The 144,179-nt window shown below is 27.4% G+C and overlaps 1 protein-coding gene across 3 annotated transcripts; it reads left to right on the top strand.

Annotated features, from left to right (window-relative positions):
* Positions 1-37,511: 37,511 nt before the first annotated feature.
* Positions 37,512-141,719, top strand: LOC136968633 (voltage-dependent T-type calcium channel subunit alpha-1H-like). Of its 3 annotated transcripts, none has more exons than XM_067262635.1 (31): positions 37,512-37,609; positions 37,695-37,868; positions 42,880-43,165; positions 44,179-44,271; positions 51,774-52,374; positions 72,650-72,853; positions 72,943-73,223; positions 73,372-73,523; positions 80,269-80,454; positions 85,298-85,454; positions 85,655-85,810; positions 89,517-89,640; positions 92,402-92,619; positions 92,696-92,884; positions 92,958-93,169; positions 93,247-93,628; positions 94,184-94,263; positions 98,667-98,859; positions 99,642-99,826; positions 99,947-100,073; positions 100,342-100,470; positions 100,541-100,630; positions 100,775-100,967; positions 106,484-106,635; positions 109,281-109,390; positions 109,526-109,656; positions 110,507-110,656; positions 110,745-110,866; positions 125,959-126,213; positions 126,308-126,431; positions 140,236-141,719. In XM_067262635.1, exons 2-31 carry the CDS (start codon positions 37,759-37,761, stop codon positions 140,928-140,930), a joined length of 6,087 nt encoding a protein of 2,028 aa, XP_067118736.1. In that variant the 5' UTR covers positions 37,512-37,609; positions 37,695-37,758; the 3' UTR covers positions 140,931-141,719. The 3 variants fall into 3 exon arrangements, with proteins under 3 accessions (XP_067118736.1, XP_067118735.1, XP_067118737.1); XM_067262634.1 differs by having other exon boundaries at positions 100,775-100,982; XM_067262636.1 differs by lacking the exon at positions 85,298-85,454 and adding an exon at positions 84,332-84,449 and having other exon boundaries at positions 100,775-100,982.
* Positions 141,720-144,179: the final 2,460 nt, after the last annotated feature.

The following is a 144,179-nucleotide window of genomic DNA, read 5'->3' as shown; positions in this document are numbered from 1 at the left end:
TTTATAAATATGTATCTTTTTTATAATTCTGTAAACTTTTTATATCTTATTAAAGAATAACAAAATATTCTATCCTCCAACATCCTCTTCATCACATAAAGAAGTGATGAAGAGGATGTTGAAAAAGTAGAAAAGTGCAACTTGATTCACATAAAATTAAAATTATGTAATTATTAAGGAAAACGGATATAAAACCTGTTTACTTAAACATATTTCCTGTGTAAAAATGAATTAATTTAAAAATTAAGTAACAAAAATTTAATACTTGAATGTTTAGTATTAAATATTTAATATTTGAATTAGGCATTAAGATTTAAAAAATGTTTAGATTCAGAATTTAAATGTCGTTTTTAATTTATTGTAAAAAATAAAATATATATAAAAATTATTTGCTAATTTTTTAAAACATTAAACTAATTAAAAATTGTTAACATATGTTACATTTTTTGCTTCAAAAATCAGGTTAAAAAAGTAGATCTTACTTTAAGAGTCCATTTTTTTTGCTATACAGTAGTGTGCTGTCTTTGTAAGCCACTAAAAGTGGACTTTCAGTACAGTAAGTCACTTCTTTCCTTTTGATTTTTTAATCTAAAATTTACTGAATTTTCTCTGAACAATATGAATTTCACAAATTTCAGTAACAAGTTTTATTTTACAAAATTCCAGTTTAATACTTTTAACAATAAAGGTGTCAGCTATGAAATTGTTAAGATTTTTAATCAAAATTTTATTATAAAAGTTTAGTAGAGATTTTGTAATTAGAATTTTTGTAAAATAAAAATATGCTACTGAAATTTGTAAGAACAATTTTTGCTTTGCTTGTTTACAAATTTTCAAAAAAGTAATTTTGAATAAACTAAAAAATAAAAAAGAAAAATCTTATATTTTGCATAAATTTCATTCTGGAAAAGTTTAATTCTGTTACTTTTAAAATTTTAAAATACCAATTGTAAGAATTAAAGTAAATATATTTGAATTTTTAACAAATAATAAAAATGAAAAGAAAGCAAAAACTTTGCAACTTATCTCATTAAATTTAATATTATAATTAAAATTTTGTTAATCTTGATAATTAAATTAAGGAAATATTTATTTAAAAAATCGCACCTTCTTTGAAAAATTGCAAATTATAATTTTTATCTAATTACTTCTTCCATGTCATAAAATTACAGTTATAGTACTTATTGAAATGAATAATGAAAACTCTCATAAATACTAATTATAAATTTTTATTATATTTCTGTCATAAGAGCTTTACATAATAAAGCTTAATTAACCAAATTATCTTTGCTCTGTCTTTCTAAGTAATCATTACTCCAGGTGGCTTTTATTTCAACAAAAGGTTTTTGTTTTTTTCATATAATTCAAGTTTGTTTAGTAATATATTTAATAAACTAATTAAAAATCAAGAAAAGTCGATAATAAAATTTTTGCTCATATAAACATTCATTTATAATTGCAATTTCTGAAGGTACCAAGTTTCTTGGTATATTGAATTATTTGTTATGTTCAGTTGATAATCCTTCTACACAAGCTTCTCAACACAATCCGGGATAACAAAATTATTTCTTTCATAAAGAATAACATAAATACATAAATAAAAAATGGCGATAAGTATTAACATTTCTAAATACACCTTCAATTTCCCTTCATTTCTTTCAGTTTTATTGCTTGAACTCCCGTGTTTGGGTAATGCTCAGTGTGGGATTCAAGCTGAAATTTGTAACCATTATAAAATTAGTGACAAGCAATGAAACTGAAGAATAATGAAGAGTTTGAATTTATTGATATATTTTTCTCGGCGTGAAATTCATGCTAAAACTATAAAATTTATGAATTATTCCATTGACTTCGGTGTGAATGTATTGCTGAACATTAAATGCAAACATAAATCCCATGTAAGACATTGTATTCAACAAGGTATTCGTGTTGAGAATCTAAAATTGATGGAAAACTCATGCTCATAAACAAGGAAGCAGAAATGTGGATTGACGGATAAAGCAACGCAACACGTGAACTGCCAAGGGGACAGATCCTCCTGAGAGGACTTTTACGAGAAAGTGGCCTACATGTAGGTGTTAGGCACGTAAATAAGACAAGAAAAACTCCGCGCGGCCAGCTCTAAGGCCAGATGCTAACCCCCGACCAACTATTAGGATTAAAAATTCTTCTAATTTGCAATTTTTAAAGAAGGTATTATTTTAAAATAAACATTTCCTTAGAACCAGTGTTTAGTGGTTGTATCCACTCGGCCAGAAACATACTTTAAGCAATAGCAACTATAACTCTTGCTATGTACCTATTTAATTATATAACTGTATTCTTACTGCTTATCTTTGTGCTGACATACGAGTAGTTGTTAAAACTGTGTTTGAAATTACTTAAAACTTAATCATTATATAATATTTTATTTAAAAGGAATGGAAAATGAAGACATATTATTTTATTATATTTAGTTTAATGTTAGAAATTTATCTGAAATTTCAGGATTACGTCAATTATATAAACACAAATCTAGTGAAAGCAACCTGGAATTTTTACAACTCCTCTAAATTCAGACATACAGACTGACTAAGAATTAAAATAATTTAAAAAAAAGAAAGTTTTAAATTTTATTATGTAAAAAATTACTTATAATAGAGATTATTTAAAAATTTTAAGCAGATTAATTGATTTTTCTTCTGTTTCTTTGCTCTTTGCTTATTATTCCTTGCATATATACTTTGACTCAATATTAAATACGTGTCTAAACAATTAAAAACGATATTTTAAACAATTGCTCCCTTATGCAGAGCATTGCAAAGTATTTATTTACATAAATTTATGTAAAATCCTGATTTCAATATTCATATTTTTCAATTAATGTCATCTTTTAATTAAAGCCGTATTTAAATAATCAATTTTTCATATTACTTTATCTTAGTTTGCGCGAATTCTGTTTAATTAACTCCACGAAGTCGATATTAAGTCGAAATTCAAAAATTTTCACTCATTGCCTTATCATAAATTCTCATCATTCACCTATAAATTTCTAATGTTCTTTATTTAAATTTTCTCCAATTACTTTATCGGCGTTGCTTATACGAATAGTAATTACTGTAATATTTAAATTACTGTATATAATTGTTACAAGGTTTATTCAATTCAATGCATTCGCTTATACATATATTTAGTAAATTTATACAGTTTAAATGGTTTATCTTCTTGGTTTACAATAATATACTTCTTCAATAATTGATTTTTTTACATCTTTATATATAAAATTATTTATAAAAATAATAAAATAAAATAAAATCATTTTATATATTTTTTATAAGTCATAAAATAAAATCTTGTGGCTGATACAACTAAAATCATTTCATTGTAAACTTCTCTCTCATTCATAAATAGCCTATTTAGCTTTCTTTTATTGTAAAAGTGAATTATTCACATTTAATTAAATTAATTAATCTTGCACATCTGTACTAAATTATGATTAATTTATTATAATTTTAAACGTTCAAGATTAATTAAATAAGATTAAGTATTTAATAAGCGCAGAAATAATTGTTCAATATTCAGCTTGATAGCAACATTTTATCACGTTGTATTAATGCTATATTCGTGTAAAGTTATTAAAAAATTGTACTAATGTTGAATATACTGAACAATATTAATTCATTGATACAATTGAATGTTCAACATAAATATTCCTTGAAATGAAACATAGACTCAGACGTCCAATGCTAGTATGTGATTTATTGTACCTGTACTGTACATGTACGGCTATTGTACCTGTACTGTACATAGTATGGATTTATTGTACATTTATGGGTTCGGCCATGACAACAATATGTGGCCCGGAATGGTGAGGAACGAGGCCTGATAAATCCAGAAGATACCGCCCAAGAAAAATTCCAGGAAGTTACTGGCCTGAATTCGATTCCGGATCCACCAGAGCTTTAAGCTAAGACCTGAATCATCTTGGCCAATCCGGTGTTACTTCTATGCTTTATTATAAATTCTGCCCTCATTGAAGGAGTAGAAAAAAAAATTTAAGTTATTTAACAGCTGAATTTGTTGATCTGTTCGTTTTGACATTACGGGAAGGGTACTAAAAAGTTTTTATATTTTAATTAATTTATATTTTTTGAAGTAACTCAATTTTTTCAACATACTTCTACATCCTTCAAATTTTCTCATTGAACATTCTCTCCCAATCTTTTTTCCTCTCTTCACCACAGGCTTTCCCAGATTGCAACAAGCTCCAAATTATAGGCAAACTTGCGACTCTTGAACTTCTCTTTGATGTGAAGAAAGAGCACAACGACTACACAGGACTATATTGGGTATACTCATATAATAATAAGCCAATATCATTCTGGTACACCTCGATAAGCATGGCTCGAGAAGCAGTTTCACTATCGTGGTATAATCATCATATGTCCAGATTTTGGCCTAAGTTTTTTATTTCTTGGACAATCTGGTGCAAACAATATTCTGTATACCACTTAGCGGTAACATGTTTCGTCTCCTCTAGCACAATAGTCTTGATCAGTCCACATTTGCTGGAAAATGCAATGATCATTTTCTTTTTAACTGACCTAGATTGCTTTACGCTAGCGAGAGTAGGCTCATTTTCGAAGAGACTCATTTTCTTGAGGGACTTCGAAGAAACATCAGCTAAATTTCGTCTCCAATAACGATTGAAATCACTAAAGAAGATTAACCATTATTTGAATTTGTGAAGCATTTTGTGGCATCATTTCATCCGTCACGCACACTACTCCTCCGTATCCAAAGTTTTCTTACGTGCAAATGATCGTGTAGAATGGCGTGCACTAAAGGTGCATTGATCCCAAGCGTTTCTCTAATTGTTGCATTTATCACACTTGTTTTCCTCTAATATTTGTTGAATAGCAGCAACGTTTCGGAGGTCAAAGCTATTTCAGGTCGCCCTGATAGGGATCATTGTCCAAGTCAAATATACTGCTTATACTGCCTCTTACTGCTTGAACCAATCAATATTGTTGTACTGATTAAAAATTTTTTCGTCTTGATAATAATTAAGTTAACTAATAATAATTTTTTAGTTGAAAAATTTTAAAGCTTTATCATAAGATTTAATTTAATAAATTCATTTTTATATTGAAGAACTTTTAAGAATTTAATATACGTAACAATAAAGTTTTCAATTGGATTTATGAAATTAAATTATTTATAAGAAATAAAATAAATTTACAATAAATTATGTTCTCAATGTATTATATGTAAAATCTATCTAAAATCTCTGTTCTCAATGACAGTATTTCTGTGGAAACAATGTTTCTGCATTGTAACTGTTGAAATAATGTTATTGGAAATTTCGGTAATATTGCAGAGTACATTAAATTCCCTTTAAAAAATCCAGCAACGAGTTGCTTAACGTTTTCGGGGACAGTTAAAACTGCGTCTGTGGCGACATCTGTTATGATATTTTATTATTAAAAACTGTTTATACTTTTAATTACGATAAAATGGCAAAAAGCTAAATTTTGAGGGTAGAGATGAGTTTTTCAAAAAATTGTAAATGCCAATGACGACTAAAATCGTCATTAAGTCCGACCATACTCGAGATATGACAAACTATCTGTATCTCACCACCCTTTGACCTGTAACCACTAAAATTTAATAGCATCAATCCCATAATATACAAACCTCCCTGCAAAATTATGCACATATTAACATCCATATATACAGAAAAAAACTCCGAAATTTTTTGCATGTTTCTTGACGATTTAAGGTTCCGTGATTCCAAAAATGTCAAAATCTCCGGGGAGGGTCATTTCTGACCGAATGCCATACTTTTCTTCTGTTATATTTATATATAACAAAGGGAAAAGTAAAATTGTCATTGGGAATATTGAGTTTCTGTTTGAAAATTGTAGAGGACATTGTTGTTGGGACATAAATTGCAGGAAGTCATGTTTGTAAAGAGAAAAACGTCGACAATATACAAACATCACTCCCTTTTTTCTCTTTACAAACATGGCTTCCTGCAATCTAGCAGTATCTGTAGAATTTCAACTGAAATATAAGTCAAAGCAGCAATAAGTATTACTGTAAATGAAATAAATATCAACTCACTTATATTTATTATCATCATCATTAAAACATTAACAACTTTTAGCGATTTTGAATATGAAACCAATTACTCATCTCTTAAATACTTTTAGAAGTTAAAATAATAAATAAATTTAAATACCTCTTTTAGAAAACACATTTAAAACTTCAATTTATTGGGATTAATAAATTTCAAATAAGATAATTTATATTAGTTCTACGAAGTACTAAAATTTGAAAAATAAAGTTTAATAATCATCGTTAAACAATGTTAAATTTATTATTCCCTAATGGTAAATTTACTTTTATTCTTTATTCTTTATGGCATATAATATTTAAAATATTTTATGTAATAAAATGTATGCTATGTTATTATAGATATTTTACAAATTATTTTTTACACACAATATTTTAATCCTGTTAAATATTTTCAGTTATGGAGCCATGTTTAATGAAGAAATTCTATAGATAGTAAACAGTTAACGGTAATATATACAGAGGGGTGCAAGAGTTGTAATGGAAAAATATTAATTAAATATAATAAATTTTGTGATTTATTTATAATATAAGCAATTTATAAATATATTACATATTTTTCCAACGTTCCATTATAATTTTATAGAATTTAACAGCGAATTTGATACTGTTCTTAGCGAGAAATTATATTAATTCATTTTTAAATCAGTAAATGAAATAATGATAATTAATTTTAAATAAATTATAACTAAAACTAATAATAATTTAATTTATTTTCTTTAAAAATAATATATATATATATATAGTATTTATTTTTAATAAGAATTTTTTATTCCTTAACTTATATTCACATGGTTTGAACGAATCAGTATTATAGTGATATTGCTGAACTGTATCACGTTAGGCATGTACCAGCCGTGTCCGGATGATGTTTGTAAATCAAATAAGTGTAAAATGTTGCAAATATTTGACGATTTAACGTTTACATTTTTCGCATTTGAGATGGTTGTGAAGATTACAGCAATGGGATTCACGGGGAAAGGTTCTTACATGGGCGATTCGTGGAATCGTTTGGATGGTTTCATCATTGTTGCCGGGTACGTACCTGTTTCTTATTCATACAATTACTATCTTATTAACTATTATACAATTTCCTATTATTATTTAGTATTGTGATATTCTATAAATTGCTAGGCTACTTTAAAAATTATATACAAATGGGTGCTAAAATAGATATGCAGTTGTTATTATGGAAAAAACATCAGATTCAAAACTGTATAACTACGTTTGCACCTTTTTGTATGCTATATGTATGTTCATTTGGCTGAAAAGTAGAGACGTATGTCTCAAATCATTGTAATTGATCATAAACAGGCATTATAAAATGGCAGTTATATTGTAACCAATTGCTTTGTGATTGATCATAAATACGAGCATCACAACGTGATGATCACGTTGTAACTGATCGCTTTGTGATTAACTATAGACGGACATTACGAAATGATTAATAATTTATTCAAATTAATAGACTAGTTCCCTGTAGGAGAGAGGATTATATATATTTAATACATTATACTTAAATGAAACAATAATGCAAAATGATTGATTGTGTTATTGTGTTTCATTTTGTAGGCTGATTTTAAAGAAAATACTCTTCTTATCAAAAATCTTGAGATGGAATTTGGGAAATTTATAAAATCCTTTTATGAAACTGAATATCTTCAGAGCTGATATTATGAGATGTGATAGTGTGACGATACAATGATCATATTGTTTATTGCTGTGATCAATTATAGACATCATAACATGATGATCTAACTGATACGTCATACTTATTAGTAATTACCGTACTTCAGCATACTAGAAAATGATGAGTATTCTCATTGCTACAATGAGAATACTCATCATTTTTAAAGTATCCTAACTCAACCCTACAACATTAAAACTTTGACTAATTACAAGTAGTATGGATAAATTAATTAACATTTCCTGTAAATTCTTACTTTATATTAATAAAATGTAATTTATATGCATATGAAGAAGGTAACAATCTTTTCTTTATCTTAAGGTTTTATGTAAGGCCATGAAATCTTAAGATAAAGAAAAGACTGTTACCTTCTTCATATGCATATAAATTACATTTTATTAATATAAAGTAAGAATTTATAAAAAAAATATTAATTAATTAATTTAATCATATAAAAATTAAAGTTAAACGATATCTAATTAAACACTTACATAAAAATGTAAACAAGTTACAAGGTAATTTTAAGAAATTTTGTCGTAAAGAATCAAGATTTACCAAATTACAGCATTAAAGTAATTAGCAAGCCTTTTTGGATATTTTTTTAAATGAATAATTATCATAAAATTAATGATTTTAATTATTTAAGGGTCATTTAATAGATTGTATGGTCATTCGAACATTAATTTAACATTCATATATTTATTTTCTGTTTTTATAAATTCATATTTTGATCTAAAATAAAAATATATAAAATATTAAACGTTTATAAAAATTAATTACAGTATTAATTACAATTTTAAGAATTATATAAATTAACATTTTGCATTAAAAAATTTACGTATAAATATTATAAAATATTTCTATGATAAATATTATTTTTTATTTTATCTTAAACATTTATTCGATTAGAAATAATTAATTTATTTAAAATATTATTATTATTTTTGCTTTATCTTTACTAAAAATATTTAAATTATATATAATTTATTTTTATTTAAATAATTGTTAAATTAATTATTATTTTTTAAAATATATTGTCATAATTTTTAAATAAATAAAAATTAAGAAAAATATTATTAATAATTTTATTTACGCAAATAAGTTTCATAATATTTTAAAAATTATTAAATAATAACTGTCATTAGCATACAGTAGATGTATTAATAATTATATAAAAATTATGCCAATTTAAATTATGAAATTATTACTTTTTAAATCAATGTTATTCGTCGAATTTTTAAAGAAAAATAGCAATTTTTTAAGAAGATTATTTTAGAAGTCATTTCAATATTTTTACGAAAAAATATGTGTTAGGAGAATTTAAGCGACAAATTGTGAAAAATTACAGGAAGTTGAGTATATAAATTTTTCTAATGAGGCTCTTTTAAACCATTTTAGAAATAAGAAAATAAAAAAATATAGGATTTAAAAGACTAAAGTAATTAAGAATACATTAAGAAGGGTTAAATTGTGCTCCATTCTTCTATCTTTTAAACACTTTCTAACCTAGTTAAAAAGTATTGGATGCATTTATATTAGTTGTTTCAATATAAACTTTGTAAAATATCGTTAAATTATATTAAATTTTTCCTTTTTTTTTTGTTAATAATTATTTACCTGATGATAATTAAGTTTTCTAATGAAGATACGTTTTAGTATTTCGTCTCAATTACAAAAAAAAAAAAAAAAATGTATTTTCTTTGAATTAATCAAACACAAAATGTGCATCCATGTCTAATAAATTATTATTTTTTTAAATATTTATAAATTTAAACAAAGAATAGTCCATTACATTTTTTTAATGATGTGAATATGGAGTAAGAATTATATTATTTTCTGTACTTCGTCTTTGTGAGGTGGCACTATATAAGTTATATTTAAAATACATAAAAGTGAAAGTTATTATCATAATATCCAGAGAAATTGGGTGAGTAGATAAAACAGTTTTCTGAAATTACCGTAGGGCCATATCTACATTAATTGACAGTAAAGTTATTTGTAATATTTTATGAAATTGTTATAAAAGTTCATTTTAGATTTACATCACACTATAAAGTGTATTTTAAATTAGAAATAATCATCGTCTGGAAACAATTCTTTTATAATTTACAGCCTTCTTACTTGCGTAATTCGTTCACTTATAATACAGATTCCAAGGTGATGAATAATGTAACGAACATCAATGTTATATAATTTAAAGCCTTTGTCATAGGTCATGTCATTTTTGTCAACAGAGGTCGTTTTAAATAGCTCCGTTCATTGTGACGTACTGTGTTGAAGGTGAGAAGACATTGCACAGTGGCACAGTGCACGAACGCGGCATTCAAGCATGGCACAGTGCACGAACATTGTAGGATGTGGGTGCACTGTGCCATGCTTAAACGTTGTTACCAGTGTTTACATGGTGTTTATTTTAGTAGTTACCAAAGGATTTGTGATGAAAATAAGAAGAATTGTATCTTAGAAAGGAATTGTTTACAGATCGTTTTCCTTATTTTTGAGATTAGAATACTTTTAAAAGATTTTATGGTATTTTGAAGTCACTCGTACAGAATAATAAGAAAAAAAATGATATTTTATAAATATAATAAACATTATTTACTTGAATAAATGACAAGAATTTCTCGTTACTTAAACTCAATTATTTTCAAACATTAATTTAAATCAGATACAGGATATGTATAATACAAGACAGTTGAGCTTGATAAATATCATACTACAAGTGATAAATGGAGAAAATGCAAATAAATAAATTCTATAGATACAAGAATCAATGCTGATAAAATTTAGAATATTAAGTAGACTTATAAGAATATTTCTTCCAGTTGAAATTAGAATAAAATATCTTTGAATAACATAAAATATGATCGACTTTTCAATATAGTGTGGATAAGAGATGAATAGTGCAATGCAAACAACTTTACAAATGGAGATAAATTCTGATGACCTAGAGTTAGAAATGATGAAAGAAGAGTCAACAAGTTCCAAAGATATTGAAAAAAATGTACATTTTATATACATACTTTGACAATTTGAAGTATTATGAAAATATAGGTAAATGTATTACATTGAATAGAACAGACAAATAAGATTGGAGTATTTTGAAGTAAATTTGTAAATCAAAAATTTGATAAATAAAATGAGTATTAACTTTATAAATAATGTGATAAATCTTTATATATTTGAATGAATGGTGATAAATAAGTTAAAAGGAGGAGTTTAGTAAAAGAATTAAATAAAAGCAAGCTCTAAATGACTCATCTATATCAAATTTATAGCTTAGAATATCACTAAGTTTCAGATTTTATTAATTATCATATTATTTAAATTAAAATTAAATATTTTATTAATTTCCATTTATAAAAATGAAATGTTTCGATTTCTCAACTGAAGTAACACGTGTTTAATCTGTTCAAATTTTACTATTTTAACAACAAAAATGATTAAAATAATTATAAATAAATAAATCAAAAACTGAATTAATTTAATGCCTTAATGAATTTTATATTTTAAATAAAATAAAACTGCTAATTTTATTATCTATCTTACCATCAAAAGCATTGATTTTTATCTGATACAGTATATAACCTGAAAGATTAACTAAAAAGCTTATGGAATAAATAAAATATAACATGTATACAAAGAAATTTAAACTTTAAAATAATATTTTTTCATGATTTACGGATTATTTAATGGATTTGAAATTTTAAAAATGTGATTATCTTAAATAAAGTTGTTTAATTTAATGTCATTGATTAATTACTTTGAATAAATCTTATTAACTTGTTTAATTAAAACCTTGTAGCATAGCCTAATTACTGTCTGTAAGATATATTAGGTCGGATAGTATGTCCAATTAAATACAATTGAATTTTAACGTATATAAAATTCATATTTAAACCATTACATTTCACCATTTATATCACTTATTTTTATTATTCATAATAAAATATTTTCAGAAAAAAATATAACATTTATGCATAATTTTTCGATTTATTCAGACATAAGAATGGAAAAAATATGTTTTCTTATAAAATTTAAAGTTAAATTCTAATATTGATAAACGATAATTTAAAACATTTTACATAAAAATGTTGTTAAATGAGAATTTATTTTTAATATCTTTTGTTTTATAAATATATTTATTTAATTATAAACTAATTAAATCTAATCAAGAACAATAAATTTTCATTAAAATATAATTATATAATTAATTCTTGTTAATTAAATATATTTTTATACTTAACTGCACTAAAAATCATGAGAGATAAAATATTTAATTCTGATTTGACTAATTATAATTAGTACAATAATTAAAATATGTTTTTCAACAATTAGTTTTTAAACTTTTTTGTATACATATGTTATAAGTAGTGGGTCAAAAGTCAGTTTATCATTAGCATAGACACAGTATAGCTGCATAAGCACGCTTTTCTTCTTACGTTTCTTGTTCTCTTTGTTAACTTTATCATATGGAGTTCATCGAACACTTTTTGAACTTCATGACCTTAATAGAATGGTCTTTATGAACCCGAAGTTAATTTTTTCTAGTTGAATATCTTGGACTGAATCTCCTCTACAAACGTGAGATGTGCCAAACAGTTTAATCTATACTTCTATCTCCAGATTTACATCCACGTGATTATATGACGTATAGTTAATACACCCTGTCAAGACGGAGTGTATTAGCAGAAACCACGAAGAGATTTATCTCGAAAACGTTTCAGAAATCATGCAACAGCCTTCCTGTTCGTCTGTCAGTCAGTCCATAGTTCGCAAGATCTGATGGGTTGAGAGTAATGAATTACATATTTTTGAAATGAAATGATTTATTTGTATTTACATCTATTGAATTTATTTATTATTCCTTGTAAAATAATACAATCACGCACTGATGATAACTTGATTTTTGATATAATTCTTATTGTGTATGTGCGAATTTTAAATTAAATATTTGCAAGATCTAACTATAATTTGTATGTAAAAATTTGAAATATATTGAATAAATATATCTTATATTTTTTACAATATAAGTGATAAACTTTTATACTTAATTTACATTATTTTGAAGTTAAAATTGAGCAGATTAATTATTATAAATATCTTAAAATGATATAATTTGCTTAATTAATTATCATTAACTTATTTTTTATTATCCTGTTCATATTCACTAATAGATTAAAAATAATGTTATTTATATCGATTAAAGGACATAAGTTATAGATTATTATTTATACAAATTAATTCAATATGAATATTAAACAAGTCTGTATTCGTACATTTTCGTGCTGCAAACAGTATGTTAACGCTTCGTCAGTCTGTCTGTTGATATTTATCTGATAATCTATTTTTAAAAGTTGGCTATACAGGTGCTTTTAGAGGAATCCGTAAAAAAGGTACTTGTAAAAACTCTTAAATGTAGTTTATAGATTTAGTATACAAGAAATACTGTAAGGACATTGCGATGAAGATGAAATGATATAAGCTTCAGGTCTAAATCTTTGCTTGAGGTCAATAAAGCGTACGAGACTTCTATACAGGCCTCACAACGCTTGAGCATGCTTTCAATAAGGTGTTTCAAGAGCTTAATATGGAAATGTTTCCATTCCTCTAAGTTATCAGAGTAGTTTTCAGCTGTCAAGTTTTTGTCACAGGAAGCGAATTGCCGTCCGAGAGTATCTCAAGCATGCTCGTCTATGACTGATCAATTCAATCTTTTTAGTTCTTCGTATTCAAGATATTCATCCATAAACTCAGTTCACGAGGAGGCATTATCATCCATTATAACAAAATCTGAATCAATAACACCTCGAAAAATTGCATTTGAGACTTTAGGATCCGATCTCGATTCCTGTGGCTGTCAAAGTTCTTCTATCGATGATATATAGTAAAGTAAGAACATCAATCACCATGCCAGACCGCACTATTACCCCTTCACTTCCAAAATTTTTTTTTTTTCATAATTTTGATTAGAAGATTTCGAGTCTCTGCAGAATTTATTTGCGCCAGAATCATTTATTACTGAATATATATTGAGTTATCCCCATAGTTCAGTTTTCCAATTGCGGCAATGTTTATTCCATTCTAATGGCGCTCTTTTATGTATTGGTAAGTACAATGGAAACCACAGGTTTCCTAGTGTACAGATTTATTCCTAAAATCTACAGGAAATAGTCCTTGTTATCGATATTCTTGTTGCTGAGGCAAGCTCCAAGGAAAATTGATGAGCTGTCACGATTCTGTTGTGCTTTTCAGTTGGAACTACTACACACCAGTCATCCTCAGCTATTGTAGACTGTAATCGACCTTCGAATGTCTGTCTAGTACAGATTCTTCTCTGTTGAAATTGGCATCACAGCATTGAAATTATACTTTTGGACACATTCATAAATCTGGCAAGTTCTGCTTGACTTCCGCTCTGAAGATGGCTTTCTCACTCTGTCACTCAAATGGCGTCGTGAATATATTTGAAACAAAAATGCTTGCCACAGCAATCGTAGCGTGCTAAAACACAAATTACACAGCAGCTAAGTAGTCTGTCATTTTTGCAAATAGTGCTGCATCAAAGTGTTTGCGCAGGATTTCATTAGTTAACAGATTAACACATAACACGCTAATTTTGATTGAAAAAGTTAGCTTTGTTCTTTGAAATCATTAAAAAATAGAATCACTTCACTTTATGCATACTATATTTAGAAAATAACGAATTACAAAACTGAATGATTACTTTTAAACTGATTACCTTTAAAAAATGACATTTTTTAAAATATTTTGCCAAATATGCAAATTAAACAAACACTGTTTAGAAAGATAACGTATGGGTTACTGTATACATTATTAATGTATTGTTTCAAGTGACAAATTTCTGTTTATTGTCATTTTCTATTGTTTAAAACCATTACAGTTAACTATAATATAAATTAAAACCAATAAAATTGTAATTTTAAAAACAATTATAGAATATTCTAGAAATTCAGTGCGAACTCTCTAGAGAGTTCCAAATGGGTCTATTGGGGTAACTAGTAGAGATAGTTTGGCATTGCCTGAACAAAAAAATAAAATAAGACGATCACAAGTCATTGTGACATAGTCACAATGCCAGGCAGCAATTATTAATTATATTTTTAATTTAATTGAAAATATATGCTCTCCACCTCAAATTAGTAGTGACTTGCCCCTGTACATTATACTTTTCCTAATAGCAACATAGTCCTATGTAACTCCATTCTAGAAAAATTTTCGAATTGAAATTACTTGATTTCCGGCCTAAAGCGAAAGTACTTATATATTTAATCGGGGCGTCCTGCCCATAAGTTTTCCTTATCTGGTCTCGACTTTCATCTATCAAACATCATTCTTCAGAATAAGAAAGAAGAGCCAGACGGACAACAGTGAGAATTTATAGGTTTAAAATTTTTTTAAATTGCAGCCCAATAATAATAAAAACAGATATTAAGATTAAAAAAATATTACAAGTAAAAATTTCATTATTTTTAAGTATATATAATAATAGTAAATTAATTTATATAAAAGCACATTAATTATCTAAAATAAAGTAAAGATATCTTAAAATTTCGTTTATTTTATTCTTCTATATAAAGTAATTCTTAGCAAGAAATAAATCACAATACAAACTCATATCTTCTTACATAAATAAATATTCAAGCACATTTTATTAAATTAATTTTCCAATAAATTAATGTTTGATATTTAATATAAAATAAATAATAATAATAAATTTGAAAAAAAGCTTTATTTCTTAGCAAAAACAACATAAGGATATAAAGTTTTCATCTCGAAATTATAGCACAAACCTGAAAGAGTAGAAGGACGAAGTGAATTGAATGAAGATTTTAGTCTATCCATAATTTCTTTTCTTGATGACATACTATTACATGACTGAATCTTTGTAGCTCTACAGAAAAGTGAAATCAATAAATCCAGAAAAATACAGTAAAAATCATATTTTAGAAAATAAAAGTGAGGTTTTTGAATGGAAGAAAAAATACATTTCATTTTCAAAATGAGTGTATTAAAATACTTAAATTTGTTGATAATATAATTTATTATTAATCAGATGAATTTAGGTTATCGCAGATTTAAGAAAAAACTTTAAAAAAAAATAACTCTGTAAAAGTTCTTCAAATTTCGATTCATTGTAGTAGAATATTTGGTTCTTCCTTCTAACTGTATTTTAAAATTTTTTAAATAAAAATTTTAATATAAATGCTTTCTTCCTAAAGTAGTCCAGCGACGAGTTGCGTAACTTTAACTTTCCGGGCGAAAATACTTAAAATTGTGTATGGCTCTATCTGTACCATATTTTACTAAAAATGCTTTTATATTTTGGTAATTATTATAAAATGACAAAAGGCTTAATTTTTAGGGAAGAGATGAGTTTCAGGAAAATTGCAAATGCTAAATAACCAGTAAAATCTTCATTCAGTCCGACCCCACTGGAGATAGGCACTTGACACCTGGAATCTCTATCTCTATCATCCTCTCTCCATCCTCTTGATCTTTATTCATCAAAATTTAACAGCGTCAATGTCATTAATATACAAACCTCCCAGTAAAATTTCAGAAATTTTCGGCAGAAAGTACAAGAGTTATTTAGCTTAAAATTGGGGGCACGATTTTGTTAACAAAATCGTGCCCCCAACACACACTAACAGTCATACATACAGAAAAAATTTCCAATTTATTTGCATTCCTTGACGTGTCAAGGTGTCCTGAATCCAAAAGTATAAAAATCTTTGGAGGAAGTTATTCTTTGACTGTTCGCTATACTTTCCCTCTGTTATATATAACAGCCGGGAAAGTAATTAGATTTTTCTAAGCTTCAGATTAGTAACATCCACTTTAATTGGGCCTTGGAATTAAAATAAATTTTTAAAATTTCTTAAATGATGAAAATTATACAGAAAATTTAAATTAACACAAACTAGACTCACTTTTACGATTTAATAAATTTGTTATTATTGTGTAAAATGCCATCTTTTAACATTATTCTAATGTATTATATAGTAAAATCGTATTTCCAGGCACGTTATTTCAGTCTATGATATTAAACTAATGGAAAATGCAACGGTTCGCTTTACGACGAATTTTCAATTGAGTCGTTAAAAGAGAGAAATACTACTTATGAAGAATGGAAAGTAGCTCTTCTTTATATTGAAATAAAGAAATTTGTAAATTTTTAACATTCTTCATTAGCATGTTCAAATGCACACATATTGAGAATAATGTTTAGGAAATCGTATAAAATGGCAAATATTCGTCGTATTTTTAAAAGTTGAAATATAATTAAAAATTGCATGCCGGCATTAAATTAAAAATAATAGACCTTTATATAATTGACTAATAACACGTTATAAGAAAGAATTTCCTAAGAAAAAAACGAAGATATTACAGAAAAAATATTATAAGTTGATGTGAGATCTTTATAGTGTACATAAATTGGCATACAAAAGTTAAAAATATAGTTTATAAAAGCCTATTTTTACTTTAATTAAACTAATTATTAAAATTATATTTATCTTTTTCTCTATTATAACATTAAGCAATAAAACAATAACAATTAATGCACAAGTATATAAGTAATTAAGCAAATAACTTACTACATATTTTATGCAGATACAATACATATAGTTAATTATTAAATTTTGATTAGAAAAGAATTTCATTTTATCTTAATACAATTTCTTGTATTTTTATTAATTAATTACAAATATCAGATTCAAACTTATAAAATTACAGTATGATTTCTTTACTTGACTTCTCATTTTTAATAATTCAAAATTAAATCAAATTATTAATTAAAAAGTATAATTTTATTTACAAAAACCTTCATTCAAAACAATATAAAATTAATTTTATCATCTTTAGACATAGGCTTATTAAATTTTTAAACAATTACGGTAATAAATTATATATATAAATATATGAATATAATTAATTAATTAATGTATATTAAAATTTAATTTATGAATATTTTAAAAGCAGAAAAAAAATTTTTTATCCTAATTTAATTCATCACAAAAATAATTATCAGGGAGGTTTAATTAACAAAGAATAAGTAGAAATAAATGAAAATTAAACTGAATTTTATCTTAATTTACAAGAGATATATTTTCAGAAAATATGAATCATTTACTCATATTTTTTATTTTAAGAAGAGAGAAGAAAAATTCTCCATATATTTAACATAAATGTCGACATTTTCTTCATTAATATTCCATAATATTTCAGTCTAATTCAATTAAATCTAAAAATTGTATTTTCCAAATGAATAATCATGAAAATAAATGTCTATTATTTTTAAGGCAGAAAAATGATTTCTTCTTAGTGAAATTTAAGTGGGAATAAACCATAAAAAATATATTAGATTTATTTACTTACATTAGCAAATAAATTTAAAACAATTTTATTATTATTTCTCATTAAATAAAATTAATAAAATGAAATAAAAACATTTAGGAAATTATTATTTTTGTTATTATTATTGTTTTCAAATATAAGTTTCAGTATGTTATGTAAATAATAATCACGCGTTTGTTTGTCTGTTCGCTACATTTCTGGTAAACTAGCAGTATTTTAAATATTCTCTTTGTTAATTAATACTCCTATCTTGGTTGCTTGTTGTTCTCTATTATATGTATTTTCTTTAAACAATGTTGCCGTTGAGAACATATCACACAGGAAACACTTTCAGAAGAAAAAGTTTGGTTTATTGGTGTGAACGGATATGCAATTCGGGCTTAACGCCCCTCTTCTGTCCTATTCATTGCATATTTATCAGCAAATTGATTACAGGTTTACAAATTTACAGAATGCATTGAAAAAATTAGGATACAATGGTTTATACAATAAACTTAATTACCTGAGATAGTGACAGTTAAACCAACATGACATGTGAAATAATAATAGTTTATGTTCTCTGTACATCTCACCAGAATTATTTCACACCCTACAGGTATTCCGTTATTAATTTTATAAAAATTCTACCTGTTATTATTTACTTAATTTTAGTTTTAAGTTTACCCCTTTTTATTTTAGCACACGTTATACGGTCCTAATGTGTATAAGTGTAAAGCCGAAAGAATTTTTAGTTCCATTTTCCCCTCCTTTTCAACCACGTGTATATTTTCTTACGAGTCATGTTGGTTTAACTGTCGCTATCTCAGATAATTAAGTTTATTGTATAAACCATTGTATCCTAATTTTTTCAATGCATTCTGTAAATTTGTAAACCTGTAATCAATTTGCTGATAAAAATGTAATAATAGGACTGAAGAGGGGCGTTAAGCCCGAAATGCATATCCGTTCACACCAATAAACCCACCTTTTTCCTCTGAAAGTGTTTCCTGTGTGATGTGTGATCAACGGCAACATTGTGCTAAGAAAATACGTAATACTCCTCTCTCTCCTACAGTTCGGTTGTCTGTAAGTTTAATTTATTAGTAAATAAAATTTGCTAGAATAATGACATTTTTTTAAATATTAGAATATTAATGAAAGAAATTATGTATTGAACTAAGTTCGAAACTTGATAGGAATCGAACTCACATCTTCTGTTTTAATTAGGCTGCAATTTGAAATAAATTTAGACCTATAAATTCCCGCTATTGTCTGCGTGTTTGTCCTTCCTTAATATCGAGAACTGTACTAAATAGATGAATCGAGACCAGATATGGAAAGCTTATGGGTAGGAGACCCCGATTAAGTATATACGAACTTCCGGTTTAGACCGGAAGTCAGGTGACTAATTCAATTTTCCTAGAACGGAGTTATGTAGATGACTAGCATGACTCTTGTTATCAGGAAAAGTATGACGTACAGGAGCAAACACTACTAATTTGAGATCGAGAGCATATATTTTAAGTTAAATAAATTTAAAACATTATTAAAAATCGCAGTCCGGCATTGTGACGATGTCACAATAATTTTTGCACGTATTTACTTAATATATATATGCAGGCACAAAATAAACAATACGCCGCTTTCTTAAGCAGCGTCCTCTTCTTCATATTTGATTTAAAATAAAACAATATGATAATTATCTCAATTATTCTAACACTATGTATAATTTTCTACCCTCTTTTTTATTACTATTTTATGCTTTAAAACATGAAAAATATTAGATTATAATACAGAATAGGCCCAAAAGGCAGTTAACCTTTATGAAGACTAAATTGCTGCCTTATTTATATACTTTATTACTTAGAACTATGAAAGAAATTTCAAAATGTTCTCTCTCTGTCTCTCTCTCTCGTCCTTGATCAATACAATGTTTTGACACAATTTCACAAATTGCTGACTTTCTTGCGAAAAGTGCTGAATTGCTTACAGAATTAAGGTTAACAGATTTATGGGCCATTTTCTATATCAATTTTTTAACAGGTTAAAAACGTGATACTTTAATGTCTTAGAAATTAACAGAAACTAGAGAAAATTTGCATATATTCAACAGTCTGTTTATACATGTAGTGATGCTAGTATTAATTAAACAGTGCATTAATGCTGTTTCTGCTATTCCACTGTTCAGTGTTCAATAGATTCTAATTAAATCAACGGAAAAATTTTAACAATTAAAACTAAAAATTATTAAATACTGTACTTTATTTATTTTTTATTTTTAAAAATTATGAAGTTTAACTTTTATAATAAAGATTCGGGTATATTTGAATGTAAAGGGTGGATATGACTACCGTATAATACTTTAACCATTCGAATTTCATAGAAATTTAGTCATTACTCATCTTGGAATCAATAATTTCGGAAATCAAGTAGTAAAATATTCAAATTTTATAAAATTTTAATAAATAAATATTGAAAGATTAAAAGTGCAAAATTGATAATATGATGCGAATTTTTTAATAAATAAATAAAATATTTAAAATTGAAGGTAAAGAACAAGGGTTCAGTCCCTTTCATTTAAGAATATATTCAGAATTAATAAAAATATTCTTCGTAATGGATAATGAACTTTTACAAGTAAGTTATAATGAATATCCAAAAATTACAGTTTATGTTTTTATTTTATAAGAAAGACTCACTTATAACAGCATCAGAAACATTTATAGGGGTGCAATTTGAAGAAATTTTAGACCTATAAATTCCCACTGTCGTTCATCTGTCTGTCTTTCCTTAATCTTGAGAACAGTGTTAGAGATAAACGTTGAGAAAGAGTATGAAAATATATAGACGGACGGTCCCCGATTAATTATATAGGAACTTCCGCTCTAAAATGGAAGTCACGTTTAACTTAATTCAAAAATTTCCCGAGTGTGAAGTTACATAGATGACCGGCGTGACTCTTTTGTTGTCAGGAAAAGTATGCTATACAGGGGCAAGACACTACTAATTTGGAATCGAGAGCATAAGACGTATTTTAAATTAAATAAATTAAAAATATGATAAAAAATTGCTGCCTGGAATTGTGACGATTTCACAATAATTTTGTGCTCGTTATTTTTGGACAATCTTCATAATTTGTTACTTAAATAAAATATTATAACTTTCATACATACAAATGAATTTTTATAAAATTTTTTATTTATTTTCTACATTTACAAATACTTTAAACAAAAAAATAATATAAATTAATTTTATTTGTTATAAAAATGATTTTCAGTTATCAATATACTGGCATGTAGTGTGTGAGAGAGTGATTAATAAATGCAATTGTTAGAGTCATTAGATCGTAAAGACCTTTTATGGTCTGACGAGTTTAGCAACTGATTGATTAGTCAACCTTTAAGTTTAAAGCATTGGAGTAAAGGGACAAACACACACACGCACGACTCTCACTTTATGAACATAATAAACTATCAACAAATAAATCGTTCTGAAAGATTGAGAGCAAATCGATCAACAGCTTCTAGCTATAAATCTTAAATCTTTAATTAATTTCCATTTGAAAAGAAAGTTAAATAACTCTCTCTCATCTACCTATCTTTCTCCCTCTTACAAATACTTTTAATAATGATTTTAACGTTGATTTTATATTTCAAATTAGTTAAAAATATAATTAATAATTTGCTTTATAATTATTATATGTAAATTTAAGTTAATTTTTCTGTAATGATTTTATTGTAAAAATTTCCCAATTAATGAATAAACTTTATAATTTATACATTAATTTATGCAAACACGTGACTTTATATATTAAAGAAAATAAAAATAATTTATTGTGCCATGCCATTGTCAAAATGTCCAGCTTCATCTTTAAATTTTAAAAGTCTTATGATATCCGGTTCAGATTGGAAGTTTGTATACAGTTAAGTTTTCTATATCTGGTCTCGATTTTCACTTATCTAACTCGATACAGCCCAAAAATTCTAAAATGAGTTCGTTTCCTTTCTATTTGTAATGATTTCTCTGTTCTAAAAGGTTAATTTTTATTTTTCATGCGTTAAAATTTACATTTTAATAGTTTGTTTATTCAATTTAAAATATATGCTTTCCACCTCAAATTAATAATGGCTTGCCCTGTACATCATACTTTTCCTAATAACAACAGAATCCTGCCGGTCACCTATGTAACTCCATTCTAGAAAAAAAATTTGAATTGAAATCACGTGATTTTCGGCCTAGAGCGAAAGTTTTTATATAGTTAATCGGGGCCTTCTTTCCATAAGCTTTCCTTATCTGGTTTCAACTTTCATCTATCGAACATCGTTCTTGAGATTTAGAAAGGAGAGAGAGACGGACAATAGTGGGAATTTATAGGTCTAGAATTTTGTCAAATTGCATCCCAATGATTTAAAAAATATATAACAAATTTTATATAGAGTAAAACCTGTCAAAATAGAAACTTGAATAAAATGGAAACGTATAATATATCTCATATATATGAGATGTTAAGTACTAGTGTTAATGAGTGGTGTAATGTGATAAAACAATGGAGTAAATATTAAAAATGAAGATATTTGAAAGTAATGTGATAATTCATGGAGGAGGTTAGAATTTCATACTTGTCTAAGAATTTACATTACGATTTATTTTACATTTAAAACAATATTTTTATAGAAAATTTTTCCTATACTTCTCAATATGAAAAGGGTATTTGTACTTTTTTCACACATATAAAGATCAATCCTTAGAAAATTTCATTTTTCTTTGAGCTCAAATGATAAACATTAAAGCAAATTCTGAATATAAAAAATGCAAATATCATGATGAAAAAATGTAATATGTAAATAATAAAACAAATAAAACGTCTAATTTATGACATAATATAGAAATTAAATAGTTTAAAAGAAAGTTTATTCTACGTTTACTAGTAAAAAGATAACTAAGAAAATTGAGATATTGAAATGTAAATTTGTATTTTTATCACTTCCTTAAGTTTCAAATCTCTTTATTTTATCATTCTTCATGCTTCATCCCTAGCAGATTGTCATTAATCAAAGCAAATATTAAACGATATTACACACAGTATACTGTATGTTTGTCGAATTACTAAAAGCTGTAATTTAAAGTGACAATATTATGAAGAAATTTAATTACATTTGATATATAATCTTGATTTACGAGTGAAGATTTGAAGGAGTTAACAAGTTGTTTGCTTAAGTCTTCTGATATTACCTATTTCCAGCTACAAAAACTCACAATAAAGACCAAATAAGTGATGGGTTATTAATCTTTATTGCTTTCCTTATTTCTATATTTCTAAGCTATTTATATCGAACGTTTATCCCCGATCAAGATAACTGAGTTCTCTTCCTTCTGACATTTTCCATGTACAATAATAATCCCACTAAGACATTCATTCTCTGCTCAGTATTTATTTTCACAGCTAATTTTATTACCTAATTCTCTTTGGAAACTTAAATTTCTCAAATGAAAAAAAAATAACTTCTAGTATTGTTTCTTGTAAACAATTCTTGGACATTTAAAAGAAGAAATGATTAAAGAATATATATTTTTCGCCTATTCTTTGCAGGCTTATACATTTTTATTGTCATTCTTTAATCTCTATAACGGAGTTAGATATATGAAAATCCAGACTAGATATGAAAATCTTAACTTAAATTATAAAAATATGATTAAAAATTGCATCCCGGCATTGTGACGACATCACAATAATTTAATGGTTATTAGTACTTTTATCGAATAATTTGGACATGTCCTGTAGAAGATTATGTAGTTACATTTACAACTAGGTGCATTAGACAACGTGATTCTTGAGGCCTTTTGCAACTGAATTTGTATCTTATTGCTTAATATCAATACTTTGAAGATCAACAATGACTCTATTTGCCAATTTTTTCTTCATAAAAGGAAGCGTGCTGCTGGATATGCATTGTAAACTGATGCTTTCAAAACATGACCGGGCTGGAAAAATCTAGCCGGGTCAAGTTCTGAAACCATAGGGACCACGGAACAGGGCCACATTTCCTTATCCATTAGTTATCAAACTACTCTGTCAATCACTGTTACGTGTCTGTCCAGGAAGAAGCTGGCATGGTATCCAACCTGCCAATTTTGAGACAGTTGACAATGATAAATAGAAAATGCAATTTTAAAATGTATCATATGAACAGATATGAGGCAAAAATAAGTTGAACTACATACGAGTTATCGTAATTTTGACCTAAGATGACAAAGGTGTAATTATGTAATTTCAGTTAACATGTATAATTTATTTATCATTCGAATTAAAGGATTTATTGTGAAAGATGCCTTGAAATTTTTATAATTCAGATGATAGTTTTTTGTTTTATTTTAGTTTAACCTACTCTTTTATGCTAACTTTATGACTCTTAATTATTCTTATCAATCTTATTTAAATTATTTTGTCTTGTAATGAATGATACTTTTAGAATAGAACAAAGTTGCTATGTTTATAAATTCTTTGAAATTTTGGAATTTTAATCTTTTATTACTTCTTAAAAGTAGACGAATGTGGATCCTGATCATTTTTATTCTTTAAAATACTTTGTTCTTGCACTTTTAAACTCAATTTTTTATTGAATTCATCTAATAAACAGCTTTCTTAATATTTATAACTTAGAACTAGGTTTATCTACTCTATTTTTCTAACATTTACATAGAAACTAGTGGCTTACAGCAATAATATAGAATGAATTTTCTATTAATTTTATTTTGATTAAGTATTATGCTCAACATTTTACTGAAAATTATTCTTACAAGCTCGTGAGAGATTATAATTTAACAAAAAAAATCAAACTTATGATTATGTATTGTTTATTTAATTTTCAAATGTTAATTGTATAAAATCAATACTTATATAAAAATAATTATAATCATTTGATATTTATATATATATAATCAAGACGAGTTTATTATTATTATCATTATTATTATCATTATTATTATCATCAGTGCAGAGCCCAAACGGTAAGGAGTTGAAAGTTGAAATTTGGTACACAGTTAGGGTACGTCACGAGGACGCACACTAAAAAGGGATTTTTCGAAATTCCTCCCCACGGGGGAGAGGGACAGGATTAAGTCTTAACACTTCCATCAACAATGGAAGTGCCAACAATGGAAGTGTTACGTAACAATGAAATTGTTAAGAGAAAGCGACGTGCAAGACGCAGATGCAGTTTTTTTCGTTTTTGCGGGAAATCGAACATATTTTTAGACCCATCTAACAATTCTCTAATTAGTCTAGAAACAGGGGGACCCAATTCTTGCATTCTGTGAAAACGAGTAAGGTTGACTATCACGTAATAATCTTAATCTTCGCTACTGTTACTTTTGCCCGAGCAACGCCGGGCCTACCTGCTAGTTTTAATATAAAGGAAATGTCTCTTATACCGAAACAGTATAATAAGACACTGTCGATTGCTGATTTTGCTTCTATGCCAATCTTTATGTTAAAGCATTAACTTTTTATTAACCACTCTTTATTGCCATAGTATTTAAGCAACATAATAAAACAAACGAACTAAACTTCATTTTATACAAATCGCAAATCCTTGTTCATTCAGGAGATTTTCGAGATTGCCAATAAACATTATTATGCTTAAAAGAATGACATTTTACAACTAAGTTCTAAATTTAATTGCTCCAATTTGCAAAAAAGAACTTTATTTTTTATCTTTTCAAGTCGAAAATCACCACTACTAAGTTAATTTATATGATGACCATGTTTACGTTACTTTTCCTAAGAATTTCAACTTATATTTCGACTAAGAAATTTTATGATTTCTTGATGAGGCTAATGGATTAGAGTGATGTTGATGTACCTTAAAAGTGATTCTCATAATTTTGTATTTATTTCTTTTAAACTATATTTACCATAATTTCTATTTATTTCTTTAACGTAATTATTTTTAAACCTTTCTTACACGTATCGTGATGTAATCAACTTCGCCAGTTCCATTGTGTTGAGAGAAGTTTTTATGAATATTAATTGAAAGCGTTTTAAATATTCTCAGTTAATATTCATGAAAACCTCTCTCAACACAATTCAGAATCTAATCATCACCCTTATTGGAAGATGATCAGATTCTGAATCCAAGCTTCAAAAAATGACTCTTGGATTCTGTTTATATTTATGGTGATCTCGATTATCTCAATGTTTTATTATAAAGTTTGTTATAATAAATTTTAAAATCAAGTATCTATTTACACAGAAAGATATTTTGTCAATACTTCAGTTTTGAATTAAATGCAATAATTATTTTACCTTTGGGTGATTTTTCTGAATTTTCTCTCGTGATTCTGACTTCTAAGATAACGTTTAACCATAAGAATGAAAGCTTATTAATTTTTCAATTAATTCTACAAGTTCATTTACGACTTGTGAATTCAGTAATAAAATTTCGTTAATTGACTATTTATTTCTTACAAAAGAGTCTAAAAATATTTTAGAATCTTATTTTGTTCATTTATTAATTTAGAGAAAATTTCTAAAATATTTTTGACATTTAAAAAAATTGTTGTATTGATTATAAAAGTATTGTATATCGAATTTTAAAATTAATTTCATTTTTTGTTTTTGTATAAATTTTTTTCCTATTTTATTTTATTGCTCTGCAATTTGAAAAAAAATTGTAGATCTATAAATTTCCATTGTCGTCTGTCCGTGTGTCTGTCTGTCATTCTAGAATCTCGAGAACGGAGCCAGACAGATGAAAGAGGTCACAGCTGTGGAAATCATAGGAACAATAGGCTCCGAACAATTATATAATAACTTCCGACTTCTCTAGATCGAAAACTCATTTTAATTCAAATATGTTTTCCAGAATGACGTTACATAGATAACCTGCGCGACTCTGTTGTTATCAGGAAAAGTATGATGTACAGGGGTAAGCCTCTACTAGTTTGAGGTGGAGAGCATATAGTTTAAATGAAATAAATTAAAAATATGAATAAAACTTTCAGCCGGGCGTTGTGATGATTAGGGTTTTTCTAAAGAACTCGTGTTCCCGGCTGTTTTCTAATCCTGGGAAGTTCTTCTCATCCTGGGAAATCCCGGAAATTTCTTAAATGTTCACCTTTTTCTTATTTTGTGTTAAGGTTGAGGAAATTTTGCAAATAGAAAGTATAATTAGCTGATAAACTCTCAGAATCCATTTGTATTTATTAATTTTAAGTCTGTCTATTGGTTTTTTAAATTTTACTTCGTTATGGCATGTCGCAGATTGTTAATAATGAATATGTAGCCTATTTATCAGGAAAAGTATGATGTACAGGGGGATGTACAGTATGATGTACAGGACTGAAAATTATTTACTTTTCAAAACCTGAAATATCTTGAATAATTATTCAAAATATTTCACTCATGTTGTCTTCATTTTTAACCATGCTCAATAGCTTCAATACCTGCTTTATGCCAGATTGGGGAAATTGGGCGAAGATACAAACGAGTATGAAGTTTTTATTCATAATCCTGATTTTTTTAAAACTTTCCGCTCTGTGGGCACTAAAAAGATTTCTTTTTGCAAGCCCATTATGGATTCGGCCAGGCCCGATGGAACGATCGTGTGGTGAGGGACGGGGCTGGACATATCCGGACGAATCCCCCCCAAAAAATCCCTGGGGATTATTCGACCCGTCCGGATTCGATCCCGGGTCTCCCAGAGCGGTAGGCTGCCACCTTAATCACTCGTCCATCCGGCCTCATAAACCTGATTATTAAAGCCAAACGAAGTGCCGAATTATCGGGATATAAGCTAAATGCCACTATTAAAGCAGTCGAGGTAGACAAATCAAGAATACTTGAGAGCAAAAGAAGTACTGCAAGGCATGTCGAGAACGAACTAGAAATCTTCGAGGCTATAGGTGAGAAACCACATAATATCTATCTTCTCTTAAATGCATTAAAGACGATTTCACCACATCAATTGCGTCGGAAAGGGCATTCTGTGTAGCAAGATTTTTCATTATTAAAATAAGAATTAGATTGAGTGATGGGAGTATCGACCATCTTTGATTTTAAAATCTTATTATAAAAATTTACAATAATATTTTGTATTATGTTTTATTTAAAAAACGAAAATTACCTTCTAAGTTAGAAGTTTGATCTAAGTTCATTTTTCTCTTTAAATTTTTAACTCAATTCAAATTTTCAACTCAATTTTTTTGTGGTTGTTGTAAGCAGTTTCCAACAAACTTTAATAATTTTTTTCTATTTCTGAAAATTTCTACATAATTCAAAGGTAATTTTTAATACATATTTTACACAGCATTATTAATATTATTATTTTGGAGGTTGCACAACGTATTAAATTACTTTTAAAAATTATTATATCATTCGATTTTAAAATTTATTTTATATCCAGGGATCCCGGGACAAGCAAAGGACCGGGAAATGAGAAACCCTAGTGACGATATCACAATAATTATTTTCTAATCAAATATTATTCATTATTTATCAATTTATTAATATAATTATCTAAGAATATTTTCTATAAGTAAAATTTTTTAGTATTAATTAATTAATATTTTAAAATCATTTTATAATTCTATTTTTAATAATTTTCTTCTCCTTTGATGTATCTTTATTTTCAACAATTTCTATTTAAACAATTCTTGAAAGAATAATTTTTCTCTTACATTTTTAAAAACTATACATTCTATGAAGACAGTTTGAGCTTTAGAACCCAATTTCTTTTATTAAAATTCTTACTTTTTATACAACTTTAATACATTTAATTTAAAATGTAATTTCGGTAGCAATATAATTACAATTTGCTTTAAAATTTTCAGAAATTTAACATTTAAACTACATACCTTCAGGCATTTGAAAATGTACAGTGATAATTAATAAATGTCCATTAAAAGTGCTCAGATATAACGAAGACGGACATTCTTACAGTGTTATTGTAGCTCTTCATCTGTAGCTAGCTCTGCATTAAATTTATGTATGGGTCTTTAGAAAATAAGCACCCTATTGACTTCCAAAACTCTATAGGAAGAACGGAGAAGAAACTGAATACATGTGAAAAAATGATAAGACAAAGAAAGTGAGCAGAAAGAGAGAAGTGAAGACGAAAGGACACATGTATAAGACCTAAGCTATAACCGAACCTTAGATGATAAATACATGTTACTTTAAACTTATATCCCGATCTAAACACAAGCCACTAGTCATGTTAAACTGCATTTTAAATTAGAAAATCTTTACACCTGTTTTTTTATAGTAATGCTAACTCCATTCTAAATACTATTCTAGTGATCTTAGTCTATTCTAAATACAGATATAGCAATTTAAATCAGTCTTAACATGTCTAAAGAATATCGGGTATTCCAAGTCTTTCATGTTGAAAATGACGAAATATGTAGAAATTATATTAAAAATCCAAAAGTAGAACTAGTAACAACGAACATAATTATGTGAAACGAATAAATTTGAAGTAGATCTCAGAAATAAAGATCTTGAAAAAGAAGTTTCCGAAAACACCAGTAAAAACTATTTTAAATAAATACTATAAATTATTTTCCAAAGTTAAATATGATATTGGTTGCATAGGTTTGGAACAATGCAACATTCTCTGAAACATCAAAAACATTTGGATAAACAAGTAGAAATTTTACGTAAACACAAACTTGTACAACAGTTTAACTCACCTTACTCATTCTTGTAACGTTAGTGATTTAAAAAAATGAAGGAGAAAAAACTAAATTGTACACTAAGTACAAAAATTTAAATGGGATTGTAATACCTGAAGAGCAATTATTTATTGTGATGTCGTCAGAAGCACTTAAAAACATGATATTCTCTTTCATCTTTTCCATTTTGCTTAACTTTCGTTTTTCTTTTGTATTCTGTCTCTATGAATATCTTTATTTCAATCAAGATTTACGGAAAATAACCAAATAAAATTAAGGTTGTGATTACCTTTTTATTCAAAAGTTTATTCTAACTTTAGAAAGTTGATAATTAACTTTTTTTCTATTATTAGAAATTTTACTTTCGTTCAGTTATTACAGTTTGTTCGATGTATTCAGATTCCAAAAATTCACTTGAGAAGTTAAAAGGTTGATTTAGATTCTAAACTCTGTAAAATACATAAAGAGCTTAGAATTTTATGAATTGTACAGGATCCTTTCATAAAATTCCTATCGGATATTATTATTAAATTATATTTAAAGATATTTTAAAAGAAAATCAATCTATATAAAAGTTGTAAGGTGTTAATCTAATAAAATTTAAAGGTTAAAGTTTGTAAGTTTTTTATATTACATTTTATATGATATCGTTCTATAAATTAGAACATTTACACAACTATTTAACAAAAATATCGAATTTTAAATATTAGAGAGACAAAATTTTCCTTCTAAGAACTTAAATCTCTCCTGTAGTAGATATAATTATTTTCTTGATATTCTGAATAAATTAAATGATGGAAAAATATTCTTAAATTAATCAATTGAGTATATACAAGCGTATTCTTTTCTTCATTATTATCTAATTTTTTTATCTTCAGAATGCAGATAGATTATAGGAAGAGGGAAGTTTTTCTAATTGCATAGGTACTGCTTGAAATAAATTATACTGAGGAGGAGGAGAAGAGGAGAATGAAGAGGAAGAGGAGATTGAGGAGGAGGAGGATAAAGAATCCTTCAATTAAATGAATACTTTTTAATTAAAATACTTACTTTGGCTATCAAAAAATCATAGAATAGCTTTGATTTAACATTGGTTGATTTGTATATGGCAACACGACACGTGGCAATCTGCCGAGGGGGATGCCTCCCGGGGAGGACTTTCTATAGGAAACTGGCTCCTATTTAGGTGTTACTAACGTGAGTAAACCCAGAAAACTTCACGTGGCACGTGCTTTGGCAGATGCAAACCCATGACATACCAGTGTTTATCGTTTATTCACTCGTTTAGTATAGGCACGATTTAACATTGAGAAAAATCATTTCTGAAAATTACATCACTAAACGAGTCTTTAAAAAAGAATTAATAAGAAAAATAATAAAAATAAATATATATTTAAAAATTATTTAGAAAAAAACTATAAAATGTAATTAATAAATTAACACTTTAGCCAATACTTTACACGTTTAAAAATAATTTTCACATAAATTTATAATATCATCAACTTAAAGAATATTTTAAAATTACATTTAATTAAATTCTAGTTAAATAGATATTTCAATATGAATTATAAATAATCAAAAGCAAACAAAATCTTAACAGTATAACAATTGTTATGTACAAAATTAATTAAAACTACACACTAAAATCTGTGTTAAGTAAATACACATCTCCATATTCATTTAATTATTGTAATGACATCAATTTCTAAGTTCAGTATTTTATAAATAAAATAAATATAATATTTTAAAAATATTTATTGAAATTAATTTATAAAATATTTCAAAAACTTAATTGAAATATTTGCTCAAATATAATGATTTAAATTCTAAATAAAAATAGAATAAATTAATACGATTTTCATGAAATATTTTAAAAATATATTTATTTATAATAAATTTTATTTTTAAGTTTTTAAATTACTTATTTTTGTATAAATTTTTACTTTTAACTTTCAAATTTTTTGAATTGTTTTAAATTATAATTAAGGAAATTATAACAAAATAATAATATAATAACTCTTAAACACACTTTAAATAATATATTAAAAAATTAAAATATAATTTTTATTTTTAATTTTAAATTAGTTTTATCAAGATTGGAAAAGAAGAAATTTTTAAAAATTGTTTTAAATCTGTATAAAAAATTAATTTTTAATAAATAATATTTAAAAATATATAAATTTTTTCCGTTTTATATGAATTAAATTTATGAAATTTAGAAAAACAGGACATAAAGATAGAAAAAATAAAGACAGAGCTTTATTCTATAAGTATTTAAAGACTTATTTAATTTAAAATATGTGTTCTCGATCACAAATTAGTAGTGTCTTGCCCCTGTACAGCGTACTTTTCCTGATAACAAAAGAGTCAAGTTGGTCATCTATTTAATTCAGTTCTGGGGAAAATGTTTTAATGTTTCAATTATAACCACGTGACTTCCATTCTAGATATATTGGGTCCTTCAGCACCTACGATTTCCCTATCTGGTCTCAAATTACATCGATCTAACACCTTTCTAGATATTGAGGAAGGACAGACAGACAAACGAATGACTGGAAATTTACAGGTCTACAATTTTTTAAAAATTGCAGCCCAAAATATGATTTAAAGTTGCAGCCCGGCATTCTGACGATGTTACAATAAAAGTAATTATTTTAAAATAAATAACGTTTAAGAAGTTTCGTATTTTAAAAGAGGTATTTTTTAACCATAAAATTGATGTATTTTATGAATTTTCTACCATAAATTTAAAAAAATCAGGTCAATAAAATAAGTGTGTAAAACAACTTTCTCAGTAATAAAATGAGTTAAGAACATAAAATTTAAATGAAAGTAAAGAAAATCTTTTACGATCTTTTTGGTATCATGTTTTACTAATTATGGTAAGAGGAATTCTCGTTTATTTTTAGTTCTATTTTACGTTATACTCATCGATTCTCAATGATTTTCCTTTATTTTCTTATTGTTCTCATTCATTATTAATGTCTCATCACTAATGAGAAATAGATTTTTAAATTTAATTTAATAAAAACCCAGTTTTTTTATTCATTAAATTTTATCAGTTTTTTAGGAGATTTTTCTGAATGTAGAACATTAGGACAACTGGTACACAAATTCTGATGTTTATTTGTTAGCCAGTATATAAAGATTCAAAGGGAACAAAATGGCGAAAATAAACAAACATCATAAGTCACGTGACATGTTCTCTATCATGGTCATTTACATTTCGGTGGCCATGCTTCTATCCAGAATATCTCTGTAACGTTTTCTGTATCTTTTCAAAACTTGTAAAGCTTGTATTTGAACAATATAAAACTTTAGCCTGTACATTAGTTAACTGACTTTTACTTTAGTATATATATATATATAATTACTTCATATTTTTTTGTTAATATATATCAATGCTGCATAGATTGGAGTTACTGAAATGTTTTTGTAAATTGAATAATAATAATATTTTCTTTTTAAATGAATAACGCAATTTTATCTTTTTCGTTAATATCTGCATACTCAATGACGAAAATAGTTTCGCACCAAACAGGTGTTGGAATGAAATGAAAGTTTATTATTGCAAACGTAAAGACATTGATGATAATTAAGTAGTAATCGTCATAGAAAAAAAGCCAATTTCCTATGCAAAAACAATAAAATATAAATCAACTTATAGTATCTTGTAGAACCTTTTGTTGCCTGGATACATAGCAATATAGTACAGTATGAAGTTGTATCCTGCGACAAATTTCTCCATTATGTTGCAAATTTTGCCTCAGATCCCTTACACTCGTAGTTGGTCAAAGCTGACGTCCATCTAGTCCTAAAAATGCCCAATAGGCGTCAAATCTATAGACTGAATAGGTGAAGCAAGTATGGCAAGGGAGACATTCTTAACTGTGTTCGGCCAAGCATTATCTTGCTGGAAAAATGGCTACTTGGAACTCTCCTATCCTATCATAGGAGGGCTCCAAGTAGCCATTTTTTCAGGATTTCTTGAACGTACCGCTGTGTCATCAATGTCCTTCATACTGCTACTAAAGTGAGCTACTGTCATACGAGATGGCTTCCCAGACCAGCACGCTGAAAGTGGAGGCAATGACATATTGCCCTCACTTTCAGCGACCTCACTTTCTCTTACAACTTCAAATGTCTCTCAATACTGTAGTAAAAGTGAGATTGAAGTGTTCACCACTAACTTTCCACGGCTCACCATTCTAACACGGTGATTTCGTAGCGGTCCTGAAAAGAACCGTGATTCCGTAACGGTCGATTTTCTATTTCATGGCACCACTGCAAATGATCATGACGGTGTTTAAGTGCTAATGGTAGAATGCATAGTTGTCGTTATGCTTGCAAACTTCCCTATGTTAGTCATCTATCAATGGTATGGAAAAGATTCTGTAAAGAGACTTCCATTTGTCTCTTCATAGTCGGAAGAGACACTATTGCAGATGTTTCTGCTTGTTTTACAATTAGATATCTGTCTTGCGTGCTCAGAGCCTGTGGATGTGTGACTTGGCGTATCAACTTTTCTCAACACCTCGTCACAGTCGAGTCAGAATAATCCAGATGGCGGGAAATTCGATGAAACGGATATCCTTTCTCCCTCAGCACAATGATGCGGTCTTTGTCAAACTTCATCAGCTATGATTACACGTGACTTTGTCTTTGACTGCATCAACAAGGCTGGAGTGGCAAACAACACGTGTACTGAAAACTGTAAACACAGTGAGTTTCTATGAACTTTTTCATAGAATATTGGAGTAGTTATTTTAAGGTAGTCTGATGACATTTTCTAGAGTATCAATTGGATCACAACTGTAATAATTTACATACCTGTTTGAGATGTAGCTGTAATGCTAAGTTTTTCAAAATCAGATAATTATATCTGGGTGCATAACATTTTTGTCAATGAGTATATCATTGCTGATTTAAAATCTATATTGAATTTGATTTTAAATTTTAGTATCAATTAATAATTTTTTAAGTTTAAATTTGTAGACGTATATGAGGGCAGAATTTAATAAAGCTTTGTATTCAACATCGACGATTCTTAATGTAATAAAGTAACAGCGTGTCATATTGTTGTGGGATCAGAAGTGACACCACTTGGGATCTCACAAATCCTACGAGGAATTCTGTAATATTTCAACACGACACGAGTGGAATTTCTTTCTAATATTAAATATTTATTTTTTATTTTTATAGTGTAATAATAAGAACATTTTATATCATGAATTAATCTTTATATATAAGAACTGATTAATTTTCTTATTTGCACATGTTTAATAAATCACATAAGAAATATTTTTTAAACTCTCCATATATTTAACTCCATTTTAGTTGAAGTAGTTTAATACGCAACTGAAATCCCAATTACTTTTATGATGCAGATAAATCAATAATCCTTTATGTTATTTTCGGCTTCTTATCTCTACTTTCTTTGTGCGAAGAGGTTATACAATTCTTACAAAGGATAACCGTCTAAAACTTTATTCAAATTTGAATGTTGCAAATCATGTCTTTTGCGAGAATACTTGTGATCAGCTGTATTCAACTAGTATTAATAAATTTAATTTAATTTTTGTATAAAATTTCTTATAAATTCTTATCGTTACTTCACTTTATAAAACAACGAATTTTGTTGCAATAAATTAAAAATATGTCTCTCAATTTTCACTAATTGCAAAACGTTTCAATAATCTCATAAAAGATGGTTTTTGTTTTATTGTAACAGTAGTTATTGTAATAAAATTTAATAAAGTTTACCATGCAATCTCTTCAAACTATTCAGCTAAATCGAATAATATTCACATCATGAGATCCATCCTTTGTCGTGGCATAATATACATAATTATAAAAAAAGGCTGTTGTTGTCATTTACAATGTTAAAGTTTCTTACTCTTGTAAACCATAATTGAAACTACAAACTTTATGATAAGCTTTGGCGTTGTAAGAAAGTTTGATACTGTAGTTTACAATATGAAACTTTACAAGAAGACATTTTAGCATTGTAGTTTACAATACCATTAAATACTACAATAACTCCCATAATATCTCTTGCCTCAATCTAATATAAAAAACAGCAAGTAATGCAGTATCTCGACTTTCAAGCTTGACAAAAAATGATTCTTTCAAATCTTTCCTTTTTTAAAACATTTTTTGATTTAACATTTATTCATTTTTATTAAATACAGCTTTAACTTATTAAATAAATGTTTAAAATAATTTAATTCACACTTAATTAATATTTTCTATCCTTGATGAAGATATATTGACGTCAATAAAATGAATAGGAAATTGTTATTATTAGTTGAATTTGAATTCTCACATTTTTAATTAATTTATTTTTTAAACATATAATGAAGTGGTTTGTTTGATAAATATTTTATATAATGGAAACTTTTATTTATTTGACAGTTTTTCCATTTCGTCGTTTATTACATTTTTTCCAATTAATTTGTCTTCATTTATTTTCAATTCCTCTTTTATTAAATAATTTTCATTTATAATTTAAACTTTTTTTCATAATTTTAGTAAAAAACACTTAAATAATTATTGATTAAAATTATTAAGTTAATAAGAATCTTACATAAACATTATTATATAAAATATATTTACTAGAATTTTATATTATAGTAAGTCAGATATTGTCTAAGAGAATATTTTTAATTAATTATAATATTTTAATTAGAGATAAAATTTCAACACGCTGTAACAAAACTTTTTACCTTTAACAAATGACAGAATATTATACATTTATTGTGTTCAAATTAGATTATGTCGCATACAATTACATAGAATAATGGTTTAAATGTCACGGGATTGTATATTCGAAAGTTAACTTGTAAAGCTCTAATTATATTTAAATGGCAGAGGAAGGAAATTTATATAAATCATAGACTTACTCAAATATATCATTTTTCTGATTATAATAAAGTCGGATATTTCTCTTTGTAATAATATCCTTGCGTTAATTTAAATGAAATATTTTTGATGTTTTGAACAGTTTGATATAAATTAATTAATTTATTTATAAAAAAAACTAATGAAATCTTTCTTATGGATATATGTGGAATATCCTTTATATTCTTCCTTATTTCTCTTATAAATATCCTATATAAGGAACATAATAGAAAATATTTATATTTTTATAAAAAGAATTTATTAATATTTCTTTTCTTATAACGAAAATGAAATTATATTATTAAAAATATTAAGTTATTTATTCATATACAGTATTTTTAAAATAAATTTTACTTTTCTATAATTGTTTTTGTATACTGTACATTTAAATAAATATATAAATATACATATATATGTATGTATTTATATATTTAATCTGTATTTAATCTGTGTTTGATTAATTGAAAATCTTATTCAATTATTAATTTTATAAAAAAAGTTCATTAATTTTCCACTTTATAATGTTAAATTATGTTTAATATTAATAAATGGCTGAAAAAATTGAAAAAATAAATGTTAAATGCTACCTTAATACATTATAAATAATTAATTTGGTATACATTAATTAGAATTAATTATTACATTAGACTTTATATACAATTTATAGTGTTTAAGTCTAATGTATTAAGTTCTTTAAAAATAAAAACATGTTAAATATTTTATCAAAGTTACTTTATTTTCAACGGGATAATAATAAATAATAATTAATTTTCAGGTGCTTGGAATACTGTTTGGATGTAGGAAATATAAATCTGTCTGCAATTAGAACTATCAGAGTTTTACGGCCTCTAAGAGCTATAAATCGTATTCCTAGTAAGTAAAGAAAGCTATAGTGATGGCTTCTAAATTAATTACTGTACAGATATATCAATACTTATGGATGTATTTCTATTTTCAGGTATGAGAATTCTTGTTATGCTACTGCTAGATACACTCCCTATGTTAGGTAATGTTCTTCTTCTATGTTTTTTTTGTCTTCTTCAATATTTGGCATCGTAGGAGTTCAATTATGGGCAGGACTTCTGCGTCAGAGGTGCTATTTAGAGCTTCCACCAAATGTGTCATATCTAGGGTAAGATTTATATTAGGAAGTGTAAAAATGATCATATATAATGAATTATATATATATAAACCTACACAACACACATGTTTATATACAGGGTTAGGTAGAAGGGAACTAGCAGGGGCATTTTTTCCAGATCCTAAACATAGAGAAACCTCAAGATTTTGTATTTTATTGCAAATATGACAGGAAAACGCTATAAATTAATATAGTGGAATCTCATAATAAACCTCGTAATAAAGAACTTTTAGATTTTCCCGATCGAACTCTCATAGAAATATGTGACAAAATCTTGCAATTGTACAAACATCTAATTTATAACGAATTTTCAGTATAACGTTCTTTTTCTGCCAGACTCATGGTAATAGAATTTCTGCAATTTTCACTTCACTTTAACGACCACGTTGTAAGTTCTTTTCCTCCTTCCAGCTAGTGTCTTCCAACTTGTAAACAACTGTACTCATGGGAGAGGGGAAGGCTTGGAAGTAACTGACAGGTTGCAACTAACAAATTGCAACTCGTTAGTTGCTAACCTCAACAAGAGCCACAGGTTGTCATAGACAGTGTAAGGACGGCTGTTTATGACTCTTTTAATTTTATTATTTATGTTGTTCTTCACTTAAAAGGCGCGGGCAAGAATGGCACGGAGGGGATCGACAGTGCAATGTAAACCCACAGGAGAGCACCTCTTCCGCGATTTCATACGGATATTGTAGCTTGATAACACAGGTTACTTTCTTGTTTAGTACAGATAGTCTTGGATCTGTGTAATATTTAATATAAACACATTATTTTAAGATATGGCTTGTCAACAAGGTAAAGCCAAAAGAAAACAATACACTTAAAAGAAAAAGTTCAGATTATTAAGGCAATTGAAAGTGGAAGAAGACGAGTTGATGTGGCAAAGAATTTTCTCATGACAAAATCTACATTAACTACAATTCTTAAAAACAAGGATAAAATACTGGCATCCCAGCAGTCAGCTCTGGAACCAAAAAAAAAAAAAAAAAAAAAAAAAGACTTCGAATGGGAATTTTTGAAAAGATTGATACTGCTGTTTTGACTTGGTTGAAGGAAGTAAGATTTCTACATGTTCCAGTTATAATGGCCCGTTGCTTCAACAGAAGGCACTGGAATTTGCTGAAGCGTTAAACGTTGAGAACTTCTCAGCCGGCAATGGATGGCTTTTTAGATTGAGGAACAGATACGGAATAGTATGAAAGAGTGTGTGTAAAGAAGGAGCTAGTGCCAGCGCAGAAACTTCACAGAAGTGGATTGAAACAAAACAAGAACTGTTTTACCAATTACTCCCTGATAAAACTATGGCAATTAAAAGGAAAGCTTGCGTTGGTGGCAAGCATTCAAAGTTCCTTCTGTCTGTTTTGTTATGCTGCAAAAGCACAGGAATAAAGAAATTGAAACCTACAGTAATTGGAAAGTACAGTTGTCCACGATACTTTTTCAGCTTGCCATGCTATTATGTCCACAATCAGAAGGCACGGATGATAAAAGAAATATTTTTGAATGGCCTACCACACTGAACAAAGACATGAGAAAAAAAAAACCGAAACATTCTTCTTTTGATTGACAACTATACTGCACATAGGATCAATGTTCACCTAAGCAACATTACTGTGAACTTTTTCCCACCAAATATACTTTCTTGATCCAGCCGTTGAATCAAGGAATCATAAAAAATTTCAAAGTGATTTACAGGAAAAGGTTACTCCAACGCACTCTTATTAACATTAAGTTAGGAATAAATGAGCCAGTCAAAATCCGGCAAGCTATTGAAATGATAACAAGAGCGTGGTGGGACGTAAAACCCGGTGCTGTTCGCCATTGCTGGGAAAAAATCATTGGAAAATCAGCACAAGAAGAAAAAGAAGTAAGTGGCAATGAAATCAAGTGCATGGTGGAAATTGAAGATTGGCTTTGGCAAGAAACCTGTAATACACTGAATGTGAATGAAGAAATTTCCTTTGATGGTTATGTGAACTGTGATAATGTAATCACACCACCAGAATCGTCAATTCAAAAAATTCTTGATTCTGTTGAAGGCACAAGTCAAGGTACAAAAAAAGGAAAAAACTGAAATTGCACGGGAAGAAGAGTCAGTCACGCTGAAAGAAGCACCGGAAAGTCTTGACAAATTGAAAAAATATGTGTTCTCACACCACAAAGGTGATGTTAATGTCTGTGTTAGACTAGATGAGATAGAGAAGTTTCTGCAGAAAGCAACTTTCAACACATGCACAACTCAAACAAAAATTTTATCTATTACACACAACTAAACCTGTTTTCATTTTTTAAATTTGTAAATTGGTTGTGTTCGTTATGTAGTGTATAACTCTTTAATAAATGCCTCATTAACAAGCTTATTTATCTTTGTTTCATACGTGAACTTTGAAAATTTGTTGTTAAATAACCAAATATAGTTTAACAAGGATTTTGGGGTCTTCTGAAGTTCGTTATAACGAGATTCTACTGTATTCGTTTCGATATAAGACGAAACAGTCTTATATATATATAAATATAGATATATATGGCTTTGGAGAGAGTTGAAGTCTGCATTTTCATGGGCCTTTAATAAACTTTTAACCAAAGGTTATATTAAAAAAAATCCAATTAATTTTTTTCAAATTAATTCAGTTAATTCTTTATTATTTAGAATTTTATTAGAAAATATTATTTATAAAGTAAATTATCGTTTTATAATTTATTTATTTATTTGTTGTTATGAAGTTTTTAAACGAAAATTATTTGAAATAATCAAGAAACTATTTTTATTCTTTATTTATTTTTTCCTAAGTCTTATATTTAAAATAAAAAAAATTAATCAAGAATTGTAATTTATTGAAAATAGTAAAAGTACGAGTAATATTGGAAATTCTTTTCGAAGATTAAAAAGAGAAGTGAAAACTTATAGATTTTATACGAGAAATTTGTTTTCAGTTTTGTCAGATTAAACTCTACACGATTTCAATTATTTCGTTTCCAAAATTTGAAAAATAAAAAAATATTTTCTTCTTTCTTTATTATTATCACTTTAATTAAAATTTAAAAAATATCTTTTCCTTTTGAAATAAAAAAGACAAATAATATTTTAAAATAATGAAAATGTTCAGTCATCGACGAACATTTTATTGCACAATTCTAATCTGTTCCTCATTTAAATTTATGATTTTTTAAAAACAATTTATATTTAAAAAGTTGTTTATAAATATTATATAATTTTTAAAATATTTATTTAGTATTTTTTAAAGCTTTTTCCTGTATAAAAGTTACTTTTTTACGGAGAACGTTCTTTTTTACTTATCAGAATCTTATTTTTACACTCATTTTAAATAAAATATTATTCATTTATTTATATACTTAAAAAATATTTTTTACAGAAGCATAATTTCATTAACACTCATTAATATCATTGTTTTAATTGCTTAATTAGTATTTTATGATATTAAATCTAAGTGGAATATCATTAAAACTGTAAAATTGATAGTGAAGTATTTAGTAATATTCATTAAAATTGTATTTAAACTATTACACTAACTATCACGCAATAACTACGTCATACACAGATGATAACTCAAACAGACCATGTGACATTGAATCTACATTCGATTATAACAATACAAATTCCTATATTCTACCTTAATAATGGCATAATTAAACTATTGACTCCTTAACTCCTGCATCGTTTAATTCTATTTGACAATGTTCATTTTCATAAATGAATATCATACTTTTAACAGATCATTATAATTTTCATCGATCTCTGTTGCTTTACAGTAATTAAAATATATTGTCCTTTACGATATGATAATTTTTAGCTTATAAGTTTTATGTTTTTACAAATAAATAAAATTATTATTTTTTTAACAACTAATTTGTCAAGGCCTAAGATAGATAAGATGCAGTCCAGTTTAGGACATAAATGTATGGTCTTATCCAATTCCGGATTTACCTTAGAAGAGGCCTCAATTTAAACTTTTGAGGCCCCTTACAACTAAAACATAAAGGAAATCAGAAATGCAAAAATTGAATGAAATCAAAAGACAATTTCTGCAATGTCTTCGTAACTCAAAGATAAAATTAAAAAAAAAGACAAAGGGTTCCCGACCAAGGCCCCTCTCTCAGCGTGGAGCTCCGAGCAGTTGCTTGTTTTGCTTCCTGGTAAATCCACTACTGATCTTATCCACCTTCTCTCAAAAGTGTAGACTCCATCTCTCCAAATTAATAAAAATATATGAATAACTAATAGAACAAATAAAAAAATATCTTTTACCACTTACTTACATCATATTTTACATAGAAAGAATAGCAAATTTAGTAATTCTGCGTCTAGGTCTTAAAATTTTAAGGTCTTGGCACATTAGGGCTAGTAATTTTGAAGACCCTTCTGTGTCTAGACATGGACACAGAAGGGCCCTCAAAACTACTAGCCAACTATCCTTAACAAAAAGCCCTCTTAGGCTAACTTAGGCCCTCAAAATTACTAACCAATTATCTTTACTGGTGTTCCTCTATCCGGTTCTATTATTGATGCAAACAAAACGCTTTAACAAGAACATTTTTTAAAAATAAAATTCTTTTTTAAGAATCTCATCATATATATATGAATAATTTGTATCAGTTTAGATTCGTGTAATGAATACAAATATATTTACAATTAATTTGAATACAATATTTATTTAATTTTTAAAAATTAAATAATCGATAAAATTATCAATTAAAATTTCAGAAATTTCTATAAAAGTTTTTATTTATTTTTTATCTTATTCTTTTATTTAATTCATAAATAAAATAATATTTCAAAACATCTTACGAATGTTAATTATACCAAATATTTTCAGTAAATTAAAATTTTCTATAAAAATTGCTGAATTGTTAATTAAGAAAACAATGATAAATTCCTCAAATTTTGAAGAGTTTGAAATAAAATTTTAAATTATTTAAAATAAAATAAATATTTTCTTAAAATTAAAATTTAATTTTTTTTTTTTTTTTTTAATTTTAGCAATATACCTTCATTCTATAAATTAGATGATGATGAAGAACTTGAATATATATGTAGCTTGGATAAAGATGGGGGAATGCATCGCTGTGCCAACCTTCCTGCCTATGAGCAAAATAATATTGTATGTAATGGTTCGGCTGTTCCCTCCAGCAATAACATACCCCAAAATGGCACATGTGTCAATTGGAATCAGTATTATACATTATGTAGAGCAGGTGATCGAAATCCGTTTCAGGGAGCCATATCATTTGATAACATAGGATTAGCATGGGTAGCTATATTTTTAGTAAGTATTTATATATATTTATAAGAATTTTATTAAATTATATTTATTAGTTTAAAATAATTTTTTTTAAATATTAAAAACGGAGCCAGATTTATATATAAACTAAACGAGTAATTGTTTTTAATCATGCAATACATTTAAAATTAAATAAATTTTAAAAATATATATAGTGGTTTGCTCCTGTGCATTATACTTTTCTTGTTAACAATAAAATCATTCCGTTCAGAAAAAATTTTGAATTGAAAAAACGTTACACCCGGTCCGGTCCGGTCCGGTCCGGTCCGGAAGTTTCTATATAATAAATTGGGTCCTTCTGCCCATAAGCTTTCATTATCTAGTTTCGACTTTTATCTGTCTAACTCCTTCTCGAGGTTAAGGTAGGACAGACAACAGACGGGTGCTATTGGGGATTTATAGATCTATAATTTTTGAAAATCGCAGCGTTAAAATGTTGAGAACCCCTGGTTTAGGGCTTCATGTTAAAATAATCTTTTGGTAAAGTGGAAAGGTTCTCTTATATGTTCTAGCTTAGAGCCATATGTCTAAGTCAATTCCTGGTTGAAACCTAAATAAAAATTAATTAATTAAATAATTTACGATAGGTTGATAATACTTACTAATAAATTTTGTTTGGTTGTGGCACAAATAGTTGCGTCATAACCAAAAATCGTGATTGGTTGTGATTGGCTGAAAGCTAGTAACACGTAATAATAATTCTTTCTTCACCCAATCGCATAATAATTAAAATTTTCCATTGTTACGTTTATAACTTGCTTCCAATAATCAACCAAATTGGTTTTCAACAATTAAAATGTTCTAATTTTAAAACAGAAAAATACGTTAGGAAAAATATTTATGGTGTAGATTACATTAAAACATTATTTATTTCTTCATTCACTGAATGTTGTTCTTTAATGTGTAATTGGGAATAATTAAAATCTGTAATAGTCAACAATTTGTGGAATTTATTGTAGAAATTAAAATGATCTACATTTAGTTCTTTGCCATTACAGGTAATTAGTTTAGAAGGATGGTCGGACATTATGTATTACGTCCAGGATGCCCATTCCTTTTGGGATTGGATATATTTTGTGCTACTAATTGTGGTAAGTATCGTGAAAAATTAATCTGATTAAACAGTTTGTTTACTACTAATAAATGCTAATTTTCGTTCAATTGAATAATGACATATATATACTAAATAAAACTGGAATTATTTGCTTATAATATCTCATTAACTGAAAACAGTTTTAGGAATATACAATTAAATAATTTAATAATATTAATTTTTAAAACATAAAAATAATCTAGTGGATTGCTTGTAATCGTCATGTAATAAAATATTTACGTTTTTAATTAATATAGTAATTTTGTATATAATAAAATAATACGTTAATTTTACTGTTATGGCTGTTATATATAATAGAGGAAAGTATGGCGATTGATGAAAATGATTCCTCTACCAAATTTTTTCACATTTTTCGACTCGGAACTTGAAACGTTGAGAAATGCAAGAAAAGTTAGGGTTTTTCTACATGTATGGATGTTTGTGTGTATGGAGGCACTTTTATGTGCCTCCATACACACTAACATTCATACATGCAGATGGAAGCTTAATAACTCCCGTACCTTCTGTCGAAAATTTCTGATATTTTGCAGAATGTTTAAGGTGTTAGAGAGAAATGTTTCCAGAAATTTTCAGGAAAATCTGGCCACTGGTTCAAGCGATATGGCCTCCATTCACTTAATATTTCCTTAACCAATCTAAAGTCTTAAAGATAATGGTAACAATTATTAGGTATGAAAACGAACAGGAAAGTCCAGCAACGTTTTTTATACTGAATTAAGTTTTAATGAATAAATTTTTAAAATATCAGAAATATAAAATTAAAATCATGTATTTGCGTATAAATTTAAGATATTTAATAATTTAAAGAAAATATAAATATATAGTATGCAAATTATATAATTAACTAAAGAAAATTTGGTTTTTAAGGAGCTGAACTTAACTTGTCTTTTAATAAACTTCTTAATTTTATATTTTAACATCATTTTTGTAAATTAGATCACATATTGGTAAGACACTGAACAGATAGGGTGAATCAGAAAAGTATCAAACTATATACAAGAGATGGTAATAGCTAGTATTTACAAAGAAAAAAAAATCATCTTTCCTTCATATTTGTGAAGGATTTTTAAAAGAAACAATAACAAAATTATAAAAATTAAATACAAAATTAGAATAAAATTGCAAAAATAAGTAAACAATAGTTGTAAATACAAAAATGAGTTTCACTACAATGATAAAAGTAGGGCAGTATATAGCAAACACTGTAAGGCAGCCAATGATAATACGTCAGCCACGAGGAAATTTTGATTTTAGAGCTTGTATGATGTCAACAAACGTATTTAAAGCATTAAATTGCTTTTTATATTTTTATTTGGGAGATTTATGGGGAAATCCCCATGTATCCTAATTCGTTTTTTAACATGACCTCTGGCAGGTTAAGTTTTGAGCTGCGCCAGTGCATCCTCCGCCTATGCCATATCCCATACCAGCAACCCAAATTTTCCAGATATTATTCAATTACATTTCTATATGCTTACTACAGTAATGAGTTTATTAAACTTTGGTTTTGGACTCTCTGTTAGTGTGGGCCCCAGGCAATTACCCTTTTCTGTTCATAGGATAACGCGCCATTGTGGCTTGATGCAACAACTTTACTTAATTTTTCAATGAAGATATGCAAGTGTATTTAGCTCTCCTCTGGCCGAAAACTGGTTCTTTCTTTTTTGGAAGAATAAAAAAAGTGGAAATTTATTGTTAAAATTATTATTTTACATTAATAATATAAAGTGTTCACTGTATCGTGAAGTTAATGTAAACTAAATTTAATTCACAAAACACTTATAAAAAGTACATATAAATTTTTTAAAATGACATCGTGAAATCGTGAAATTTGGGGCACAGAACAAAAATTGTTGACCTTTATTGTAGAACTGGCTCTACAATAAAATGTATTGATTCGGTGTATTTCTATAAATGGCGATCTGCAAGAAAAATATAATCATGTTTATATACATTTGCAAGAAGAGGTAAAAATTAAGTTAAATCCTCGTTAGATTTTACACAGTTATAATAATTTTTACAGCCAACATTAATGGTCCTGTAATATAATACATTACACTGTATTATACTGTACAAGAATGATGATGAGACCAAAGTGCTATGTTACGTATGCTTAGTGGATGGCCAACAGCAAGCTAAGTTTTATGACAAAAATTGGTAGTTTGGTCCACAACGTTGCCTGATGTGCCTTGGAAGATTAGTAATGATGATGATAATCATCTGGTGCCAGTTTTATTGTGTAGTAGTAATAATAAACGGAAAAGAAAGTGGGTGCTATTATATTGTTTAAATTTAACGACACTCAAAACATATATAAAGTACATGTACCACCTATACAGTGAATGACCTGTAGCTCAGTTCTTTGAGAGTCCACTGTATATATAAGGAATATAATATATAGATCTGTAGAAAATCATTTGAAATACAATAAAAGATAATATTTAATGAATTAAATTTACTTTAAAACTTTACGAAGTTTTATATATTTCACATAACTTAATTCTAAAAAATCGATATCTATCAATTCACTGGCTACAATGTGCAAGTAAAAGTAATTGCTTCTTGATAGCAAAGCAATCAGCATAACTAAATTCAATATCGTTTATCGAAACTCAAAAAAAAAAAATATTCTTTACGAAAATAATATTAGAAGATAGAATATACAAAGAAGTTAATCGAACAAATTGCCTTCAATACAATCTTATTTTCAATATATCAATTTAAGTATAAAAGATTTCAAATTTAACACGTCAATGACTGTCGATAATTTATTTTTTTATAAATTTTATTGCATTAGATTTTTCTACTTTTTTCATATTTTTCTGTATTTTTTATTTTGTTTTGTGGAAGCACTCACTATAAAGAAAATCGATCCCAGTGGAAAGATTTCAGCAACTTGTGTTTTTATCTAACTCGAGATGTTTATATGTATAAAATTGTTTGCTTAAGCAATAAAAATATATCGTGAAAATAATATTTTATATCTTTTCTATTAAATAATAATAGAAACTACATTTAGTTTAGTAATTTTCTACATTTTCTCTTTAATCAAATTTTCATTTGTAATTTTATTTGTTTTCAATTAAGTTTATATGAGTAAATCTATTTTATACACTTATTTGTGAAAGACAAATATATAAAAATGACATTTAAAATGTCAATATTAATATACGGGGTGGTCTAAAAGCCAGTTAACCATTGCAAAGACTGACTCAATGTCTTATTCGAATGCTTTATTAATTATAACTTTAGAGCTTTCACAAGTGCATCTGGAACAGTTAACTGACTTTTGAGCTAATCTGTATATTTCTGACTTCGATTTAAACCCAGACGTAGAACATTCGTAATTATCAAACTATATCATTTTATTCTTTTTTTAAATTATGGATTATGTCTGAAAATAATTAAATAATTTAATTTAAATGTAAAATTTTTATATTTATTTTCTTCTTATTATTTTTTAATTATAAACGTGCCTGTAATGTGAAAACACAAGTGTGTTTTCACATTGAGTAACAACTTAATACTTTATATTCAGATTAATGGGTGCAGTGTGGTTCAGGATTTAGAATCGAATTCGGATCCAGCTAAAATCTAGTTTAAAATATTCAAAAATGAGGAATATATTCAAAATTCTTTACTACAAAAATATTGATCCGAAAACAAATGTAACACATTTGTCATATTCCATAGAAGCAATGCGCTGTTATAAATCATGTCATACGCACATACATTTACTTTAATTTGGATCAGAATATTTCGAAATAAAAAGAAATTGTTTGTTTGTCGAGTTAAAAAGCTTAATTTAGTTTAATAATATGCATTTTAATTAATCTTATTGATACAAATGTAGCTTTGAATCTTAAGATAATTCACATTTCATGATAGCTTTAGTTCAATAAGTAATTGGTTTATCTTATAAAAATGTTATTATTTAGCATAATAATTAATATTTACACAATAAAATTGGTTATTATAATATAAAATAAAATTGTGGTGCTTTATTATTACTGTTTACTTAGTTAATATTGGTGTTATACTGGACTAAAATCGATGTATAATTGCGAAATATTAGATAGTATACAAACATGATGAAAAAGTGTTTGTATGTATCTACATTTAAACAATTCATAATTAATGCATTTAATATTGCTGCTTTTTTAATGTAAAACCATGATTAAAGTCTAATATTTCTAAAATTTTAAGTAGTAAAGAAAAATAAGACTAAGGCTAAATGCTTTATTTAATTATCTTTACGTGTTATTGAATACATATACAAGAGCTAGGCGTGCTTCGTATTTTATAAGTGTATTTAAGAGTTTGTCGCTATAAATGAATAGGAGAATTACGCGAAATCATGCAACAAGTAAACACGTTTGCATAATAATTTCCATATTTTCTCTTCTGTTCACAGATGCCAAGGCGTTATAAACGCAAAACATTGAAAACCATATATTGGAACCATGCAGAATGCATTGGAGTGGGCACTCCAAGAGATTAGCGTGATAGTCTGTCAAGGGAATGATTAATTATCTATACACTGCGCACGATTACCCAAAATGGCGGAGAATTATGCGCAATTAAGGGTACCACTAATTTTATATTAGCTCTTAACAAACGATGCCATTATATTTAATCTAACTATATCCATTTCACTGCAAAATTGATTTTAAATGGATGAATACAATTCTCCTACGTTTTCTTGAATACGTCTTATATGGCCGATGAGTAAAGTTGGAGCTGTAGTCACAGAACCCTGATCTGTACATGGCCCAGACATGAATCTGTATAATAAAATTTTACTTATAATTACTAGAAAATGTATTTTCAAGCGATTAAACAGAGAAGAAAGAAATGTAATAAATCGAACGCACCACGTCAGAAGAAGGAGCAGAGGGGCCAAAGAGGCCCTAATTCAAGATCTGGTGATCACTCTCCACAGTCTTGATAGCATGGGACCTATGGAAGAAACGTTTAAGGGCACACTAACCACTGGTGATTAGTGTGCCCTCACAGTGGCGCGTTATCCTACGGCAATTCGGGCCCCCTGAGGGTAGGGACCGCAAACCAGTCTTTTATAAGAAAATATTCCCTCAAAAAATTTCCTGGAAGGAAAATGTCTATAGTCAACACAGTACATGGAGTTCCCTGATTCAAATTTACCTGAACTCCATAAAGCTATACTCCGCCACTGCGTAATCAATGTAATTATTGATCTTACCACTGATATTACTTAGTATATTGTGGGCGTTAGGGAAATAAACGAGTCTATATGTGTGCATTTTTTTTTATTCTCAAAGAATATGATGTCTATTGTGATGGATTGTTGTTATTATTATGTAAGACACAAAATAATCCAAAAATTTATTATAAAAATAATATATAGTTACAATAGCATAAGAAACTAAAATTTTAATATTTTATATTCAAATTTTATAATTTTTTTTAAAAAAGAGTTTTAATTAATAATAAAAAACATAAATTTATATATACTTTTACAGTTTTATCACAGGAAAATTTACAAATTAATAAAGATTTTATAAGGATTATACGAAGAAAATTTTATTCAAAATGACGTTATACTTTAATATAATTATTAAAGAAGAAAATTTTGACGCAATTTTATTCGCTATAAACACGTACCTGTACTGAAATGTCAAGAGGTCCAAATAAATAGATTGAAACAACTATTTTATAACAAAATTTTTCTTTATATAAGATTTAAATAATTTTATAAATAGTAATTAAATTGTTTATTATTTAATAAAACAGAAAATAAAAAAGTATTAATTATCCTGGATAAATCATCATTTTTTTTCATAGACTACAGCTCAGTAATTGATATTGAGGGATAATTACACAAGATATTTTACAATTGAAAGAATTAAAACAATAATAATTTTTTTCAATAATATTATAAAATTATAATTAATAAATTATCTTTTAATATACAGAATTAAAATAAAGTTTTGATTATAATAGCTATGGCGTGTTAAGGGGGATTTGAGTCTTGGATCCATAGTCTTTTAGGAATTAAATTTAAACTAAAAAATTATAAATAAATAATTCTTTGATAAATAAAACAGTTATTTACAATTTTTAATAATAAATAATAATTAATTTATTTTATTTTATTTTTTAATTTTTCTTTATTCTGATCGTATTTTTTACATCATCCCTCCAGATCACTCCACGAGCAAAACCTTAGCTATGTCACTGACTAATGACACCAATTAATAAAAATTTTAATGAAAAATTTTAGATTTTAAAATAATAAAAAGAAATTAAAGATTTATTTATAAAAATATATTTATTTTAATTTAATATTGTCACAAAATCTTTTATTTTAAGTCTAATTTTCTTTAATTAATCAAAAATTTCTCCATTTTTTTAAATAATTAAAGTTTGTTTCAAAATAGAATAAATTAAATCTTACAATTAAAAGAATTAAAATTATCTAACTAGAAAACTTCACTGAAAAATTAAAATAATAAATAAGTAATTTTCTACAAGAATTTTTATTTTGTTTTAAATATATGAACGTTATAAATTAATAAAATCTAAATTAAATAATAAATAATATTAATTAATAATTAATTATTAAAATAAATCAAATTAATTAATAATTAATAAGAAAAAAATCTTAGGAGCGAGTTGATTAACTTTCCCGGCAATAACATTAAAAATTGTGTGTGGCGCCATTTTTTATATTATATTTAAAAACTTTATTATTATTAATTATCCCCGAATTTTTTTTGCATTTCTCGACATTTTAAGGCCCCTCCAAAAGTGTAAAATTCGGAGAGGGGCATTTTTGACCGATGGCCATACTTTTTACTTTCCTGGTTGTTGTATATAAGATTTATTATTATATTATGTATTTCTATAAATATTTCTATTTCTGTACATATTTATGCTTTAATTTGATATTGTATGAGTCATATATATATAATAAATTATTTTTTAAAATATATTTAATTAATTATAAAATTTACAATGTGTACTCTTTCGATAAGATCGAACGACATAACGTGTTATTAATGGTAATTTGATGAATGAAAGGTTTAATATATATAAATTTTAAAATTTATTATATTATAATTATATCATTATTAATTTTATTTAAAATTTATATTTAATTTAAATTGTAAAAAATATTACAAGATAAAAAAAATCGTACTATAAACCACTTGTTTTAGTCAAATTGCTTATAAATGGTTTAAAATTTTGCGTTTTATCTTTAATAATTCGGGTGCTTCAAACCATTTAAAGGATAAATTTCGCTCTCATTTATGTAGTCAAAAATACACGAGTTTCTTCTGGTTTAATACACAGAATTGTTGAACTTCTTGCAAATAACGGGGACTATACCCTGTACATTTAATATACTATTGCTATTATTGTAATTTGAATGTTCACTAATTAGATAATCGTAATACTGTAATTTAACTTCATAATTAATATTGTTATATATTTTAGATTGGATCATTTTTTATGATCAACCTCTGTTTGGTTGTGATTGCTACTCAATTCTCTGAAACGAAGAAAAGGGAGATGGAACGCATGAGACTAGAACGTGCGAGATTTCATTCCAATAGTACATTGACAAGTAACAGTGCCTCAGAACCGACAAGTTGCTACACAGAAATCATTAAATATTTGGCCCATTTGTGGAGGAGAGCGAGAAGAAAATTCTGTCGATGGTATAGGCACACAAAACGTAAGAGGAGGAGAGAAGAAGTACCACATGCCATATCTTTACGAACAAAACGCATAAGACCACCTTGGCAACCCGGACAGAGTGCCATGAAGAGAGTGGAATCGGTTCATATATCCGAAAATGTTCCTCAACCGAGAGATTCGATCATTTCAAACGAAAATTTTGTTTCAAAGCTACAAGAGCCTTCAGACTGCACTATAGGTACACCAACGAGCGATAGCCCACCAGCTCCTTGTGCCAGCCCCGAAATATCGGACATCGATCCTGTAGCATCACCAAGACGTCCGACAGTACTCAAAGTTTCTGATCCTGAACATCGATGTTCTGGCGCCGAATGTACGCTCACAATTGAAGGAAACGGTAAAGAATTTCATTTATTTCATATTTAAAACGTGTCTTGTTTAAAACACTCGTTAGACACTTGTAACTAGAATTAATGACGTCGTAACTGGTCATTTTTCATGTAAGTTTCCATTTACTTTGATCTCCCGGTTATAAAATTAAATGCTTAAAGAATGTAAGAGGTTATAACAAATGATGCTTATGTTTATATATACATTTACACTTTTATTTTACTGATTATTTATTAAATAAATAAGCTTTTTATAATATAATATTTACGACTCGGATTTTTAATGCCTTTTTTTTATCTCAGATGTGCATTTTATTACTAGTGTATAAGTAGTGATAAACAAGAACATTTATCATTTTTGCTTGAGGAAAACCGAGAAAGAGGTCAACTTCTGTTATCCACATCAATATAATTTTTATATAAGCTCTTATTTATTTTATTATACAAGAAAGTATAATAAATGTTTCGTATATATTCTATTTCTTTATTTATTTAATTCGAATTATTTAAAACAAATTCTCTTATTTAATTAATTTATTTTTAGATTAAAATTATAAAATATAATTGCTGTTTTTAGATAAATTGTTCTGTTATTATATTTAGGTCATTTATGATTAATTATTCATAAGATTTTGAAAGTAGCAATAAGAATTTCTTATTTTAAATTATTTAAATATTTAACATAATAATATATAAGATAATTATATATGACATTGAATAAAATCTTTAAAAAATAAAGTTTACTGTCAGACAGACTTTTTTTAAAGCTTAAAATAACTTTCAAGACAAAATTGTAGACATATTTTTCTTGTTAAATCTATTCTTTTGTCTTCGTATCTAGTTTTTCGTATCTTGTTAGAAGAAAAAGAAATGTCTATAATTCATATATTTTTCAGTATTTCTGAAGAATATATTTCTTAAAAACTTCAAAAATATGCATTAAAATACATATATACAATAATAAGTTAGTAAAATATACTATTTCTGGGTTCATTGCTAGCAAAAATTGCGCTTAATTATACACACAGGTGGCTCGAAAGCCAGCTAACCGAGATATTAAAAACTTAATTAATTTGGTTATCTGCCTTTTGGGTTTCCACATATTTATTACATTATGTGTGTATAAAAATATCCCTTTTATAATTGCATTATAATTTTAATAAAATTGATCACATTTATTTAATTTTTAAATATAAGGATTGTTGAATCTCTTTTTCTATATATAAAAAAATTTTTCTAAATCTCTCATAAATATATTCGAAATCATATAAAACCTTTTAACATATAACAACATATACAACTAAACCTCGAACAACGCCATTTTTTCTTTTTGTCAATGGCTATTGTTTAGAGGTTTAACTGTATAATAAATATTTATAAAATAAATTATAAGTTTATGATTTCTTTTATTAATATAACTTTAATAATTATTAAAAAAATTAAAAGAACTAAATTGCCTGATGTAAAATATTAATATCAAACGAGCAAAAATTTCTAACCATATTTTTAACGTATTTAATTTAAAATATATGCTTTCCACCTCAAATTTGTAGTAACTTGCCTCTGTACATTATACTTTTTCTATTAACAGCAGAGTCATGCCGGTCATCTATGTAATTGTGTTCTGGAAAAAATTTTAAATTGAAATCACGCGACTTCTGATCCAAAACGAAAATTCATATACAGTTTATCGGAGCCTCCTGTCCATTAATTTAATCTCCTGATCTTGTCCTTTTTCTATCTGGTATCATTCTCGAGATTGAGGAAGGACAGACAGACGGACGACAGTGAGAATTTATACGTTTACAAGTTTTCACATTTCAGCCCAATTAATATTACTTTTAATTCTCTTAACCCAGCTCATTGTTTTTACTAAAATTTTTACAAAATTCTACATTAACTCTAAAATGGGTTAAATGGTATTTAATACATTATAAGAATTTTTTCAAATAGCATTAAAATACAATTAATTTTTTAATAAAATAAAATTTCTGTATTCTTTCATTTAATAATTATACAACAGTTTTAGAAAAGTCGTTAAAATTAATTGTTTTTTTAAGTATTTTTGAAAGAAATTGATATAAATTTATTTTAAAAAATTGTCCTAAGACATTAATATTTTTTTGTCTAATAAATAAATAATATATAAAATATTTATTAAAATACTACCACAAAAATCATAAAAATACATACAGTAAAACCTGTTCAAAACGGAAACTTGCCAATCCGCGCTGTTCCTGTTTACACAGATTTTACTGTATTTGTTTATATAATGAAGAAAGATAAAACAGTTATATTTAATTTTAAAGTTTTGCTAATTAACTAAGAATAAAACGTTAGTTCTATAAATTAAAATATGATTTACAAGTAAAGAAAAAGTAAGATATTTGAACTTTGCTCTTGATAATTATAATTAAATGTGATGTATAGCAACGTATCAGCATTTGAAAATTCGTTTTGTAGATAGATAACAGATTTAAACCTTATTATATTCGTGTAAAAAAATCTAAAATAGCAATTTATTTCGAGATATCTGTTATATTTATTTATTTTAATCTCATTTGTCATAGTCTGTAGCTAACAGTCGTAATTTGATCTAGAATAATTATCTAAAGTAACTGTAATTTTCTAGAATGACTTTATTTAATCATTAGTATAAAAAATAAAAAAAATATTTGATAACAATTGTATGTAATTATTACAATGCAAACTTTAAAAAATTCACGATGACGTATATAAATTAAATTAATTGTCACATTGTTATGCTATGAGTTAATGGACATATAAGTTAAATTTACTAAAGTGTATCTCATTGGGCTGCAATTTTCAACTTGCAGATCTAGACATTCCCACAGTTGTCCATCCTTCGTTAATCTCGAGAACGGAGTTAAACAGATTAAAATCGATATATGGAATGGGCCAGAACTCCCTATTATCTGTAAACAAACTTCCGGTATGTACAGGAAGTCGTGTGATTTCAATTCAATTTTTTCTCGAGAATGAAGATAATCGGCGTGACTCTATCGTTATCAGGAAGAGTATGATGTACGGGGGCAAGACACTATTAAAATCGAGACCAGATATGGAAATTTTATAAAGGAAATAAAGCGAAACTTTCAGCTTTATATTATTGTTAAAAATAGGATAATTTATTCCAGAAATAACTGAATTTACTCAACATTTTCAAACTTGTTAAACAAAAAATATATATAAATTATATGAATATTAGTAAAGTTACTTTTAGTAAATCTAAACTGATAAATGAGTGTGCAAAAGGTGAATGATTGTGACTTTTAATCGAATATGGCTGAAGGGAAAGTACCAATAAAATTATTTAGCAGCGAGCTTCTTATTATCTCGCTGCATGTTCACATGTATATTTATATGTATATGTTAGTATGGATGCGTATATTCATACTAACAACACAAAATCCGAAAGAATAACCAATTTGAATTGTCTGTATATTTTGCATTCGCATAAATTTTTCATATTTTTATTATTCAATTCAAATTTATTAGCAAAAGGGAAAGATTTCCCTGTTACGGGGGGTGATACATAGAAATGAAATTAATTAACAGTTTTAGTTTACAATGGTATTATATTAATAACAAACAATCATAATTTAAGAAAAACGTACAGTCATTTTGCCTTATATCTTATAGACATGGACATGATAAGTAAAAGATACTGTATTAGGACATTGAAGTTTTATAATAGTTCTTATTTACTATTAATAACATTTATATAATTTTTTAAAAATTTTTCCATGATTTTAACAAAGTAATTATACATTTTATATAGATCCTTTTTATTGAGAAAGTTTAAGTTTATTTTGAAGGTGAACTACAGTTACATATTCGTATGATATCATATTGTTCACGCAAAGTTGTAAGTTCTTGACAGTTTTTTAGAATGTGAAATGCTGAGAAATCTTCGGATTGACATAAGCAACAATGGGTATTTGAAAAATTTCTATTTGTTAATAATACCTACATAGAGTATTTGTTAAGGCGTAGCTGGATTATTAATCGTTTCACGTTCAAATCAATTGGCTGCCACATGTATGGCTGGGAAGATGGAATTTCGAATAAGTTGGTGTACCACGGATGATAATTACTATGGTTTAAAGAGAGTTGATCTTTAAACCATAGTAATAAGGGTTGAGCATAGAAATAAAAGGTTGCCGATAGCCTGCTTTACTTTCATGTTAATTCTTGAGATTTTAGCTTTGAAGGTTACGTTCCCATCAAAGACGACACCCAGAATGTTTACTTCATTAACTGTTTGTAGTAGAGTATTGTCATGGTATATTTTAGTTTCTTTTTCGGATATTTTGCTATTATTGCGAAAAATAATAATGTTGGTTTTAGTCGGATTTATTACTAAGTTGATTGATTTAAAATAAAGATTTAGCTGGTTAATTTTTCTTTGTAATGAAATTTTGGTGGGTGCTAGTATTACTAGATCATCTGCGAATAATATGTAGGGAAAGTTTCTGTTGTTTATTTCAATGTCATCGGTTGAATTATGGAAAAGTTGATCAATGACGAACAGATAGAAGTTAAATAAATATGGCGACAGGGGATCACCTTGAAGAACACCTCGAGAAAAAGTTAGTAAGGGAGAAAGAGTCTTGTCTTGTTTGATCCTTATGTTATAATTTGAGAAGAGCTTTTTTATAGTAGTTGAGAATCGAGTACTTGCAATGCAGGCTTTTAAGTTATTTACTAGTTGTGGGATACAGATTGAATCAAAAGCTTTTTGTATATCGATGAAAGCAGCATATACTTTGCTATGCTTTTTTAGTAGATGAAGTTGTATTATCATTAATAATATGAATATTGCTGATTCAGTTCCTTTATTTTTAGTAAAAGTATATTGAAATTTGGCTTCCAGATCAGTATCTTTAGTCCATCGTTGAAAATTTTTTGTCAGTATTCAGATGAAGCATTTTCTTAAATATTTTTGATAGCAATGTCTGTAATTACTAAGCTGGTCACCCTTTTTATGGATCATGATAAGGATAACTGAATTCCAAGAGTCTGGTTAAGAAGTGGCTTTGTACATGGTGTTAAAGAGATTTAACAGTTTTAACCTGGCTTTATTTGGAAGCATTTTTAGAAATTTAGTAGGAATATCATTTTCTGGGGTTGAGTTACTTTTTGTTTTCTGTATTGCTTCATTCAGTTCATCAATGTTAAAATCGGAGTCTAAGTATTCGCTATAAGCATGTGTGTTTATTATTGGTAGTAAATTTGAATGAATTTTTGGGAATCTTTGATAGAAATTTTTCCAAGTACGAAGTCTATGATTTGTGATTTTTCAGTTAGGTTTGATTTAAAACGGAATCTTCTTATTGTAGACCAGAATAATTTACTGTCTCTACTGTTTTTTACTAAGTTTGATTCGAGTTTCCTGAAGTAGTATTTCTTTTTTGTCTTGAGTAAGTTGTTGTAGTATTGTTTGACTTTGTTGTAATTATTAAAGTTAGTAACATTAGAATTTGACTTATAAGTCAGTTCAGAAGTTATCCAAGTTTCTGTTGTAGCGAAGATATCGGGTTCATGCTTGGAGTAAAAAGAGGTGATTAGTGGAATTTTATTTTTAAGCCCTTGGCTATTCCAGTTGACAATAGTAAATAATTGGTTGTTCAAGTAAGTTTTATTGTATTGAATTTTACTTTGCTTCTTAGTATATCAGCTTGTTGTATTTGTTAATCTAGAAGACGGAAGAAAGGTATCCACATGCACTAATTTCCCAGTATTTAGACTGTAAGTTAATTTTTCACGTTCAATTATTATAATGTCATTACGTAGTCTGACCAAGGGATTATGTTTGCGCAATTCGTAGACAGTTGGGAGTAAGTATTTACGTCTAATCTTTGAATTTTTTTGTTAAATCCGTTGATATTTGCATATTTTCCATTCTTCTTGCAAATTCTGTTGTTTCTTCCGTATAAAGATAGAAAACATGCTATCACCAGCAGCCTTGACTGTTGGAACACGCCCCAGTATTTTTATTATTCTTTATTTAATTCTAAGTGAAATCAATGTCATATTTCATAGATAAATATGAATTATAGTGAAAATTAAAATTATAATAAAGACTAGTTATCTAAATATTGTAATTTAAAGTCTATTTTACTAGAAAGAGCAATACAAAAATTGTAGTAAAAATTTAATGTAAGACAGAATGAAAATTGTTCTATACACTTCAGCATTATTCGAATGATTAACATGAATTTCAGTGAAAATTAAAAGAAGAATTCCTGAAAAACACTAATTTAGCAAGTTTAAAGTTCATTTTATGCAAAAATTTAAATGTAACATCTTTATTTTTAGATTTTCTTACATAAAAAAACTCTGCTATAGTTGATAAGATCATGAAATTGGTGAGATTTGCTCTTCATCGATTTCCGCTTATCACTCGCATTTTTTATCATTTAGAAATTTTATTTTTAATCTATTTTTTAAATATTTTTACACGTAAACTATACAATCATTAAAATAAATATACAAAGTATAATTTATAATTTTTAAAAAATTATTAAAGGCGTCTAATATATGCAAAAAGACGAACTGAGCTCAATACCATTTTATGAGTTTTTTGCGAGACACTTTATTTTCTAAAATGGAAAGAAACTAATAAAATATGATCCGCGAGTGTATAAAATCGGAAAATGTATGATAAATATGAAAAAAAAAACTTTTTGAATGAATAGTTTTTTAGATCTGATTGTCTTTTTTGAAAGGTTGATTGATTCCAAACTTCAGACTTCAAATATTTAAAGAATATGATTTATTTATTTATTTATTTATAAAGCTGTGTTTTCTGCTCTAAGATAAATTTCAGTATTTTTGCGTTAGACAAAGGTAAAATTAATTCGAAAAAAACGTTACTTACCGTGACAATGCCGAGCTGCAAGTTTTAATATATATTTTAAGTTTAAAAATCACGTATGGAAGTTCCTTTATAGTAAATCTGGGCCTCTTTTCCCTATTGTTTTCATTTCTGCCCTCGATGTTCTTCTATCTAACACCGTTTTTGAGATTAAAGAAGGTCAGACGGACAGACAAACGACATTACGAATCTATTTGAAATATATATTTTTTAATTAAACATCCAAGTTATATGCAAATTTTTATGATTTAACTCTATTTAATTAACAAAAACTAAGGAATTAGTAAAACAAAGAAATTAAATATAATAATACTGTATAGATTTATATAAATCAAAACTAAAAAATAAAAAGTATAAATAATACTTTAAAAAATCGAATGTTAATGGCATGAATCTGTCTTGAATTTAATTATGCATCTATTGTTATGTTTATTATTAAAATTTATAGAATTATAGAAGTTAATGTTATACTCAATGAAGGAATTGTACGTGGTCTCATTGGCATCTTTCAATACGATAATAATTAATTCACATCAACTAAAAATTAGCTGCTATATATGTTCGTAAGAGTATTTTAAAATGGCTTGCAATGAATTTCGCTTTTATCTATCATTAAAATACTATGGGAATAAAAACACCACAACTCCCTACTGTCCATATCTGGTTTGAATAAACACATTTTGCCAGCCTTTTCCATAAAAATCCCATAAAATCTATGGAATGACCTAGCATGTTCTATAGACTTTCTATACAATTGCTGAGAAAAATGCTATTTCAATTAAAATAGAATAAAATTACATATAATAACTACTTTATTTTAGTGAATATTTAAACCATAACTCAAATTATTAGTATTTTTATTCAATTGCAATACGTTTTTTGTGTAAGAATTAGGTTAAAACTGATTCTACAATACATCGAAAACTCAGACTGGTGTCTAAAGGAATATTTTAATTAAATCCGGGAGAAATCAGATTTTTCATTAAAATATTCCTTATATTTAAAACAAAACTGTTGATTTTATTTGTGGATTTTTTACTTAAAATCTTATATACTTTTTAAACTTGTAAACAAAATACTTTCTATTCAAGTTGGGTTCATTCTGTACGACATATTTAATTAACATACTTCGTACAATATATTAAATATGCAAATAAGCCGTTTATATTGCTTCCAGAGTTTTCAGTTTTTTTTAACATTTAAATTTATTTAACTTCTGGAAAGTGTATAAATCACATTAATCTGTATTTAAATTAAAAACAAAATTTTAATATAATTTCTAAGTGTTAAAATTTCCATTTGAAGACATTTTGTAGCGAAGTTTTATTAAATTTGCTTTCCTTTGCTATTTTATCTCTTCTAAGATTCTACTTCTACATTGTTTAATATCAAAAAACATTGCAAATTTTACAAAATTGCTAGTTTTTTGTGGGTTTCTTTCCTTAAAAAATTTATAAATTAATGAGAACAATCATTACGAGAATAATTGGGCTGAAAATTTCAAATTGCAGCCCGATAATCTTAACCGATATATATTTGGACCATTCTATTTACCTAAATATACATTTTAATTGCATTTATTATATTATTTCTCTTTTTTTTTCTTCCTTATTGATGTTTCAATAGTTAATTGTTTAAACATTATTAATTTATATGAAATTGGAAATAATTTATCATTTTATTAACTAGTTTATTTACTTAATAGATAAACACTCAATTATTAGAAACATTAAAAAGTTACGAAAATAATCGGATTTATTGCATCGAAGTTTAGTAGTAGCCATTAATTAAGCTACTAGCAACATCATTAATGCTAAGTTGATAATCTACAAGGTTTTGATGGCATTACGGTAATCCGAAAGTTTTAAAGTTTTAATTAGAATATAGAAGAAATTATAAAAGAAAAAAAATGAAATGAAGCTTCTTTAAATTCCATGGAAAACTTTAATCTTTATAAAAATTTCATCTTTGACCAACTAATTGATGATAAATAATTCGAAAGATGATAATATAGATAAGCTTTGTAATAAAAATTTTTCAATTTAATTCAACAATTTTATTTAAATTAATATTTTTATGTTATTTTTATTTGAAATCGAACTCTTTCTTTGTAATATGCCGTAAAAATATGGAATTTTGCAGCGTTATTTTGTAATATATTAAGTAAATGCATTTTTAGCATTAAAATTATTATACGAGCAAAAATTATTGTGACATCTTTACAATGCCGGGCAGCAATTTTATATCATACTTTACATTTAAATATATGCTCTCGATCTCAAATTAGTAATGTATTGCGCCTGTATATCATACTTTTTTGATAAAAGTAGTCATGCTGTCGTGAAGGTTTTGAATGAAATAGTGTGACTTCCGATCTAGAGCGGAAGTTCATGTACAGTTAATCGAGCCTTCTCCTAAGCTTTTCATATATGGTTTTGACTTACACCTATTTAACATCGTCTTCTAGATTAAGGAAGGACAGTCAGATGGACGTGGGTATTTATAGGTCTACAATTTTTTTTTTTCAAATTGCAGCCTAGTAAAACAGAGTTAAGCATTCATTCATTTATTTATTAGTAATTAAATTAACGACTAGTCAAGTATAACTCTTAACTTTCCATCTGTTTTTACCTTCTGCCACTCTTCTCTGCTTTTTCATTCCCCATGTTGTTTCAAAGTAATTGCTTTGAGGTTTACCTTAACTTTACTCCTAAACAATACCTTTCACTCTAGTTTCTTCGAAAACACTGAATTTATAAAAAATTGAGTAGTATTCAAGAAAGGGCAGAAGACTTACATCAGTTCTTAATCAAAATTGTCTTTTTAAAATGCACAAACCTATTCCTGATGTCCCTTAATTAATGATGACACCTGTATACACTACCGGTTAAACGAAGAAATACATACAGTCTCACTGTATATAAGTATGGAATTATACAGATGATTTATATCTTAACGAATTGTCACGCTTCCCTACAACATAAATCTAAAGACTTAATTAATAATCATTAAGACGAATACTAGACTTTAAGCCATCAAGAATTCTGGTAGCAGAATTACGGTGTTACAACATTCGAAAAATCACAAGTGAATTCACCAGTTGCGCTGTAATATGAGCTCGTATTATTGTTTATGCAGTTATATGGGATATATATTAACCTTTAACTAATGAGCTATTATTGAATACACATATGTGTAGAGCCCATTGATAACGTAAACTTTCGAGTAATTAGTTTATTAAATTATTTTCAGGAAGAGAGAAATACAGTAAAACCTGTGTAAACCGGGATCGCACGCTACCGAACATTTTTTTTTCGCTTTGGACTATATATAACTGTATAGAAATTTATACTAATTATTCAAAAATTCGTATCTATTAACTATTGTGTTAATAGATACGAATTTAAGCTTTATGAAACTAATACACAAATATTAAATAGTTTGTTAACTACTATACACTAATACAATAAGCCATATTAATTTCAAAGCCTTCATAATTTCGATAATTATAATTAAATTTGAGGAATTAATACGTATAAATTATAGAGAATAAACGTAAAAAAGATATCTGAACAGCATTTCACACAAGTCGGAGTATTTTGAAAAGATGGATCATTGTTTAGGATGAGATAAAATATTAATAGTTGAGATGATGTAATGAAGGGGAGTTCTTTTGTCGGAAAGAATATGCCGTTAAGAAATGCAGTAGCTCGACAGATGAGGTTCTTAAGAAAAGCTTCCGATAAATTACAATCGATGGAAATTTCCTATATCTTCTATGCAATTTCACTCTACTTACCACATCTTTACTTACATAGACGACGTCCAGACTACATACTGTTATCAGTTATGCAATATTTGCATACAAGTTAATTATTTCTATTTTTATTTCCTTCTAGAAATTAAGAAATTCTTCTTTTTAAAATGTTTTTCAAAAATGTTATTTTAAAACTATACAGAAACATTTTTTTGTATGCTTAATATATTACTTTTCAATTTGCTTCTTTACCTTCGTACGTATCCTTAAGTACTTGATGGTACCTTCTAAAATTTCATTACAATATTTCTTATATACTATAATATTTAGATATACCATATTTTAAAATAAATGTATATGTTTTATTTATTTTCACCAATTATATGAATCAATATAGAAATTTCGCATCAGTACACATAAAAACAGATACATATATGTAAATAAAATTTATAAGATTTTTTAATTTCGTTCTTTTGAAGAGAATGTTCATCACTTTTTGGGCTGAAATTTGAAAAAAATTGTAGACTACACTAAAAATTTCCACTGTCGCTGTCTGTCTGTCATTCCTTAATCTCAAGAATGAAGTCCGACAGATAAAAGTCAAGACCAGATTTGAAAAGCATAGTTGAAGGTGATCCCGATTAACTATATATTTGTACATACGTCCGGTCTAGGCCGGAAGTCACATGATTTAAATTCAAAAGGTTTATCCAAAATAGAGTTACAAAGATGACAGGCATGACTGTGTTGTTATCAAGAAAAGTACGATAGACAGGAGCAAAACACTACTAATTTGAGAGGGAGAGCATATATTTTAAATTAAATAAATTAAAAATATGATTAAAAATTGCAGCCCGACTACTGTGTCATCGTCATAATAGTTTTCGCTCGTTTACTAATATCTCTGTTATACTGTGTCAATACAGTACATACAATTCACTAGAAATTCTTCAAATATAGCTTAAATTTCGACTCCTTCCCAGTGTTTACTAGTGTGAATGATATTTGCAAATAGTGAAACTTAATGATAATTTTATAGTCATAATTATAATATTAATCAATGTGGTATATGAAACTAACTTTTACTTACAAAATTGTGAAAGAATTTATATATTATATACAATTATGTATACTTTTTCAATTTATTTTCTTCAATTCCATCATCCTATATAAAATATCAGTGTTTAATTTATACTTTGAATACTTTCAAGCATTTTTATATAAATTATTTTACATTAAGTAATAAAATACTTTTTTGTTTGAATTTTTTCTGTTTTAATATTACCTATTTGTTGAATTTATTGATAAATCATCATTTTCCTCCCTATTTCTTATCATCTTATTGTCAATATTTTATTACTTACTGTTTCATCTTTTAGTATGTTTCCATTTGAGATTGATCATCTTGTTTACATGTTTACTTGTTTGTTTTGTATTCTTCCTTCTCGCGAATACATACAAGGAATCATCCATCATATATATATACATTTTACCCTATTTCATCTCTTCAGTTTTTTAAACTTTAAGAAAAATAGCTGAAATTTATCTTTGTATACTAGTACTTTTATCAATTAACAGGACTTATTATACTGGAATATTATGGATGCAGATACAAAGTCTTACTGATCAGAAATAATATTTTTTATTTAGTTAACCTGTTAACTAAATAAAAAATATTATTTCTGATCAGTAAGACTTTGTATCTGCATCCATAATATTCCAGTATAATAAGTCCTGTTAATTGATAAAAGTACTAGTATACAAAGATAAATTTCAGCTATTATAAAGGATACAAAGGCATAATAATTTAAGAAAAATATTTTAAAATATATAATAATTTAATCACTTCTATTTAATCGTCTTTATTTTATTTATTTATTTATTTAGCTAATTTAGTTTAGATTTAACATGTTTTTCATTTTCTTCTATTTCGTTTTCTTCCATAAATCAATAACTAATTAAATTTTTAATTGTTTATTTTAATGTTTTTACATTTTCCACGTTGCAAATTTATGAAATTTTTATTGAAAGCTTGGAATTACTCGAGTCTTTGAGGGGATAGGTAATTGGAGGTAATTGGTAAAGTTAGGTTTGGTTAGGGTGATAAAAACAATGGACTAAGTAACTAAAATGTAGATTTATTGACCTAATAATGAAACTGTAGAACACAAAAATTGCTTTAAGTTAAGAGAGGGTGGGCTTTAGTTGTGGTTGACCGAAGACCTCCAGAGCATTCATTTTTTTAGGGCGTCGAGAAATATTCATGCCAAATCTGGTAAAGATGTTTCGAACAGTATTGAACACTTTACCTAACATTGTAGATATGTACATACATATTTAGACTTTATATATACATATTATATATAAATTTGTTGTTCTTCTCTTGTAAAAAGTTGTGGATCCGGATTTAAAACATTACAATTGTATTTGTGGATCATTAAATGGGCATGTAGCGGATTGATGGGTCTTGTTCCTCAATCTTTCGGTTGGCCCCTGAATAACAGGGCTTTCACATCTTGATATTTGATCATTTCCTCGATATAACTATAGATTCGTAAGAAAAATGATAATTTTAAACATCACAATATAAAATAATAGAGTGACGTAAAGAGAAATAGCAATTAAAAGAGCTATTCCAATTGTTTTAAATATTTCAAAAAGTTTTTCAATTGTTCTATTGATAGTATTATTTGGATTGGATTATTATCTAATTGCTGCAAAACGAAATTTTACACTAATTATGAATGATTGACATGAAAGAAAATTTGTTTTTCATCTTATTTCTACAAATTTCAGAATGCCAGAAAAATGCTACTATACACAATTATTGAATTATAAGGAATACTTTCCAATTAATAATGTATTAAATGTATCTAAAGATAACATTTCTTATTCGAAGAAAGCACTGTAAAATATCAATTTAGTGACGAAATTTTTTAACAAAAGTAAAATAATATAAATAATTTCTTCATATAATGAATAAACTTTTGATTTTAATTCATTATGTAAAGAATTCCCTGTGCCACATCCATGTTGTCAATTCCCTTATGCATGCGATTTCCTAATTTATAGCCTAAAATCGAGCTCATAAATTGGTACACTTAATTTTTGTTCACAAACAAACTATAAAGTGTACCTTGGTGTGCTGAATGTCATTCGTCAAATACTAATAATATTGTTAATATGGACAAAATTAAAGATCATATAGTTTATAACGCACTGATGCTTTTTATTATCAAATCAATCAATCAATTCAATATTATTTGCAGTTTAAAATTATCACCATTAAGGCAATCATCACTCTGGGTTCAGAATCTTATGATAATTTCTCAGGGTTGTACCAATTTTTAAGCATAACCAAACAATATATTAATCAAAAGTTTAAATTTTCTATCTCCCTTTGAAGTGTTTTTTTCCTACAGGGCTGTCGAGGGGAGGATTTTTTACTTGGAGAAAACTTAGGAGCTTTTAGTGGTTTCTACTCGTATAAATTAATGTTATTTTTACTGACAAAAGATATTTACATGATATTTATTAACAAAAGAAACATTTTACGTATTTCATTTCTTCAAAAAGAAGAAGGAAAAAAAAAGAAAAGCAAAAGCAATCCTCTAAGGAGCATGAGGAGCTCTTCCACCCGGGCATCCCATATAACATCTCAACTGTCCTGCATATTCATAAAGTATACAATACTCCTGAGGATGTAACATAAGAATATGCAAAACAGAATGGATTTAATATGTTGGAATTTGTTAAATTGTTATTACTACAATTATAGGTATAGGTAATGAGTAGTTTTTATTTTCGATAATAAAATTAACATAGATTAAGGGGACTTTTATCCTTTTTCGTCAAGGTTATGTAATAAATTTGTACATTTCTGTCCCTAAATTTGGGCTTACCCAGCCTCCTTCTATGTTGACCGCGACAAAACTGCTAGTCACGTGACCAGTAGAAGGTGGCTAAGGTCACGTAATCATCAGAGAGCGGGTGGTGGTCATGTGACTAAAACAGTCTTCGGGTTTACAAGGCCCGAGAGGTGATCAACCTAATTATTATTGATACATTTAATAAGATTATATAAAAGTGCAGCTTTTATTTTTTATAATTTCTCGCGATTGTACTAATTGTTTTGACGTGTAATTTCTCATCGCAATACCATTGACACAAGTAATTACTGTGATTTAATTGAAATTAATGTGGTATATGATATATTAACGTTTGAATTTAAAATCGCAACAAAATTTACATCTAATATTTTTAGTTTTAAAGTTTGTTGTTATGCCTCTATCTAAATCGTCAGGTAGATTTAACTTATTTATCAGAATATTTTTGAAAATATCAATCTTCTTTATAATGCCACGCAATAAAGTGTTAACATGCTTCCATCAAATATTCTGATTCCACTAACCTGATTATATGGCTCCATGAGATATTCTGATTATCTCATATGCCTCTATATTCCCATAATCTTTCATGAATAATATTGAGACAGAGATCAGATTAGGTTAGCTCATAATGGGCATAACTGTGATGGCCATATAACCTACAATATGCTTATGTATCACATCAATCAGTGGCGCATTGTAGTTTCGTGTGGCCCAGGCAAATTTGAATTGGGGGCTCCAAGTAAAGTGCTGACTTCAGACATTTTTCTTCAGGGAATTTTTGGGGGATTTTCCGGTATCTTTGTTCGTTTTAAAGGTTAAGTTCTGCGCGCACTGGTGTGGCACCAGTGCGCTCTACGCCTGTGCCACACCGGAAATCTAGAATCCTTACATACGATGCCAAATTTAAATTTCGATATTCTTACTACAGTAATGAGTTTATAAAAGATTGGTCTGGGCCTTCTGTTGGTGGAAGCGCCAGGCAATCGCCCTTTTTGCCCATAGGATAACGCGCCACTGGCATTTATTAATCAATCATCCTCGCAAGAAATATATTTTAAAATAATTATTATAATATTTGGAAATTCGCTTTCAAAGTGTATATATATATATATAGGGGAGAGCGGGGCTACAAGTTCCGTTTTTTAATCAACCTTATATTTTGTTAAGGAAACATAATTCTAGCATAAGTATTAAGAGATTAAAATTTAGTAATATATCTAACTTTGCTATAAATACAGTTTTGGGGTTGATTTTTTGTAAGTTTTTTTACAATTAATAATACAATACCTAAAGTCGGAAAGTAACAACTTACCCCGGTTCGGAGCTAGTTGTTAACAGGGTGGGGCAAGTTGTTACAAGATCTATGGAAGGTGTAATATAAAAAAAACAATAATTTATTTAACTAAGTATGTATTTAAAGACTAATCAATAATATCTTATCAATAATTAGTTGTTTTTCTTAAATTTATTATAAAGAAAACATTTTTACGTTTCAACATTTATAACTTTGCAAGCGAATCTGCAAAATATTATAATTATATATATATATTAAGTTTTTATCATATAAAAAATATTGTATTGATTTTAGGAAAACGAATATAACGGTATAATATTTTTATCTCCTTTTTTTATGGTTATCATCAACAACTCTCTATAGAATTTTTTAAGATAAATGTCTCTTTACTCGAATAAAATCTTCATATATATATGAGTATAAAAATTAAAATCAAAATTTTATTTTAAAAAATCAATTTACACTGAATGAAATATTTTAATAAAAAAATAATAAATAATAATTTTATATTTTTACCTATAATTTATAAATCATATAAGAATAATTCAAACTATTTTAAATATTTTTTATATTTATTATATAATAATATTTTAAAATATAATATAAAAAATAAAGTAATAATTAATAATAATTATTATATTACATTATATATTTTGAATGCAATTTTAAATTTTATGACTTAGGATACTTATATATCATTTATTAATATAGGGAAAGTTATATTTTAATAAAAGTTTCCCAATATTAATAAATTATGTAATACTTTAGAAGTATATAATAGCTATAAAATTATAAAGATATAAAAATCAGGATTAGACTAAGAGATTTGTGTGCCCTAAGCATTCAAGACTCGTGGTCCTTTTATAGTAGATATTTTTGAAGCATTTAAAAGTCTTGTATGGAACACGTTTATTATAATTATACGAAGATAAAAGGAAACTAGTTAATTTAAAGATAGAGGGGAACAAATTGCCCTTACGTAGGACATATTTTACCTTTGGGCTCTACAGTAGTTTGCATAATAAACATAAAAGATGCTACTGTATATCATAATTTCTTCTAGATTAATTTTATTTCTAACTTCTCTTAAAAATTTTTATGATCGATTGCAGGAAATTAATGAAAAAACATAACATTTCATGACAGAATATAAATTACAAAGATGTAAAAAGTATTTAACAAAGTTGTAAACGATTTCAAAAATGTCATCAATGGCTACAACAAAGATACCAATTGTTAAAAAACCAAAAGAATTATAAAAAGAATGGAAAATGTTCCCAGTTGAATAGAAAATTTTTTACCAAACAAATAGTTTTTTTGCATATTACAATTATTGATACATATGTATTGTTGTGTTAGATTGTTGTTCTCAACGAGGGCGATAAATACCAGGGGAACAATAGTTTTAGGCGCGAAAAAATATCTGGATTAACAATAGACAAAAATATAAGCAACCATACAAAATATATTAAACATATACTTAATTTTACATATCGTTGATAAATAATTGATATTTATTCACATGTTGCCATTTTATTGATTATGTCGATATGCTAATAAAAAAATTTATAAAATTAACTTACCATTGTTGATTTATTGATTAATTAACGCGATGTAACAGCGTGCTATATATGGCCATCCATGCTTCCGTATACAGCCATTAACATGGCTATATATCCATATTAATGGATATATGGCCATTACTAATGGGCCTGACCCAATTGAGGATCTGGGTTTACTCATTTTAGCACCTGTAAGTAAAGAATGGGAAACGATATCTCGATTGATATATTAATCGGAATATCTTTTATAGCCGTGCTTGTCTTGCTAAGCTCTGTATGTCTTGTGTTGCCCATGATAAAATACGAGAGTCTGAATCAGGTTCGAATTCGTTTCTAATCGTCGGCTAACACCTTATCGTGTGGTCTACGTGTATCGTAGATAATCTTTAGTTCTTTATTAATTAATTGAATGAACTGAAATTATATATTTATTAATTTAGGAAATAAATGCTTTAATTAACCATACAACAGTTATTAACAATATACTATATGGTACAATAAGTATTGTCTACTACTGTAATAATACACAAGTATTATTACAGTAGTAGACAATACTTATTGTATTGTCTACTACTCAGTATTATTACACAGTACTATACTTGTGTATTACAATACTATACGGTATTGTATTACATAACTGTAACGTATACATTTAATACGACATACGATCACTAGTATTAGTACATTGCTTACATTTTATTTAAAACTCTTTATCTACATATTGAGTAGTATTGTACTTGCAGTATGTATGCAGTTAAAATAGTTCCTATAGAAATTATGCAGTGATATGTATTTTAAGTATAATACAGTAGGGTACGGTTACTTTACTATTGTTATACTTACTAAAACTTATTTACAGTACTACACATAAGCAAGTAAGTTACAAATAACAAAGCAAGAATGCTTTGTCCCAATTATTTATAGAAACCCACATAGATTAGATTCATATAATTATGTATATCTACATGTATATAAATACATAAATATTCAAATATGGTATATATGAACTTTTTGAAATTTGGGTATTACTATTTTTCCTTGTCAAGGCGTTATTAATCAATGAGGCATCCAGGCCTTAATGCTAAGGAGTTATTATTTGCTTAATATAAAAATATAGGAATAACATTTTTATTTTTCTTTAACAGATCAATAATCATTCAAGATAATATCTTATAATGTAATTTTTAATATAAGATCTACTTAAATTTATTATGTAGAAAACAAGTCGAGTTAATTTTATTACTAAATATTTAGAAATAAGATAATAATTTCATTAATTTAATTTTCAGAAAACTTTTTTACTAATAGAAAAAGTAATTAAATTAAAATTGTTGTAAAGGTAATTACGAAATTGCAAAGAAATTGTTAAAAATATCAAAATCGGAATTTCCGAAGAATGTTTTAATTTTTTTAAATAAAATTTACCGATTTATTTATTTAAAATATTTGCAAACTACAATAAAAATCGATGTTTTTTGCAATTTATTTAAATTTATTTCATTGTTATTTTGTAAATATATAAAATATCAAAGTTTAATTATTAAATTCATATTTAAATGTTTATTTTGTATTTCATATAAAATATAAGCACAAATGCAGCAAAATTTTTCTAGAAAATTACGTTTCCATTGTTTTTTGTGTAAAATACAAAAAGGCCTAAAAAGCAATTAAGTGAGATATTTATATTAAGATTATTTTTCAAGCGGCTACTCCAAATCGGCTTTAACCATTCTTAAAATAAAATATACTGTGGTTAACTGCATTTCGAACCACCTTGTACGTTTGCAGAGTTTTAATATTTGTATTTAATTCGTGTATATATTTTTGAAAACAAGATATTTAACACGAAATCAATCTTATAATTGCAATTCTTCAAATGAATTTTCAATGTATGAATCCATGTAAGAATGATATTGGGCTGCAGTTTTTAGATTGCAGACCTATTTCCCACTGTCGGTCGTCCGTCCGTCCGTCCATATATCTATCTGTCCTCCGTTAATCTCGAGAACTGTGTTAGATAAATAAAATTCGAGATAGATATAAAAAGGGAAAGGACAGAAACCCCGAATTAAATATGGCTATTAAATTAATTAAACAAACTTCCGGCTTGAACCGGAAGAAACGTGATTTTTAAAAATTAAAATATGATTAAAAATTGTAGCCCAAATACACATTCGATTTTTAAAATTATTGAAGTCTTTTAGTAATAATTTTTGACCAGAATTTCCAATTGATGAATTTGATAAACACATAACTGAATGATGGTATTGTTTACTATATGAATGCTATTTAAATGCCTCATTTATGGAATATTTAATTCCGCTTGTAATTTTTTGATCATTTTAATGAATTGAATTTTTAAAAAACAAAATAACTTTTTTTAAGTTTCTGGGAAAATCACGTTAAAGTTCCAAATCTGCTTTGTATTTAGGACAGATTTCAGACGGTTAATGATGTTACAGGTTGATAGATCTATATATGAAAAATCATGGGTTTGGAAATTATCTGCCCTATGTTTGTACTCGTAGAAATTCAACAATGTTCAACAAATAAACTAAGTTAATAAGTTCTTACCTCAAGATCTTCATTTGTCTGGTGGTCAGTTGGAGCATGGATATACTGTCGTCGTGAGACAAACGGGTTCGAATCTTGTCCACATTCCTATATAGAAGTTCGGGTGATGCATCGTTCTCCATCATAAATACATAATTGTAATCATATACACTATAATGTGCTGGAATTTTGCATTAATGAATCAATATTTCTCTCCCTTATCGTTATTTTTATATATTTACCAGTGTAAATGTAAATTTAATGACATTTAAAATATTTACATTTGTATTGTAATTGTATTATAACAAGTTTTTGTTTTAAATTAGATGGCCAACGTCATTCACCTTCACCAAAAACCGTTATATTGAGGCCAACACGTAATCCTTCTTCAGGAAGTGGCGGGAGTAGAAGGACTTCCCAACTAACATGTGCCGAACTTCTAGCCCTTAGTGGAGCACAAAGTGCAGCATTAGCGGCTAGTCTAGCTAGTAATTATACAATGCAACGTTTTTATTCTACCTTACGTCGAGGTAATTGAAATTTTAACATTTTGCAACAAAATTATACAATGCCAATTTATTTTGTGGTAAAATATTGGTGATTTTTTTTACTTTTCTAGAAAGAAAACATTACTCGGCCCCACATTTATTATTTTATTATCCGGAAGAAGATAAAGATTTGCCACTCTCATTCTCAGAAAGCGGATGGACCGATTCAGATTTAGATTCAGAACTTGAAGATGATGGTGAGTGCAATTCTTCACGTGGTAAATGCTACGAATGGTGGAAAATTTGTCAAGCAACCATAAAGAAAATTGTCGATCATCGATATTTTCAACGAGGTATATTAACAGCAATTTTAATAAATACTTTGAGTATGGGAATTGAGTACCACAATCAAGTGAGTTCATACTTAAACAATTTTTTTTATTTTCTAATAATTAAAATATATATATTATATATATGCGTTTGTGTATATATATATATATATATATATTATATATATATTTATTTATTTATTTATTTATATTTCAAATTTTAAATTTCAGCCAGAGGAATTAACACAAGCAGTTGAATTAAGTAATTTAATATTTACTGGAATATTTTCAACCGAAATGATAATGAAACTTTTAGGGGATGGCTTCTGTGGTTACATCAGAAGTGGATTCAATGTTTTTGATGGAGTTATTGTGATATTAAGGTAAATCATAAGTTATATAGCAATTAAATTTTACATATAATCAAAAGATATTTTTTTATTTTAAATCTTGATTTTACTTTAAAAGACATTTTCAAGATTGAAGCCACTTATCACCATTTCTAATTAGTGGCGCGTTATCCATTCAGCAAAAAGGTCAATTGACTGGGTGCCTCTACCAAATCAATCTTTTATAAACTCATTAATGTAGTAAGTATATCAGAATTTAAATTTGGACCATATCTGAAGATCATAGATTGCAGTTTTTGGCGTAACTGCAAGGTGGCACAGCGCAAACGTCGCGTTAAAAAATAAACGAAGATACTGGAGGATTCGCCCCAAAAATTCCCCGAACAAAAATATTTGAAGTCAACGCTGTATATGGGGCCCCCTAATTCAAATTTGCCCGAGGACCCATGAAGCTATAACGCGCCACTGTTTCTTATTATTCTCTTCTTCAATTATCTTTCTGCTAATATAAATGTTTAGAGGGCGCTTAGCTCGCCAGGTGAATGGGTGCTAGTAATTGTGCTCCGTACTTTGATCGCCAAATCTCAGGATATTTTGCGTCGACAGATAAAAGGAATATACCGTTGGATAGCGCAAGTAGTAAGGATTCCGTAAGGGTAAACATTTTGGTTTTCCGACCGGTAGTTCGAAAGTTACGAGCGTCCGTAATTTTCGATTTTGCTCGGGCTCCTTAGGGCCCCTTTTTTGCCATCGATTAGGATTAACGACGGTATTAGTCAGATAATACTCCCATCTAAGACGTGTATAAATCTCATTCGGCTCACTCTTACGGTTATTGAGTTATTAACGATCTGATTTTACCGTTAACAAAGAGCCAAACCGCCACGTGGTTGCTAGCCGATCGGCGTGGTTTTATCCGTTCGGCGTCGTTCTCGTGTGTTAGCGGGTATCTGCCTCCCGGTTCCGCTTTTGGTGGTAACGTTATCTTTACTTTATTACCCACCGGGTTAGTGCGAGCTGATTCGGTTCGGCGGGTTAACGGCTAGGCGCCTAGCCGGGAAAGCCGAAAGTTCTCCATCGTGTTTAGCTCTTTATTTCGTTCCTTGGTCAGCGGGTATAGACTCTTTGGTTTGTTATCATAATTATAATTATAATTATTTTGTCGGTGAGTTTCTCATCTTCTGCGGAAACACGACTCGTTTCCGTATCTCGCAGTGACCTTTTCACTCTGCACAAAGGGCTTTGTTCCCTACCACGTGGTGGAGGTAGCCACTCGGCGTACTGTGTACTGTTGCTATTCCGTTGCATCGGTTAAGTGGCTTGGCTATTCACATTGTTCAGTACTCCTTGTATCTTCAATATGGAAGGTATTACCGTTCCTCGGGACAATGTCAATTCTCTCGAGGAAACTATTCTCGCAGAGGCCAATGAGCACTTTGTCAGAATTCTTGACCTAGTGCCAGAGTCTTATAAATCGAATATATCCACTAAGGGGCGCAAGGAAGTTCGGGAAAGGCTTACTCGCCTGTTCTCTTGCCTTGGTCAATTCCAAGGCATCCTGCGTGAGGTCAGATCCAACCACCCCAAGTGTTCTCCGCCAACAGCCCAGGCTGTTCCGGCTACCACGTATGCAGACATCACCCGGCTGAATATGAAACCTACCTCAACAACCAGGGCAATAAACAAATCTCTCCGAAACAAACTAGAAAATGAAGGCTCTGGCGGAAGCTTTGCTCTTATCCTGTACCCAAAAACTGACGAGGAGGGCGGCAATTCCACTACTAACATGCAACTCATTGAAAGTGAAATTAGGGAAAAAATAAAACCACATGAGCTCAAAGTGAAAGTTAAAGCAGTGAGAAAAGTAAAGGGGGATGGCATTTGTTTCAGAACAAATAGCCACAAGGAGGCCGAAGTCTTAGCAGAAGCCATTGAAAAGCTTCCAGAAATTCAAAGTAAAATCAAAAGCAGGATATCTGAGGGAAGGAGACCCAGAGTAATCCTTAACAACGTACCCACCACTGTTGACGAGGCTGAAATCCTCCCCATAATCTACGAACAAAATGACTTTCTACACACTACCACCAAAGAGGAGTTTCTTGACAATACAAGGGTAAGCACAATCCTGCACAGAAACAGTACTAAAGAAAACTGCAGGCACATCGTCTTGTCTACAACACCAAGGCTACGTGACTCCCTGATATGTACTAAACATATAGCTATCCAATGGGCCAATATTTTTGTTAATGATTATATCCCACTGGTGCGATGCTTCCAGTGTTGCGGGTATAATCATATTTCGGCCAACTGCCCAAACAAGCAGAGGTGCAGCCACTGTACCAAGGGACACAGGTTTGGGGAATGTAAGAGGCTTGACCACACTCCTTGTTGCACCAACTGCAAGGAGGCCAATAAAGATATTCCAGTTCAAGACAGATATACCACAGACCACAACGCCTTTAACCCTCGCTGTCCAATTACAATAAGAATGAAGACCCAGACTATAAAACAGACCAACTATGGATTGTAACCAGCCACTACATACTACGAGGTCACCTAATTCTTCTTGTTTGTCCACTACCGCTCATAACCTAATTACAACCCATGCTTCTAACCGTAACAGCCATACCAAAAGGAATATATCTATCCTACAGATTAACTTACAGCGGGCCAAGGCCCCTTCCTCCCTATTAAATAAAACAGCCGAAAATTGGAATTCTGATCTCATTGTGGTCCAAGAACCTTACCTCTTCAAAGGGGAGCTCACCAGTTACTCTGGCATGACTTCCTTCCCACCCAGGAGATCTAAGAGCAATTTTAAAACGGCAATTTTGGTTAGGAATAAACACCTTTCCGTTCAGTTTTTGCCGCACCTCTCCACTACTTATGTCACCACCTGTTCTATCATAATTAACCATGGAAGTATATTTATCTCCTCAATCTATTGCTCTCCGTACCAGGACATCGAGCCTATGTTAGATGACCTGGATCAGATCAGTAAGACAGTCGCTGATAGACCTTGGCTGATTTGTGGGGACACAAATGCCAAATCGTTCTTGTGGCACAGCCCGGTCGAAGACAGCAGGGGTTTTCGTATGCAAGAGTTTGTAGCAACTCTGTACTTGACCTCATGTAACACCAGCCCCCTCGCCACATTCTATTCCACAAGAGGTGAAAGCTGGATTGATGTTACCCTGGCAAATATTCATATGGCACCAAATGTTTCCTACTGCTCAACGATGACCGAGCCGAGTGCCAGTGACCATAGGTACATCAAGATCGAACTACAGTTCGATATTGTGGATGCTGTCAACACCACCATGTACCATCACACCAACTGGACTTCCTTCCAACAACTTATTCAAGACAACTGGAACTTTAATATGCCTATTATTCAAATGGACGAAAGGGACATCGACAACTGCATCCAGAACCTCACTAACCTTATTCTTAACTGTTACCACTTGGCCAGCAAGAAGAGGACCAAAACAAAGACCAATGCCCCGTGGTGGGATGGGGAACTAACGAGGCACCGTAAGCATGTCCGTACTCTTCGGAAACGCTATCAAAACCAGACGGACGAGCAACTCAGGCTCACCCAGAAGGCCGAATACACATCCAACTTTAATAATTACAAAACCCTAATTAATAAAAAGAGACATCAAGCCTGGAGGCAATACTGCAGTCGGTTTAACGAACCTTGGGGTGACCCATACTATATTGCCTTCAAAAAGAGAGACAAGGTAAATATTCCTATGGCTGTTAAGACTAACGAGGGATCCTATACCAATTCCCTGGAGAATACTCTAAAGGAATTGTTTGAGTATCACTTTCCTCTCGACGACCCTGAGGACGACACCGTGGACCAAACAGAGACCCGTAACAGCACGATTGAACCAACCAACCAGGAAGATGATCGCCCCTTTACTTACAGAGAAGTCAATCATGCAATTAACCTTATCAACAACAAAAAGGCACCTGGTATGGATCACATCACTGGTAAAATGGTCAAAGAGGTGTTCCTCGCCATTCCATCAACTTTCGTCACACTATACAACCGATGCCTAACTTTGGGTTATTTCCCTCGTTATTGGAAATGTGCATCAGTAAAATTTATTAGGAAACGCCAGAATGAAATCCCTCAGTTCGCGAAAGACTATAGGCCTATCAGCCTGCTCCCAATTATGGGCAAGGTTTTAGATAGGCTAGTTATTACCAGGATCCTATCCTACCTAAGAAGAAAGAATGCCCTTAGCCATCATCAACATGGCTTTACTCCTGGGAAGTCCACCACTACGGCTCTCACCAAGATCACAGAGTACATCACCCAGGCCAAAGCTGAAAGGAAGCACACGCTGTTAGTCTCGATCGACTTCCGTGGAGCCTTCGACAACCTCTGGTGGCCCACAATCCTGCAGCAGCTCCAGGTTCACCACTGTCCTCGAAACTTATTCCATCTGATCAAAAGCTTTATCAACGACAGGAAGGCTGGCCTTTTTGCGAACAACATTAGTCACTGCCATCATGTCACCAAGGGCTGTCCACAGGGGTCAATCTCTGGTCCGGGCCTATGGACTATCGTCCACAGCGATCTGCTATCTAATATTAATAATGATAATGACAACAACCATCTTATCCAAGGCTATGCTGATGACACAGTTATTCTTGTCTCTGACAAGAACTCTGGCAATTTACCTATCCTCAGTAATAATCTCCTAACAAAGGTCTTCAGCTGGAGCGACAAAAACAAGCTCCCCATCAATTATTCGAAGTGCTGCTATATAATTTTTTCTAAAAACACTCCGCTACAGAGAAGCCCACGCATTGAGATCAATGGTGTCAAAATCTCCCGTGTCAAGGAATTTATATACCTAGGTGTTAAACTCGAGCAACAACTACAATGGTCCAGCCACATTGACATGGTGGTCTCGAAAGCAACTAAGGCATCAAACGCCCTTTTTTCCATCGCTAAGAATACCTGGGGCATTGGATACAAAGCAGCCAAATACATTTATCTAGGAGCAATTGAACCTATTTTGCTCTATGCGGCTCCGATCTGGGCGGAGGCTGCACAGAAGGTTCACATTCAAAGGAAGCTTTCTAAGGCCCAGCGCATTGCAGCTCTTAGGATCTGCAGGGCTTACCGGACAGCCCCGACCTCTGCCCTTCTGGTCATTGCTGGTCTGCTTCCTGTCCACATAAAAGCCAAAATGGCAGCCAGGATCTGGAACATTAACAAATTAGGCACCAGCAACCACCTCTGCAACACCAATAAGATTAATACTATGCTTTCTGATCTCCCTGAGCAAGTAAAGGAAGATATCAAATCCTACGGTATTGAGGTGAAGGATGCTAACTCTAATATGACGGTAGGCTACTCTACCATCAGTAGTTACACCCTTCCTCATGATGATACCTGTGACATCTCCATCTACACCGATGGGTCCAAGAACAACGAGAATGTGGGGGCAGCGTTTGTTCTTATTAACCATCAAAACGGCGACACTCATAAGTCTGCCTTCAAATTAGGTCCTCATTGTTCTGTCCCCCAAGCGGAAATACTTGCTATTACTAAGGCAATTGACTATGTTTTCACTGATTGGTTCCCCCGTAACAAAACCATCATCGTCTATACCGATAGCATCACTGCCATCCACTACATTACTGGCCTCCGGCGCAGAGGCGATAACGTTCCTCGAATCCACCGTCATCTTGCCTCTAATACGCACAACCACAATGTTCATTTTAAATGGGTACGTGGCCACTCGGGTGTAGCAGGCAACGAAGCCGCCGACAGCCTCGCTAAGTCCGCCGCAGCCTCCTCCCTCCCGTCTAGCTACGACAAGATCCCACCTTCTAAAATTAAGTACTGGAACTTCCAGCTTGCAATCCACCAATGGCAACAGGAATGGGATAGCAGCATCACCGGCAGGACGACTTACAACTTCATCCCTAACATCACCCAGCGCCTTCAGTGGAGACACTTCTCTCCTTCTTTCGCTATGACCCAGTTGCTAACTGGTCACGGCAACTTCAAGGCATACTTAAAAAGATTTCATATACTAGAAGACAACATCTGTCAGTGTGATGGCACTTCCATCCAGGACAGCAGTCACTTCCTCTTTGACTGTACGCTGTTCAACCAGAACCGTGACACTCTTATTGGCAGTGTACTCTATGCTGGCTTCAACTGGCCCTGTCCTTTTAACGTCTTCCTTGAAAACAAGGACATTTATTATAAGCTAGCAGACTTTCTCTCAGCGACGGCAGCACTGAATCCAGCGAGCAGTCTACACACCGCAAACAACAGTGTTCAAAATCCTGATTGAGTGGACTTCTCTTCAACAGTGTTTCTTCATGTACCCAGGAACTGTTTCCTTGTGATTCTCACTTCCATTGTGACTTTCTGTATCCTAGTGTTATGCTACCGTTCGCTACGCTACATGCTACTGTCTTATCTGTTTTACTGCTTTGCTTGTTCACCCCACCGCTTGTCAGGCAGTTGTCCTGATGCGTGCGCTGTGGGATCTCACCTCTTCCTCCCTCTTCCTGCCCCCACTTTCATCCCCTATCCTTCGCATTTCTCCTTCTTCCTTCATTTCTTTTCCCCTCCTGGTCGTACCTATGAGTGATACCAGGAGTTCCCCCCACTTTTCATAAATAAAAAAAAAATAAAAAAATAAAAATAAATAATATAAATGTTTATGGTTATATTTATGTTAATATATCAGGAATTTTATAATATATTTTATTATAATATATATTTTTAATTAATTAGTGTGATAGAACTATCTCAAAGCAGCGGTAGTGGACTTTCAGTGTTACGAACATTCCGTCTTCTCAGGATATTGAAGTTGGTGAGGTTCATGCCTGCTCTACGTCGCCAATTAGTCATTATGCTGAGAACTGTGGATAACGTGGCTGTCTTTTTTGCCCTCCTTATACTATTTATATTTATATTTAGGTAAGCAATTTAATTATAAGTTAAATATAAATATCTAAATAACGTTTAAATATTGAAATTTTTATGATAATTTCTTGATAGTTTCTGTGGACTTTATGAAGAATGTTTAATTATTTTTAAAAACTAAATAAAAATAAAACTATATAATTTTAAAATGTAAATAAAACATTCATAAAATTTTTTATATCCATATATAATTTATATATATGTGTGTTTGTATATAAATGCTAGAAATCCATCAATGCCTTTAATTTTAAATGCAAGCTTTCAGTTAATGCTGCTGCTTTCACTTCTGCACTTGCTAATTAATAAATTAGTTTTAAATAAATTTAATATTTAAAATATTCTTATAAAATTTCCATAAATAAATATTTTCTAATAAATAAATTTTATTTTTAAAAACTATAAATGTGTTTTTTTTTTCAGATAGAAATAAATATAAAATTATTTCCATTAAGTTATATAAAGATTTATAAATTTTAATTTTTTATAAAAAGTTTTTAATTAAATAAAATCAACTCTATAATTATTCTACATTGCGTTACTAAAATTAATTAAATTATTATTTTTTTACATTTTTGAATTCAATTATAAGTTCAATAATTAATTTTATAATTAATTAAACTGTAAAGTTATATTTTAAAAAAATAAAGTAAAATATATAAAATTATAAAAAATAAAAAATATAATAAATTTTTTAATAATTCTCCATTCAATACGTTTGAATTTATTTAATTTTATTTAATTTTATTATACATTTCCCGTTAAAAAATTAATTTATTTAAAAATTTATAATTCTTTAAAAAATAAATTTTAAATTTGATATAAAAATATAAATGTTATTAAATTAATTAAATATTATAAACGACACTTAAAATATATTAAAAATTAGAAGTATATTTAAAGTTTAAATATAATTAATTACGTTCGATCAATTAAGGAAATTATTATAAAAAAACTACTTTCAAAATCATTAATAATTTGGGGAAAATATTAAATTTAGTAAGAAGTTTGCATAAAAGTTTACATTAAGATATTTCATATTAGAAAAAAATAAATAAAATTTTTAGAATTTACAGGGGTGATCAAAAGTTAGTTAATATATATTAAAAGATTATTCTTAAAGGAAATTTACGTATATCTCGGTTAACTACTTTTGGCCTATTCTGTGAAAATATTTTAGCTGATTAACAGACATTTATATCCAATATTTTTACATAAAATTACATAAAATCAATTTCATTTAACCACAAATTCTTACTAAATGCATAAAAAGCAAGATTTTCTTATAATTTTTCATTATTTAAGGTACCCTCCCTCCTATTTTCTATGTTGATCTTCTTTAAATAAAGATTAATTTATTAAAATTTATAATTTATTTTCACCAACAATTTAATATACTGTACATAAAAAACCGGGAAAATAATGACAACGTAGTTCAAAAGATAAATTAAGGGAGAATTGTGGACAAAACTTATTCATACTTGAATATTTCACTTTTCATTTCATGGAAAGAAGAGATTTTGGCAATAAAAAAAAGTTAAAATATTTATCGTTGGGGGAAATATAGCGCTGCGATCGGGTTTATTTGGTTTATTCACACTGCCTTAATGGCAGTGTGAATAAATCAAATTGAACAGTATATGAAGTTTAATCAATGGACTTTATTGCGTTCATTAATGAAGTACAGTACATAAAAATGGTGAGATATTAGAGTTGATAGAGGCCTCGGGGAACTGTCGAGAATGGTTAGAGGCAACGTTCTATTAGATGCCGCGTTACGAAAATTTCGTTATTTTTCTTGCCCTCAGCGCTATATTTTCCCTATCGGCAAATATTTGAGCGATTTCTTGTTGTCAAAATCTGATGCCTTTGATCTAGAAAGTGCACACACCAAGTAGGACGAAGTTTCTCTCATTAATTTTCTCTGCAGATTGCTCCGAATTGACTCTAATTTAAATCACCTTGTATATTGGGCTGCAATTTGAAAAAAAATTGTAGAACTATAAATTCCCACTGTCTGTCCTTACTTAATTTCGAGAGAAGTTAAGACGGGATTTGAAAAGCTTAGGAGCAAGAGGCCCCAATTAAGTATACAGGTATTCGATTCAATTCAAAAATTTTTCCACACAACGGAGTTACATAAATGACTGGCATGACTCTGTTGTTATCAGGAAAATTATGATGTACAGGGGTAAAACACTACTAATTCGAAATCGAGAGCATATATTTTAAATTAAATAAATTAAAAATTGCATACCGGCATTGTGATGATGTCACAATAATTTTTGCTTGCTGTCTTTATATATTGTTTTGTGATACAAGAGTGGTAAATTATACTAGCAATTGTAAATGGAATTTTATGTTTTACTTTTTTTAAACGTTTCAGTAAACAATATTCACGCATTGTTTTTTCTTGAGAATATTTTTTGTGTGTAAGTTCTTTTCGAATATCTTTTGTGCATTCCAATACAAAAAATATAACCTTAAATTCCGTTTTTTCCCCTTTTGTGTAATAAGCTAACAAAGACACTTATTATTTTAATTATATAAAATTAATCATGTAATTGAAGATAATGATCGAAGGATTGATTTTCATTTAGATTTTGAAATTTAAAATGAAAAACAAAACTTTTATATATTTTAATTTAGACACAAAACTTGAGTTTTTCCTCCCTCGTTTATGTATTGTATCTTTTTACATTACATCGTTTTTTTCTTTTCATGAAAGAACTTGGAACATACATTTTACATCATTAATAATTTATTTATCAGATAATATAGAGGATTTCTATATTCTTTTTAAAATTAGTTAACAAAGTAACTTTTGTAGAAGTAAAAAGCAAAACTGTTAGTCTTTTCTTATCGTCATAAAATCTTTTTTCAAACGTATTGATTCAAATGAAGTACGTGACATATCCTCGGTAAATGCGAAATCTTTGAAAAAATTTGGAATAAACTTTACATTTTACATTAAATTAAAATTATCAGTATTATATACAGGAAGATTACATCATTTTAGTGTCTTTAATTCCATGTTTAAAACATTTTAAAAGCATGTTTCTACTCATCATACTACAGAATATGTTCACTTATTGTTTCTCAAGATTGAGTTCTTTACATAAAGTTTGAAAGAACTTTCCACCTGATTTTAAATTATATTTTATTTATTTATTTTCCTAAACTTATAAAGAAATTAGGTAAAATGTATTTAAAATTTCTTAATAATTAGCATTATATATTGCAAACTGTTTCATCAAAGATTAGTACATAAAATTTTTAAACAATTTCTGATGATTTGTTTAATTATTTTTATTTAAAATATATTATATAAACTATAAACTGTATTTCTAAATAAGAATTTTTATATATTTTAATATTGAAAAATACATTTTTAATAAGTTACGTTTAAAGACATCATTAAAATATCAATACTAAGATATAGCTAAATATATTAATGCAATTAGAAACATTATCTTTGAAATTAAAAATTATATATAAAAATATTATAATAATTAATCACCCTATAAAACATATTTGCATGGCGACTTTTAAATTAATTATTTTTGTCCCCATCATTTGCAATTATCATCAATAATCATTTCACTTTACAAACAATTTGCTTTATTTTATATATTTATAAATATATATAAATTTTTATATTAAAAAATCACATTTAATAAGAGATTTTGATGATCGAAAAAGAATTTTTTAATATTTTAAAAAAAACCATTAAATTCTTTTTTTAAATATTAAAAATCTTGTCAAAATCCTAAACACGTTTCTGGCATTTTCATGAAGTTTATAACTTCACTAATAGAGAAAATAAAAAGAGGAAATGTCTACGATCTAATATTAACTTAATCCCTTCCTTCAGCATACTTGGAATGAATTTGTTTGGTTGTAAATTCTGCAAGAAAGTGGACGAAACTTCGAATTTTTGCGATAGGAAGAATTTTGACACATTGCTTTGGGCCATTGTTACAGTTTTTCAGGTATTTGATATTATCATGTAATTTAGCCAAAAGAAAAAAAATCAATATAAAGGAAAAAATGCACATCCAGCTTTTTCAAAATGATAAATTAATAATTTTTTTTCTATTCTAATAGTATTTTCTTTTGTAGATATTTATAAATGTGTTTATTAACATTCGAAAGTATAAAAGTAGGTTAGATGCTATAAATGGGTTTTTATATAATGCAATATTAAAAATTACAGAAAAAAAATTACATTTCTTAATTATTGCCTTAGCTCTTTTTCGCTCTTTTCTGCCTCGTTATTGCTGTTATACATTCTTTAAATGCAATAATAATAATTGTTTTTTTGCTTATTTTAACACGTTGCTGGCTGTGCTTAGCTCTCTGCAATGATGGCCTACTATTTTTTACACATAATTTAATAATTTTTTTAATGCTAGATATATTTTAACGCCGTATATGTGTACAGTACTGTAAAAGATTCAACTTCAGTTAATCATGATTAAAAAAAATACTTTAATATAATTAATTTTAGCAGTGCTTTATAAACGTATTAACACTATAAATAACATAATTAAGTGTTGTATATATATATAAATGTGAATAAATATATATATATTTTTTAAGTTTGCAAAAGATGTGATTGCACCTTCAATCAGTATTTAACTATATATGTATATGAGCATGGTAAATTGTTATTGAATATATTGCTTTTTGCATAGCTTAAATGTATTTATTATTGTGCAAAGTATTAAGTATAGATTATGTTCTTTTTTGGTCAAAAATTCACCATTATTTAATTGTATTGTCGTATTAAGAATTTGATATTAGTCACACCATAAGATAGTACATGTCTGCTTCACAGTTGCTTGGGCATGTATCTGTTTGGTGGTAAACTTTGCACTCGGAACGATGGCAGTGGTCAATGCAATTGTGAAGACCTTCGAAGTGATCCTACTCAATGTAGCTGCGACAGAAAACAGTTCGACAATATACTATGGGCCACAGTCACTGTTTTTCAGGTGAGAATTACCTGTAAAATATTAGGGTCAACGAGGCAGAAAAAATACCGGAAAGGAGCAATTTCCTGATTTTTTTAAAAATTAAATTCTACTATTTGTTTAGAACAAAGTAATGTAATGATTTTTTAAATGTAAATTTTAAAATCATAAAATTAATGTTTTGATTTTTTTCTTTTCTATATAAATTGTTCTTAATTTAGATACTTACTCAAGAGGATTGGAACATTGTACTTTTTAATGGAATGGAATTGACTTCGCATTGGGCCGCTCTGTACTTTGTTGCCTTGATGACATTTGGTAACTATGTGCTATTCAACTTACTTGTGGCCATTCTAGTTGAAGGCTTTTCTCAAGAGGTAAAAACCTGTAATAACTTCATTTATATGTGCTGCCTTTCATTAAACTCCTTAGTTAAGTTTTAAGTTTATAGTAATTACATTACACTAATATATTATCAAAATAAATTTCAAAAAGAATGGAATTCAACGAAAAGAAACAATAAAGAATTGGACTAAACTGTAAAAACATATTGTTTATTGTTATTTTGTCTGTAATGTTCAATATTCTTTCACTATTGTTCAATATTATTCAAAAATCAATATTAAAATATAATAAAATTTTTCAATATTGTTTTCTCTTCAATCTTGTTCCCTCTATTGTTCTCACAGCAAATTTATTGGGCTGAAATTTTAAAAAATTGTAAACCTATAAATTTCCAATGTAGTCAGTCTGTCTGTCCTTCCTTAATCTCGAAAACGGAGTTAAGATAAATGAAAGTCGAGACCAGATATGGAGAATTTAGGGGCAGGAGACCCCAATTAACTATAACATTATTTCAATTCAAATATTTTCCCTTGAAAGGTGTTAGATATATGACCGGCACGACTCTGTTGTTAAAGGAAAAGTATGATGTACAGGGGAAAGCCGCTACTAATTTGAGGTGGAGAGCATACATTTTAAAAGAAATAAATTAAAAATATGATTAAAAAGTGCAGCTTGTTATTGTGATGATGTCACAATAAATAATTGCTCGTTATACATTTAATATTAATTTTTGAATAATGTTGAACAATAAGATTAAAAGTTTATATTATATATTTTGGATAATAAATTTATATATTTTGATTTACTTCCTGTAATTCCCAAAAGTTGAATATAATAATTTGTAAAAAGTTATCTTACATTATATTTAGCATGTAACCAATACATAAGATTATAATTAGAAATTTTTTAAAGTTCTAATTTACAATATTCTAATATTATTTATATGTAAGGACTTTAATTGTTTGTGTACTTTATTATTTAAACTCGATAATATCATAAAAAATAAATATTTTAACTGTCACTAAAACGTTTGAGTGTATTTTTGTTTAGTAGTTTATATAACAATTGTTTTATAAATTATGTACAGAACAAATATGAATTACATATTTAAAAATTAGTAAAATAAAGATATATTTAATAAAATTTAAACTTAAATTTATGATAAATTTTTAATATTTTTGTTGATATTATTAGCAATAAATTGAAGGAAACATTTTAAAAAATGTTTTGAAATATCTTAATAGTGAATGATTTGTAATGATGCTCATTAGAATTAAATTGAGTATAACACCCACGAGTAAAGTTTATCATTCTTACAAGTTAATACAATTAAAAATAATTAGAAAAATTCGAATTAATATATAATAATAATAATAATAATATATACTTAATAACCATTTAAAATGCATTAATTATTTAATAAAATGTTATACATTTACTTATTTTATTAAATTGAAAGCTTAAAAATGGCATTTTTAAACCGTAAATACAATATATATTTTATACTATTAGAGAGGAAGATTCTTAGTTCGTAGAATATATATTAAAATATATAATTATTATTTTATATCGGTAAATAAATAATGTTAACTTAATAAAAATTTAATGTTGTTTATATAATTTATAATTTTGTAATTATTTTTTTTTATTACTATTCTAATAGGATTACATATTGAGACGTATATTCAAATGACAATTTACAGATAAAGAAATAAAATTATTGATATTAAAGATAAATTTATTTTAATTTTTCAAACTCTGAAATGAATTAAGTTTAAAATCTTTGAACATATCAAAATTTTTATCTGTAGGATTGTCGAATCCTTGAGATAAGAATTTTGATATCTTCAAAGATTAAGGATGCTGAGAAGAGATTTAAGGATAATTTTATCTTCACTCTATTTTACTTAATAATATTTAATAAAATACAAGAAAAATAAAGAAGTAAGAAAGAAAAATATTTTTTTATAATATAATTATTATTCTAAACCTAGTATTTTATTAAATTTATGTTTACGAAACCTTATAAAAAATTATTATTTACATGATAAGTACTGTAAAAAACTATAATATATAATTAACGATTTTCTGTCGCTGACATTATCTAAGCAATTTAAAGTTATATTTACATAAAATATAATTAACTATTTAAATAAACATTTTACAATATAGATTTACGTTCGATTAAAATAATTTGATACAAATGTAAAATTTTATAAAGATCTTTTCTGGTGATAAACTTTACTCAATATGTAGATTCTAATACATAAATTATGATGTTGACTCATAAAAGAATCCAAGACTTAAAACATAAAACATTTGATACGAGTGAAATTTTAGCCCATTTAGTAATCGAATGATCTAAGAAGTTAATGGAAGTTTTAAATCAAGATTTTCATGGAATTAGACCTATATCATGTGTTGTATGTTCGTCTATGTGTTCAAAATTATCTAATTTCCTGTTAAATGAGTAGATTTTAATAAGAAGAATCCTATTATAATTTATAAACCAGGTGTTCATCCACAGATCCGGTTGCATGGACGTGTGGCATGTTAATTCGCGTAGGGTAGAGATTTAAGAATGGGATTTCTCTACCCCATTCTTAATGTTTTATCTTGGCATTTATATTTTACATTAGGCCCAGCAAATTACAGGCACAGCAAAGAAATTATTCAACTGTCTTAGAACATTTCTCGCGTAACCAAGGAAGTGGGTTCAGATCTCACACGTGGACTTGTATACTAAGATTTTTAATCTATTCTACTTGTTAACATATATTTATTCAAGAAACGTGAATTTTGAATATAATATAAATTCAAATTAAATAAACAGATAAATGGTTAATAATGATACAATGTCAACAAGTAGGGTATATCTTGTGTTTCAATAATATTAGCTTAATATTAATAACATTACTTCCTCATAATTAGCAACAAATATGAAATTATGCAAATATTTAACTATAGGCCTATATTAATTAAAATTTACAGTAATAAATGTAAATTTTAATTTTATTAATTAGAAAATATATTATTTATTATATTTTTAATGTTTAAAATGATTTATAAATAGATTAAATGTTTTAAAAAATATCCTTAAATAGTAACAATAATTGAAGGGAAAAAATTTCAGCTGAATTTGCAAATTTTTCTAATGTGTAAAATTACGAAGTTGCTGACTTTATGACTTTCTATCAAGGCGCTATGTATGTTCATTCAGATTTTTTTCGCTCCTCTTACTTTTTCTCTTATAAATAAATTGAATATCGTACAAATCTGAAAGAAGTAAATGCACTGAATCCATTCAGTAAATCATTTTATGATTTATATTTGCAATTATATAACGCTATATTTACTTTCTGAAGTACTACACGTATTTTTAATTAAAAAAACCATTAACTTTTCGACAAAAAAACATTCTTTGAGAATTTAAATACAATATTTTAAAATCTCTATACTAGTAATTTGTGTGTATTTATTTTATTAATACAGGGCTGAATTTAGATTCGTTTCGTTGTACTTTCCTCCAACAAATAATGTAACGAGGCTGCAGTTGGTCCTAAACTGTAACGTGTTTAGCTTATGTGTAAATCCTATCCCTTTTTAAATAATTTTTAAAATTATCAATTCTTCTTTATGCGAAAGTTTTTAAAAATATTTTATAATTAATAAAATTATTATGATAGACATTTTTTAAATTACGGAAGAATATTATAAATTAATTATACTAATTTTCAGGATGATAAGAAGAAGAGTGATGAAGTATTGGAGAACACGTCTCCTGGAAGACATGGAATGAAAGGAAATAAAAACCGAAAGTACATGATCCAAGAAGTAGATCCCAAAGACAATATTGAGAAAGGTGAAATTTCTATTGAATTGGAACAAACGATAAAAAAGAGTTAGACAAGGATACGATAACAGCATTAGAAAGATTTGTATAGGAGTTTTATGTGGAAAATTTTTGAGTATCTTTCTATCTGTATTGAATAAATTATAACAATTTCTTTCTAGTTGATAATTTCGATTTTAAATTATAAATATCTCATTTCTTATATTGCATTCTGAAGAACATTTGCTATAAAGAGAGAGAGAGAGAGAAATAGGGAGATTTTCTCAAAAAATATTTAATATCTTACATGTAGCATATAAATACTACTGAATTATTTTTAGTTCACTAATTTATTCATGTTATTAATTATTTAATAAGCTGTTAATAACATGAATGTATTTAATAAGCTGTTAATAACATGAATAAATAATTTATTCATGTTATTAAATAATTAATAACATGAATAAATTATTTATTCATGTTATTAATTATTTAATAAGCACTTCTCGAGTTTAATTTATAACTTTTAAGTGTTATAAAACAAACTTTTTACAAAGTTTTAATTCTTTAATAGTTTTAAAATTATATTTAAGTTATTATAAATCGAGTTACATAAGATTATCAAAGTCTTCCTTATCGAACGATTTGAAAATCTGAATTAAATAATTTTATTCCCCATTACATAAGAGATATAAAATTAATTTAGAGATGCATACTTCTATCCATTGAAAATCAAATATTGATTTTATAAAATATAGAATCAGTAAAGTATGTACAATTATTCAAAATAGAGAGGTATTTAAATTTGAGAATTGCTATAAATTATAGTAGAATTTTATAAATCGATATACTAATTCACACAGAAGAATTAAATGTATATTCTACGAAATTTCGATCAATATTATTATAGTTTATCAAATCAACGATGCCACTGTCAAAAGTTGGAATATGCAAATTAATCCTGACATGCTTTATAACAAGCAAGATGATTGGCAAAAGAAAAAGCAATGAAAAAAATTTAACTTTTTAAGAATTATAAAATAAATTTTCAAGAGGATTTTAAACATTTTTTATTAAGTAAATTCGAATTTCCTAATTCCTAAACAAAATTCTGATATGAAATGATCAGTAAGCAAACATCTAACAGCCAAACCTTAAAAAACTTTTATAATCATAGTCCAAATTAAATACTTTTATTTTATTATTAAAAATAAATTTAATTATATACCGTATATATACTTTGTAATTGGTAAAAAAGAGAGAATAAATTGCTAGAAGGAATGAAGAGTCATTTTTAATTTCAATAAAACTATGAAGCTAGAAAGCAGACATTAAGCATTTACTGGTGTCTTTTTTATACTCAATCATAAAAAATTTTTAATTAATTTTTGGACTTTAGATAAGTTATCTTCTATAAAGAAAAATGTATCATTCATAATCATTATCTGGATTTTTCTTTTGTAAAGAAATAAATTCATAATTTATCCTCCTTCAAAATATATCTGCAGCTTTAATCTTATATTTTAGATATTTTTATCATTAATTTTAAATAATTTGGGTAAATTTTTAAGTTAATTTCTGATAATTCGTAATAATTTAAGTTTCTGAATCTTGTAAATGGATTGAAAGAATATCAAAAGAACGAATGAAATTTCCTACATTTTGCAGAAAATACAAGAAATTTCATTTGATATTTTTTAATATTTTTTGTATAAAATAAACAATTTTTATTCTTAAAAAATGAGCAAATATTTACTTTGATATTAACAATATTAAATCGATGGATCACAAGAGATCAACGTATCAAGTTAACTCAGTCTAAATCAAATTATATATAAATTGAATTCTTTAATAGGTATAATAAGATTTATAATACTTGTGAAAATTCTGTTAAATATCACTTCGTCGAATTGAATATACTTTTCTAAATATAAATTTTAAAGTAGTTCCTATCCATTATTATAATTTATTACCTCCGTAGGATTAAGCGAAAAATATATATAAACATTAAAAAAGTAAGATCAAAATTTGTGGAAAAGAAATTAACATTTTAAGTCATTTAAGTAAAAAATTATTATTTTACTAAATAAATTATTATTTGTCTCATAAAATTTGTATCCCGTCAAACCAAAGTTTAATGTAGCAGCATACCAATATGAAACTTTTATTAATTGTAATCTAATATGTTTAGTGATTATAATGATCAATACTTCTAATACATTCAATAAAACTGGAAGAAATTAAATAAAAACTTAATTAAATATATGTTAAATAAAATGTATTTTTTATTAATTAATCGTTTTTCCTTGCAATATATGTAATTAGGGGTAATTTTCATATTTATGCTATCAGTTCGATGCAAATTCTATATTATATTATATCTGATTGGCATCGTAATTGAACTTAGGAAATTTTTAATTTAAATCACTGGTGTGCTGTAAAGTAAAGAAGCGCTCACTAGCGGATATTCAATAGCTTCAAATATCGCTTCATAGCCATATTAATTATTTAACCATACATTAAATTTACATATAATAATCATCCTTATGATCCATTTACACTTGCTTAACATTCATCGTAAATAATAATGATGTTAATGTACTTAAACGTCCAAATGATTTAAGTATTTCTTTATTTAAATCATTGTTTTCTCGATATTAATATTTAGAAAATTTAAAAAATCTTCTGCATTAACAGAATGCATAATTAAACATTATAGGATGTTAAAATAACTAAAGTATTATTTTAATAATATAATAAATATTTATTGAAATTTTATTTTTATAAATAGAAACTATAATGCGGCACAATCAACCAGACAGATTAAAACAAGGATGCCAAACAACGGATCATTTTTTTCCTCCAATTATTACCCACACAGCTGCAACGCCACAGGGTTCCCCCTGCGCAAATTTAGATCCCGTGTTAAGAGATTTGAATAACAGGCTCTCCCCATCGAGAGCTTTTAATATTAGTGCCTCTTCCATCGATACCATTGATAAATCTTCAGTAAGTTTAACTGTAAATTAATATATACAGTATTTTTCTTTTATTGATTATATGTAAATATATATATTAATTTCAGATCCCTCCATCCCTTCATATCCAACAATGCTCTCTATCTCAATCCACGTGTGGTGATTACAGCCAAGAAAGTGATACCTTAACGGTCCCTCAAATTTATGTTTGTACTTCTCCTTCTCTATCAAGAAAAAGCAGCCTCGCTAGTAGTAAATCAAGGAGAGGAAGTGATTCTTCTTACTCCGAAAGAAAAGTATTGTAAAGTTTTATTAAGTAGAAAATTGTAGATAGAGCACTTTTTTGAATTTTAATAATGCCTATTCTAGAGATCGTCAAGTCCAACTCCTCTACAGCGTCAAAATAGTAAGAATAATAGTTGCAGTTCACCAAAAGTTAGTAGGAGAGGAAGCATTCACAGTTGGAAACTTAAAAAGAAGAAAAAAAGTACAAAAGATAGCTCTATAGAATCCGATAGCGATTCTTTAAGCGATGAGGAACAAGAAGTGATACTTAACAATATGAACAATCAGCTAAACTGGTAAGAAGTAAACGATTGTTTTCATTCGTTGGTATATACGGAAATCGGTATAAATATGGATTTGTACTTTATTTCAGTGGCTTCATCGTCGACCACAGGCATTGTAACGGCAGACTTCCTACACTAGTTAACACTCCAATTAATAAAACTAACAACGATACAATTGAAAACACGATCTCAACAACTAGAACTCCGAGTCCTCAGTATTCCATTAAGAATCAGTATCCAGAAGGAATGGGGGAAGTTGTCTCCATTCCTCACACCGATTGCTGCTCTAGACGACGATCAGGAAGTGTTCACAATTCAATCAACGACAACGATCAAAATCCCAGCAGTGGTCTATCGTTAGTCGACTCGTCTTTGAAAGAAGATTTCAAACCTAACAACTTATCCAATATGTCACAATATAAAACAGAGAATACAGCAAATGCGGAAAAAATCGACTTTGGAGAAAAGAAGGTTAGTAAAAGTAATGCAGGAAGAGAAAGTTTCATTTCCTTTAACTTGTCATTCTTCTTTATTTTTCTTTACTCTATATACATTTCTTCTTAGCAAAAGAAAAAAAGGTGACAAATTACAAATATCGTTTTTCATAGTAAACTTTTATTGATTCTATTAAATAAAATTTAAAATAGTTATAAAATTTATGAAATTCTAAGATTATTAATAAGTCTTTTATTTATTTCGTAAAAATTAACGTTCTCTTACAAGTACCTTTATCACTTACCTTAATGATTAGTAATAAGAATAAAGATTTTGTGCTGCTAAGTATATTAAAAATCGCTTTTAAAATAATAAAAAATTATTTAATTATTATAAAATTAAAAATATTTTAAACAAAATCGATTCTTTAAACGAAAAGTTGATTACTCGGACCCCTAAACTTTATTGAAATTCTTCCAACTAATCAAAAAGTATAGATTTTAAAGTAGTGTACTAGTATATTTTATAAGATTTTTTTTAAATTTCAAAACTTCTTGAAGATAAGATGTCTTTTTTTATATTTTTTATCAGCTTTGTTGGTTTTTTGAATGGACAGAATGGATGAAAGACAGGGAAAGTTTCTCACTGTTTTTATTTTCTCCGTCCAACCGGTAAGTGCGCCTTAATTGTCCTTTCTTCTGTCCTCTTATCAATAGCTTTAAACATAGAACACAAAATAGGTTTTATAAAATAATGAATTTGAAGGAAAGATAAGAAAAGTCCTCAATACTTAGTAAATTTCATGTAATAACTACATCATTATATTTACAGTTAAGAACTCATCTTATGCTATTACAATAATATGGAGTGTGTGTAAGCAACATACAATAACCTTATTGGATTTTTACCTGATTAACAATGTATAAAAAAATAATAATAATTTAAAAAAAATAATTTTATTATATACAGAAACGATATTTTTTTATTAATTTAAAATTTAAAAATTTATATAATTTCTTGATATTTTTAATTAAGTTGTTAAACACAAATTAAATATTTTAAATTATTAAAAACTTACATTATTTTAGTTTATAGTTTATTTTATATTAATTCTGTTAAATTATAAAGAATTTTTTAATTGTTTAGATAATATATCGATAAAGTGAAATAAAAAACAACTTTTTTAATTATCAAAATCGTGATAAACTGTAAAAATAACGCAAAAAATGGGACTAACACAAATAAATGTAAACAACTAATTAAATTTACTCCTATTGTTTTTATTTTTACACTTAAAAATTAAAGTAGCAAATAAGATGAATTAATTTAGAATATTTTGAGATCAACATCCCGTTTTATCATAGAAAGAAAGATAAAAAAAACAATAATAATATTGCGTATATAAAATTTCAATCAATTTATCCATCTAAAAATAGTGTTGGAGTCAGAAAAGTGGTGACCATAGATATACATTAGAACAGAAAAAAAATGGAAGGAAAAAATAAAGTTGGGATTACGTTAAAAGGTAGAAAAGTAAGGATTAGAAAAGAGAAAAGAACACGATGTTGAGGGGGGTAAAGATGGAAGAAAGCAAATGGAAATGGGATGGACATGTTGCAAGAATGATGGACAACAGGTGAAGCAGGAAATGGAACCCAAGAGAACTGTTTGAAAACAAAGAACAAAATATAAAATAACACACAAAAGTGCTGTCGAAGAATATAAAACTTGAACGGAAACCCACGCATAATTTGATCCTAAATATAATAAATAATAATATAATTGAAATTTTATAAAGACCATTAAAAACATCAATAATCTTCTTAATTGTTAAGTAAAAAATAAAATTTAAAATCAATTAATTTAATTTAATTTATTGATAGTTAAGTAGGGGAAAAAATACATTTAAAGTGTGATGAAATTTCAGATAAATAAATAAAATAGAAATATTTTATATCTAAAGTTTTGTTGAATATTGCGTAAAAAATAAAAATTCATGTAAAAATTCAAATACTTATTAAGTTTATGTGTTATATTTTATAATATTTTTAAATATAGATAAGACAGATTAGTAGAAAATATATAAATATAAAATTGATATACTTTGTGTATAAATTTCGTTAAAAATTATTCCTAATTTATGTTAATCTTCTTTCGATGCTATAATAATTATAATATAAAAAAAAATTTTAAATAAAATTTCATAACAGATGGCGCCACATACAATTTTAACTTTTTTCCGGGAAAATTACGCAACTTGTCGGAAATATTTTTTTTAAATAATTGCGAAACAGAAACTTTATTCTGACAAAAACATTTATAATAACATAAATTAAATAAATAGAAACAGAAAGAAATGTAATAATGTTTTTAATAGTGCTGTAATATTAATCTTAGAGCATCCAGTAGGCAATTATTAAACTATTATTTGTTTCGAATCTTCTGGTTAATTTATAATTAACGTTTAACAATAAAATATTATTTCTCGATTAAAATATGAATCTTTATTAAATATAATATTGATACTTTTAATTGAGAGTTTGTGTAACGTGTTAAATTACCTTCTATTGACATACTTAAATGTGATTTATAACCGTAAAGTAGGCAATTTTAATTAATTTTGTTCGAATTTTGAATATAAAGAATGAAAATAAGAATTAAATTAAATATCTTTAAAAAACTATAACAACTTTTTACTCGATTATAATTATATTTTATCACCCCAAAGTTAGGTTATTTTAAATATACCTTTTAATGTAATTAATTTTTAATTTTATTTGTTTTTTACTTATAATTAAGTGTAATTAATATAAATACATAATTATAATAAAACTTAAATTAGATCTTATAATTTACGGATCAAGATTTAACTTTAAGTAGATTTATTTAATTTGTCAGTCTGTCTGTCCTATTTAAATATATATATTTAAATAGGACAGACAGGCTGACAAATTATTAAAAAATTATGCATTTTTAAATATAAATTTTGTACAAAATTTTTGATTTTCTTATATTTTATTTACAATTTTTATCTTTGAAATTATAGTTTTTACTTTTTCTCTCGATAAATGTTAATAAAAGTAAGATAAATTAGTAGAAAGTAAAAGTATTTTTTCTCTTTTATAAATGAAAGTATAATTAATATATTTGAAGAATTATTAAGGAAGATTTTATTGATACCGATGTTTTATGACAAGTTTAGTTCCATTAATCTTTAATAAACGTGCTTCTGGTACACTTTTAGTAAAAGGATCAAAAGAAATTCCAAGTCAGATAATCCTTCAACGTAAGTTGGATGAATTGAATGCACGCTATTTCTCCAGAAAAGAATAGAAAATAATGAGAAAAACTCTCTTCTCGAGAGGGATACGATCTGAATCCTCGTCTATATCGATATATTCAATGGTACAGTACATTCACCCGAATCGAACGAAGAATTCTACTCCATTCTAAAGATGTTGTAGGTCCTAATAAAGTGTGAAACGTTTACAGAACCATGCAAAAAAATAAAATAAAATTTAAATTTAATCAAATATTAGAGTAGGCTTTAAACATAATTACAAGAGGAATGATTGATTATATTACCGGTTTGTTAGTCCGTCTCTACGTCTGTCCTCTCTTCAATCGTTTTGAAAATCGTTTGAAATATGGCGATTTTTGGAGAAAGTTTTAAATTTTTGAGATAATTTAAAGAGTGAAACGGGCCAAATTTACTTTCAAATTAAATAGCAAATCATATAAAATCTTGAAGAATTTTGTCACTTTCAACGCTTAAAAATCAGCGGTTCTCAACCTTTTTCACACACTGAGCCTTCTTGTGTAAACTTGTAAAACTAACGTATCCTTCTTGCGTACCAATTGTGGTACGTGTACCACCGATTGGAAACCGATTTTTAAATTATTCCGTCTCAAATCATTTTCAAAACAACTCAACAGTGAAAAACAAAAAAAATTCTCAAACTGATAATATAATTAATTTGACCGTCTGTTTGTCTGTTCTCTATTTGATAAAGAGTAAATCGTTTGAGATGGTAATTTAATATGTTTTTGGATAATTTAAGAGATAAAACATGTTAAATTTAGTCAAGAAATCAAGAAGTTTCGTATAGAATAATTCGAATAATAATTATTTTAGGTACTAATTTTAATTTTACTAACAAATTATACTTTATGATATTTTTGAAGCAATTATTATATTCATTAATACTAATTAAACAAGGATATAATGATTAATAATGGGATTATTAATAAGAAAGATTACGAATTTTTTAAGCATCACTTGACACAATTTATTTGTAATTTTATAAAAGGAAAAAAGTTATTTTTTTAATTTAGTTCATTAATCATTTATTCTTTAAAAATAAAAAAAAGTTACATGAATATTGCCCAATAAATCTGATATATTGGCCATGAAACGAAAACAATTATCAACCAGTCGATCGCGAACTCCATTAATCGAAATTTTCCATTACTTTAATAGGAAATTCCCAATTAAGAAAAAGAAACTTGGAAAAATATGATTAGAAAATGTTTAAGTGGATCTTTTCTTTTTAATTTGTTAAATAAAAAGAAATATTTTTAAAATTTAAATATTAAAACTAAAAAATACTAACCAGTTTTTATTTATATAATATTTAAATTTTGTGTGTAGCTTTCTCGAAAATTAAAAATTATTAATAATAAATGACGTGAGAAGCATCAACCATTATTAACTTTTAAAGCTAAAAAAGTATAAAACTAAAAGAAATAATTAATACTTTTCGCATTTTTCAACTTTTTCAACATTTTTCAAGTTTAAGTGTAATTTACATTACACTTAAACTTTACGCACGCACACGCTATATACACTGTAAACCTATTAAATATTTTAAAAAGTATTGAAAAAAATATAGATTTTTAAGCTTATTTCTTTAATTCTTTGATGAAAAAAACAACGTATAAATGTATATTTAATATATATATATATATATTTTTATTTTTTGTAAACTAAAAATTTATTTTATTTTAAATTTTGCTAAAATTGGTTTAAGAGTAGAAATAAATATATTCATTTTGTTGTTTGTGTTTGTTGTAGAGTGAGAAAATGGTGCACGTACTTGGCTCATGAAAAATGGTTTGACTATTCAATTCTTGTGTTTATCGGATTGAATTGCATTACTTTAGCAATGGAGAGGCCAAACATACCACCAAATAGTACAGAACGTATGATTTTGACGGCAACTAATTACATTTTCACTGTTGTCTTCGCTTTCGAAATGTTAATTAAAGTAAGTTGTCATCTTTTTTCGTATGCAAAAGTTTAATAATTATAATTGTAATCAATGAGGAGGGATGGTTATTGGGCTGAAACTTGAAAAAAAATTGTAGACCTATAAATTCCCACTGCTGTCTGTCTGTCTTTGTTTAATCTCGAGAACGGTGTTGGATAGATGATCAGCATGACTCGATTGTTATCGGGAGAAGTATGATGTACAAGGGCAAAACACTACTAAAATCGATATCAGATATGGAAAACTTATGGAGAGGAGGTCCCGATTAACTATATATTAACTTCCGGTGCAAACCGAAAGTCACGTTATTTCAATTCAAACATTTTCCCCTGAAAGATGTTAGGTAGATGACCGGCACGACTTTATTGTTAAAGGAAAAGTATGATTTACAGGGGCAAGCCAGTACTAATTTTTGGTGGAGAGCATATATTTCAAATGAAATAAATTAAAAATGTGATAAAAATTGCAATATATGCTCGTTAACAATTAAAAAAATTATAGTGTAGAGGTTTTAAGTTTTAAAAAATTAAACTAATTTATTTAAAAATATATATATTAAAAGTTATAAAGTAGAAATTTTATTACAGAAAATAAAATATGAATTAATTCTGTTGTTTAAGAATTAAAATATACTTATATAAAAACGAATTCTTCCTTATTGATTAATATAATTATAATAATTGTTATAAAAATATAAATTAATCAGATTATATAGACTTTTCTTTAGTTTAAAATGCTGATATATTTATTATAATAGAAACTAAAAAAGATATTTTCAGGTTATAGCTAAAGGTTTATGGTATGGAGGCCATGCTTACTTTAAAACTGGTTGGAATATCATGGATGGTAGTTTAGTAATGATTTCCTTAGTAGATGTTCTTTTATCTTTTGTTGCTGATGGCAGTCCACGTATTTTTGGAATCCTAAGAGTTTTTCGTTTACTACGTTCCCTCAGGCCTTTAAGGTGAGAAGAATTTTCTTTACTTATTTAAATTTTTCAGTTATATATTATATATATTAAAATATTTTTCTATAAAATAGCTAGTTATTGGTCAATTTTCTTTCTTTTACATTCTATTTTTAGGGTTATTAATAGAGCTCCGGGATTAAAATTAGTCGTTCAAACACTTTTATCATCTTTACGCCCTATAGGAAATATTGTACTTATTTGTTGTACATTTTTTATTATTTTCGGAATTTTGGGAGTACAGGTAAGTAATTTAATACATTTTTTTATTTTTATACTTTACTTTTTAAATTTATAATCAAATAAACGACTAAAAAAGTAAAAAAGGGAAACATAATTACCATTATGCAAATTTTTAACTTGTATGCATTAATCTCTTACGTTGAAACTTTAAAACTTTATTTTTAAATAATAAAACAGTTTATAAAATATAAATTTATAACGTTGATTTATTAAAATTCCATTATATATGTGTTTATATATATATATATATATTTTTTTTTTTTTTAAAGCTTTTCAAAGGAAGCTTTTATTATTGCGAAGGACCAGATGTGAAAGATATTAAAAATAAAACACAATGTTTGGAAGACAAACGAAATGAATGGATTAACCAAAAATATAATTTCGATAATTTAGGCCAAGTAAAAACTTTTTTTTCCAAATTTTATTTATTTTAATAATTTTATTAATTCAAAACTTATAAAATTTTAGGCATTGATGTCCTTATTTGTTTTGTCATCTAAAGACGGTTGGGTAAATATCATGTATACTGGTCTAGATGCTGTTGGAATTGATCAGCAGGTATTAATTTATTTTTTCATAAGTTTATTACGAATAAAAATATATTATAATTACAAATTTTTAATATATTTTTTAGAATAAGTAAAGGTAAATACACCGTTTTATAGTAGAGTTACTTCAATAATTAATTTTCTTCTCTTGCAGCCTATTGAAAATTACAGCGAGTGGAGACTGTTATACTTTATTTCCTTTCTTCTACTGGTAGCTTTTTTTGTTCTCAACATGTTTGTAGGGGTAGTTGTAGAGAATTTTCATCGCTGTCGAGAGGAACAGGAAAAAGAAGAGAAAGCAAGAAGAGCTGCAAAACGTGCACGCAAACTGGAAAAGAAGAAACGAAGTATGGAATCTAAGGGTCGGTAGTTAAGTGGTACTGAGTCTGGCTTGCAACGGCAAGACTGTGTGAATGACGTCCCACGTGATTGACAACAATTACAGACATAGGCTCAAGTTAACACCAATAATTACATTAAAAAAACAGTTTTTGATGCTGTTTTTCTCCTTTTCTCTTAGATATTTTAAATGCGAAAGAATTGATTAGAAAATGATAACTTGTTTATTAACAACAGTTGCATTTACTCATCCGTTAATAAAGCTTTATTGAAATTATACTGCATAATTGCATTAGGAACATTAAAATTTATATTAGGAACCGCTAATGTTTCTCTCCCTTTTCCGTTCGATCCTTTAAATGCCGAAGAGTTGGTGGTTAGAAGTAAGTTCTTATTAAAAATTTTTGATGCCTTTATGATTCCTCCTGTTTGTTTTCTTCTGTAAATTAGCATGTTATGTATTAAGAAAATTATATTTTCGAAATTAATTGTTGACGAATATATGTAATCTGTGATTGATAAACATAACATTTATTTTTTGCCTCTATATAACAAGAGCAACTATATTACAAGGGTTAAATGGAAATAAGGTCACCATTTTTGTAAAATCTGTATGGAAAGAGATAGAATAATGTGACTAGTTTGGAAAAGCAGTAAAAATTACTTATTTTTATCACACATCTTTACTTTACAACATAATTACTTTGCAATTACTACTGAAAAAACTTTCTGATGTTTTCTCGATCTATTCTCACACGACATCTTGAACTTCAACGTACAATGAAAAATGTTGATTTTACACATCTCCTTTCATTTTGGAAACAACCAGAAGTCTGATACTGTTAAATCTGAGCTGTAAAGAGGGTGGCGAATAACCTGTAACCTTAGGTTCTTTTGCGTCTTCAGTGTTTCCTTACTGCGTTACAGGTTATTCTGCACTTTCTTTACAGCCCAGATTTGGCAGTATCAGACTTCTGGTTGTTTCCAAAATAAAGGGAGATGTGAAAGGTTAAAAATTTTCATCCTACGTTGAAGTTCAAGCTGTGTCACTCTAAATGGCGATTATGTTAAAAAATGAACCCTGATCACATTATTTTATCTATTTCCAAACTAATTTTATAAAAATGGCAACCGCTCTTTATCAATCGACCTCCCAGACTAGGATCCTTTACATTAAGAATCCTTTTTAATGCTTCTATTTCTACTTTTTCTTCTGCTCTTATATCTTGTTATAAATTAATTATTGATAAACATTGATGACTGAAATTCATCCATTCATTGGGCCACTATGTTAGATTGCGGTTCTATACATTTCCACTGTCGTCTGTCTCTTCATCCTTAATCTTGAGTTAGATAGATGACCGGCATGACTTGATTGTTATCAGGAGAAGTATGGCGTACAGGAGCAAAATACTACTAAAATCGAGACCAGATACGGAAAGTTTATGGATCCGATTTACTATATACAAATGGTTAGGTTTATGTTAGCATCTATAATTGCATTAGGAATAATTTTGGTGTATTTTTCATTTTAAGACGTGAAGTGCTGAAAGTACAGAGAGTGATATTTCGTTAAAAGTTAATTGCAGAGTAGAAAATAGGGTAATATATTTTAAGCGATCTTCATCAAGATAAAAATAAGGTTAAGATTTCTGTGATGGTAAACTTTACAATTAACAAAATTACTGTTATTAATTGATAATCTGCATGAAACTATTTACATAGTGTTGCAATTAAAGTTGTAAATAAGCTCAAGCGTACATTTTAAATGTTTATGTTTTAGATTTGCTTAACTACTTCAGTTTATGTAGAGATTTCTCTGTAATTTCTCGATTTATAATTGAAGTTAAAACTTCGCTTTAATGTGAAAAGTTAAGAATTCGAAATAAATTATTTTCAATTGAAAGAATCATTATTTTATTATGAATATTTATATTAAATTTACAAGTAAAACAATTAATAATTATTTCTTTATACTTAATAATAATTTTAATCTATTAAAAGTTTAAAATTATTAAAATTTCATTTTAAAAAATATAATAAAAATTAATTTGTTAAATAAAAAAGTGAGTAATAAGTGATATTTTTTTAAAAATATATAAGAGCGATTAAATTTAAAAAAATAGTTTTATATAAAATTTCTAATGTATAAAATTAATTTAAATATTTAATTTTAATGTTTAAAATTATAATATAGATTAAAATATAATTTTAGTAAATTTAAACGTAGATAATAGTTATCATATGAATTTTTATTCAGCTGCTTCTATCAAGTCTCCAAAGATTAAAATATTACATAGGTCAATGCATTATGTATATTATATATGTTATATGCAATGTATATGAATCTACGTGTGTGTTACGTCAAATCCAGGAATGTTGCTCATTTCATGAAAGAGGCAATTGATGTGCCGATTTTGAGAATTTGACAATTGTGTCAAATGATATTGGCGCAGAGTTGTAGTAAATTCATGAACTTAAGTATTTTGAAAAGCTTTCATATTGTTTACTATTATTGGGCTACAGTTTTAAAAATTTGTAGAACTATATATTATCACTGTCATCCGTCTGTCTGTCTCTCCTTCCTCAATCTCGAGAACGGCGCTAGATAGATGAAAGTCGAGACCAGATGTGAAAATATTAGGGACAGGAGGCTCGGATTAACAACTATATACGAACTTCTAGGCTGGAAGTCACGTAATTTCAATTCAAAAATGTTCACCACAACTGAGTTACACGGATGACCGACATGATTCTGTTGTTATTAGGAAAAGAATGATGTACAGAAAATCCTGAATTACGCAAATTTTTATTTCACGAAATGAGCAAACATTTCAGGATTCGGCGGTCGTGCATATGTTTATAATTGTTCACATAATCATGTTTTGCAATCATGATATTCACAGGTATCAGTGGCGTAAGTAAGACTTTGCTCTGGGAATGAACTTCGAGAATGATCTAAAAGCACAATCAGAATGAAGAAAAAATTAAAAGTGGCGATCGATCAAAAATAATCTTTAGGATTTTTACATTTTTGGGCTCATAGGACCCTAAAATTCAAAGAAAGTTTGAGATTTTTTCCCCTATGTATGATGATGTATGTATAGGAGACACAATTTTGTTCACCCAATTTGAAGATTAATAGCTCCTGTGCCTTTAGTCGTAAATTTCTGAAATTTTGCAGGAAGGTTTGTGTATAAGAGCGATTTATGCTGTTAAATTTTTATGATTAAACGTGGAGGGGTTTGTGAGATAGAGGGGACTGTGTGTCATATCTCGAATGGGGTTGAAAAGATTTTACTCGTTATTAATATTTGCAACTTGTTAAATAAAATTTATCTCTACGCTCAAAATTAAACTCTTTACCATTTATAATAATTAATAATATAAAAAGTTTTTTAATAAAATGACCTAACATATGGCGCCATTCATAATTTTCAATCTTGCCGGGAAAGTTACGAAACTCGTTGCTGGATTTTTAGAATAAGAAATGAAATAATTAATTGATATTGAATTATTCATTAATAAAGTGGAATTTTATATCTCTTGTTTAAAACGAATTTTTTTATTTTAAATTTTATTCCTAAAGCATCTGGGGATCCGACATCTATATCATTCCCATAATTACGTCACAGATACGTGTGGATATATTCATAATTTTGCATGCCTTTATGTTTTGAACATATTCTGTTTATAATTAGAAAGTCTCTTTGTCTGTTCGTCTGTCTAACTGTACAATTCGTTACTTTCTGAAAACTTTGAAGTAAATTTTCACATTGATTTTAAAAAAAGACATTTATAAACACAGTATATATTCCATTAGTTTTAATTATTAATAATATAAAAATCATTATTAATTCACAAATAATTTAATATATTTTTACTTAAATCATAGAAATATCATTTGTCTAAAATTATTAATGAAGTTTTTTTTGCCTTAATTAGTATCATTATTTAGAAGTTGTTAAAATCATTATCTAGTAGTTCAAATATAGTTTTTAATTTAATTTGTCTGTTCGTTTGTCTGTAGGAATTTTGGAAAATTAAAAGTATAAAAATCTGTAATCTGAGGATTTCTGTTCTCGTCTCTGTGTCCGTCTGCACATCTTACCACAGAGTTTATCGAAAAATTCATGAATTACATTTACAGAAACTGCAAAAAGATATGAAACAATTAAATTTTATAATTAAAAATTCTTTTATTTTAAAATCCACACCATTAATTATTAAACAACTCAACTGTTAATAAATTAACACAAATTCAGTCGTTAGAATATATATCAAAATAAATCATTTTAAATTATAAATAAATATAAAAATAATTATACAAAAATGATAATTAGTAAAATTATTGTATTTAATATTTAAAACATTAATTAAATTATTTTTATATATGTATATTTAAAAAAAATTAAGCAGCATCAAACTTACTTTTCTAAACATTTTGAATTAAAAGTTTTTTTTTCATAAATTTAAGAAGAATAATAAAATTTATTTTAAAAATATATAAATAAATAAATTAATTACTGCTTTAATTACATTTTTTCATGTTTAGTTAATAATTTTTATAAGAAAATGAAGAAACACTCAGCCTTGCCGTGAATGCCTGCCCACCTCTATAGCTTATCTTCACATATTTAGTTGTTTTATTCCTTTTTATCCTTACTCACTTAGCTTTATTCTTCGTTTTTTCCTATCCTGTCTCACTTTTCTAGATTTTTTAATTTCTATTTTTCTGCACATCAATTCTTCCAGTAGTAAGACTATATTAATTATGGTTTAATATTTCCTATTTCTTTAATTGCTTTATGCTTTTAACTAGTTTATACTTCTAAAAAACTTCTTTAATCAAGCGATTCTCATTACAAATTACTCAAAAATTATTAATAGAAAGAATTAATTTTTTAATTATATAAATATATAAATAAATTTTTAAAACATTTAGAAATTTTTTGCCGTATGTCTTGTGTAAAAATGAGAATCGCAACGTTAGCTAATAGAGTGTAGAACATTATAAGCCAGGCTCAGACAGTTAATGAATGTGAATAATAGTAGTAGTTTAGATTTTTCTATATAATTACTTACTGTAGTTAGTTCTTGTTAGTGAGGGAAAGTCTTGATTTACTTTGCTATCATCTTGTGACCCGTACTATGGACGAAACAGCACAAAGCACTTAAGTCCGCTTTCTCTTCCAATTGATCGATATATATATATATATCTATATATATAACGTTTTGAATAATATCGTAAATCGAAGACATTAAAAACTAGAATATATCTCTAGATTAAATAAATAATTATATATTTAATTACTAATTTTAAGTATATATTTTTTACTTCGATATATATCCATCAAGTATGAAATTTTTCAAGTATATCTCTACGGAGAATAATGATAATTTAATTTAATAATTAATTAATTAATTAATTAATTAATTAAATGAGAAAAGTGAGGCGGGATAAGAATTAAAAGTTTAAATATTTTGAATTTGAATTTTATTTTTCTGTTTTTGCGTTTTTTAGAAATGAGAGAACCACCTTATTACATCAACTATTCGAAGCCACGTTTATTCACTCACAACATCATCACAAGTAAATACTTCGACTTAGCAATTGCAGCAGTTATTGGACTCAATGTTGTTACTATGGCAACAGAATTCTACATGATGCCTACGGTGAGTTGGTAATCTTTTTACTTATTGAACTTTTATCTCGTGTTTTTCTTTTTATTTCCCGATAACAAACTGCAACATCAGTTTAATATAACAAGTAAACGTGAAGTAAAAAATAAAAAGATAGGAGAAAAAATGATATTCGGGTTTGGGAACAAACTTTATATAATATTATTATTATTATTCTCTCCTATTTTAATTAATTATATAGATTTAATAATAACTAAACATAACAATTTTTTAGTATCGAATCTCAATAAATTCGCTTTTTCTCCGTTTGTATGCCTCTCTTCGATATTTAAAGGTTTAAAGTTCTTTAAAATTACAGTAAATGTTGTCTTCTCGTATAATTTTTAATGAGTTTATAATAAACACACGTTTTTCGAATATTAGAAACTCATTTAAATTTATCCATCCTCAGCATCCTTACATCATCTAAGGATGCTGAGGATGGATAAATTTATGGATACTGAGTATTATGATTTGCAAGAATGCTGAGAATTTATTTTCAGTTTTCAAAAAACGTTAAATTAAAGGATTAAAATTTTTGTATTTCTTTAAATAGTCAGTCCATTCGTCTGTTCGCAAGACTTGTCGAAAAGTCAACTAATAAAATTGATGGGTGATGTTTGGAAGGCAACCATTTGATAACATATTTTATTTACATAAAATGCAAAAAAAATAATAATCCAACTTTTAAAAATATCTTTAATAAAATATGTTATTCAAAACTTTTTATTATTTTGAATATTTGCTAAATGTTCAAATTGAAGCTAATATCATCGAGAAATATTAAATTTCAATTTAAAAAAACATATTTCTTACATTTTCTTTAATATTTCAATAAAATTTATTAAAAATCTTAATATTATATATATATATATATATATATATATATCTTCTTTATGAGTTTTAAATATAATAAATTTTTATTTTTAAAAACTAAATATTTTTATATTTATTTATAAAATATTTAATTTTACAATGTTTACTTGGATTTTTAATAAATTTTAATGAGATTTTTAAAAATAAGTGCAGATTATTTTTAATAATAAGTATTTTTTATATACAGGGTGAATCGAAAAATGTTAACACTTACATGGAGAGGGTGCACAAACATTGTAGCAGAGGTATTAGGGCAGTATTTTTTGAGAATTCCACAATTGGGTCGTGATTTCTAGCGCATGAAGACACTACAGAGGACATTTCCATTACAAATCTACTATAACAAGTTACTTTCAATTAGCACCTTATAGTTAGAAGTGAAGTATAGGGTGCTAATTAAGGGCTTTAATTGAAGGGTTACAATGCACACTAAAATTTGAAATATAGTCAAGCCCTCCTAAACAGCGCCGCCCTCGAAGTATCGCTGAACCTATAGAAGTTTTAATATCTGTGAAATTCTGAATAGCATCAAATTATGTGACACAAACTCCTAAATTCTTTATCGATCGACGTACTTCGGCTTAACGCCAGACTCAATTTAGTGTCAATTTTGGATATAGGTCTCTTTCTTACGTACATTTACTATTGTTTGAGGTATTTCAGTTCAGCGCTACGCTCGATTTTGTACCAATTTTAGACCCGAACAAATACTGATGTTAAATCGAAGCTTTAAAAAAATAGATTAAAAATTTTTTAAATGCCAAATCGATTTATTAACTTATACTTAAGCTATTGTCTTTTTTAAATTATTTTATTACTCTTTCTTTAATTAAAAAAAGGAAATTATTCCATTTGAGATGAATAAAATTTTTGATATCGCACTCCATTTTTTAAATGAAATTTTTGTAGAAATATTTTAATGAATTAAAGTAAAAATATTTTTTTTAATTCTAAAAAGAACAATTTAAATCATCACACGAAAAAATTTTTTAAAAGTAAAGAAAGAAAGAAACGAATGCACAAGAGATGTAAAGTTGCAATTTCTTTTTGCCAAGTGATTGATTCTGTTTTTACGATCTAACCATTTATCTTGTAATAAATTATCCAATTTTCTTTTATTTTTTTGTTTATAAAAGTATTTCCAACCTGATTTTAAGTTAAAAAACTAACTGTCAAACAGTTTTCTAATGTAAATTCATTTAGTTAATAAAATGTCTGCGGTAAATTAAAAAAAAGTAAAAACAAGAAAAAAAACCTGACTTAATCGTTTTTTACTTAAATAAATATTAAATCAAATAAATTATAAGAACGATAATAATAATTAAAAATAAATGAATAAAAGCAAAACCTTTCTGACTGAGTGATTGGGATGCAATTTGAAAAAATTGTAGACCTATAAATTCCCCCTGTCGTCCGTCTGTCTGTCCTTTCGTAATCTCGAGAACGGTGTTAGATAGATGAAAGGTGAGACCACAGGAACTTCAGGTGTAAACCGGCCGTCACGTTTTTTCAATTCAAAAATATCCCCCGAAAGATGTTAGATAGAACACCGGCACGACTCTATTGTTAAAGGAAAAGTATGATGTACAGGGGCAAGCCACTGCTAATTTGAGATGGAGCGCATACTTTTAAAATTAAATAAATTCAAAATATAATTAACAATTGTAAACCGGCTCGTTTTAAATTTGCTCGTTTTAAAAATAGCAAAGAAATTATATTAATATCTTTAAAATAAAATAAAATAATTTTTCTATAATTTACAGGAGCTTACATATGCTTTGAAGATCTTCAACTATTTCTTTACAGCTGTTTTCATATTAGAAGCGGTGATGAAAGTTGTTGCTCTAGGTTTTCGTCGTTACTTAAAAGACAAGTAAGGAAGGGAAAAAAAAATATTTTATAATCTAATAAATATAATTATAAATAAAAATAATTAGATTTTATAACTAGAAACCTAAGCGATAAATGACAAGCTTTAAGATGTAATTAAAATTTGCTACTGTTGCAGGTGGAATCAGCTGGATGTTATAATCGTAATTCTATCAATTGTGGGAATTGTACTAGAAGAAATGGAGTCCGAGGTTATTCCTATCAATCCAACTATTATAAGGGTAATGCGGGTTCTCAGAATTGCCAGGGGTAAGCTATTTTTCTTCATTCAATCCAATCCAATTACAAAAGAACTTGTATCCAATCATTTCATAACTTAAGGATAATCTATATATTTTGTATAAGAATTTGCATCATATGAAAAGATTTCACTGGAATTATTTTAAATAAATATAATTTGATTAGGAAATTTTATTTTATAGTTTTAATTTGCATCCCGTATATTAATTAAATATAAATTAATTTTAAATGGTTCCGAAAGCACTAAACGGGTTTTTCGTTGTTAAAATTTCTGTAATTTTTGTTAAGTGGCTAAAGATTGTTAATTTTTTTTTGCATAATTTTTCATTTTTTTAAAAATAAATCTTATTAATTTATTATAATTTTTTAAGTAGCATTCTTTATTGTTTTTTTGTAAAATATGGGGTGGCCAAGTAAGTTAACCATGGTTTTCTAACAATAAAATTAATTCTGCAATGTTTTTAAATATAAAATATAGAATATCTGGTTAAAAAAAATTTAAGCTTTACAATAGTTAACTAACTTTTGAGTTATCTTAATTGTAAAATTTAATATATGAAATAATTATTTAAAAAATATTAATTCTTGTTAAATAATTTTCAAATTATTTTTTAAAGTAGCCTTTATGTAAAATACAGTAAAACCTGTGTAAACTGGAATCGGACTGTACCGGTTTTTCACAGATTTTACTGTAAAAAGTGGCCCAAAAAATTAGTTAATGAAATATCTTGCTAGCAAGGTATTTCAGTAATAAAGCAATCTACAACATTTAACTGACTCTTGGGCCACCCTACTTTGTAATATAAATATTTAAGTACATATATAAACTTTATTAATTGTTATTTTTATTGAAATTTAGTATTGAAATTATTAAAAATGGCCAAAGGTATACGTGCTCTGTTAGATACAGTGATGCAAGCATTACCACAAGTAGGGAACCTCGGGCTTTTATTCTTTCTGCTATTTTTTATTTTTGCCGCTTTGGGAGTGGAATTGTTCGGTCGTCTTGGTAAATTTTATTCTTTCAAATTCTCAAATTCGTATCAATCTCAATAAAGGAAAACATTTGAAACATTATAAATTGTTTTACGTTGCAGAATGTACCGAAATATTTCCGTGTCAAGGTTTAGGTGAACACGCTCATTTTAGGAATTTTGGAATGGCTTTCCTCACTTTATTTCGTGTGGCCACAGGAGATAACTGGAATGGAATCATGAAGGTACCTTTTAACCTTTCTAAGATATTAAATCATTGTCATTTACATACTTAACATAATTTAATAACTTTAACATATGCATACTTTTGTTACGTCTACACTTTAAAATGCAATTTAATTGCATTTTATTCATTCAATTAATTAAAATTTCATTTAAATTCTATTATTTTACATATGAATCTCTTGAAGTGTGATTCATTATTTATTTAAATATAATAAGTGATTTATTATTTATTATTCTTAAAATTATTTAATATTTTATTTGAATTTTATTACTTTTTAAAGGAATTTTTTAGTGAATAATATAATATGAATAATATAAAAAACTTTTAAATATTGATGAATATTTTGATTTATTTGCTTTATTTTAAGGTTATGAAAGCAATTTTGATTTAATTGATGTTATGCGACAAGTATTGAATAATTTATCGTTATATACGATAAAATAAAATATTCAGTAGATATTAGGGTATCTTTAAATATTTGTATTTAAAATTTATCAGCATTTTACTAAATTAAATAAATATTTTCGGATTTTTTTTGTTTTTTTGAGTTTTGTAAGTGAAGCTGATCAATAACTTACTTGAAAATTGCGTGCTTTTAATATAAACAAATCCAAGAAGTTGCTGTAGAATTTATCTACACATAATAAAATTTAATTGCTCAAATATCAGTTAATCGTGCCATTTTGTGTGTTCCAGCACAGTTGTGAATGTGAATTGTGAATTGAGGATAGAACGTTTTTTTCTTTTACAAAAGTGATAGAAACATGATAAAGATATAGGTAAAATAAGGGCAAAACAGAAGTATCATTTTTTTTTTTTGTCATTGGGTAGTTCAAATTAGCGAGAATTTCAAGAATTTCATAGCAGACACACCGCGAGTGCCTGAGCTGTCGAGGTCATTGAGAACTGGAAACTACGTAAATTCAGCCTTTACAAAGGTTAACTGACTTTCGGGCAACCTTATACATTTGAAATAAATATATTTTTATTAAATAATTCCTTAATTCATTCATTAACGAAACATTACAATGGTAAACCCTGTACATTTTTTCTTAACCTGGTATTAAAACTTACGTTTTTATTTAGTTATATATTACAAATATAAAACTAAAAAATATATAAATTAAAATTATAGAAATATTCTAAAAATTCTCAATTTATATACAAATTTGCTTTTTCCATTATATATACTCCATTCGACTATTCTCGCACTTACATTTTGTTAAATTGGCCATCAGAAAATCTGTAATTCATGAATGGTATTCATCACGAATTTATGCATAAATAATATTTTACATACTTATCATGTAATTTATATATACATATATATATATAAGAAGAGTATTAGAATCTAAAAATCATACTTTGAAATTTCTGAATGATGGAGTTTTCTATAAAGTATTAAATATTCCCTCGACCTATAAAAATGTCTTGACTATTTCGTATAGAAGAAAAGGATTTTATCGCATTTTATAAATATTTTATTATCTCTAAAAGCTTATTTAATTTTTATTTTTTAAAATATACATCCGTAAGTAAGTGTGTGGAGGCAGGATTGTGTTCGCCCTCTTTGAAGCTTAATAACTCCTGTACTTTTTGTCGAAAATTTCTGAAATTTTGCAGAGAAGTTTGTGTATCAGAGGCGTTGACACTGTTAAATTTTAGTAGTTAAAGGTCAAGGGGTGGAGAGATAGCAGGGGTCATGCTTCATATCCCGAGTAGGGTAGGATTAAATGAAGATTTTACGCGTTATTAGCATTTACAATTTAAAAAAAAATAAAACTCATCTCTACCCTGAAAATTAAGCTTTTTTCCAATTTATAATAAACTTTTTAAAATAGAATATATTTAATAGAATGCGTCACAAACAATTTTAACTTTTTTTTGGTCGGAAAAGTAACGCAATTAAAAAAATTAAATTAAAAAATTAATTTTTAATTATGTGTATTTTATTATTTTCTATTAAAATTTTTAAGCTTTTGAAGTTTTTTTTATATTTTCACTTTTTTATTAAATTAATTTTTATATCATTTTAAAAAATAATATGTTTTTAAGTAACAACTGTAAATTTTATAATTATTTTAAATATTAAACATTTAGAAATCAAATTTCTGTTTTCTTAATAACAAAACGGATATTTTTATTATTAAATGCAAAATTTAACGAAATAATAATTGATTTTTTAAATAAAATAACAGTAAAAAGTTACATTAAATTAATTAAATTTTTATGCATTTTTTTAAAATTTTTAAAGTAAAAATAAATATATAAAAATGTGTATTAAAATATTTATCGATTAATTAATTAAGGATAAAATTTTAATTGGCAAAATTTACAAAAATCATTATTTAAAAAAAAATAAAAATTTTATAAATATTAAAAAATAGATAATTATTATAAAAACTAAGAAATTCGTATCATATTTTCTTTATTAAATCTTTTAACTGTAATTAACTCATTAATAATAATTTTTAAATGTCAGAAGAATTTTTTAAAAGCATTTTTGCTTAAATTTATTTCTAATTATTTCGAAAAATGTAATGAATATTGTGAACTAAATTTATAAAAACAACTTATTTTTTTTGTGTTTTATAAGGCGAGAAAATCATTACAAGTGAGAATGATTTGTAAAAGAAGTCATTGTTAATTCACATTATATAATGAAAATATAAAATAAGTATTGCTAAATATATAAAAATTAGTTTTTAAAACAATAACATCTTCATAAAATATTAAAGGAAATAATACTTATAAAAGGTATTAATATACAGTAGAGCGTCGATAAGTGGAACCAATTGGGGACTGGGGTCCTTCCAGTTAATGATTTGTTCCAGTTTCCGACTTTGTACGAAAAAATATATTAACCTGTCCGATGTTCAAATTTTTCTCCGTTGCGTATCGCTTCCTGTTGAATTTTTCTCCGTTGCGTGTCGCTTCGTGTTGAATTTTCGTCGATTTTAAGCCTAACGAAAATTTTTATAATAATCATCGAGGCTATCGTATCGTTAAAAATTATTTCTGCATTTTGTACAAACAAAATAAATATATTGAAGAATATAAAGAACATGAAAATTATACTTTAGAAGTAAATTTAGTATCAAAAACATTCGATTCAGCACGACACAGTCCGACTGAAAATCGTTCCACTTTCCGGCCATTCCACTTACCGACGTTCCACTTATCGACGCTCTACTGTATTAAGAAAATAGAAAATTTTCAATAATTAAACCTTAAATATGGATAACTTTACTCTAATACACAGAAACTTAGATGAAATTAAAGCTAGGACCGTTCACAAATACAGACTTTACCTCTCTGAAAAAGTCAAAAAGTACATAAATAAAATCCGTAAAACTCATTTTCCTCAATTAAACATATAATATAAATTAAAGTCATATTATAAAATACTAAATTATGGGGTCCTTCTATGTTTTAAGTCCATTGAAAATGGTTCCTTTCTAACTTGATCTATGGTAAAAGATTCTGCTGGGTCCATAGGCGATCCTGTAATGTTTTGGAGTAAGAGTAAGCTAAAATATTTTAATTATATAGTTAGATATATTTATAAAAAAAACACATTCATAATACAACTTTGGTTATTATTACAAAATATTCGTTCATACGATTATAGGTGCACGAAAATTGGTATGAGATTCAATTTTTATTGTTTCGTACTTTTTATTACTCAGAACAGTAAATTAAAACAAGTGTTAATTAGTGAGAGTGAGTAGTACCTATTAGTTACTCGAAAAATTATAAAGTTTAAGTATGAATGCGATTTTAGAAACCTCTGGTGTAATTTAAGATTAGTCGTCAGAATACCACCTTTTATAGAATTTTATATGAACATTAATAGAAACTAATTGTGTGAAGTGATAAATCTGAAAAATACATATGTGGTAGAATAAATAAATATCTTAATGATGGAAAAATTGAATTGACGTTGTTATGTCATTTAAGAATTTTATACACACTTTTATAGAAACTGAGGCGATTTGGGCCTACCTTCCCCTAACGTATGTACAGTACTGTAGTGATAAAAATGTATCTGGATTAACTGATTTCTGTAAGTTTTTTCCTGGTACTAAAAGATAGAGGGGTGGGAGATCACGTGGTCACGTGTAATATCTCGAGCGGGATTAGACTAAATGAAAATTTTATTAGTTATTAGCATTTACATTTTTTTTTTTTTTTCGTTTTTATAAAATTCACCACTACCCTCAAAATTAATCTTTTTGACATTTTATAATAATTATTAAATAAAAAAAATTATACCAAGGTTTCATAACAGATGGCGCCACATACAATTTCATTTATTATGATTAATGATATGAAATTTTATTTAAAAAATAACTCTTATAACAGCCGAGAAAGTTATGCAACTCGTTGCTGGAAATGTTTTTGTAAGATATAACGTCCAGTTGTTTTGAACCAAAAGTAAATTTCGATTAACTGACTTCTGTACAACTCTTCTTTTTAATATGTACTATATATATATATACAGTGTTTTGAAGAATGCATATATATATAATATATATATACATTCTTCAAAACACTATAATACATCTATATTAATAAAATTACATTTATTATTAATTTTAAATGATTTTTCGATTAAAATTTTAATGAAAGATAAAACTTTTGATTTCAGATAAAACATTTAAAAAATATAAGGGTATAATGTTTTCTATATTTTATCAAATAATAAATTTTACCAATTTAAAATATATATATATTATATTGCATTTCGTTTAGATATACAAAGATGATAAGAATGTATTTAAAAATTTATTTATCGTTTAAGCTATTTAAAATTTTCTGAGATCTTCTAACTCCCTGAACCATTTTCTCTTCTCTTTTGATGTTTATGAATAAAAATAAATATTTATTGCCTAAGGAAGTAGTGTATAAAAATCAATTTTTTACAATAGAAAAGACTGCAATATAAAAAGATTTTTCTCTTTTTTATATACATATTTCTTTTCAAGTTATTTTCTGAATATTTAGTTATTAAACCACGTGATTCGTCTAGTTGAAAGATATGAGTCCATTTTCTATACGCATATTGACCCCGAAGCTACATACAGACACACACATATACTCATGAAAGAATATTTTTAAACTGTTGCATTGTTCATTTTAATATTTTCATAACCTTAAAGCAATGATGTAATTTAATAAAACAGAACTTTTTTTAGTTCTGTTTTTTTATTATTATTATTATGTTGGGTTAAGTGAGATATACTCGGTTAACACCGGTGGCTGTGTACTATGCCGGACCAAAGTCAAAGCATAGTAACCAAAATAGAAATTAAAGTGTATCAGTGTGTGTGTCTGTATTCAGGAATTTTCTCACAATATGACATGTATTCAATATAGTGGCCTTCTGTAGTGTAATGTATGTATGTATGTATGTATTATTATTATTATTATTATTTTCTTTAAAAATCTGTCTCTCTGTCTCAGGATGATGAAGGAGCATTAGGAAGAAAAAATTATAATTAATTAATTGGGGATTGTGGGTTCGGAGTTCAGCTCTGGATAGAATATTATTCAAAAATATTTTAAATTAATTAATTAATTTATTATTATTAAATGTTATATAACATGACGGATTAAGTCCAAATTATGTAATATTTTTAAAATGAATTAGCCATATTAAAAACTGGCAGTATCGTATATTTTGCGTGTAATAGTTATTTTAAGTAATGAATTAATTTTTTAATTTAATTATTTATATGTTAAAATATTAAACAGCTAATCAAAATGAGGATAATTTGTGATGATTGCAGAATTTTGTATGTAAAAATAATGCCAGAAAATAAGTTATCTTTCAAAATATTTTTTTATTTTTAAGTTTATATTAAATTGTACAAAATAATTTAATATATAAATTCAGTAATTTTGCAGGATTTAGAGTAGTTCAATATCAATTAATTTTAGGTGTATACCGAATAGATTCCTCGAAACGTACAAATATGCAAATAAGCATAGGTCTATATGTAACAAAAAATAATAATAATATATTCTAATAATGTAAATGATAGAAAATTATTTTAAAGATGTTTTACATAATTTTCTATATTAAACCAGTTAATATTTATTGCCATAAAGCTGTATAAATCATTACATTAATGTTCTTAGATGCAGACTGTTCTAGTTTTATATTATGTTACAAATAATTAATAATACCCACGATTTTGATTTCTCTCTAAATTATTCATTAATAGGAAACTTTTATAATATGATTTTTAAATCAGTTTAGTGTTCGAGTAATATAAATAAGTATTTAGTATTTTTATAATAATAATAATCTACATATTTATATATAAATTAATATTTTTATTTCTTATTTTTTGGCTGTTAAAGCAAAGCTTAGAGAGAAAGTACTTGCAATTTTTAATGTTCAGACATATTTTAACAAAAAATATACAAAATATTGCCTAAGTTTATATAATTTCCAATACGGAAACTACTACAATGAATTTTAAAACGTCAAAATTAAATATTAAACAATTAATTTTTCTATTTAAAGTGTTAAATGTCAAACAAAATGTAAAAGATATTTTATATTCTTCAATAGAATTATTTAAATAACATATAAATATATATTAAAAGTTGATCATCTACTGAAATAAATATACAGTATTTAATTAAATTATTATGTTTATTTATGAAAGTTATATATACATATATATATAAACATCACAGATTAATTCAGCTTATCTAAAAGTAGGAAAAAATTTTACCTTTAAAGGTGTATAAGTTATAAGAAATTTGACATTACTTTATTCTACTTACTTTCATTAAATAGATGGAATGGACTAATACATAAAACTATTTGAATCATGGTGTATCCTTTGACATTTTGTAACACGACAATTTCTAATATAGTTGATTCATTAAATACTTATTTTTTATTTTTAAAAAAATTATTAAATAGCAAAGTTTCTCAATAACCAAATGTCACGAATTCAAGCAAATTTGTTCCGTTTTATAATTTTATTTTACAACTTTTTACATTTTAAATATTATAAATGCTACTAAATTTAGTAGAACAATTTATTTTATTAAAAACAAAAAAAATTAATGTTAAAACCATAAACTTTTATTAAAGTAAATGAAAGAATTAAAGTCTCTTGGACACCTTTAAAACATTTCTTTAAAATGTCTTCTCTTTCAACCGAGCCGAAGTAAATTGATAGTGAAAACATAAAGATTATTTATTTTTATTGCTGAAATATTGTTTTACAAAAGATAAATCAAATAAAAGTTTGCAGCCAATTGATACGATATTTAAATGAAGAAATTAAAAGGGTGGCCCAAAATCAATTAACCTTTTAAGTTCAACATTGTTGTCTTGTTTAATTACTTAAATACCTAGAAAATTACTTCTAAGATATGATTAAGAGAAAACAAGACACAATACAAACGGTTAAGTGATTCGTACATGGCATAATTTACAAAATTACGCGAATAACTTAGTGTTAAATTAATGTAAGAAAATAGAGAAGAAAGAAAGTCGAACTCCTCATACACTCTATTGAAACTTGCGACTAACACCCTGGATGCATGCAGTCACGCGGCTAAAAATTCTACGCTTGTGTTAGTTTACTCAATTTACATTACTACATAATGCCATGATCTCCATGACGCCGTCAGATATTTTTATTTGATGCATTAAAATTGTGCCTGAATATAGGCATAGGAACTAATAATCTGATGATTTTATATATTTACTTCATCCAACTTTTCATATATATCAAAGAAAGAAGTGTTACTTGCAACTAATTTTTTTTAATATATAAAAATAGATATACCAATCGTAAAAATCTTAAATATATTTGGTATATAAGCAGAAACGTACAGACGTGAAGAAAGCACACAAGCTCTTCCTAATTTGGATACACATATAATACAGTATTTTTGTTTAATTTCGTAGAGTTTATTTTAATTCATTAATAGATATAATAAGATATTTATAGATTTTTACAGATAATTATTACTAATTTTTTTTATTGAATATCTCTGTATTCATTCCTAAAATTTTACTTAAAAATCTATACTGTTACAACACACGCATACTTTACACTCCGGTCATTTTGAAAAAATCAATGGAAAGTCTAATCTATTGTTATACAGAGTGATTCAAAAGTCTCGATATACTAGTAAGGAGTTCATTTTATTATATTGTATAGTGGAACCTCCATTAACGGACATTTCTAAATAGCTGACATTTCTAGTTTTACAATCCGCAGACCCTTCAAGTAGGACATCTTTTATATTTACCTCTAAACAGCAGACGAACTTCTCGGTTATGGTGTCCGCTATTCGGAGGTTATACTGTATTTTCTAAATCACAGAATGTGATCTAGTAAACGCCATATAATTGAATGCATGTTAATGTCTGATGATATGTGCACACACATTACAAGTACAGTAAAAATTTGGATACACATATAATACAGTATTTTTATATAATACAGAGTGAGTCGAAAAGTCCGTAAAAGACAGGCTACATGAAGGGTAGCCTGTCTTTTACGGACTTTTCGACTCACTCTGTATTATGTAAAATATACATATTTAAAAAATTAAAACATGTATTTTGTCAGTAAATTTTGATTTTATTTATATTTTGAAACTGTCAGAATGAGAATCTTGTCACTTTTGATTAACAAACTTATCAATGAAGTAGCAATGGCACCATCATTTAAATTATTCTTTTAATTATTTCTAATATTAAATTACGTATTAATGCTTTATTATTGGTTAAAAATATAACTTTCACTTGCATTTTTCTTTATAAAATCGTCGTCATAAATACATGTAGATGATGATTCCGTGTAGCCACATCCAGATGATGATAATTCCCGTATGGAAGTAGTAAAGTTTCCTACGAATTATTTAAAAAATTGTGACGTATATTTACGAATGGAATATTTTAAAGAACATTCGTAAATATTTACGCATTTATTCTTTAAAATTTATCATTAATTGGTATAAGCAACGTGGATTTAAGTACAAATTCACGTAACTACAAAAAGAAAAATTAATAATAAAATGGAAACAAAGCAGAAAAGAATTTGATTTTTTTAGAGTAATTTATCTAACTTTTAACTTATTTAAATGTAATAAATTGAATTGTTTTTAAATATTAAATTATAAAATTTTCTGATGAATTTAATTTTAAATTAAATTCAATTTATTATTACATTTTAAAATTCTTCTTACTTGAATATTTCCGTGTAAAACGTTCGTTACTTAGACTCAAATAAGATTTTGCAAGTAGATTAAATTTGTTTAAAGATAAATTCTAATAATTTGGTTTCATTCTGAATACAATATAAGATTTTCTTAATTTAATATTCTTTAATATTATATAAAAGATGATAAATAAATTTGATCAGAAAATTAAAAAGTTAGTTTCCATTTCTTTCAAAACATCTTTGACATGATATTTTATAATATTAAATTTAATTTTGAATAATATTTTCACAAGAAAAATAAATAATTTTCTACATTTTTAAAGATAAACAATAAATTATTTAATTAAAAATATATAAACCTAATTATAATTAACTTTAATAAAATCATTACGTTTAGATATAAAATCTTACAGAAAATTTAAAAAAATATTTTTTAATCAAGATTAATTTTAAGATTTAGTAATATTAAATTATTGAAGTGGGATACAGCGAAATATCAGTAAATATAAGAATTAAAAAATTATATTGAAACTTTTATATAAAAATAATTTTAGAATAATTAAAAATTTGAATATTTCATAATTATTATTTGTTTATCCCTGCATGGCAATTCATGCAGGAATATTATTTAATAATTTCTATATGATATCCTATGGTAATCCATGTCAGAAGGTCCTACATAGCAATTATTAAGGCAATCAACGCTTTAATATGAGAATGATAGATATTTTATAAAATGAATGTTATATTTCTTTCATTTCTTTATTACATTAGACTGAAAAACAAATAAATATCTGCTTAAATGTAATTAATATTTATTTAATTATTTTTTTATGTATGAAACTATGAAAATACCTGAAGTTCTAAATTGTTTAGAGTGACCTATAGGTGACTATACTCCTGCTCTTCTTTTACTTATATTAAAAGTAAAGTTAATGGATATTAATGAGCAATGAGGTATTAATGGATATACAGTATACGATATTATAATTAAATGTCCAGTATACATTTGAATATTATAGCACAGTTGAATACTGCGCCATGTTAGCATGCTATCTTGCGCGACTTGAGTGAACAGTACCAGTGGTTATTATCTTTAACTCTTTTGTTTTTGCTTGTCTCCTGGTATGGACTTATCATTAACAATAGAAAAAACAAAATAATTATTAATAATAAAGAATAAGGTGGTGTAGGAACATATAAATTACAGGACAGCCTAAAAAATCAGGAAGAGTTGCCATGGTGTGATTAATTTAAACTAAATTATAAGAACTAGAATTTTAGTTTTGTAATTCTCATTAAAGGGATTAAGTTATTCAATATTATAGAAGATAAACTAATCATCCGGATGTAGTTAATCCGACAGCATTTTCTTCTTCTCCAACTTTCTACTATCATCATTAAATTAATTTAAGGCGCATATTTTATTAAATTTATCATTAAGGTAATGATAATTTGATATAATAAAACTTGAAATATATTAAAAAGATTCCTAAATCGTTATTTTAAGTGTCAAATATAAGATACGCTACGCTAATTAACGGATGGATGCTGTAGAGTAGTTTTGACACTAGACTGAAACGTCTTCTCCTCTAAACTATACAAAAAAGAAGTTATTTAAAAATTTATTTATAATCTAAACAAATAGCTCAAACAATATATTTCCTATTTAACACAGAATTTTATAAATAAATTATATATTAATGCATATATTAAATTGCATAGATTAATTTTTAATGCTTTTTAAGTGTTAAATTATACCAGAAAAAGTAAATGTTACTTTATATTAATCTTATTTTTATTACAAAAAACTTTAATTTGATGGTAGGTGTTTCAAATTATTTCCATTTTAAATGATTTTTCTCTCTGTTTTACATTCCTTTCTCTTCTTAATTAAATCCTTTAATTTCCATTGACTAATGTTTTTCACTTCTGTACAACTATTCGTTTTTTAATGGTATGATAATTTAAGTTAATTTTGTATTCAACAGTACTTTTACTCCATTCATTTTTTGTAAGAAGTAGGAGGAAAAAAAATTCACTGGTTGGTTTTTGTAGGTTCTTTCAACATTATATAATACTTTCACTCTACACAGGTTAATATATAAAGCTTCAGACTGATAGCATTATTCCAGCAGCTTTCTATCTTTATCGGTAACAGGTTTGAGCTGAGATATATAGACGAATGGATTCCGATCGAGAATCGATCGAAAATTTTATGACAGAAGCTTCTCTGGAGCTAGTTGCATGTATAGATACACTGACAAGAGTAAATAACTGTATCTTTTGGATCCAAGATGTATTTTTTCATTCATTTTCTCTCATTTAAAATGATCTGAATATAGAGTATAATTTTTGTAGTATTGAGTTAATTGTTTATTATAATTTTAAAGGGTTTAATTGAATCAATTTTGTATAAATTTATATAAAAATTCTCTTAAAATTAACATGAGAAGAGTATACTTAAGATGTTTTATGATCAATGATGCCACTCGTTTAATTGTTTTACAAATAAAAATAAACGGTATAATTTCTTTATATTTGAAAATAATAAAATACAGGATGGACCCCAAAAGTCAGTTAAAACCTGTGTAAATGACGATATTATTTGAATAAGACAGTAATTTAATTAAAGTTATGAAGGATATAAATAATTCTATATATCCTTTAAAACTTGAGTTCAGAATATAGAGATTTAATTATACTGTGTATAATACTGTATACAGTAATTTACCGAAAGTTTTATATAATTTTGTAAAAATGTTTACATTATTTAACAGAAAATTTATGGAATTATATTAACAGGGGGTAGGCACTATTGCTTTCGTTTCGTGTGTTCTAGGTATACTTGTTAATATGTACAGAAAATTAAATTTGTTAAAGCATTTTAAAGTTTGTGTATTGAACAAGAGAAGCATCTCAAAGTCGTTAACTGATTTTGGGCCTTCCTACATATTAATGTACTGCATCTAATTCTAACTTTAGGAGTTTGTCAGTTTTACGCTAGGTTAAATCTATAATATTTCAACGTGATCATTGCTTGACATAAATTTTAAAATCTATTTTGAATATCAATCCCTTGCAATTTCAATCAATCTGCATTTATAATTTGCCATTCGAAGCACGTTTCGTAACGCTGCCAAGTTTCTTGTGACACTTTTTTCTCAGTAGAAACTACAATTGATAAGACAAGTAACATGGTACTTGTCTTATCTATTGTGTCATTATATAAATTTTCTTTTTGCTTCCTTTTAAAGATCATTCTAAAGAATAGCTCATATTTTTAAGATAATATATTAAACGTTTCTTTAATATAAGGCGCTAAATTATCAAAGAGTATGAATTTGCGTTATAAAATACATTTTCTCTGTACATATTTATATAAATAGTTTTATATTATTCAACAAAATTAAATTAGAATATGAAATGTAATAAATTAATTACATTTATACATTTATAACTCGTTAAACGTTAAATTACTTTACATTAATGCAAGAAGATTCAAATCAATTCTGAGATGATGATTATTGTTTTCAAATCTTTTATAAAAAAAATTAATTTTTTCGTAGCTTATTATATATATTTTTTTAGTAGAATAAACCAGTATTTAAGACTCTTACAAAGATTTCAACAGTCACATTATTAAAACTAAGTTTGCCTTGAAGTTTATAGTAGAACACAATGCATCAACCATCACTAAAATGATGATGATGAGGCATTGACGTGACGTAGCAGCTCATCAGAGAATTGAGAAGCAACCAAAACAAACTTTAACACAATACTTTAAAAATTAATCGTAATTCTAATTGTAAGAATAAGCGTCAAAGTCAAAATAAACATTTCTTATACATACATTGGGCATACACGTTGGTCTTATTTAAAAATGATTACACTCTAATATACTCTGATATACTATAGGCCAAGGATTCACAAAAAGAATGATTTAGACCCCCTGGGGTTAATGGACTTCTGGAAAGTGGTCAATTGGGGATCGAAGTAAAACATCAGATGCTTGTTTTACTTTTTCTAGAAGTTTAGATTATATCCAAATAAGAATATCAATGACGTGGAAAATTCATTAAATGATTTAATAGTTTACTCAATGCATTATGCAAAATATTGGGAAGTAATATAAACATTTTAATGAGTCCATCAAAATATATTTTTTATATGGAGGTCAACGCAAGAAAAGGTTGGGAACTCCTACTATAGATCCATTTCTCTTAATTATTTTATATCTTAAAGAGCTTATTAAGAGAAATGATATGAAAAAGTACAGTCTATAATAACTTAAACTTCAACTCCCTATGTGGAAAATATTAATTTTTCTTTAAATTTAAAGTATTGAATATAATACATTTTTTTACTTTTATTCAGAATAATTATTAAGTTTAAAAATATCTAACAGATAATTGATTTGACAGATAATAAAAACTTTCTCGCATATGTAATAAAATTAAGAAAAATTAATGTTAATAATACATGACATGAGAAGCTAGATGTAATATTAATTAGTGTTATCCTTAATAATTAAAATACAACTTCACCTAAATAAGTAAATTGCAATTTACTTCATCAGTTCAAAAGATTTTTGCCCCATTATTAATGAATAACTAATTGAGAATTTAATAGGATGCAGAAAAGATTAATCGTGTGCAAACTAAACATAATTAATACCTAAAATAAATGATCAAATTTTAGATTTAATAGCTTATATTTGAGTTAAAATAAAAATTAAAAATTCTTCGAGAAAAGTGTATTGTACTACTTACCACCTTCCTCTAAGTCACTTCTATATGAAGTAATAAAGTAAATTATGCTAATTATTCCCAGATTATTTATGATTGTTTTTTAATTATATTATTATTTATAAAACGTACTCTTTTAAAATCGTCCGAGAATTATAACTCTTTATATAATGGCATATTTTCCCATAAGATTATAAGTTATCTGTTAAGAAAGTTAATTGTGATAAATGAAGTTGAGAAATAAATTACACTTAAAATTTATTAATTAAGCATTTTAATATTGTATTTTAAATTAATTTTGATATCAAGACGTAAAATTCTCAGAAATACGTTAATGATTTCTCGGCAAAAGTACAATAGAAGTGGAAATCCACTTTACGAACTTCCCACAACTATAAAATTTTATGAACATGGACAAAAATCATGAACATAGTAAACTTTGTAACATATGTAAAAGTACTCTCAAGTTCTCGTATGAAGAACGATTATACTTTTTCTGAAAAAACGTTGGAAAACTATTGTGGACTGTAGGAATATGTATAGTTCTTTTTCGTATTTTATAACACCAATGTACGAGTATTTGGCTTTATCCGACCCTTCAATGATAACTCACATCCCTCTTATATCTATATAACTAGAGATTCCTTTTCTATTATATCTAAATAAACTTCTTTTGTTTTGAGAACGGGTAAGATGTAGTTTCTTCCACTTTTACTACACATGATAAAAACAAAATTGACACAACAAAATTGAAGAAAACTATGAAAAAAACAGCAGCTTACTTTCTTTGTCAGCTGAAGATTAGCATCTAATCACACAAAATGGAGTACATAATCCCGAATAATGGAAATCGCAAATTAATTCACAAATATAAGACGTTTTATATAAGAAATTGATCTCATTTTGTATTATTAATTAATATAGTGAGTATAAGTTCTTCATTATCACATTTACAAATTCAATATTCTAGGAATTCCGAATCAAATTTTGGCAACAAAGTACAGTAACTCTACCCACACCGATGGATAGAACGAGTTTACTTTCATCATTTCTTATCATAATTTTATATCATTATTGTGTAAATTTAATATTATTAAACGTCAGTAAATACAGGACAAATTTCTCTTTGTTTACAGGATACTCTTCGTGATAACTGTGACTCATCGAGTGACTGTATAAGAAATTGTTGCGTATCCCCGATCATTGCACCTTTGTACTTTGTTATCTTCGTTCTGATGGCTCAATTTGTTTTGGTAAACGTCGTAGTGGCCGTTTTAATGAAACATCTGGAAGAATCACACAAACAGATGGACGATGATCTAGAAATGGATGTAGAAATTGAAAGAGAATTGGCAGCTGAAGCCGAAGAGAGAGAAGCGAGACATAGAAAAGTAGAAATGCTTTTTTTATTTTTTATTTTAAGATATTTAATAATGTTAAATGATAAAAAAATTTAAAATTTTATATATTTTCCCTGAAATGTAGGCAGCTAGAGTGAGACAAAAAGAGAGAGGAATCGCACATCGCACATTAGTGAAAATGTCTTCTCTACCAGCCAATTTTACATTTACTTTTCAAGAAGACACGGCAGAACCGTCTTCGTTACCAGGTAATGCTAATTTTCTTTGAATTTCTACAAAATTAACTAATTTATTTACATACGAATTTAATAACGTATTAACTAATTATTGTATGTAATTAATTAAATGATATTCGCGAGCATTCTCCAAATTCTAGACTTATTCTCATTATAAGCTGGAAAGTATCTTAAGAAAACAGAAATGATAATGTTTAGTATTTATCACGGAATAAAGAGAGATAATTTTACGAATTTCTCTTTATTTTATAGCAGTTTCTATATAACTTCTCATTCTACAATAAGGGAATTTCCCCTTCATCTTTAATGCTGTATTATTGTTATAGAATATAGGAGAAATTCGTATTTTTATAAATTTCTTTACATTTTGAAATATAAATATAAAATATACAATTTTATTTTTATAAAAATATTTTTAATGATAAATTTTATACATTTTATAATAAAAAAAACATTAAATTCATTGTGGATATTTTCGAAATTAAAAGAAAATTTTACATTTTTACGCATAATTTCAATTCAGCCAAATTACTTATTTTATTTCTTATTCCCTTTTCACGTTCTTCAGTTTGTTTATCCGCTTTTTACAGTAAAATTTATAACAATTGTCCGACTAAACCGGAATATATTTTATCTGTCTGATTTCTAGCTTTTTCTTTGAATAGACATGCAGCATACAGACTAAATTTTATATAAATCGCTTGTCTAGTCTACTGAAAGTAAACTAAGTTTTCACAGTAAATTAACTTTCAATTAAGTTCCATATGTATTGTAAACAAATAAATTGTTTATACTGTAATTTTAAAAGCTTCTTCATTACTATTTATAGTTTCGGTTCTATATTTTAATTATTCTTCAAGTACTGTATAAACAATTTTTCTCGATACAATATTAAATTTAGAAATTTTTTTAAAAATTATCGTGTAAAAATTTAAATTACATAAAAATATTTATTAATATACATAAAACAGTTTTCATTTCTTATATTCTAATACTTTAGATCCAGACTTATACAAGATCAACTGTTAACTGATTACCCTTTATTAATTATTGTGAATAAAAGTTCACATTATGCAACCTTGTATTTCAACTTGGCAATTTTTAGTATTATATTCTAAGTGTTGTCTAGTTTCTTTCATAGAATTTTAGTTTAGAATCTTCCTATTATTAAAACGGTCAAGTAACTTGAAATATTTTAAAGTAAATTTATAGATTTTTTAAAAAATATATTTGACGTGGATGTTTGATGAATTCAATGTTATAATTACATAATTAATTATATAATTAGAAAAAAAATTCTCTTTCAATTGATTATTTGGTGTTTCTACACCTCTGCAGTCATTGTGTGACAATTTTTGCATTTTTGTCTTAGATTTTGTTTTCTAACGCCTCTAGTTTGTGATTTTCTGAAGAAGGTGTTAGAATTTGTGAATGTTTTATTCTCTGCTCAATTTTCGCCACTTACTGTTGTTTGAAATATAAGAAACGAATGAAATATCTATCACCTAAAGGCACTGGTTGCTGAACTTACCAGTAGCTTACGTGGGCGTGATTATCCTTCATCGCCATATTGGATTCTGACGCTTTTTTGTTAGCTTAACAGCAATTATGCAAAAGCAGGAATGTGAAGCTAGATATATGTGGTTTACACAAATAATGATTAAATCTAACAATTTAAAATAAAAATGTACTTATCCCCCGTTAAAATTTCCGAAATTTTCTAGCAGATTACCTCAAAAACAACACACGAATGAAAGAAAGAAACTCTACTTCTAATGGCGACCACCGCGTGAATATGGACTTATAATGACATTTGCTACCTGAACATAACAATCACACATTCATAATTTCATGTTTCGAGATACCTAAGTGAGCGGAATTACACTCTGACGACATTGCCCAACATTCTCTTATATTATTATTATGTTGGGTTTAGTGAGTTATACTCGATTGACACCGGTGACTGTGTGCTATGCCGGACCAGAGTCAAGGCATAGCAACCAAAACAAGACAAAAATTAAATAAGTGTGTGTCTGTATTCAGGAATTTCCTAACAATATGGCATGTATTCGATATAGTTTCCTTCTCTAGTGTGATGTATGTATTTCTATTCAATTGTAATGTTCTCAGGCTTTTGTGTAGTGTGGTATGACACCCGTAGAGGAGAGAACGACAGGTACAATAAGCATCCTATCCATCCTCTCTTCAGATGCCTTATTTCCTAGGCGTGTTTTGTGTACTAGCTGATTTTTTCAGTGCATGTGTTTTGTACATTGTGAGTGTTTGTAACAGATATGTCTATAATGTATGAGTTTATTGTGTTTGTCAATGAGTGTGATGTCTGGTCTGTTGTGGTAAATTGTTTTATCTGTGATTATGTCTCTGTCATAGTACATTTTGTGCGTGTTGTTTTCCAATACTGTTCGTGGAATGTATTTGTATTATTCTTGTCCTAAACAATAATTGTATTACCAGTCGTACCGAATAGTAGTACTTAACATCGGGACTCTGTTCGACGTGATTGTTACGGAATAGATATGTCAAACACAAAATTTTAAGGTATATGGTTTATTGATATTGATGTATTGACTTGAGATCCGTTTAAAATTTCCAACAGAAGTACGTTAATCTTGTACTGTCGGAGAGTTCTTCCTACATCTAATTGTCGTAGAATGCGTTTGTAGTGTTCATGTCACGCACAGTTATGGTATTGTATCGGAGAAACTTAAGAGGAAAATGCAAGGCTGTATCACTATATATGTATATAATTGAACCTTTAATTTATATAGTCTATAGAGTGCACAGGTATGTTTTAAAAAATAAAAATTTTTTAGATACAATCTTAAAGATTTTTTTTGTATGTATACTCCTTTACTATTTTAGTTGGCTGATGAGGGGCATAATGGGTCAGAAACGTGTGTAATTATGCACGTACCAACTGAATAAAAAATGAAAAAAATCGTCAAGTGTCTTAATTTGTAACACTCAATTGTGGTTGAAGCAAGAATGTATTTGTATTACGGTTCGTAGATGTCTAATAATTTGTGTTTCTTTGCAAACTCTTGGTGTATTATATTTGTTACTTGATTATGTCTATGTAAATAATGTGTCTGTTCCAAGAGCTTGCAACCAGAATGATGTGTTGTATAGTTTCTGGCATGATGTGACATTTTCTGCATATGTCAGTTGTGAGTGTTGTATCTCTGAGTTTGTGTTTTCTGTAGTTTTTAGTATTTATGACTTGATCCTGTATGGCAATCATGAATTCTTCCGTTTCCCCAAAGAAGCATCTCCGAGCTAACCAGCTATTTGACGCAGTTTTGTCAATAAAATCCTGGAACATGTCATAGGGATGCCTACCGTGGAGTGCCATTTGAATCCGCGATTACTTAATGGTGTCTATGCTTTTTATATGTCGTATTGTGTCCATATGTTGTGAGTGTAAATTTAATGGCGTGTTATTTGAGTCTGATAGAGTTACTGCTTTATGTAACTGTGATGGTTCTTGATTTTTGTATAAAAACTCTCGCAGTGTCCGTATTTGTTTGTAGTAAAGATTAACTATGTCGATCAGGCCACGTCCGCCATCTTTACGTGGAAGGGTTAATCTTTCTGTAGCGGATTTAAGATGATGATGTTTGTGCTTAATAAGTGTTGTTCTTGTTTTCCGTTGGAGTTGCTCGAGATCTGTGTGAGTCCAATGTATAACTTCAAAAGAATATGTGAGTACTGGTGTTTATTGCTTTAACTGTATTCCGAGAATAGCGTTTAATCTAGTTTGCTATTCTTTAATTAATCTTTGCTTTATTTGTATATGTTCTGTTAGTTTGGCTTGTTGGAATCCTAAATACTTGTAGAACTTGCCCTCTTCCATGGATTCGATAACGTCTCCATTTCCAAGTGCAAAAACTTCTTTCTTCAGGATTGCTTTTTCTATGTGAAGTGTACCATTTGTCTAGGCCAAACTCCATTTGTATGTCCTTGGTATATGAATGTGGGATTTGTAGAAGTTGATGAAGTTTTTTTGAGTGGATGCATAAAGTTTTATGTTATCTATGTACATTAGATGTGACAGTGTAAACTGTGTTGCTTTTTCATGTCTGATATTGTAACCATATTGCGTGATGTTTAACATATAAATAATGAATATTTGGTTTGTTTGTATGGAATTGTTATGAGTCCTGAGATGTAGTGCTGTTCTCCAGTGCTGCATATGTTTTGGAAGAATGCAATGAGTGATGGATGTATTCTGTACATGTGTAGAATATGTAGCAGCCAACTGTGTGGAACACTTGAATGCTTTTCTGTAGTCTATATACGTTTCTGTGTTGTTTGCGTGCTTGCCGTAGAATGACTGAATCTATGACTAACTGTTCTTTTCATCCCCTGTGATTTCTACGGCATGGCAACCTTTTTGTTGTTCCGTAAGAATGTTGTGTTCTTCAACGTGTTTGTATATTTTGTTTGCGATACAGGCTGTCAATAATTTGTAGGTGTTGGAAGGCATGTAATTGGTCTGTATTGTGTGGGGTCTGTGGTATTATTTTTAGGTTTCATATAAGTGATGCCCTGATGTAGGGTATGGAATCGCCAAGGCGCGCGATTTCCACCCTGTTTTACTATAACGAACTTTCTTGACGGAAAAACCGTTAGAAACGGCCGTTAGAAAGAGCCGTTAGAAGATCCGTTGTGTTTCAAATCGACGACAGACGGACGATTGGCTGGCGGAAAGTGACCGTTGGCCGGACGTTGTGGAAACATTCGAATTTAATTGGAGTAGGGTTCGAACGCCGTCGACTATTTAAGATCGGATCGGATCGGAGGAGGATCGTGGGTATCGAGTTCTAACTATCTCTCTCGTTGGACGTTACGGAAATCTGGGGGGAAGTGAACTCCAGTGGTTGAGTACGAACTTGTTCCTGACTCGGCGGTGTTGGTAATTATAAGTCTGCTTGTGAGATCGTAAGGAGTTTTTCGACGAACTTGTACGGGTATAGTCGGTTGTTGTTTGGACTAGTGTTTGTGCATAATTAATTGTAACGCTACTTTGTATCATTTTGTACATTTGTATTATAAATATAAACTTTGTGTTTCGTTAAACCGACTGAGTGGTTATATTTTGAACATTACTCCTGAGTAAGAAATTTTGACATGTCTTGTGAATTGATGATGATGTCTGTTAGATGTTTAGCTAGTTCCTGGTGCAGTGATGTAACCTTTTTTGCCAGAAATTGTAAATGTTGTCTATACCAGGTGTCTTCCAGTTGTGTGTTCTGTTAACAGCGTAGTGGATGTCATGTACGTTTATTTCATTACAGGGCATAGTTGGTATGTTATGCAAGTTTTTGTTCTCCTCCTCGATCCAGCCAGCATCAGCATTGTGTGTAACAGTATTGTACCAAAGAGAAGACCAATAAGTTGTGAATTTTTGTTCTGTTGGTGCTGTGTATCACTGTTCGTGTTGGTACTAATTTGTCTGTAAAAGAGTTTTTCATTGTTTGTAAATAATTTATTTGGTTGTTTTCGTAGCGTACATGTTTTGTATCGTTTGAGTCTACGTGCTTTGGCTGCGAGTTTTTGTTTTAGTGTGTCGATGTATTCTGTAATGTGTGTGTTGTGGTGTTCGTGTTTTGTGTGTTTTGAATTTTCTTGAAAATGTTTTTGAGTTGTTTCTTTAATTTGGGTGTTATGTTGTTTTTAGTGTATTGTGTCAGCTTGCTTAATTGCTGTCTAATGCCATTTATTTGTGTTCCTTTTCTTCTCTGCCAGGCAGGCTTGTGATAGAACTGTGTTTTGTGTGTATCTGTCTGCGATTGTATTTTCAGTCCATGGTGTGTCACTACTGTGACTGCCCCAGCATAAACTAATGTATGAATGTCTGAGAGTGTAGAAATTGAATGAAAGTAGTGTGGTAGTAGGTGAGTGTTTACGTAATTTAGTGTTTTTCGTACGACCTTTGACGTGTTGAGTTTCGGTATTCGTGGTCTTTGTGTGGGATCTGTACCTGTATATTTAGTGAGTGTTTCTTGATATATAAGTGAGAGCGTGTTAACTAAATCTATGTCTGTTATCAGTGGTGGATGAGGAAGTGTGTGTAGTATCAGTAGTGATAGTTGTTGTGTGTGTGTGCGCTATAATCAGTGCTTGTTGCTGGATTATCCTGACAAGTTATTTGATCTTCATTAATATTATTATTATTGTATAACAATATTTTTTATAAAAATATAAATAATTTCAAAACTACATAAAATTATTTGGTTTCTTTTCATTTCTCGACTGTTATATAACAGTAGGAAAGTATGGTAATCGATCAAATAATGACTCTTCGAGAATTTTACGTTTTCGGATTCAGTGGACCTTAAAACGTTTAGAAATACAAATTCGAGGTTTTTTGCTGTATGCATGGATGTTAATGAGTGTGGGAGCCACGATTTTGTTCACCGAATTCGAACTTTAATAACTCTTGTTTTTTTTTTGTCGAAAATTTCAGAAATTTTGCAGGGTGGTTTGTGTTAGGGCGAAATGTTTCTAGAAATTTTCAGGCAAATCGGACAATTGGCTCGGAAGATATTAAGAGAATGATGATCATATCTCCTGAACCAATCTGAAGACAAAGATAATGGCAGCAATTGTTAGGTATGAAAACAAATAAAGTATTCCGGGAAAAATCTAGACTTCCGTTGTCAGACTTCACTTTTTGTTAGTTAAAAGTTACCTTTAGCACTTATTATATGTTTTATAAAATAAATAAATTCCTGACTAAAGATGTAACATGTTAAATAATGATTAAAACCCAAAAATTATATATTTCACTTTCAAAATTAAAAATAATAGATATATATTCTGAAAATTTCACTGTACTTAAATTCTCTTTATATTTGAAGTATACAGAAAATCAGAAAAATGATTAGATTTATGGTGTAATATTATCAGAAATTGTCATAAATCACACAGGGAAAACGTTTAGAGAATTTGGATACAGTGAATAATCAGGAGACAAATTTATTATTCGAATAGATTTGCTCGGATTATTTACATGTCAACACAACTCCTTAGAACCCGGATGCATTCTCACACTAACTTAAATTAATTCCAAGAAAATCGGAGATTTGTAGTTGGTATGGGGGAGCCAGATGTCAAATTCAACTTACAACTTACATGTTAAAATATTTAAATAAGAAAACTTTAATAATCCCAAGTGATGTATTTATGTTCCGTAGAAATTCCTCCTGGTCGTTGGAGATATCTTTTGCCTTAAATAAACAAAGATAGTAAAATTCGTAAAGGATCAATTCTACTATTTCATAACATTTTCAGCTGTATCTTGAGGCTATCTCATAAAATTTTCACAATGTATTAGTTTTTAAATCGCGAATTTTAAAATCATTTAATGATCTGTTGTTGTTTTCCAGCTGTTGTACATAATAGAGGGAAAGTATGGAGACCAGTCAAAAAAATGACCCCTCCCCAAGATCTTTACGGTTTCAGCAAGAAATAGAAAAAAAGATAAATTTTTATTTTTATTTTTTAATGTTAATTTCTATGACAAATATTGCTTCTGGACTTAGATTTCTTAAGTAATTACAAAAAACCAAATTAATCTGATGCTTATAATATTAATATAAACTATATTATTTAAATGATATTAACAATATCAATTTAACCATTAATTCTTAATGTAATATCTGTTATGTTCTGTAGAATTATAGAGAAAATTCTTTAAAATATTTTAGAAAAGATACTGTAAATCTTGAAATCCATTATATTCGTTTGCATTCGTGTTATATATAAAATATATTATATTTAGTATTGATTGTATATGACTTCAGCATTGGGAATTCAGCTTGGAACTTCATAAACTGGGGTGTTTAATGGATGTTTTGGACTGCATGTCTCAGTTGTATAGTCTAAAGATTTGTGAATTCGACCAATCTGTAGTATTTGAATATTATATATTAAACTCTTACAGATTGGTCGAATTCACAAATCTTTAGACTTAACTAACAACTGAGACATGCAGTCCAAAACATCCATTAAACACCCCAGTTTATGAAGTTCCAAGCTGAATTCCCAATGCTGAAGTCATATACAATCAATACTAAATATAATATATTTCATATATTCGTTTGCATTCGTGTTATATAAGAGTTTAATATATAATATTCAAATACTACATACTATTAATTACTACGAGAAGAAACTCAGTAAAACTTTTAACAATTATTATATTTTATGCGTGTAAATATATCTGCCTTAGCAAAAAATTAATAGTTACATTTTGCGTATATAAATTACATTTTAATAATTTATAATGTATAATTTTATTCATTTGTAGGCCATTTTTATGAGCCTATAAAACATAAAAATCATTTTTTTCTGAAGTGTGTGACATTATGAAATGCATAAAGTAATTCATTTTTTTACATTTTAAAAATATTTTATATTTAATAATTATTTATTTGAAATTCAAATGATATTTTAATTAATTTTTTCAAAAATTTCAAAGAATAAAATTTGTTTATGACACTCAATTATGGCTTTTAGCATAGAAGCTTCACTGCACATCTGACGAGCTATGCAGTGAAGCTTCTATAAAATTAAATTTAATTATTGTTCTTTTCAAAAAATCATTAATTTATTCGAATGATCTTCATACAAATCATTATTTTAAATTCCACGTTCATACCTCAAAGTTATTATTTCTAAATAAATTATTAATGAAAGATATTTGTTTCAAATACAGTAAATGAACTAGACGATATAATGTTTCTTAATTAAGGGTAAGCAGTAGTAAATATTTTATATTATTATTCATTTAACATTTTCAACTATTCAATTAATTCAGAAAAATGATATCGTATAAAGTTTAGTTTACAAACTTTATTTTAAATCTGTAAATTAGTTGAATGGCATCTGGATAAAGATTATTAGTATTAATTGCATAATATTCTTTTGTTTCTAGAATTTAATTTGAAATAAATAGAAATTTAAAAAATATAAATTATAATTTTATATAAATGTATCCAAATTCCTTCCTGTCACACAAGACTAATAAGTTATTAAGTTTATTGCATGTGCCAAAAAAACATATACACATTTTATCAGCTCATAATGCCATAACGCCTTATATTTTTCTGATAATTTAATTTTTGTTCTAAGGCCAATATTTATCACATTGATTATTAATAATTTGTTTATTTTCTTATTTTTAAAGTACGTAAACGTGCTACAAAAGTTTGTGTGGGAGAGACAACATTTATTTAGTTAATAAGAATTGATAGAAATTTTATATTTAATTATTTTAAGCGTAAACAACATCGAATTTCATTAAATTAAATTGAATACATTGAATAAATTTATGTAAAATAATATTTATATTTTTGAATTTAAATTCTTCGAGCAAACGATTTAAAGAAAACAATAACTTAAGAGTGAATATAGATGAATGTAGAATAATTTCCCATCTTTGACAGAGAATCATTTGTCAAATATGGAAGATAAAAAGTCTATAAAGTTTTAATGATAACTAGTTGACAACAAGATTATCTTAACGGCTATTAGTTGAGGAAGTAAACAGAGTTAGACAACCATTCTTCCCAAAAGAAAACAAAGATAAGCCTTTGTTTCCTTATAAACGATTAATGTAAGAGGTAAAACTTTCGGTCAACTATAGTCGTTCGGTAAAATTGTGTTTGCAGCTAATCTTCTATAAAATCTTACAGCTTTTGTCTGTCTTCTAATCCGACTTAACTGCAAATTTGTAAGGACAAATTCGAAAATTATTTTCTTTTATATTTAAATTCTCTCTTTTGGTTAACTTGGACAGCAGTTATCACAAAAGATAATTGTTTAATGCACAAAATTTTACATTTGACTTTTTGGCCAGCTTATACAAAGTAATTGAATAATACTAACTTATTTAATTTAATGAGTTTCTGTTGTATAAATCCAAAGAAAATATTCACCAAAAGACAGCGAATCCAAATAATCTGTTCACATTATTTGATTAAAATTAACTGCTCCCAAGATAGAGCTTAAAATCTCATTAGATAACGGGATAAGTATATATTGTTAGCTTAAGTGATTGGAGAATTCGGCATGTAACCTAAGGAGATGGGTTCGATTCCCATACGACGTCAAAAACATTTATTTCTGTGTCATTTATATAGATGAGATTTATACTTGTAAGAAACAAAGATAATATTTATTTTTCTGATGAAGTTTTTACAATGTAAAAAATCGACAAATTTATTGTGACATCATCACAATGCCGAGCTGAAATTTTTTAAAGCATACTTTAATTTAAACTAAGCTTTTCATATCCGGTCTCTCCTTTATTTCTGTTTTTCCTTTGCACATCATACTTCTCCCGATAGCAATCGAGTCATGCCGGTCATCTGACTCCGTTTTCGAGAAAATTTTTAATTGAACTTTAATTAATCGAATTAACTATACACAAACTTCCGGACAAGACCAGAAATCACGTTAAAGTCACGTAATTTCTGGTCTTGCCCGCAAGTTCATATATAATTAATTGAACTTCCGGTATCTTAGTTTTCCATATGTGGTTTCGATTTTCATCTAACTCAATTCTCGAAATTAAAAAAGAGCAGACATCAGACCGACAGACAGACGGACGACAATAGAAATGCAGAGATCTGCAATTTTCAAATTAATAGCTCAATTACTTTGACTATTAAACATAATGTAACAATACTATTTAAATAGAAATATAATAGTTCTTTTTTACAAATAAAACTGCACTTAAGGCTGTATTTTAAATTTTAAATATTTTGAAAGTCAAAATGTATTTATTAAAAAATTCAGTCGCTTCAATTTTTACTTTCGTTATATATATATATATATATATATATTTGATAGGATTTTTACATCTTGAACCAAAATTGAAAGTTTTTGACACAGCCTATTCTTTCCGATTGAATTGCTTTTTTGTGAAGTCTATTCTATATATAATTTTTTTTTCCTCCTATTCTTAAAGTTGTCACCAGGGACAAGCACACATTTGATAGAAGTTTTCAGATAAGCTGACCCTATCTTTACCGCAACAACATATTAAAAAAAGTATGATATATCGAGGTTTATACCCTCTACAAATATTTATTGAATTTTATGTAAAATAAATTAACTTTTAAACAATTTCAACCCTATTTAATTAATACTGTTAAATTTGTAGACAAGTGAGAGTCAAGTTTTAAAAAATTATAAATTGGAGTTGTTTATTACTTATTACTAGTTGGAGCTGTAATTTTGAAATTGCAGACCGACACATTGTCGTACGTCTGTCTGTCCATCTATTCTTCGTTAATCTCGAAGTTTAGGGGTCAGTTATATAAAAACTTCCTGTCTGGACTAAAAGTCACGTAGTTTTTTTAAATAAAAAGATTTGCAAGTTTGCACACTTTGGACATTTTGCTGGAAAACACTACACTCACTGTGTTTGATTAAACTTGGGGTCTTCTGTAAACTGGAAACATTGATCCAATACTGTTCTACTTCTTGAAATATCCGCACAAACTTTGCTACGTCAGAAACATTGCTCCAATAAGTTCCTGAACTTAAACATTTTGAAATTTAATCCACCATTGTTGGTTTAAACTTCTATGTTCATTGTAAAAAATAAAAATGGCAATTGTGCAATTTGCTTATTTAAACGTTTAAATAAATAAATATCGAACGTATCTTGGATATTTGCGTGTTTAAATATTTACTATAATCGTCTACCATTATTCTGTAATGTATTAAAAAATATACTGTGGTTAGACAAGAGTTTTATTGGTCATTCTGTATAAAAACTTTGTAAATTTTGTGACGCCTTGGACTTTAAATATTTTCTTATATTGTTAAATATTCTTTCTAGAGATTCGAGTGATGTCTCTTATTAAAATATCTATTGACAAAAAATTCGATGACGATCCAATTAGATTTAGCAAAATATTTTATATTATGGAATGATATCAAATTTAATTCTTAGCAATTTCAGGAGTTATTTTTTCCTCTTTTAAGTGTTGAACAAGAATATGTTCAGTGTATTTTGTTTATCTTCCATTATGTTTAAAACTGTTCCGTCCATTCTTCTCTATCTTGTTAGAAACAAATCTTGTTTTTCTTACGTGAATACACCCGAAGAATATTTTTTAATTTTACCCAAATTATTAAATATCATTAATAAAGTAAAGCAATAATTTTCTTCCTAGTTAAAATACTTTTTTAGATCTTACCTTTTGTAAAGAATGTTCTGTTTCGGCATATTCATTAATTCGATTTAAATCTGATCACACAGTTGTGTAGTCTTCACACCATCTGTTAGAAATAAATGTTGTGTAAGTTATTACTCCTTATTCTCGGCTAAATTAGAAAGCTGTTTCCTCTTTTTTCATGTGCTTTTGATTGGCCATTTTTACACAATAAAAAATCCAGTTGAGACTTTCTCGGCAAAAATACTTATTTTTAATTAATACTAAAACACAGTTAGTTCGAAGCTAAAATTGTGTGGCTCTATTTGTTACGAGATGTTATTTAAAAAATAACTTTGCTTTTTTCATAATAATTAATAATATAAAATATGACTTAATTTTGAGAGTAGAGACGGATTTTTGAAAATGTTTTAAAATGCCAATAACGAGTAAAACTTTCATTAAATCCGACCACACTCGAAGTATAACCCATGGCCTCCTCTCTATCTCTCCACACCCTCGATCTTTAACCATCAAAATTTAATAGTATCAATGTCCCTTATATATCAATACAAGTTATAGTATCAGATTTCGTTTCTTAATCTTCATTCCATCTTGAGATATTAAACAAAATAGACGTCACACACACACACACACACACCCTCCAGAGGGTCCACCAGTGGCCGAGTGGATAAAACCAATGAACATTGGTACTTGGTTGTGGGTTCGCTCTTGTACAACGAGCTGGCCACGTAGATTTTTTCGAGTGTTCGTCACGAGATGACTTAAAACTTATTAATTTTTATCCTAATTTGTGGGCATATCATAGATAAATCAGATATCATCTTTTACAAGGTGATTTAACCAAATTTATCTTCGTTTAATCTGTTGCAATGTATGCACTAACTCTTTTATGCTGTCCATTAATAATAATTCTACCGAATATGTACGATTTCGGTGTACTTTTCGATTTAAAACTTATTTTGAAGCAGCGTATTCACAATTATTAAAGATCTTGCTATTTGAAGAGAAATGTTATGGGTACATTATCATTTATTCTTAGTAGAAATATTTTTAGAGCACTATTTTCTGAAAATTTTCAGAGTATCCGTGGATTATTACTTACCAGTGTATAGTACGTAATAAAAGTCGTGTAAACCACTTTAAGGAAGACATGAAGTACTTAAAGAATTACATAAACTTTATATAATTTATGAATTAAAAAATAACCTCCCTTCACTGATAGCGAGAGAGAGAGAGAGAGATGAGATTTCCGGACTTTTATTGTCGTATTACTTGTTTTTATCGTGATTTAAGTATTTTAATGGTTTTTACCTCCTTACAACATGTTAATTCGCATCCCACTCTACAACCGGAAATGATTCCTATACTGTTTCTTCCGCTTAAATTCTACCAAACGGTCTTATTGAAATTCCAATACTTTTAAAGATTATTATATGAAAAATTTGTACGGTAGAGGAGGCCTTTGTCTTGTTTGTTGTATAGCCTATATATATATATTATTCTTGAGTATGTGGAGAGTAATTATGTTCTGTTTACGAAATTAAATAAATGAAATGTATATATGTACCTAATACAAAATAAAATTTTTATTTATGTAGATGAGTGTGGAGTATCTGTGGCAGCAGTGACCATCGAAATATCGGAAGCTCCCTTTGACGATGGTATTCAGACAGAAGTTAGCGCAGAATCTCCATTAGTCGATACAACTGTAAATATAAAACGATTATCTCCTGAAGACCATCAAAAACAAATCACTACTTTGGATCATAGTCTAATTTCCATACCAATAGAAGAGAGTCCCGATAAGTTGGATAGTCATCAAAAGCCACAACGACCACGTGATATTCCTCACTTTTTTGTTCCCGAAGCAAATTTATCATTAACACCAGAAGCTACCCTAACCAGTGTTTCGACTGGTTCTCCGACACCTCAGGAAGTACATTCGACATTCGATGACGACGATTCAGGAACATCAACTCAGTGTCTTTTACAGACTTATCCAGAATTAGGTAATGGACAAAGCCCAGATTCTGGTTCGTGGAATGTCTCTAGTCATTCGGAAATGGCATCAGAATCGTGGCCAAGGACTACAGATACAGAAACCTACGAAGAAGACGAAGAAATTGAAGATCCTTTTTCTAATATACACTTCGCTTTTGATGAAACTAGAGGAGAAGATGTAGTAGAAACACGACAGCAGATCCATTCAGTTCTTCAATCTGAAAGAACGCCTACACAAGAAAATCAGGGCAATTGGACAATCAGTGATTCCGACACATCACCAGACTGCTAGCATAAAATAATTGACAATATTTGTTGTATATAGTGTAACTAATAAGAAATAGTACGAGCACTTTTCTTTTCTTTAAACAACAACAAAAAAATATATATATGAACGATGAGTTGTGGTTGTGGTTTTCTTAAATTCACAAAAAAATCTTTAGTTTCGTGTTTACCCAAGTCTCTACAATGAGACAATTTTTTATAACCTATAAAAGAGCATTTTTTCTGGAAAAGAATGCTTGAAATAAATAGTAGGAAATCAAAAACAAAAAAAAACCAAAACGAAAATCATATGATATCCTAGAGCCGATATCACAAATTAAAAAAACAATCATTCATGTTAATATCATAGAGAAATAATTCGTATTATGTAAATGATGTACGTGTTACATGTGTACACAATCTTCAAACAAATCGGTCTAGTTCATAATGTTTCTCAAATGTAAGAAAACTGAAGGATGAAGATTGGCTTCTTATATTATTATTTTTTGTTCTCTTCTTTGCTATACGCACCATCCTGAATTTCCTATGCACCGAAAAATGCATCAGATATTGTTTGCACTGTTCGACAACAAGAAAAAATAATTTCATTTTTTTATTGAACTAGTGACGTTATCAAGTTTTCTAAAATTATGGTTATTAGTGTATTAAAATAAATATGTTGTGCAACATAAGAAAATGAATAGTATAGGTAGATGCAAGACTAAAAAAATTAAGATAAAGTATTGTAAAATATAATGAAACAAGTGTTAAACACTACACTATGCAGTTTGTTGCTACACATATATATATATATATATATATATAAATATATTAAAATAAAAGATAAAATAATATTATTTTTGCTCGCGATAAATATTAAATTGATTCTAATTTGAGTTATTAAAATATCAAATTTACTATACCTTACATTAATGATAAAAGGTTTATGGTAAATTTAAACATAAAAAAATACTTATTTTTATGGAATTTCGGATAATGGTTGGTGCAACTCTGTGCGAACAATCAATTATTATATATATATTATATATATAGTAATAATAATAATATATATATATATATATAAAATCTACATATTATATTAATATAGATTTTTCAATCTATAAAAAGAAAATACTGCCGATTCTTTTAGTCTTTATATATCTTTATATATATATATATATATATATATATATATGTATAAAATATATAAAAAAATAATTCATCCCTTTAGATGCAATACATTTGAATCATCATCACACGTTTCTTTATAAAATTTATTATTTAAAAAATATCTTTTTAATATAAAAAAAATTAATCGTAATAATTGTTCTTAATTTAAATTTTTACAATATTAATAATAATAATAATATAATAATAATAATAATAATAATAATAAATAATTAAATAATATATTAAATGAAACATTATTAGTCAAATGTTTTGCTAGATTTGAAAAAGATAAATAAGTTTAAAATTTTAGAAAAACAATTTTAAAAAATTATCATATCATATATATACACATATATGTATATATATGTATATATATAAATTTCTATAATAAATTATTCTAATGAAACAATTTTCTTGCTCAAAAAATAAATAAATAAAATTGTTCGTTTTTGTCGGATGCAGTATGTGCTCTAATTATTAAAAAAAAAGAAAATTATTAAAGCAAATTCATAGAAATTTTAATTTGAAGAGATTTTTATGATAAAGGTGTATATCTGTGCCAAGTTAACTCGATTTACGAGTATTTCATTGAGAATGTTAAGATGGTTGATTGAATGAAAAAAATAAATAAAATTGTAAATTATGAATTAAAATCGTTAAAACAATTTGTTTCATTTGCATTTTCTTAACCATTTTTTAAAATTTTTATATGCGGTAAAACCTGTCTAAAACGGACTCTTTACAAAACGGAGTTGTAAAAGTGGGAAATAAATCACGGAACGAAAGGATTTATGTAAAATACCAATATAAACCGGAAATGACGCGAAATATGTAAAAGTATTCAGAAAACAATTGCATGACAATTCGAGTAAAGCCTAGTGTTGGCACGCGGAAACGTAAGATAAAAAACGTTGTTACGTCGGCTTTTGTCATACGTATAGAAACGGGAATACTGTAAGTCGAAATAACACGCCATTTGTGTAATAACAACGCTGCTGTGCTATTTTAATTGGAGATGACAATTGTTGAGCCGATTTGACCAGTTAATTCAGATAATAAATAGAACAGACCACACTTTATAGGCGAGTTGACTGCCATTGTTTAAATGCTATCGTCTCGCGTGATGTTTATTACGTCATTACTAAACGGCCTTCTTATTGATTTAACTTTTCGCTTTCTGCAAACGTGACGTCATTTTACATTTCTGTTGTCAGTTTCCTCGTGCAAATACGGTCCAATAGCTAAATTTTTCGGCGTAACAGTGAACATATTCTAAATAATTAATGCTGTAACTAGCGGGTTTGGATCGTGGTCGTCTTCTCCATACAGAATTACAATCTACTGTATTTTCCTGTTAACATTGTTTGGAAAATAGCTACAACAATGCAAATCTACTGTTTCTCCTCGACTGTATAGAAAAATTATTCTCTATAAAACCTGCCAAAACGAAAAATTGCGGACAGTAATGACGTTTCGTTTACAGTTGATACAGGTTTCTTACTAAAATATATCCACAATATCCTAGAAATCTTTAAATTATTTAATAATTAATAAGTCATTTACACAAATAACAAATTAAATTCTTTATATATTTAATTATTATTTAAAGATTTTTTAATTGATCCAAGAATTAATTACATTAAAAACTATTTTAGTATATTAAAAATAGTTAAAAATTCATTAAATAAAATAATATAAATTTCACAAAATCCTAATTTATAACGAACAATTATTTATTGTGACATAGTCACAATGCCGGGTTGCAATTTTTAAACATATTTTTAAAATTTAATTTAAAACATATGCTCTCTACCTCAAATTAGTAGTGTCTTGCTCCTGTACATCTAACTTTTCCTGTTAACAAGCCCCTGTACATCATACTTTTCCCGATAACAATAGAACCATCCCAGTCATCTATAATACTCTGTTATGGAGAAAAATTTTAAATTGAAATTAGGTGACTTCCGGTCTATATTAAAAATCTGTGTATAGTTAGGCAGAACTTAATCTTTCCAGATCTATCACGGTTTTCATTTATCTAACACCTTTCTCGAGATTAAAGAAGGTCAGACAAACGGACGACATTGGGAATTTATAGGTCTACAAT

The sequence above is a fragment of the Centruroides vittatus genome, unplaced genomic scaffold (genome assembly GCF_030686945.1).
Source record: "Centruroides vittatus isolate TY-2023 unplaced genomic scaffold, ASM3068694v2 contig_150, whole genome shotgun sequence".
Taxonomy (NCBI): domain Eukaryota; kingdom Metazoa; phylum Arthropoda; class Arachnida; order Scorpiones; family Buthidae; genus Centruroides; species Centruroides vittatus.
This window is presented reverse-complemented; position numbering and strand designations above follow the sequence as displayed.

What these genes read in the sequence shown, in the direction of transcription:
- LOC136968633 (XM_067262634.1), top strand. Translation starts at nt 37,759, where the DNA reads ATGTTTTTTTTGTCTTCTTCAATATTTGGCATCGTAGGAGTTCAATTA. An exon ending in GGAGTTATTGTGATATTAAG is followed by an intron (nt 73,524 to 80,268) that starts GTAAATCATAAG and finishes TTAATTAATTAG; the next exon opens with TGTGATAGAACTATCTCAAA. An exon ending in CTTTCGAAATGTTAATTAAA is followed by an intron (nt 98,860 to 99,641) that starts GTAAGTTGTCAT and finishes AGATATTTTCAG; the next exon opens with GTTATAGCTAAAGGTTTATG.